This window comes from Dipteris shenzhenensis, chromosome 17 (assembly GCF_047967505.1).
Source record: "Dipteris shenzhenensis isolate YYH24624 ecotype China chromosome 17, Dip_SZ_1.0, whole genome shotgun sequence".
In the NCBI taxonomy this organism is placed as follows: Eukaryota; Viridiplantae; Streptophyta; class Polypodiopsida; order Gleicheniales; family Dipteridaceae; genus Dipteris; species Dipteris shenzhenensis.
The window spans coordinates 24,002,948-24,147,126 of NC_141612.1; the positions used below are offsets into that span (position 1 = coordinate 24,002,948).

A 144,179-nucleotide genomic window follows, 5' to 3' on the forward strand; every position below is an offset into this window, starting at 1 on the left:
ATGAGGTGGCACATGTGGCAGCACGTGTGGCAATCTAAGGTGACATGGCAAGGAGTGATGTCACATCTCCTTGATGAGATGGCACCACGTGGTCTAACAACGTGGCATGGTTTTGATGACTCGGCCTTCTGCATGGGCAGCATGCAGACTCCAAAGGCTTGCCACTAGGGTCGGTGATGCTCTAGCCTACCTCACCAAGCCTAATACCAAGCCTACCTTGTCTTGGTATTAGGCTTGGGTGGCCCTTTTTCCCCCACAAAAGGGAGATTTCACTATTGAAGGCCATATCGCACGTTTCCCTTACTCAAATTTAACCAAAATTTTTTCCTCTTATTCATCATGCAGAGGACTAAAAATATTGACATTTTTGAAATGTTTGGTCATGTTTGAGAATTACTAGATTTATTTTTAATATTCTTTGTTGATCCTCTAAGGAGTAAAAGTAAAAATTAAACTTCAATCTTCCTAAATCTAACCGTTGGATTTGGGATTTGATGATTCAACCACACACCCTTATGTGCCTACTAACCTTCCACCGAATTGGATTTGCTTAATTATTCAAAATACTAAAAAAATGTGGTGTGCTACTAAAATGCATGTATTTTATGACTTTATTTATTATAAATAATTATTTATAATTAGATAAATCATTCAAAAAATTACCAATAAATCAAGTTAAGCTCTACATAATGCAAAGAGACCACTTACGAAGTTTCAATAACATTTAATCTAAAATGAGTGAGAAATTTAGAATTTAATATGACACTCTCTGTTCGTGACAAACGTGTGACCACCCTGGAACCATGCCGTGTGACACAAAGAAATTTTTTGTGTGTGCATCGAATTTTCGATCAGACTATACGATTGTGTGCACAATAGCAAGTGTAATGTTGTATCAGAAGACTTCAAAGACTAGATCCATAGGGAAGTAGGTGAGATTTGCATTTTTGTGTGCTAAAAAGCTTGTTTTTCCACCTCCTAAGGATTGGGGAGTGAACAAAAAGTGGACACCCTTAGCTTGCTACTTCCCATGAGCAAGGTCAGTATATAGAATCTTATGCATAAGTTAGGAGCTTTCAATAATTTAGATTGCTTATTTAATTGATTTTTTCTTAGCGTAGTGCACTATGTTCAATGCTATATGGTGTGAGGGCAAGCATTTTCGAACACAACGGATTGATGATAAGAGAAACACACAAGATTGCGTTATCATTGCTAGCTTTGAGGGAGCCAATGGAGCCATGGATGATTATTGTGGCATAATCCAAGATATTATTAAGCTTGACTTTCGACGCTTCTTTGTGTATGTTTTGGATGTAAAGTGGTTTAAGGACGTGGTGGAAAGAGGCCCTAATGCAACAATCAAACGCCATGCAAGTGGCTTTGTAACTATTGACTCCACAAAGTTTTGGCAAAGTAGGAAGGACACACTAGTACTATCGCAACAATGTGAAGAGGTACTGTGCACAGATTGATAAAAATACTCGCTTTTAAATATTTGATGCAAGAAAAATAACATGATTGTATTTGTGTTTGAATTAGGTTATCTATCAACCAATGGTGGATAATAATAGATGGTGGCATGTCATACCTATTATGCCACGTTCCAAAGTGATGTACAGTACATTTACTAATATGGAGCGTATGGAGGATGATCATGGCCATGGACATGATGATGACCGTGATACGAGAGAGGAGGATGATCATGAGATAGGAGATACAGATATTGAGGCCATTACCAGTGAGGACAAGCCTACCATTCGAGATGCTGATTTCGATGAGCACATGAGTAGCACAAGTAGTAGTGGGTTGAATGTATTTGTAGATCTAAACACTTGTTTGGATTTTGAAGTAGATAGTTTGGCAAGGGTTGATCTCATTGAGGATGAGATTGAACCGTAGCCCCATCATTGATATTGGCAAAACTATTTTACATATTGTCTCATTCTCGTCACCTCACTTGGTTCTTGTATATGTGGGCTTGCAAAAAATTATGTGCTTTGGTAATCATGGGCAATGTTTGGAAAGCAATGATGTACACCAAAATCTCACTTTCTGTATTCTCTGGTTTGCATCTATCTACGTGTCTAAATGCGTGTCTAAGTCTCAGTGTAAATGCGTAAATAAACGCGCTAATACACATGCAAATAGATGCGCTGATAAATGCGATGTTAGACGGGCCCATATTTTCACAGTTTACATGCGCAAACAAATGTGTTAATACACGTGCAAATAGACGAGTTGTTAGACGCGCTTTTAGATGCGCCCGTAATTCCTCTACTAAAGCAACGCTATAGATGCACCCGCTATTTTGCGCATCTACTAAGCACGTCTATAGTTGCTTTGTGTTGTTGTGAATATTCCTAGTAGATCAAACTGTGTCTTGACCTGTTTTACAAAGAAGAGAAAACCAATGGTTTCTTTTCTTTGCATGCATAAGGGGTAATGCCCTCCTTCTTTATCATGATAATTCTATTGGAGTCATGCTAAAGAGGCATTAAAACCCACTATAATAATGGCTTTCTTGAATTGCCATAATACCATTAGTTTACTAGAATTACTAGATGAAAAGAAAGTTGTTTGAGAATTTGATTCTTATGTTTAAATGTATGATCAAAGTGAAGAGAGAGAGAGAGAGAGAGAGAGAGAGAGAGTCTTGGGTAATTAATAAAGAAATAACACCCTTTTTTCATAGAATACGAAAGGGAATATTGGGAAACTCTTAGTCTAAATTTAGTTGCTCCCATTTAATAATAAGTGAGCAAAGCCTTATCACAAAAATTCTAATAAGGTATGAAAGTAATACATGCAGATGTGCATACACATGTGTGCATGCATGCGTGTATTAGTGTATGTGTGTGTGTGTGTGTGTGTGTGTGTGTGTGTGTGTGTGTTTTAGATTTAATAATCCCATCAATAAATGAACCTTACAATTTATTCAATCATTTGGATAATAATAATAAAAAGATGCATTTGAGAAATGGATTGAAATTCGTTAAGAAAGCTAAATTGAAATAACTATTGACAAAATTGTAATCCAAAAATTGGAATGAAAAAACAAGAGGAATAACAATAGAATTTTTCTTTATATTGAGTTTATAAACTTAAGCAAAGAATCAGTACAACCGTGTTGAATCCATCAGGTAGTCCAAGCTCCGAGGTTAGGGTCTACTTACCTGCCACTATCCAAACAAAACAATGTGTTAGAACATCATAGTTTTGTGAGGGAATAATGCCTATAAACCCCAGCTTGTTATTGCTTATACCAAAGAGTAAGACACCTATCAGAATTCTTAAAAAAATGGAGCATCAAGAGAAAATTTTTTCAAGGGATGACCCTACTTCTATACAAAAGTTAGATACTTTTCTTTAAGCAAGATACCAAGGGAAGGTGTATCTCTTTATGTGAGCCAATTCCAAGGGAGGTAGTCTACACCCTTGTAGAAAAGAGAATTCTCTCTTACTTATATATTAGAACCAATTAACATAGAGATGATGAGAATAATGAAGATGATGATGGGCAGTATTAAGAAAGTTATACTATGAGACTATTAAAAAGGCTTAAAGTGTTCACTGAGGCAATTGATTTAATAAAATAAAATAATTATTAAATTAAAAGAAGGAAACTGATTTTTTTTAAATATAAGTATCAATTAAAGTTCAAACATAAATATATAGAACTTCCTAAGGACCACTATATACAAAAATACAAGTTTAAATGGACAAAACAAAGGGAAATATATATACATATAAAAGCATCCATGCACTACAAACATTTTTGTGTAGTTACTAAACGTGAAAGTAAGCAAGCAATCTTTAAGCAACAGGAAACGAACGATCATCTGGCAAAAGAAGAAAAAGGGAGCCAAGGAGGTAAGGCACTATGCAGCTGTGAGGCACAACCCATAGTAGTGGTCATAGGTAGTAGGGGCATCAAGTATTAAGGTTAGCTCAATAGGCAAAGGCTGGTACAAATGAAACAAAGCACGGAAGTTATTCATGGGCATTACCCAAAGAGGAGGGAGGCAAAATGGCTGTGTAGGATACACGTTTAAAGTAAAGCGAGGTACACATTGAGAAGATAAGGGAGGGAAGCCCATACGAGGGCAATACATAGAGCCAAGGCTCATCAGGCACAGCAGCCACTGCAAAAGACAACGGGAAGACAATGCAACTGCTACGTAGAGGTAAGTCAGTCAAGCTGGGAGGTAAGGAATGCAAAAGATAGGGAGGTAAGTCAAGCAAGATAGGGAGAATGAGGGAAGAAGGTGAAGGAGCAAAACATAGAGGTGGCGAAGGTAAGCTTGAAGGAGGAACTGTGTCTCCAAGTGAAACCTTTCATGAAGGTAGAGGCATGAAGGAAAGTAATCTTGTGAGTAAGGAAAGTGAACACAAGTAGTAGATAAGAAAGAAATGAAGAGCCATTGGGCTAACTATACTACCCTACAAAGAAGAAGAGAAAACAAGAGCCATCACTCCATGAGGCTACCTGATAGTTCATAGTAGCATTAGGCTAATTAAATGTGTGTGTGTGTGTGTGTGTGTGAGAGAGAGAGAGAGAGAGAGAGAGAGAGAGAGCACAATATAGCTACCTATAAGAGAGAGAGAGAGAGAGAGAGAGAGAGAGCACAATATAGCTACCTGTACACTATGTTGTATTGAACACAAACATGAATATATATATGAGTACCCCTTAGGGTTAGGGTTTGACTGTATGCCCTATCTGGATGGTGCAATTTACACCATCCTTAACACCTGCTCTTAAATTGCATTGGGTAAGTAGAGGGTGCCCGTACAAGATCTTTTTATGTTTTGTTTGATGCATATAATAGCATCCAAAACTAAAATTGAAAAGAAATTAGAGTAGTGTGTGCATGTGTGAGCACAGTGACTTCATATGAAAGCATGTACAATGACAACAACTTACTAGATCCTTTATATATGGTGCATTTCCCCCTCTTAAGTTGTTGGTCATCCTTCACTTTTGGGAACAAAGCCCAAAAAATAAGCCAAATGAAAGAGGAAGGAAAGCCAAAAGATAAACTGCAGGCTTGGATCAAAGACTCTTTGCAATTTTAATTGAGAGAGAGAGAGAGAGAGACAAAGAGAGAGAGAGAGAGAGAGAGAGAGAGAGAGAGAGAGAGAGCAATTTCAAGCACTTAATTTTAATCCTCTTTGCATAGTTCTTTTCATCTTTCCCTCACACTACTTGTTCGCTATTGGTCTCTTACTAGATTTAGCCTTGTGTGTAGGCACGTGTGCACATGCACGCACATGTACACGTGCATATGTATGTGTATGCATGTGTTGCCTACACACACGAGTTTGTTTGTGTGTGTTAGGGGGGGGATGTGCCTGACGTGGATGGATAACCTTTGTATTCAAGGAAACATTCACATATAGTAGGTTTCGATTCATGTAGAGCTCATAAAGCAGTAATAGTGAGGGGGACCTACTAAATGGAGCATACATATATAGAAACAAAATATTGATAGAGTTTGAAATACCTAGAGGAATGTATGATCGGTAGTTGCAAATAGAAATATTAGTAGGTTTGATTTATGTAGAGCTCACAAAACAATAAATTAGGGGCTCTACAAATGGAAACACGTGGTATAGAAACACACATTTAATCTAGAGTTTGAAACAATTAGAGAAAGATATCACCAATGGTTGCAAGATAGAAATATTAGAAAAAGGGTTGAGATATTTTCTGAATAGATAGGGATGACTAGTCTTCAAATACCATATGTGATCTAGCTTGGAGGGTAAATAATTATCAACAATTGAGAAGGACAATAATATAGTAAGTATTTATAAGAATCTGGGTGCTAATTAATGAGTCTAGCAATGTTTAGTAGATGCAATTGAGTAAGGATTTGTCTTGAATATGTGGAGGATACAATTGTAAGCATTGTGAAAAGTTTGCTTATTTGCCAAGTTTAAACAAAGGGAAATCATACATGAGAAGATAGCTCTCAAAAGAGATGGAGTAAATGGATATTTATAAATACGTGCTAGATCTATGATGTCAAGTAAAATGTGAGGAAGTGATGCACATTTTTTGGAATTTGAAGTCTATGATTATTAATTTCAATCATCAATTAGGAAAAATGGAGATAGTGGATTTGAAATAGTTTAATGGAACTTATATTATGTGAAGCAAGCTATTTCAATGGTGGTTTGGTTATGGTACAATGTCAAACATCCCCCATGCAAACACCTTAGAAGACTTGCAAAGAAAAATTTCAAGGAATTTTGATTGCAATTGGGAGATTGAGAATGCTAATTTGGCCAAGCTGACATTGATAAAACTCTTATGAGTTTCCACTTAGATAAGACTATGTTTAAGGGTTTCTTCCCTAATTTTGTTTGGACCCTATTTGGACACAGTTAGGTTGGGTTGCTCGGCTTTATGTGCTTCTTATTAGTTAAAATATATGATTTGGGAGTGCCACCTCACCCATTGAAATCGAATTTTTTATAACCATGGAAAAAATGGTGAATTGCGACCCTTTGAAATTGCCTTTTTAAAAACCATAATAAGGGATAGGCTTTGTAAACCTCCCTTCTGTATAAAAGAGAAAGAGGGTGCCTTTATAAGTCATTAGAGAAAGAAGGTGGCATAGATAAATTGCCTTAATATGAGATCCCAAGAAAAAGATAAGTGGATTTTGGAAATCTTCCTCTTCCAGGGAGCCAATGAAAAAGATTGAGAGCAATAGTTAAAAGTCATTCTATTAAACAAAGGTGGCTCGAGTTAGGAGACCAACAAATAGTCCATTTACCAATAAATAGTCCATTCTAGATCGATAATCTCTCTCTTAGTGCCACTTAGATCTTTCATTGAGATAGTCATGTTTAATACTCACTACGTGAATACTGACTATCTAAAGTAGCTCCTACTTTTGTGATGTTTTATGCACATTAATTTCGTTTCACGAGCATTTTCCTTCACATGTTTTTAACAAAAGACCTACGCTCACACATAGCCCTCAAGCTCCCCCAAAGATTTTAACAATTTGCATAGACGTTTCATTTTATCAAGGTACTTTTAAAATTTTCTTCTATTAAGGGCCCTCTCCTAATTAGGGTCTTGCATGCATGTAGATATTTGAAATATAACTTTATAGATTGCTTGTGCATTGCACTAGAATCATAGTGAAGAGAGGTTGTCCATATTACTCTTAAAACCTTAAACCTAAGATACGTGGCAAAATTAAATGGAAATGATTCTAGGGTTGGAATTTACAATCAATCGATCCTTAAGCTCGGAGATCTTTACACAAGCTATACAAAGTTGTCAATAGCACGAAGATAAACTAGAAAGTTGAAACATTACTTAGCAAGTGAATAACGGCTTTTCGGTCGAGGGATGATGTCCTACAAGCTACTGCTATTGCTCGCAGCTTGCTTCCTAGCTTAGATTTGAACATGAAGAAAATCAATAGTTGCAAACCTGGTGATAGATGAATTCGGAGGTCGAGTCGCTCTGTCGCCAAACATGCTGTTGCTTATTACAACAGAGCAAGGACTGTGATATTGGCGCGGCTCAATTCGAGGACTGATCGACGGAAATACGTCACGGTGCCCTCAGACTGAACCACCTCAATATCGCACACCTTGCTCAGGAGCGTTACTACAATTTGTCCGATATACCGCAAAGACGAACGTCTTGATATCGAAGAGTGGCAGACGGGATGGTGACTCTGATAGCAGACGGCATCTGAATTCTCAGAAAGAGGCGCTTCGTGAGCAGTCTCATGATCGGGTTTGCAGGAGAGAAGCTGATGGCAGAACTTGCGCAACCACGACGTGAACAGGGGCACGTCTTCGAGCAGCAGAGACCGTGTCATCGGGCGTCTATGGTGATGGGTTCAGGCTCTAGAATCAAGTCGGCCCTTGGAGCACCATGCTTCGTGAATATCATCTTTCTCGGAAGCACGCACGAAGCAACCGCTATCAGATGATTCGCACGAAACGGGAGGCCTCAAACGTCAGTGGCGATGGCTTAGGGATTTCTCGGAAACGTCTCCTGTTATATAGAGTGCATCTAGAGCTCAGCAGGCGTTATGTGTATGCAGTAGAAATTGGCACCTTGCGGGACTTTGCGGGGGACAATTGCTGCGCATACCGTGCTGTGCATGGTAGCACGAGATAACAAACCGACTTATGGTGGTGGAACATCGCAGAGGAGGAGGTGGGGATCGAAGCTGTGATACAGGCCCGCGTGCTGGGGAAGGAAAGAAAGAGGATGATGGCTATGGCGAGCTGCTTTGCAGCGCATGTTTGTCTACTGAGGCACACTGTCGTGTTTGTTTGCATGTTTGTTGTTCAAGGTTTCCAGATTCTCAAGAAGCAAGACGATGAGGATGATCCATCGAAGCTCTGTAGAGTTTCTCTTTCTCCCCCCCCCCCTCTCTCTCTCTCTCTCACCGTCGGATGACTCGGATCGCGAGCCAAAGCTGCTGCTACCTGCTCGCGCATGACGCGACCAGCTCTACCAGCCATCAAAGATTCCGTCTCCCTGCCGCACGCTCAACCGCGCAAGCCCACCTCCACCATCATGGCGGTAACAACCACACAATAAGAAATAACAAAGTGTGCATCCGGATTGACGCTTTCCATCAATGAGATTCAATCCAACAGTACAGCTACGAATCGAGTGCTTATTCCACAGAATTGTACACCATTTCTTGTGCTTTGATCTTCGATTTTACGGTATCCCACTTATCAGTTCCTGCAAATCGTACTGCAGCTGAGCTCAACGGAATTCTTGAAGAGTGAACACTGAAGCCTCCTCGCTCTGTCTCTCCTCTTCTCTCCTTTATGCATCCCAAGAAGCCACTTCAACTATTTCCGCAGTTCATTCATCAATGAGCTGGTCCTGCTGCCTGCAGCGCGCTTTCTGCTTGCCTTTCTCGGAGTCGCTCCGCCATGTCGATCCATGCAATCATCCTTTTTTTGCATGATTCACTCCACCATCGCCTTCGCCTTCCTCAAGAGCCTCTAGCACCCAAAATCCGCACCACTCGAGATCGACTCGTCCCCGAACTCGCCGTACGCTTCCAGAGATGCTTCTGGAGTATCGAGCTCACTTACTCAGCGGACGTTCGAGTGCGGCGCATGTACTAGTTTTAAACAGTAGAGGCATATTGGTAGGTTGAGGAGCCTTCATCTAAGACAATTCCTTCTCATTGGTATTACGTCCTTTCATGAGCCTTCTCATGAGTATTATGTCGCCAAAATTTTCCCCAAAATCTAAGCAAACGAATCAAACATCCTCTATAAAATCCACATGAGGAGGATAAGGAAGGTCATCAAATAAGAAGATAAGAGCATGGGGGGGAGAGAGAGAGAGAGAGAGAGAGAGTTCAATGCATGATATATGCCCTACATGTGAGAGCAAACTAGAGAAACTCTTTACAACATAGTTAATATGTTAGCTTCACAAAAGCTAGGTTAACTCTATCAAAGAGTACATTTTGCATCAAGGTTGTATTCAATAAAAGGGAAAAGAAAGCATCCATTTTATTGATCCACTCATGCATAACATTGTATGATTGATATGGGCATATATTTCAGCAAAATTTTATTTTTCTTCTTCTCTGTTGGTATGCAAGGTGTATCGAACTTGGGGGTTGAGTGATAGGTTTCAATTAAACACTATAGTGTAAGTTCATAACCCATGGACCACCACCATTCTTACAATGCAAGCATTGGTCTCATGGAAGCATGATGCATTCCATGAGATGGGATGTACAACCATAGTATGGGCATTATGACAGAATTTGTGCTCTTACAAGGACTCTTTATTATCATGTTACGACTCCCCTATCAATGAAAAAGGAACTTGAATCTTCAAATGATAAGTTCACTTCTCAAATCACTCATATGAGTTTCAAACCACCAATAAAGTGATAGTGTGGCTTCTAAGCCACTTGAATTTCCCTTCAAATTATTTATAACAATTTGTATCCTTGTTATGGTTTGCTCTATGGATGCCATTACAACCATAATGACATCATGACTACCTAGTCAATATGGTATAATATACAAAAAGTATGCAAGAATAGCTAAGCATGAAGAGTTTAATGTTCATGGATCACTCAATGCCATGTTGCAAGATTAAGGAAGACAAAAGTTATAAAAAATATTTAATAAATATCACTTTTTTTCTTAGCATCCTAATTCAAAGATGCTATAACACTTTGATGTTAGAAATTTACATTTGATATGAACCTATATGTTGAACAATGATTGAATTATGCCTTTGCAATAATGGAATTATAACCGACGCTCAAGGTCATGATAGATACCACCCTCGGCCTACACAATGATTGAATTTACCTTTCACAATGATTGAATTCCAACAATGCAATCCTAACATCCACCCATTGTATGATCTGATTTAGTGTTTATATTATTTACCCTGTGTCTCACCACCTACCACTTGAGTGACATCTGCATTAACTCTCATCTGCTGGCCACTGCCATCCCTCATCTTTATTATTACTTGAATGGTGTTGGTAGACAATACCAATTGGTGGGCTCATCGTGCTTGTTGCTTCACTTGGTCCTTTATCCACTCACTCTATCATGTCTTTGGATCGGTCCACAAGATGGATATGGACGTAGTGATTTGAATTCAGTTTCAAAGTTTCAAGTTAAGCACAAGTCACTACCAACATCTGGCCAAAAGAAAGTGCATTCTTCCTCAATGTTCTATTTTCGCATTTTCTTAAGGCATTTTTTAAATTCATGTGTATTTTGAATTACAAATGCATTGTGTTCCCACCAAGAAGGATATCTCAGCATCATTTTGACTTTGTATGCAATAAAAGGTCATAAGCCATCTATTTCACCCTGAGATTTATCAGTGGATTCCTAATTATGAGCCCATTTTGGATGTGATCACTGCTCAAAACGGGAGTTAAAAGATTGTAAGGATCTTCAAGTTTCCCATTTTGTATCAAAAGAATAGTATTTCCATTGTATTACTGGTCTTTTATTGATATAAAACCTATATCCTCGAGGGCTACTGCTCTTTTTCCACCCAACCGCGGACTCCTGTGAGCTCCTCCTTGTTTTTGTGAACCCCCATCGAGTTCCCTTTTTCTACTTACCATGTGGAGCTCTCTTTCTAGAATCCTCCCCATTGCTCAATACCTCCCAAGTGGCCAACCCTCATGGTGCCATGTGTCCAAGTGGACCTTACCATTAAACCCCCCTTTAGGTTCAACTAATGCACCCTTCCATTAATTGCCTAGGCCTAGGATTTCCCCCTAGACCCTAGCCCTCATTAGCCACACGGGTAAGTATTGTCAAGCCCTCATGATTTCCCCGTTACACCGATGTCACGGTATTACAGTTGACGTAACATTCCCTCCCCCTTAAGAATTGTTTACGCCCTCAAAAACAAAATTGGGAAACCTCCTCTGGAGATTGCTTACCTTTTCCCATGTTGAACTCTCTTAAGATCTATCTTTCCACTTAATCAGACATTCTTTTCATATAGTATGTCGCGTTCTTTTTTCTTGTGTATCTAAAATTCTTTCTGGTTCATGTGGTAAAGATGCGGGTTCAATAAGTTCAACTAGGACTTCATTTCCAATGAGATTATCATCATCTCCTAATTTTTTTTTTAGCCTACTAACATGAAAAACTGGATGTACTCTACATCCCTCAGGTAAGGCTAATTTGTAAGCAAGTTCTCCAATCCTCTTAAGTATTGTGAATGGTCCACAATACCTAGGAGATAACTTCGGACATTTACATGTTTTTAGAGATTCTGAAGATTCAGGTACCTTAAGATAGACTCTCATTTACTTCAAACTCCAACTTTCTACGGTGGGGGTTTGCATAACTTGGTGCTCTATCTTGAGCTCTTCTTATGCTATCTTTAGCTAACTTAAGCATTTGATTCATATCCTCAAGAAAGTCTTTAGCCACTTGAACCTTCTCTTTTTCAAGTCCCACTGTCATTGGGGCTCTAGGTTGAAATCCATACATCATCATGAATGGACTAAAACTTGTAGCTAAATGTTTGGCACTGTTATATGCAAATTCTAATATAAGCAAATATTGTTCCCAATTAGTTTGCCGTTTATTTACATATGCTCGAAGCATATCCTCAATGATCTGATTGACTCTTTTAGTTTGACCATCACTCTATGGATGGTCCACAGTGCTCATATTCAATGAAGTTTCCAATCTCTTAAACACAGCCCTCCAAAAATGGCTGTTAAATTTGCTATCCCAGTCACTAACAATACCGGCTGGTAGCCCATACAATCTATAGATATGCTCTACAAATAGCCTAGCTAATTCTGGAGTTTTAACATCTTCATTGATAGGAATAAAATGAGTCATCTTGGTCAACCGATCCACAATTACCCACACAGAGTTGTGCCCCCTCTGTGTCCTAGGTAGTCCCACAATGAAATCCATGGAGATGCTTTCCCATTTGCCAGATGGAATCTCCAATGGGTGTAGGAGACCTCCTACCTTAAGGCGTTTAGCCTTATTGACCTGGCATTTTTGGCACTTCAATACATAATCTTGGACGTCCTTACCTATTCTAGGCCAAAAGAATTGTCTTTTCAGAAGTACATATGTCTTCTGAATTCCCGGGTGTCCAGCACTCGGACTATCATGACATTCAAAAAGAATTTGGCGCCTAATGTCATTATCATCTGGGACACATACTCTGCCCTTGTAGAATAGGTAGCCATCTTCAATAGTATATTTTCTCCACTTGAGTCCTTTATCACCAACCTGTGGTAAGTCGCCATTTCCATGCGACTCCTCAGTGAAAGCCTCTCGATTAGTTGGATCTCTGTTATTAATTGCTTTCCATATTTCAGCAAAGTGAGGATCAAATTCACATTTCCCTTTTAAGGACTCTAGGAAATCATTCTGAAATTGAGTAAAACTCAATTCATTAACAATCGGCATTCGGCTAAGAGAGTCTACTACCACATTAAACTTCTCTTTCCTATATGTCAATTGTATATCAAACTCTTGCATTAACTCAGCCCATCTAGCTTTTTTACCTTTAAGCTCTGGCTGATTACAAATCCATTTAATGCTTTCTTGATCAAAGATGATCTCAAATTTTGCACCATATAAATATTGTCTCCACTTCTTTAAAGTATAGACTATAGCATATAGTTCCTTCTCATATGTCGAGTAATTCCGTTGGGCACGATCTAGCTTTTTGCTTTCAAAAGCCACTGGCCGACCTTTTTGTATAAGTACTGCCCCAACAGCAAAATCACTGGCATCTGTCTCAACCACAAATGGCTCATTGGGATCCACTACTTTTAAGACAGGAGCTGCCGCTATAGCTACCTTTAATTTTTCAAAACTTCTCTAAAACTTGTATCCTCGAAGGCTACTGCTCTTTTTCCACCCAATTGCGGACTCCTATGAGCTCTTCCTTGTTTTTGTAAACCCCTATCGAGTTCCCTTTTTCTACTTACCATGTGGAGGTCTCTTTTTAGAATCCTCCCCCTTGCTCAATACCTCCCAAGTGGCCAACCCTCATGGTGCCATGTGTCTAACTGGACCTTACCATTAAACCCCCCTTTAGGTTCAACTAATGCACCCTTCCATAGATTGCCTAGGCCTAGGATTTCCCCTAGACCCTAGCCCTCATTAGCCACACGGGTAAGTATTATCAAGCCCTCATGGTTTCCCCGTTACACCGATGTCACGGTTTTAGTTGACGTAACATTTATCCTTTAAAAAAAAGGCAAAAGTAATGTGAATGGCTATAACCTTTTAGAGCATCGCCAGCCTCTTGTAGGAAAGGTAGAATAAAGCTTCTCCAAGCATACATTCTTTTGATCTTAGAGCATACTATGCTTTTATTATGGCCATCAATTGACTTCCCATATCTCCCTATCAATTAATTTATTGCCTCTATGTCCTTTCATTCTAATTCTCTTGAGACTGTGCTAAAGACCTAATCGATATCCTCACGTGTATGTCTAGCATACAAAATTCCTAGAATAAGACGCATGTTCTTCTCTAGATGCAAAATAGCTTGCTCCTTTCAAAATGCATATTTTGGTCTTGCATGATGAACAAGTCCATGATGATATTAGTGCTTCCTTTTGTACAATTACCTTTCCTTTGGACCAAGTGTAGTCTTACTTGCCCATTTCAAGTCATCAAAATCATTGACATGTTTTTGCCTTTTCAGGATTTTAACATGTTTAAAGCTCTTTTGCCATAGCATATACAGAGTAGAAGATGAAGCCATGGCATACCCTCTTTCTCTTAGTCTTTCTTCAATAGAGTCAAATACTTCTGTTTTACTTAATCCCATTGGAAGGTGCTTTTAATCACCTCTTCTCGGGCTCTTCTTTGTTAGGAAGTTTATGAGATAGATGGGGTTGAGATAAAGAATTTTCCTCTATGAAATTATTCAAAAGGGTTTTTTCCCTTGAAGTTGTGTTTCTTGTTTTCAACTTCCCCATGTTACCATGGATGCTAAATTTTACTCCTTTGGCCTTACAACTATATCGTAATATGTTCCATTTGATATTCCCATAATAATTTGATATGCATTATTGCAAATTTTCTTCCCATTTAAAAGAGGATTGATCTATTAAATGAGGATTGAACTAAATTTGTAGTGAAGGCATTATTTTGTCATTTTGAAGAAAATAAGATAATATTGTTAGGATGTATTCATTCCTTTCACTCCCTCTCATTTGCCACACATATTCTCTACATGTCATCTTAATATCAAGCAAGTCAATGAAACATATACATCTACATTTACAATACCAAATTTCATTGCATTGACCATATGCTCCTCATTCATCATTCATATTCTCTTTGGTTGCTTTTGTGGATTTTCCTGAGCATGATTCCTCTTTATGCATCTATATATTTGTTTTGGTTCCTCATGTACATTGTTCTTTGTATTTGCATTCTTTTCCACCTCACAATTGTTTGTCACATTACATTCATTGCAAGTTGCATCCTAGATCATGTCTATATCAAAGTCAAATATAGAGTAACCCTTTAGTGAATTGAATGAGAGCTATATTGAACGTTGGACATGACATTTGAAAGTTTGCTTTGATAGATTTGTAACTACATCCTTTTGCATTAAATGTGCTTTAAGAGAGGTGAGAATCCTGAAACACGTATATTCCTAAGAGACTCATTGACTCACCTTGCAGGCTTTTCACAAACCACAACTTCCTTCTCCAAGTTTGTCAATGTCCATAAACTCATCCACACATGATACTTAAGATATTCCTAATGAAACCTTTTCCTTTCTGAATGTGCATCGATTATTCTAGTCCAAATAAGACATGGCTTCTTGAAAGTTCCACTTTTTTAATGTCAATGAACTGATCCACTCCTGATAAGCTATCACTTCTACATATGTGTATAGAAGATTCAACATTGAAACCATCCACATTTGAAAAGGTAGAGCATGGCATGTGTGCAAGTTGTCTTTTCCCTTGCAAATTATAGAATATCTTATATATCATTGAAAAGCACATGCCACATTCTAATCTTTAGAAATTACATGCTCCATCTCATAACCTTGCAGCCTACCTCATAGCAGAGACCATCCAAGGAGCTTGTGTTATCATCCATACCATCATCAATGAGTTCATGATTCTCATCTCTGCCAGATCGCTACAAATGATAGCTGCTTACTTGTTCAATCCCAATACTTTTCCTTCTACTATAGTCCTATTTACAAATGTCTACATATGTAAAATATCTCCTACTCTAAAATCAAAAGAGATGTGATTTGGAATCCCGATGACTTCTTTTAAGTAAGTCTCATCTCTATCCCATGCGGGTAAAAACTTTGTTGGATGTCTAACATGGCATAACATCTCTAAGCATTTCCATACCTCCACATTGATGTTTTTGCTCAACATGTAGGCTAAGAATCTTTGATACAATAATTGCCGCCTTATCTTTACCAAATTCTTGTATATGCCAATTTGGATCACTATTATTTGATTAAAGCGAATGCAACTACTCATTTGCAAATAAAATCACCTCCATTCCAAAAACAAACTCTATTGCCATTGCAAGCTATAGCAATAACTATTAAAAACAATACTCTTGACTAAATAATTTTTTTAATAATTACAATTTGTTGATAAATTAATTCCATATTCATAGAGAATTATGAAGGCCTTCTTTAGGTTTTAGGGTATAGGCTTAAGAATGTGTGTATGTGTGTGTGTGGAAGATTTTACAACACCCCTTTGCATAGTGAAAATACAAAAGAGCAAAGCTAGACAATGGAATAGGACTAATTGCATTAATGAAAAAGTTTATACAAGTTGGTGAATCCCTGTTTATAAAGAAAACTAGCAGTGGGCCATTTTGTAGAAATGACTTTGTGGAAACTGTATAGAAGTTAAGCTTGGATAAGTCCTGGCAAGCATCACTTTTATTGAAGAGGGGAGTCTGCCTACCTGCTACCATCCAATAAGCAAAACAGTAAAAACCAGTTTTAACTTTAGTTGGGAAGACAGGTGTCATAAACACCCCTCCCTTGTTATCGGAGTCACAATAAAAATTAATACTTGGCCATACACTTATCAAGCTTAATGTAAAAAACAAGATTGTTTCGGTAGAAGAATGAGTTTAGAGGTTATAGGGAGAGGAATATTGAACCTTTGTAGAAAGGGGGCAGGCGAGAAGAGTGTGAAAGGGGAGGGGGAGGGGAGGGGTTCATGGAAGAAGTGTGGAGGAGGAATAGTGATGCTAGAAGGTATAGTTTTTAAACATCCAAGCAACTTGAGAGGGAAATTTGAAACAAATGAATAGAAAGAAAAAAGTGGAAAAATGATTAAAAAGAAATACTCTAACTAAAGGCAAGCCAAACATAAAGAGATTTGGATGTGGATGCTAATCCACAAGACGAGATTTAAGGGGAGGTGGGGTTTGGAGAAGTGTGAAGAAATTAATGAAAATTGAAGGACCAAAGTTTAGAGGGGGAAAATAATGGAAGGAGTTAATAAAGGGCCATATATTAAAGAAAAGTAAAGATATTAATGATAATTAAAGGACCATAGATTAAAGAAAAGTAAAGAAATAATGCAAGGAGTTAATAAATCTAACTATGAGGGAAAAATAATATAAATAGAGAAGGGGGGGAAAAAATTTATAGAGAGAATGAAAAAAATGCATATATAGAAGGGGGGGTGTTATAATTAAATGGGCTAAGGAGATAAAATTTAATTTGAAAGTGGGAAAGGGGGGTTTAATGTAAGAAAGATTAAAGAAAGAAGTTAAGCAAGGATATAAGAATGAAAGTTGGGGGGGTAGCATAGGGATATGAGAGGGGGAATGGTATAAGTGATTGAAGAGAAGGGGGGGGGGGCCTTAACACGTGGCAATGATGACCTCAGAGACCATAACGTAGTTCGATGGCGAAATGAAGGTGGCTCGAATTGTGAGCGAGCTTCAAGGAGTGCTCAAGGAGTAGTCCATGAGAATTGTAGAAGCATGTGAGTAGAGAAGAGGAAGGGGCATGACAATAAAGGCACCAAGAGTAGTGGGAGAGAATCAACGAGAGACGAGCAGGACTCTGTAGAAGGCAGTGAGGCACTGTAGTCGAGGCGCAGTGAGCAGGGTAGACCAGCAAGAGAAATTAGATCCATCAGCATGGGCATGCAATTGGAGCATGGAGGTTGAAGAGCTATTTAGCGCAATTGGGAGGGGGCATGAAAGGCACGGCGGTCAAGAAGAGAAGCGAGCATGGACAGTGGAGCAGGCGAGCCACGATAGGATTAGATGTGGGTGGAGGGTAGTACCTCCTTAAATAGGCCGGTGTGAGGCTTAGGGAGTCTGGGGAATGTAAAGGGCTAGGGAGTCGGGCGTGTAAGGCGGGCTAATTGTAAATGTGGGGAAATAGTATATGGAAATGTGAAACTATGGGAAGAGTAGAGAGTGGCAGGCAGATAGTAAATGCGGGGAGGGGAGAGGAGGGGGGGGTTATAAGGTAGGAAATAAACAAAAAAGGAAGGTAGTTTGACTATTTAATCAGTGTATTTTGCAGGGGAGGTAGTCATAGTGGTGGGGGTAGTTTTAGGGAGTCAGGGTAGTAAATAGGAAAAGCTTTAGGAATACTTAGAAACAAAAATTAGGAATACTTTAGCAAAGTAGAGAAGATGTAAATATGAAAAGATTTAGGAATACTTAAGAAGCAAAAATTAAGGCAAAAATTAGGACTCATCTAGGAATAATTTAGAAAAAATTTTGAGAAAAAAGATATAATTAGAAAAATTTTAAAAATTAGGATAAAAATAGGAAAAAATAAGGTGAATTAGGAAATGAGGAAAAGTTGGAAAAATAAAGCAGAGATTAGGGGGAAGTAATAAAAATTAGGAGAAATAGAGAGAAATTAGAAACAATTTAGGAAAAATTAGGAGAAATAGGGAGATATCGGAAATAATTAGGGAGAATTATGAGATTGGGAGAGCAAGGAAAGTTAGGGAAAGACAGGGGAACACTGGAAAAATACCAAAAAAATAGGATAGAATTTTGAAAAACTTAAGAAATAATTAGGTAGAAATTAGCAAAAAGAATTTGGAGAGAAGGAAATTGGAGAGGGGGACAAAAAGATTACGAAAGATTATAAAAATTAAGAAAGGTGCAAGAGTGGGATAAGTTGAGAGGTTTTTTAAGGGAATTTAGGAGAAATAGCAACGGGAGAAGGGTAGAGAGAGAGTGAGAAAAATTTTTCAAATAGAGAGAGAAAGCAAAAAAGGTAGTTTGCAAGGGTTCTCAAGGGAAGAAAGGTAATTAGTATGTTTAAGAGGAAGAAAGAGGATAGTAAGTGTGTGTGTGTGTGTGTGTGTGTGTGTGTGTGTTACCTACTATTTCAATGAATCTAAATCTCCACTACTCAACATCCTTAGTCATAGCTTTGAAAGGCCCCTGGCAGCCATTGTTTCATCATGACTATAATTACATTTATGTTAATGTTTAAGGGTGCAGCAAAGAGAATCCCTAAGCAAGAAGAATTCTATCCAATTAATCTAGCTGCATTTTCTAATCAAGAATCCAAGAGAGTAATTTCTAGTTGCATCTCTAATCGAGAATCGAAGAGAATAACTCCTTATCAATTTTCGCAATGTCAAAAACCATAACATAGTTTCTAAATTCAACAAGTTACAAGGTAGTTCAATTTTTAGTTCTCATTGCTAACAGATACATTTCTATAAGTGTGCATGATAGGGTCGAGAGTACTATATCTTTCATCATAAGTCTCCCAAGTGTATCCTTCAAGGTAGCCAACATCCTTCTCTACAATACCATGCCCAAGACTCTACTTGCAAATCCGATGGAGAGGTGTGCCAACTCACATGCATCCATCCACAAGCACAGCATGTTAGAACAAGAATACAATGCACTGTGGGACTGCACGCTTCAGTGCGGGCACACAGTTGTTATTCGTGTCACTCTATCTAGACTAGCAATATCAAATCTTGGCATTCTAGTATTTGAAAAAAATCATAGGTTGGCTTTTAAAGAGTTAACGAAATGCGTATAAATTATTAAAGTTATTCTCAAGGGAATATATGGAATAATCGTAGGCCATGTTGTCCTTTATCCTCAATTCTTATCCAATCATAATGTTGAATCAGTTTAGACCCTGCAAACAAGAACCCTAAAAAAATGATGCATAAAAACCTGCATATAGAACACAAGGGTAAAATTTTTTTTGACTCAGCTCATACCCAAGACAATTCCATGTTTCACGTACCAATCATATCCATGAAGTTCTAGAGGGAAGCCAAAGAAATTTTCGAGGAACCCATACTTCAAAACTTGGCATGTTTTATTAAAGGCTGGAGTATAGGAAGACACAAAAATAAGCAAGAGTTCATCAATTTTACAAAGGACTCCCTTCTCAAGTAGTGGCAAAAATTTGTGGACAGCCATACTGTATGCTGCATATCTTGCGATACATAAGGAATCACAGTCTGACTTGAACTGAGAAGTTGCAGATATTTGGGCAAGCTATAATTTTTCTTTTGGAGGCATATCCATCGGACATTTGTATCCAGTTATACCCTCTACAAAACAGCTAGAAGTTGCTATAGTTATAGCCCGTAAATTACCGCCTTCTCATGTAGTGACAGAAATTTGTGGACAGCCATATTGCAAGTTGCATATCTCCCAATACATAAGGAATTGCATTCTACTTTGAACTGAGAAGTTATAGAGCTATAATTTTTATTTTGGAAGTGTATCAATCAGACATTTGTAGCAAAAGTTATACTCTCTATAAAATGGCTAAAAGTTGATGTTGTTACTGCCAGTAAATTACAACAACTAGCCAGTTCACAAAAGTGAGGTGTAAACAATGAAACCATAGATGCATTCTCAGTTCCATTATTAGACATATGTAGGCCCAACTGGGAAATGCCTATGGAGATCCTCAATGTCTATTATTCTTGCCTTCTAGTATTTGTATGAGGTCCCAAGACTATTCTCTTCGCTTAGTGAATAGCTATCACATTTCATTGTAGATTCTCTCCATACGAGGCAAACTACCATCACACCATATCCAAGTGTATCCGAAGAATTAGTTCAACATGCCTTCGTCCAAGTCCCAATGCTTTTTTGCACATAAGGATCCTCCAACCTAAGACTTGTATCAAAATTAAATATGACCTACACCAAATATATGCTTACCAAACTGTAGTAATCATATCGTCCAGCTTTCCTAGACTCAATGATCAAAGGGACCAATATACCCCCTTGTATCATCATACCCCAAGTAAAGCATGCTTGTAATGATTACTAGAAAAGGGACTATCATGTCCTCTCCCCTCATCATAATACATCATTTTTCGTGAAGGTACATTTTCTAGAACAAGATTAAAATGATTAGAATGCAGTTTCGAGGAAAGGATTCAAACTTTTAAGACATAGAGTGACAACTCTTAGAGTAGATATATCCTAAAAGTATATGTGCCAGTTGGCTCCTTCATCAGTCCAAGAGACTTCACGGGTGGCTTGACAATGTGCTGCTGCTGTCTGATGCATTTGCTAATCAGAGACAAAGCGAGCTGCTACACAAATTTGTGAACTAAGCCCAAAAGAATGATTCTCCCAAGCATCTAAATCATTGTGATCCATTCTCCAACTAGGTAGAGGTAGAGCAGGCTATCAGAGAAGTGCTCGTCTGCTACAAAGTACGTAATGGAAGCAGACAAGCTGCTAGGGACATTAAAAGGGATTAGTCGTGGCTGTGAACGTTCAGGGTATCCGGGTGTGCTAAGCAGCTTCAGGTCTGCTGTCCCTTGAACTACAAGAGTATCCTATCAACCAGCAAATGTGGATATTTCAAATGTCTGTTCAAGTAGGACAGCATCGGCACTTGACAACATGATATACAAGCTTTAGTGTGATGAAGCTTCTACAGCTCATTACAGTAAGCCAATGTGGTGACTATATTTGAGTGCACCCAGCTTCAGAGACTGAGTGAGCTAGGGATTGGTTGAGGCCTTGGTCCCGAGCCCGTAGATCTCCTATGAGATTTCATTCCAGCTGTATCGGTGGGAGTGGGTGTCTTTGGCCATTTCCAAACCAATTTTTTGCCTATTTCATGGCACATTGTGACCAAACATGGAGCAGCGGCAATTGTGTCCGCAGGAAGTATGGACCGTAGTCTTTTTGTGCCCATATGTGTGCTCTTACAGCATCTCACTACTCGAAATAAGCTGCCATGTTCCCAATAAACTAGCCAACTCTAAAATAAGCTCACAGCATGGGAGTGCCTGGGATCTATTGCCCTCAGGTGTCCACCAAGGCAAAGAAGAGGCCGCTTCCTGTTAGAAGGTTTCGCTTTTGTTGGGGGGTCACGGATCATGGGAATTTCGTATTCCCTTTGTGCTCTTGGACAAGATGAAAGTATCACAGAGTACCTGCTTTGTATCCTATGCAATTTTGATAATCGATTTTCAAGCATGAAGGCAAAGCTACAGATGTTGAAAGAATCTGCAAAAGTTATCGACTAAGAGAAGTAGCCAACAAGAGTGCTCCGTAGGGTCGTAGTTAGACCAGACCATAGGTCACGAGGGCTACCGAGAGAAAACTAGAGGGAAGCAATAGTCGAAGGCTGTTAGAAGGTATGTGAAGGGAAGCATAGCTAGAAGCGGGTAATCCTGGGGGTATATCCGTGCGAGCTCACACAACTAAAGCTATGGCCTTCAAAAGCTATCGAGCTGCTAGAGCTATGGCCTTCAACAGCTATCAAGCTGAGACGGGCCTCATCTCAACATTTGCCAAGCAGTGTTCCCATAGATAAGGTTGCCAAGAGTCATCAGAGGTAGAAAGTGTTGTTTGCTATAATGTAAAGCTAGCCGTGTTTCAGCGTTGGCCTTCCGCTTCAAGCAATGAGCATAGATTGAATCCTTGGCAAGAAGGTCAAGAAGAGAATACACCAAGGTCAACAGAGGTCGAGAGACTTCCCTTTTCTCACATCAAATGCAAAAAGTAGTGAGCAAGTAAGATGGGAGGAGTTTGTAGAAGAAATGTAGTCACCGACTTGCAGATTTCCATGTTCCAAGGCTCGTGTCTATTGTACGCTCTCACTCCCATGGAAAACCAAATGGAGTAGCTTCTGAGTTCACGTGATGTACCATCCCCATATCATCACATTATTGGAACGATCCGCTCGCAATGGAGAGGTCAGAGATGATCTGGAATGGTGGTAGAGGCTATCTGCCTCATGAAAAATAGCATCTCGTTTCATGTCACCTCTTGACGGCTTGAAGCAAGATGAGATCTCGTAAGTACCCAAGAGACTTGTGTGGAGCAAACAAAACTGAGGGAGTCAGCCGCAGCTTAAAAGAGCTCATGAGCACCATATTCTAGGATCTCATGGAGCTTGAGTAGCAGCATGGGTTGGGGTCTTGCAAACAAAAGGACTTGCAGAGGCAAAAGTATAGAAAGGCGATCCCCTGCGATTACCTGTGGATCAGTCACTCCTTGCGAGGTCAGTTGGTTTTCGTGGAGAGTCTCGACTCTGAATGGCCTTTCCATCATGTAGTAGTGTGCCCTCAGAGTTTGTAGTCGAGTCCTTCATCTTGGCATGCCTTTTTGGCTTTCAAGTCGAGTGATGGAAAGAGAGGGCAAGTCTTTCTTCCCTCTCCATTTAATGAGCCCACTATGGTGCCTTAATGTCTTTGACGATCCATTTCTCCACTCAAGGGTTCTTTCCCAAAGTGCTTTATTGTGGTCCTCACATCTCCCCCATTTTTCCTTATTTCTTTTTATAGAAAACTAATAGGGGCAAGTTCTTTATGGTGTCACAAGATATGGGGTTCTAAGCTTTGGGTAACACAGGGATTGTTGTTCACAGGATCCAAAGGTACCTTCTTGATGGTGGTCCAATGCTGTGCGCATCCCCCTATATATTATCCTCCATTATTAAGCAATGGATATGGTGAACCGACAAGAAAAATGGCTACCTCCTAGTGCATCTATCAAAACCCAGTTTGATATGTAGATCCAATCGCAAGGGTCCCCAAGGGGAGGAGTGTGTGTGTGTAGGATTAAGGGTTTAGGGTATACGATTTAAGTTTTACGAGTTAGCTTTTAGGGTTGAGATATAGGGGTGTGTGTGTAGGATTAAGGGTTTAGGGTATACATTTTAAGTTTTACAGGTTAGGTTTTAGGGTTAAGCTATAGGATTTATGGTTTATGATTTAGGTTTTAGGTTTTAGATTTTATAGAGTTTTAGGTATCGGGTTTAGGAAACAGAGTCTAGGATTTAGGCTTTATGGCATAGCTTTTAGGGTATAGGATGTAGGGTAATGGGTATATGATTTAGGCTTATGATTTAGATTTTAGGGTATGGATTTGGAGTTTAGGTTATAAAGTGTGGGATTTAGGGTTTATGATATAGGGTCTAGGGTTTACAATATAGGGTTTAGGGTTTAGGGTATAACGTTTAGAACATAGGGTTCATAGTATAAGATCTAGGATTTATGATTTAGGTTGTAGGAATCCTGATGACATCTTTTAAGTAAGTCTCATCTCTATCCCATGCGATAAAAACTTTGTTGAGTGTCTAACAGGGCATAACATCTCCAAGTATTTACATATCTTGACATTTATGCTCTTGCTCAACATGCGGGCTGAGAATCTTTGATACAATAATTGTCGCCTTATCTTTACCATATTCTTGTACGTGCCAAATGAAATTTGGATCACTATTATCTAATTAAAGCAAATGCAACTACTTCTCATTTGCAAATAAAATCACCTCCATTCCAAAAACAAACTCTATTGCCATCTCCTTTGGAAGCTTCCTTTGCAAGCTATGGCAACAACTATTAAAAACAATACTCTTGACTAAATAAATTTTTTTAATAATTAGAATTTGTTAATTAATTAATTCCATAATGATAGAGAATTATGAAAGCCTTCTTTAGGTTTTAGGGTATAGGGCTTAAGGATGTGTGTGTGTGTGTGTGTGTGTGTTTGTGTGTGTAGGATTAAGGGTTTAGAAAATAGGGTTTAGGGTATACGATGGGGTATAGGTTAGAAAGTGTCGGGTATAGGGTTGTGATATAGTGTTTAGGGTTTACAATATAGGGTTTAGGGTATAGCATATAGGGTTTAGGGTTTATGTTTTAGGGTATAAATTAGGGTTTAGGGCATAACGTTTAGAAAATAGGGTTCATAGTATACGATCTAGGATTTATTATTTAGGTTCTAGGGTATGGGTTTAGAGGTTATGGTTTAGCGCTTAGAGGTCATGGTTTAGCATTTAGAGTCTAGGGTTTAGGGTTTATGATTCAAGGTTTAGAGATTTAGTATTTAGAGTCTAGGATTGATGATCTAGGATTTAGGGTTTAGAATCTAAGACTTAGATATGGGGTCTAAGACTTAGGATTTGAGGTTTATGGTATAAGATATATTGCTTGGGTATACAGTTTAGGGTTTATGTTTAAGGTATAAGATGTAGGGTAATGGGTTTATGATTTAGATTTTAGGGTATGGAATTTGGAGTTTAGATTTTAGGGTATAGGGTCTAGGATTTAGGTATAGCTTTTAAGGCATAAGGATTAGGGTATAGGTTATAAAGTGTAGGATTTAGGGTTTATGATATAGGATCTAGGGTTTACAATATAGGGTTTAGGGTACAACATCGAGTCATAAAAAAGGATAACAAAATCATGCAAACAATAAGTCAACTCCATTTTTGGAAAAAAGCCCAAAAAATGTGCATTTTGTCAACATTAGAGGGACGAAATATACACTTCACGTCAAACATTTTTAAAAACTAGTACTTTTGTGAAAAAAGAATGCATAAAATATTACTGACATTTTACACCCAAAAATTTCTAGTATTGACAATTGAAAAAAGCGTTCTCTTCTTTAATTTGAAAAACATGACAAATTACAAAGACGAAGAAATCCTTCATTGAACTAAGACAGTCATTAGAGCTTTTGCTTTAAAATACCAATTGCTTTTTGTGCAAGTGCCCATATATTTTTAACTCAAATCCATATATAAGGATTTCTACATCTTATCATGTTGTTTATGTTAGATATCAATGCTCCACTCTCGTGTAACTACGCAGGAACCAGCTAACTCTACTTGTAAGCCCCCCATATGAGGAGAAGGCATTTGAGTAGCTCGGTTATCCGGTAGGTCCTGGTTTGGACACCAAATGAGGGCCATGTGTGGCCTGATGGCTGGACGGCTTCAGATAGAGTTGGCACACCGCCAACTAGGCTACATGCAAGTGCGGGAAGGCATCCCTTGACTGATCGCACTGAGGGTAGATGGAGCATTTCTCGGGACAGCCCACTCTCAGGTTGCGGGGCCCGTTTAGAGCCTCAGATGATCTCGAATGGCTCTGGGCCGAACGGAAACCGTAGGTGAGTTGCTCTATTTTGCGCACCGGTTCTATCGTATGGTTGGTGGCCTATTTCGAGACTGACCCCCAGTCGACCGTTTTGGGCAGACTGGGTCGGTCACCCAATTGAGCCTAACTGACTACGACTGGTGGTTATATAAGAGCAAGCCCGTGAAGCCCATTTCATCACTGGCTACAGCAACCCTGATTCCTTAGCATCCAGCCTCCGTCTTCAACTATTTCCAGCAGGCCATCGAAGCTTCTTTCACAGGAGCGCATGGTTGGGAGGCAGTGCCATCTATTGTATCACTTCTATAGTAATCAAATTTTTTATTCTCCATACTATCTTGTTTTCTCTCTTGCGTACGAGATCCTATTACCTGTTGAGCATCGATGTTGTATTATTTTCTTACATGGTATCAAAGCCTGGACTCTAGCAAGAAGATTTGGTAGTGTGTTTTTTGTTTACGAGCAAATTGTGAGAGATGGCCCAGCCCGCAAGACTGCGAATCCCACCGTTCGGCGAAAGTGGAAAGTTGGATGGCTCTAACTATCCACTCTGGAAGTTCAAGATGAAGACCATCCTAAACGCATACGAGCTTTGGGACACTGCTATTGGGGTGGGCGTGAGGCCAGTTGCGAGACCGGATCCAGCCAATGTAGGACAACAGATAGTACCAACTGCGGATGAGATTCTCGCATGGACAAGAAGAAATGCAGATGCGTTGTGTTCTATTGTCTGCAGTGTTAGTGATTCCGTCATGGCGTTAATTCAACATGTCACCACAGTGGAGGAGGCATGGACGGTCTTGCAAAATTAGTATGAGACCACGAATGAGACGCGAATTCATAATCTGGAGACTCAACTCACAAACGAGAAGTTATCTGAGTCTAAAGCGGTAGAGAAGTTCATCACCAGGGTGAAGAATCTGCGCGATCAAATGACTGCGATTGGCATCACCATCACCAGCGAGAATCTAGCACAAAGGTGCATACGGATTCTCCCACCAAAGTACGTACGACGGTCTTGTTACGACGCTGAATACGCAGAACAAAAATCCGCCCCTCGAGGAGATGCGTCAAAAGACGAGGACTGGAGAAGATTCGACATTTTGGACCGGATCAAAGAAAGGTAAGGATAAGGATTTGGTAACCCATCTTCTTCTGATGATAAAAAGAGAAAGAAGAAGATCAAGTGCTTCTATTGCAACAAGGCAGGGCACAAGCAGAATGAGTGCCGAAAGAAGATTGCAGATGAGAAGAATGGAGTAAAGAAAGAGTCATGCAACAGCACGCAGGCAATACTAGTAGAGCTGTTCATCGCAATTGAGGAGATTTGCACGGAGGCAGTTCATGTACCTGCAGATGAATCGTGGATCATTGACAGTGGTGCATCACACCACATGACCAGTCGGAAGGATCGGTATACCTCTCTACAACCGGTAGGGAATGACATCCTGGTAGTAGTCGGCAATGATCCAAAATGTCTAGCAAAAGGAAAATGTACGATTGCTCTCAAGTCAAATGGAGTTGTAAAACAGTTGTCCGATGTTCTTTATGTGCCAGATATTAAGAGGAACTTGTTGTCCGTTTTCGCGATCACGGATCGGGACCTCAAAGTTCAATTCGATAAGAATGGTGCATAGATTCAGGATCTTCAAGGGAAGGTCGTTGGCAAAGGTAGACGGCACAACAACATTTACAAACTCTCAACTTTCAGTGCTCGAGTGGATGTGAAGAACACTAAGCTGTGGTATGAGAGGTTTGGTCATCTAAACCTTAGTTCTTTGAAGGAAATGCATAAAACTGGAATGATTGCAGACCTACCAGAAATTTCAGATCTGCTCGATGTATGTGAAGCTTGCATGATGGGTAAGCAGCATCGGCATCCCTTTCCTAAAGAGGCCAGCAGGGCAAAGGGTCCTCTAGAGCTCGTTCACAAGGACCTCTACAGAAAGATGGAGATGAAAGCTTTGGGTGGTTCCTACTACTTCATGACGCTGATCGATGACTACAGTAGAAGGATATGGATATACTTCCTGAAGACTAAAGACGAGGCTTTTAGTAGGTTCAAGGAATGGCATATAATGGTCGAGAAAGAAACGGGGAGGAAGGTGAAGAAGTTGAGGTTAGACAGAGGTGGAGAGTTCACATCAACTGAATTCGAAAGTTAATGCAAAAGTCACGTAATCAAGAGGTAGAAACCCCCGCCACATCACAGCAAAATGGAGTAGCAGAATGCAAGATGCGCGTCATCTACGAAGTGGGCCGGAGTATGATGACAGGGAAAGATTTGCCAAAGACTTTCTGGGCTGAAGCATGTAACACTGCAGTTTACATCTTGAATCGTAGCTACACGAAGGCTGTGAACGGGATGACTCCACTGCAAGCCTTTTCTGGTAAGAAACCTTTACCTGCACATTTCAGAGTTTTTGGATGTGACTGTTTTGTGCATGTCCCTGATGCTACTAGGACCAAATGGGAACCGAAGAGCCGAAAGTGTATTTTCTTGGGCTACAGTGAAGAGGCGAAGGGTTACCATCTCTATAACCCTGTTACTAAGAAGGTAATTGTAAGTCGCGATGTGGTCTTCTCAGAATAGCCGCATCAATTGGAGGAGGATGCTTCCTTCCCAGATAACCAGGACTAGGATATCCATCCAGTACCGCCACCAGTAGCAGACCGAACTCCCCTAATGGTGCTTGGGAGGATTCAAGACAAAGAAGATGAAGAAGAGCTTGTAGAACCACAATGGCAACGACCATTCCCGAAGTGGGTAAAGTAGCTTTTAGACGACAAAGAACCTCTAGCCATTGAGGAGGAACCATCCGAACACCACTGGTCCAAGAGATTAGAGGAGCAAAGAAGGGCACAGGAACACTTGGTCAACTATGCTTTGATGATAGAAGTGATCCGTGCTGATGAACCCAAGTGTCTTGAAGAGGCACACGGCGATAATAGGTGGATGGAGGCTATGCAGTCGGAGTATGGCTCCATAATGAAGAACAACACTTGGGACCTTGTGGATTGACCACCAAAACGCAAGGTAATCGGAACCAAGTGGGTGTACAAGACCAAGTACAAGTCTGATGGAACGTTGGATAAGTACAAGGCTCGGCTCGTGGCAAAAGGATTTCACAGGTACATGGTTTTGATTATCAAGATACTTTTGCTCCCACAACTCGACTAACCACAATTCGCAGTGTTTTGGCTTTAGCTGCCCAGGGAAGCTGGCCCGTGTTTCAGATGGATGTGAAATCTGCCTTTCTAAATGGAGATCTCAAGGAGGAGGTATACGTGGAACAACCACCAGGTTTTGAGATCCCCGGTTCAGAAGGTAAAGTCTGCAAACTGAAGAAGGCACTTTACGGGCTGAAACAAGCCCCACGAGCATGGTACCACCAGCGAATTAATGCCTACTTTCTACAAAACGGGTTCAGGAGGAGCCCATCTGATGCAAATTTGTATATCTTCAAAGAAGGAGGCAGGTGTATGATCGTGGTCCTTTATGTGGACGACTTTGTCATAACAGGGAACCATGAAGAGAAGTTCTCTCGCAGACGAAGCATTTGCTAGGAAGAGAGTTTGAAATGACAGACCTTGGACTGATGCATTTCTATTTGGGGATTGAAGTTTGGCAGGAGCCGAAACAGATATTCATTTCATAGCTGAAGTATGCTGGAGAGATACTGAAGGCATTTGGCATGGCTGAGTGCAAGACAATTGGTACCCCTATGGAGGTTGATGCGAAGCTCTCAAATGAGGATTCATCACCATTGGTGGACGAAGCGCAGTACAGAAGGCTTGTGGGTAGCTTGATTTACCTGTGCAACACACGGTCGGACATCAGTTTTGTGACTGGTTTACTAAGCAGGTTTTCCAATAAGCCCCGGGAGAACCATTGGAGGGCAGGGATGCAGGTGTTAAAATACATCAAAGACACACTTGATTATGGCATCACCTATACCAAGGGCAACATCTTGACCGAATTCTATGACTCGGATTGGGCAGGAGACATGGATAGTAGGAGATCAGTGACAGGGTTCTATTTCTCACTTGGATCTGGAGTTGTGTCATGGGTTAGCAAGAAGCAACCCACAGTTGCTCTTTCTTCTACTGAGGCCGAGTACAAATCTGCATGCTTTGCTTCTTGCGAGGCAATGTGATTGAGGAGGATTTTGGGGGACATGGGTGTAGTGCAGAACAAGCCTACGCAGTTATCATGTGACAATCAGAGTTGCATGGCGATTGCAAAGAACCCAGTGTTCCACGCTCGCACAAAACACATTGAGATTCAATATCATTTTGTACGTGAGCTCATCATGGATGGAGAGGTCGACTTGGTGTACTATCCGACTACAGAGAATGCTGCAGACATCTTCACGAAGGCTCTTGGAAGAGACTTGCTGGAGAGGAATCTTCATCGACTTGGCATTGGGCCGAAAAAGTAAGTTCACTTGCGGGTGGACTTTGAGGAGGGGTGTTAGATATCAATGCTCCACTCTCGTGTAACTATGCGGGAACCTATAACTCTACTTATAAGCCCCCCATATGAGGAGAAGGCATTTGAGTAGCTCGGTTATCCAGTAGGTCCTAGTTTGGACACCAGATGAGGGCCATGTGTGGCCTGATGGCTGGACGGCTTCAGATAGAGTTGGCACATTGCCAACTAGGCTACATGCAAGTGCGAGAAGGCATCCCTTGACTGACCGCACTGAGGGTAGATGGAGCATTTCCTGGGTCAGACCACTCTTGGGTTGCGGGGCCTATTTGGAGCCTCAGATGATCCTCGATGGCTCTGGGCCGAACGGTAACCGTAGGTTTGTTGCTCTGTTTTGCACACTGGTTTTATTGTATGGTCGGTGGCCTATTTCGGGATCGACCCCCAGTCGACCGTTTTGGGTGGACTGGGTCGGTCACCCAATTGAGCCTAATCGACTATGACTGGTGGCTATATAAGAGCAAGCCCATGAAGCCCATTTCATCACTGGCTACAGCAACCCTGATTCCTTAGCATCCAGCCTCTGTCTTCAACTATTTCTAGCATGCCATCAAATCTTCTTTCACAGGAGCGCACGGTTGGTAGGCAGCGCCATCTATTGTATCAGTTCTACACTAATCAAATTTTTGATTCTCCATACTATCTTGTTTTCTCTCTTGCGTACAAGATCATGTTATCTATTGAGCATAGACGTATTATTTTCTTACAGTTTAAGCACCTCTAGATGATATGTTCCCTGAAGTCTGAATTGATTTCCACATAAGTAACAACATTGCCCTCATGGATAAGTACACATTTCTAGAATACTTACACATAGCATTCTATCCACAAATTGATAATTCGTAAAATGATGTTACTTTAAGATCTAATACAATTTGATGAAACACTTTTAATGCATTGTTTAACAAAACAACTTTTCTTTTTTATACACAATTGATAAAATGGTTGAACTTTAATATATTTTGACATTAATATGGGTAGGTATCTATGGAGTCCATGACCATAGAAGAGGTTTATTCAAAGCAAGCATGTGTCTAGATTTAGATAGAAGCCCAAGGACTCAAATGGTCAAATTGTAAATGATCTTGATTAGTACAATTTATCATTTACGATGTGTCGGTCTATTAGTTTGATTGAGAGCTCTAGCCTTTGTAAAAATATAGCTTTTAGTTTAAAAAGGCTAGATTTGGAAGCATGAGTATGCTAGCAATTGTCTTTTTGAAAAATTCATGAAGTTTTGGATTCTGGAATCCACTATGTTGACAAGCGTAAACATAATGATTTTTTTGTTTGAAAAAAAGAAAAGTTTTGTCAATAGAACAAAATTTTCATATGAAAAAATATGAATTTTTATCTATGAATGAACAAAAATATCATTCAAAAACTTCGTCACGTAAAACTTTCATCACTGAAAAACTTCCATCGGCGGAAATTTTTTTCCACCAACAGAAATTTCAATCCATCGACATATTTTTTCCCCTGAAATTTGGGATTTCGAAATCCCATTGGATTCTGGAATCCCAAAATTCATTAACGGAAGAAAATTCCGTTGGAAATTTTTCATCGATGAAAGTTTTACGTGAAGAAATGTGTTTCCTTGTACTAGAATGACATTTTCATTCATTCATGTTAGAAATTTTCCTTTTTTTGGGATGAAAATTTTATTTCATTTATGGAAATTTTTATCCGCTCAACTTTATCACAACAAAGTGGATTCTAGAATCTAGATTTACATCATTTTTAAAAAGGACAAATGTTTGCATCTTCACAATTTATATTTAGATCAAAATAAAGTAAACCACTAAATTGTACTACTCACAATCGTCTAAAATTTGACCGTTCAAATATTTGGTTTTCTTTCTACATCTGTCAAAAGGTAGATGCTTCATAACATGTTTCAACCTGATTGCCATAAGAAAGACATCAAACTAGAGATGAAGAAAGGGAAAAGGAGAAAATAGTAAGCTACATGGAGCATTAAAGGTGAAAAGTACTCCCACTGCTCCCAACGCAGTTAAGAAATAGATAGAAAAGTAATATAAACAGATGCATACACATTATGTCCTCCTTGAAGTATTGTGTCAACTCATTCAAATGCCTTGGATTCCAAAGCTCTCAATACTCCCTCATGGCTCAGTGTAAAGCCAGAGTAGTATATGTGTATGTGTCTACGTGCATGTGTGTAGCCCACCAAACCACAACCCACAGCAGGCTTATTCACACCTTCACACATGGAGGGCATCAGCACCCCTATGTGTAGGTGGGGACTATTGCCCTATTGTAGTAAAGTGAAATTGAGATCCTCATTTAATTTGTGCCATAGTTACCAGCCTTTGAGGTCCCAAAGGCTATAAAATCAGTTAGCAATGTACAGACCCAATACAGTTTGGAACCTCATTATATATCTACCTGATTTACCAGCCATTGAGGTTCCAATGAAAGAACTATATGTAGACAATGAATGTATGCCATATTGATATAACATCTGGAGGGGGGAACTAAAATCCATGGATACTCAAAGTGGTGTACAGAGTTTTTTTAGCTACCCATAGCAAGAAAAGTAATAGTAAAAGTAAGCCCTCTGCCATGACAATACCGATTATAAAACCAATTGAGCATGCTATAGTTAGGGTATTTGATGCCCTAGCCTACTCATAAACGTGTGTTTCATATTGCCATAGTACTACTAATGTCAACCACCCCAAGACAATGCATTCGTAATCAACAATTTCCCATGAAATGGATAAGGATTCTCATATGCACAACATCCATTATCCAAAGTATTCAATATCCAATAAATCAAACAAGCTCCAATGGTAAGTGGACCCCAATCCAAAGCAATACATTCATGCTAATAATTTAGTACATCACATAGAAATGCACAACAAAACAATTATTGAGTAATTGTGTTCCAGTCATAAGTGTTGGAAAAAGCATTCCAATTTCATTTGGTGTCTTGCAAGCATTAAAGTAAGCTGACACATCTAGCACCATCATAATACGATGACTGTTGGTGCATTTCATCCCATATTATTGTGAAAGACAGGCTTCTATGCCAACTTACAATTGTTATCCATGTCACCAATATAAACAAAACCACAAATGAGACATACAGGGATCAACTTTGCCATCAGAGTTTCAAGTAAACTACTTATAGTCTATAGAAAGTAAGTATGACTTCTCAAATCACAAGTATAGTAGAAATTAGAAAGAGTAGTTTAAGACCCAGTGTAGTATTCCACTTTTGCATAAACAATCAACTTACACTCTAAAAGGGCAAGAAAGTTAGATATCCATCTGTCCATCCCAAGACATTAGTGAGCGCTAGGGATGCTAAAATGATCTGCAATGGCGTGGAAATTTCCCGTAGCATGGTGTTTTCATGTGTGAAATCCTAGTTCAATCGAGGTCCAGGTTGGGTTCCAAATGGATGAGTTATGGAGCTTTAAAGTTAGGGGGAATTTAGGGACCCTTTGGTCTTTAGGTCTTAGTGTGAATGGACCTTAAGTTTGAACTAGGAGTTGATGTACTGAGTTAGAGAAACTATTGGTTAGTTTAACTAAGGAGTTGGTTAGAGTAACTATTGGTTAGAGGAACTAAGGAGTTGATGTGACTACAAATCAAGGTTAATTTAACCTACGTGTAGTTAGCTAGACTTAAGTCCAGTTAATTAAACCTACTTCTAGTAAACCTAACTTCACCTAGTCTAACACAAACCTAACTAAGGTTAGTTTAACCTAACCCTAACAAATGAACCTAACAGCAGCAGTTAAACTAACCTAACCTAACTAAACTATGTTAGAAGTCAGGTAAGGATAAGGACCTCTCTTTTTTTTTTTTTGAGGGGGGCGATGGGAGGAGTTGGATTTCTGTAGGAGGAAGGGGGGGGTTTTGATTGAGGGGGGGAAGTGGAGATGGAGGGGGGTTGGAGATGGAGACAGAGGGTGTCACAGGGGGAGCCGGTGGTGGTAGAGGAGGGCGCGGGTGGTTGGAATCAGGCCATTGGCATGGAGGGTGCGGCTAGCGGAGTGCTGGCATAGTAGGTAGTGTGGCTGATGTAGCAGAGCAGAGCTGCCGCAGGCGAGCTAGGCACGAGAGGCGTGGCGGGGCATGGGACGAGGGATGCCACCGCTACAAGCAAACTGTCCCACCACAGGTGGCCGGTCTGTAGGGCCTACGGGCCCTTAGAGCCCTTAGGGGGGTGAGAGGGAGGTTGGGTGGGGGGGGGGGGTGGAAAGGGGGGGGGGGGGGGGTTGGGGAGGGACGGGGTGGTGGTGGTGGTGGAAACTTGATAGACAAAAAACTTTGACGAAAATTCAAGGGGAGCAGGAGATGGTCACCTGCAATGCTCTCCCCAAGTCTTTCTCAATGTAACAGGATTGTTGAGGGTGAATGGACTGTGGGTGGATGGCTAGGTTATCGCTGCTGCGAGAAGGGCTCGAAATAACTCACCGTGTGAGTATGTGAGTAGGGTGGTGGTCGATGGAGAGGGAGGAGGGTCTTGTGTAGGGCTTGGAATGGGGAAGAGGATGGAGGCTAGATGTGGAAGAAGAAGAAGAATGAGGGGGTGGAATGGGTTTTTATAAGAATGGGTTTAGGGTTAGGGTTAAACCCTAAACTCTTCCTGGGCCATAACTTTTTATGGTTAGCTCGGATCGCTCTTTTGTAAAAAGGTAAAATGTTCAAAATTATGAGATCTATGCATTGGTGTCCATTACATAGCTTGGTTTTTTCTTCAAGTGGATTATTTTTGAGAGTGCTCTCAACGGAAGCAAGAACGGAAGAAGGAGAGAGAGAGACAGAGAGCCAGACAAGTTTGGTGGGTGCAAAACCACCCTAATCTTCTTTTTCATTCATTTATATATGTGTTTGAGTATTGTACATAACTGGGGTTAAGACGCAGTGACCTTTAACCCCACAACCTCCCACTTAAAGGACAATGTGCCTTTAAGGGAGAACAACCAGTGAGCATTCTATCCAATGCCCATCAATACACGACAATACTCAAACCGCTGACTAGGTAGACTCTTCGTCAGCATATCTGCAGGGTTATCATCTGTATGAACCTTGACAAGCTCTATGTGCTTGTCCTCAAGTACCTCCCTGATGAAATGGTACCTGACCTCAATGTGTTTGGTCTTTCCATGAAAGACCGGATTCCGTGCTAGCTGAATAGCACTCATGGAATCACTATGCAATGTCGGTATACCTGTATGAATCCCCAAATCTCCCACTAGCCGATCAAGCCATATAGCCTCCTTGCAACCCTCTATGGCTGCAACATACTCAACCTATGTGGTAGACAAAGCAACGCACTTCTGTGCGCGAGACATCCACGACACTGCACCACCTGCAAAGGTGAACACATAACCAGAAGTGGATCTCCTACTATCCACATGCCCTGCATAGTCTGAATCTGTGTACCCAAGTACACGCATGTCTCCTTTACCAAAGCAAATGCACATCTCTTTGGTACCCTTCATGTACCTCATGATGCACTTAACTGCCTCCCAATGCCTCTTTCTTGGATTAGCCATATACCGGCTAACAACTCCCATTGCAAATGCAATGTCTGGTCTAGTAGCTATCATAGCATACATAAGACTCCCAACTGCTGATGCATAAGGAACCTTGGCCATCATGGCCCTTGCCTCATCTGATTTGGGACTATCTGTATGACTCAGTTTCACATATGGAGGCAATGGAGTACTCACTGCCTTCCCCCCCTCCATATTGAAACGCTGTAATACTTTTGTAACATACTCTTTTTGTGAAAGCCAAAGGAGTTTCCTACTCCGATCACGCGTGATGCGCATACCAAGAATATGACCTGCAAGTCCCAAATCCTTCATATCAAAGGCCTCATGCAACCTTTAATGCATCTAGCTCATAAGTATTCTTGCTAGCCAATAGCATATCATCCACATATAGTGCCAAGATTATCAGGCTATTATCCTTAGCCCTTTTAGTGTAGAGGCAGTGATCAATTTCACTCCTTCTAAAACCCTGGGACCGAATGAAAGCATCAAACTTCTGATACCATTCTCTAGGTGCTTGCTTAAGACCATAGAGACTCTTCTTCAGCTTGCAAACTAAATGCTCTTTGCCCTTTTCTTCAAAGCCTTCCGGCTGAACCATGTAAATTTCCTCATGCAAATCCCCATGCAAGAAAGCTGTCTTGACATCCATTTGCATAAGCTCCATATCCTCTGATGCCACTAGTCCAAGCATGCATCTAAGTGTGGTCATCTTCACAACCAGAGAGAATATCTCATCAAAGTCCACACCCTTCTCTTGCTTGAACCCTTTAGCAACCAAACAGGCCTTGTACCTAGGCACATCATCACCTGTGACCTTCATTTTGTAGACCCATTTACATGGCAATGCTTTCTTTCCATGTGGCAAAGAAACCAAGTCCCAAGTCTTATTCTTCATAAGTGAACTCATCTCTGATTGCATAGCATACTCCCACTTGCGTTGATCCTCACGCATCATAGCCTCTCTGTAGCAAGAAGGCTCCCCGCAATCAGTAAGCATCACATAGTCTACCCCTGGAACAAACCTATCAGGCAGTCTAGACACTCTAGATGATCTTCTCAAGGGCATTTCAGCTTGCTATCCCACTTGCATATCAGCCACATTTGGCTCATCATTTCCACCAATAGATGATCCATCATCTACCCTTGATTGTATACCTGTGGGAGTACTTGGTGGCACCATTTCTTGCACATTTGGTGCATGGACAGCTTGCTGTCTATCAACATATGCAGGTGGATTCACATCCTGGAAAGTGATTCTCCTCATTTCCACATCCCTCATGGGTGCCTTATGCATCTTCTTCTCATTGAAGACCACATCATGGCTGCGTATGATCTTCTTTGCTTCTGGATCCCAGAGACGATAGCCCATCTCTCCACTTTCACCATAACCCAGAAAGATGCATTTCCTAGACTTAGGATCTAGCTTCTTTCGAAGCTCTTTTGGCACATGTGCATATGCCTCACACCCAAATATATGCCAATGAGAGTAAGAGGGCTTCTTGCCACTCCATGCCTCTTCAGGAATACCACCATCCAAACTCTTACTAGGTGATCTATTGATCACATGCACTGCAGTCTTCATTGCCTCAGCCCAAAAACCACCAGAAAGACTTGCATTGGAAAGCATGCATTGCAACCTTTCTTGAATGGTACGGTTCATCTTTTCTGCAACTGGATTTTGCTCTGGAGTACGAGGGGATGTGAGCTCCCTCTTAATCCCACGTGTATCACAGAAATGCTGAAAGTCATGAGAGAGATACTCTCCACCATTGTCAGTCTGTAGGCATTTAAGCATTCTACCTAACTGATTCTCAACCAAGGCTAGCCATTTCTGAAATACCTGGAACACATCACTCTTCCGAGCTATAGCATAAGCCCACACTTTCCTAGTTGCATCATCAATGAATGTCACATAGTATTCAGCCCCGCATAATGACTGTGTAGGCATGGGACCACATACGTCTGAATGCACCAAATCAAGCATTTCAAACTCTTTCTTTCCCCTTCTTTTATGGGCTGATTTAGTCTGCTTCCCATAGAGACAGTGCTCACAAAATTCAAAATAAGAGAAACTCAAATGCGGTACATAACCCAAATGGCATAAGAGTTTCATTCCATTCTGGCTCATGTGCCCCAACCTGCAATGCCACAAAGAAGTGCTTGGCTGCTCGGTTATTGCAACAACATGATCAAATACCCCTGATACATGTAAGGGATACAAAGTCCCACACTTGGCACCCCTAGCCAAAAGCATAGAGCCCTTCTGAATTTTCCAACTCTGAAAGCCAAAAGTGGTGTGAAAACCAGCATCATCTAGCTGACCCACTGAAATAAGACTCTTGGTCAGCTTAGGCACATGTCTCACATGTTTCAAAACAAATGCAGACCCATTTGCAAAAGAAAACTTTATGTCACCTGCTCCCACTATGTCACATGCATAGTCATTTCCAAGATGCACACAACCTGTCTTTCCACTATCATAAGTGGAGAACCATTCCCTATGGGGAGTAACATGGAATTAAGCACCAGAATCCAAAATCCAATCCTGGGAATATGCATCATCTGAAGTGGTAAGCAACTCTGCAGATAAACTAGACATGAAGAGAATGTCATTGTCACCATCATGTGTGACTGCATTGATCTCCTCGATCTTCACTTTTCCTTTGTCCTCCCTTGGACTCTCTTCCTTTTGATTTGCACCCCAATTTGCATTCTTTTTCTTATCCTTTTGCTCTCTTTTCAGCTTGTAGTAGTCCTTTTTCATATGGCCCTTCTTGCCACAATGGTAACACTCAATGTTCCGTGCCTTGGATTTGCTACGAGACTTCCCTCTTTCTTGGGACTTCCCCCTGAACTATGATCTGCCCCTTTGCACATTTAAGGCTGCATCCTGCTTGTTGCCATCCATAGACTTTCGTCTAATCTCCTCGGCCAACAAGCTACCCACAACATCATCAAATTTCAGTACTCCACCAGGTGCAGAGTTACTGACAGCTGTACGGAAGGTATCCCATGAGGATGGCAATGAACACAAGAGAAATATTGCCTTAGTCTCCGCATTAAAATTCATTTTCTGAGCCTGAAGCTGGCTGAAAATAATATTGAATTCATTCAAATGAGAAGCAATGGAGACCCCTTCCTTCATCTGCAGCTCAAACAACCTCTTCATGAGGTAAACTTTATTAGAGGCAGTTTCCTTCTCATAAGTGGCACACAGTTTCTTCCACAAATCTTCCGTAGTCTGCTCATTTACTACTGTGAAATAAACTAACTCTGCAAGATGAAGTCTAATAGTAGACTTTGCTAATGCATCCAACTCATTCCAATCATCCTCAGACATATCCGCAGGCTTAGCTTCAATACCTGCCAAGGGTTTAATCTGCTTCTTTTGAATAAGCACATCTCTTATTTGTTCTTTCCACAAAGAAAAGTTTGTCCCATCAAACTTTTTAATGCTGAAAAACTCCTTTTCAGACATGGAAGAGGATGCCATGATACAAATGAAACAAAATCCCAAATGCTAGTGCCTGCAAGAGAAAATCACACCAGATACCAGGTGCACCCAAATGTGTATGCCACAATAGTGTGAAATATCACCAAAACTCAAAGCTCAAAGCATCAAAAGATGCATCTGACTCATGTGCATATACTATGCATCCATATGAGCAAATCTGGCCCAAAAGAAAATGCCAATAAGTGCCAAATGACTCAAGCATAAACACTGTCCACTGGCATATGCATCAATAATGTCTCATCCAAGAGAGCATAGCACTATCAGTGCATCACCTGCAATGTTTCAAAGCTGTCCCTCAGCATAAAATAGCATCCATGTGCAAAGCGTCCATAAAAAATAGCATCCCACAAGGCAATTTGGGCCTATCAGTGCATCCAATAAGGACCGCAATGCATCTAAATCATCCACTGCAACCCAATGCACACCACGAATGAGCGTACACTACTCAAACTGCAACCAGAGTGATCTGCATAAGGTATGCTCAAGAAATCATAGTCCCACGGTAATGAGCGCTACTGAAAATAGAACCTGAGATGCACCATTGCATAATCGGACTCAGCAAGAAAATCTGCAAATATCTCTCTTCTGCCAGAACTCCAAAATCCCAACCGATGAGTGAGAAATGGGAGTCAACACTTATCCACTGCCATGTGGCATAAATCTAAGGTTTCAAAACCTTAGTATGAAAAATGCATAACAGAGAGACGAAATCAAATACACAGAGATTTATAACTCTGAAAATACTCACCGAATCATGCAAGAACTGATACGTAGGGGTTTTTGGGCGTCCGGAACGCAATGGGACAAACGGTTTTGGAAACCGTGGTCTCAATCACTGGGTCCAACACACGGACTGAAAAACGTTTTTGGAAACAGAGCTGTTTGTAAACTCCACCGGAGTGTGAATGATGAGCAACATAGAAGTTTTAGGACCTCTTGAGTCCACCGGAACTGACAGATCTGCAAATGGTTGCTCCAAACTTGAGTTCCAACACCCGGGCAAAAAACGCAGAAACTGACACAGTGAGTCACAAATCCAATGAAATGATCCCGGATTCAAGAATAAAGGTGTTTCCAGGCTCCTGAAGTAATGTGGACACCAAAAGCAAGCAATAGTTGCCTCTACAAGTCAATACGGAGTCTCTGTCATCGAACGGAACAGGGAAAAGCTCAAAAAACGACTTTTTCTTTGAAAGCTCTTAACAGGCTCTCAAAACCACTTCGCAAAACCAAAGTGACTTTTCCAAAGGTTCCTCCAAGGTCTCTGCATACTCGGATGCAAGTAAAGTCACCCACAAAGCTTCCCACAGAGCTTCTCCTTCCTCCCACAGAGCTGCTGAGCTTCAAAGCATTCACGCACGCTCATCTAGATCACCCGGGCTCTGATACCAGTTGAGAGTGCTTTCAACGGAAGCAAGAACGGAAGAAGGAGAGAGAGAGACAGAGAGCCAGACAAGTTTGGTGGGTGCAGAACCACCCTAATCTTCTTTTTCATTCATTTATATATGTGTTTGAGTATTGTACATAACTGGGGTTAAGACACAGTGACCTTTAACCCCACAATTTTTAAGAAATAAAGAAATTTTATTAAGGTAGTAACCCAAGGTTGAGATGCTTGGGGTTGATATGTTTGTTGGCTAGAGTTGGAATTTTTTTTTACTCTCCTTGCCCTTGAGTGCTATGTTCATGAAAGTTCATGGTAGTTTTTTTAAAACATATACTTGCATATGTTTACTTGTTACTTGAGATGCTAGTCTCCCTGAACCAGGCTGTACTACATCTATCCAACAAATGGACCCAGACAATTTCAGGGGCCCCGATTCCCATGACCCACTGGCTCAAGCCTTCACGTAAGTGCAGCAATCACAACCCAAGAAAAAGTAGTGCGAAGTGGCGACGTAGATACCTTGAAAATCTTAACGACACTCCAAGCTTGGCATGTAGCTCCTGTGGAAGTAGTGTGAAGTGGCGACGTAGATACCTTGACGACACTCCAAGCTTTGCATGTAGCTCTTGTGGTTGCTTGACCTTCAAGTCAAAGCTGCGGTCAAACACACTAGGCATTGCAATGGAGGAAGGCAATAATGTGGCCTCCATGGCCATGGAAGCAGTCAACAAACTAATTTGTGCACTATGCTATGGGCAGATCAGGCAAAACAAAATGCCCAAATATGCAAAAACAAATATGCAGATGTCGGTTCCATGACCCAATACTGCTACCCTAAATAAATTCGAGCAACGCCTCATTTCAATACATATTCCATTTGCACAAATCAAGCAGCTTACGTATGAGGGGCCACCTTCATGGCAGTGTCGTCAACGTGTTTACATATGTGGACAGGGCCCAACGAGTCCTCCCTCGATTTATGTCCGATACTACAACAGCCACCGTTGCTATCAAGCAACGCATGGAGTATGCATACAACTACGTCACTGGATTAGTTCGACCGACATTGACAATGCGTGCATTTTGCGAAATGCTAGATACACCCCTTTAATTAGAAAACAAAGTGCAAGTTAATAGAACTTGGTTGCAGCATATCCATGACCTTCGGTCTGCTCATAAGACACCACCGAGGTGGCACCGAATGAGGAAGCTAGCCACATGTAGAATGAGGATGCAATAGACACTCTTATACATGGCATTTACACGTCCCAGCAAGTTATTGACTATGAGAGCAAGCCCATTATAATTGCCCCTTCTGAGGGCTACTACCCAACTAGGACTATTCAAAGGCGAGCACTGCGAAGAGTTTGATCTCCCATCACTATTTTTCGGATGCTCGAGAGCATACAACACAAGCAGTAGAGCAAGTTACCATGACATAGTCAAGTGGGAGCTTCGCAATGAGGATAGGCATTTCATGCTCTCTATTGAGAACCTGTTCTTCAAAACAGTGAAAGTGCTAGTGCGCCAAGTTCTTTCATCCACATGGGTCTGCTTGAGAAAGGCACAACTGCAAGGGAAGAGTATTGATGCAAGAACAACAATGCCAGATACAAACATTGAGAGGTTGTTGCAATCCAGGATTGGGGTTTCTGAGACTTTGTTTGTCTGAGGACATCACCGGACTACAAGCACCACTTGAAAAGAAACCTGTTCGCCATGGTGAGGTAGCTTGGGCCACCAACACTATTTGTTACGCTGTTTGTGGTTGAGAAACGGTGGGAGCCACTGGTTCGGTGCCTCCAAGACTTGGCATCCATGAACCACATGGGGAGCAACACGAATGAGCCCAGCATCAACTTGCAGGAGCTTGTCAGGGCCGACCCTGTCACAACAGCCCAGTACTACGTGCATCACTTCACAGCATTGAAGAATCTACTCCGACAAGATGAAACCATTTTGGGTCTCATGATCGATTTCTTCTTCGTAACAGAGTTTCGGAACAGAGGCAGCTAGCACGATCACGGCCTGATTTGGTTGGACGATGCTCCAACCCCCAGATGTAGTACTGATGAGTGCATCACAAACTTCATCGACAAGCACATTACAACAAATAGCACCAAACTAGACATTGAACAATAAAAAATGCAAACACACCGTCATCGGCAAACATGTAGAAAGAGAAAGAGAGACTGCAGGTTTGGGTTCCAAGGCCACCTATGCGAAACACCAAAATACTAAGGCCTTTGCCCAAGGAGATGGACATGGACTAGCACAACGCAAACTTCCAAGGCATTAAAAAGCAACTGCATGACAAAACATTTGAACCTTCCACAATGGATGCCTTCATCCAAGCAATACCAATAATAGACTCGGTATTAGCAATTAGGAGCAGCCTCTCTAAAGCAAAGGTCTTTATGACGAGAGAGCCAAAGGACATCTACACAAACAACTTCAATCCAGGGTTGACAAAGCTCTGGGGTGCAAACACAGATGTCCAATTCATCCTCAACCCACACGGTGTGGCAACGTACTACACATCCTACATGACAAAGATCGACAAGGAGACAAACGTAGCAGTCAAAATGGCATTGGAGCAGAGTGTTAGGCAAAACGTTCTAGTAGACGAGCGTGTACGAAAAGTTGGAAATGCAATTCTAAACACTCAACACATCAGTGCCCAGCAAGTCATTTACCTGTGCCTATCCTTGCCCTTAACAACCACTACAAGGGAGTTCATGTACATAAACACAAACCCAATCAAAGAGAGGACACTTTTACTCAAGCACCGCACACAACTAAAATTACTATACCCAGAAAGCACTGACATCTTCTTTGATAACATTATCATGAAGTACACAAAAAGATCGCCACTCCTGCATGGCGTGTGCTTGGCCAGCTTCCCAAGCAAGTACACAATTGCAAAGGAAGCACCAAAAAAAGAAAAAGAGATAGGATAATACGTTTCAATAATTACAAGAAGCAAAAAGACCCAAAAAACCATTACAAGGAGCTATGCCTATTATACCTGCCGTTCCAAGAAGACGGCACCACCTGCAAGGTGCAACACAAACATGGAAAGACATGTATCAGGAGCACCAACAAGTAATTGATTCAAACCGATCGGCCTTCCATATCCTACCCATTGCCACGGCGGCAGCGAGTGCAAGTAACGCGCCTTCCTCTAATGACAAGGCAGCCCCCTGCTATCTAGTGACAAATACGATTTCGGTGTAGACATGGGTCACAACAAAGCGGCAAAGAACAACGACAAGCTCTAGCAATGCGGCAAAAACCGATCGCTATGGACGTGGACAACCAAATGCTTAAACAAATGAACGTGGAACAACGAAACATTTTAGATGACATCATGCTTTAAAAAAGAACACACCCAGAAGAACAAATTCACTTGTTCATTTCAGGGAACGCAAGGGTTGGCAAGACATACATTTCATTGGCAATAGCAGAGGCTTTGCGTCACCATTACTCACACAAAACCACTACAGATATAGATTTTGGCAAAAGTGCTACTATAACAAGCACGTACACATGCTTATAAGCAGAAAAACTGCAAGCTTTGTCCACACAGTACAACGACATCAAGGCTATATTGGTGGATGAGATATCTTTAGTAGGAATCAACACATTCCTTGCAGCAGCGGACATGCGAATGAGAGAAATAAAGCACAACCACGACAAACCTTTTGGGGGCATAGATATAATCCTCTGTGGCGACCTTTGCCAAGCAAGCCCAGTGAAAAACTCATGGATCTTCGATGAGAGAGCAACAACTACATCCATGTTTGGCTCGGTCTGGAGAAACCATATAAAATATTATGAGCTACATGAGCCAATGTGGCAAGAAAACATCGGATTTCTGGACGTTCTCAATAGAATAAGGACAACCACCCAAACAATCGACGATATCCATAACTTGAATAACAACCACTTCCAAGCGCCTTCGGACAAAAACATGACCCCACACTTATTTTACACAAACATATCCAAGGACAAGCACAATGCATCTATCTTCAAAACAATAAAAGGCCGACCACACATCCTCAAGGCAACCAATAGCAGGCAGAGGACATGCAACAAAAAAATTAATAACCCGGGAAGACTACAGGTCTCCATAGGGAGCTACAATTGAAGGTTGGGATGCTGGTCGAGCTATGCTCAAGAAACCTGACATCAGTGACGGCATCGTAAATGGTGCTGATGGCATTTTCAAAGGCTCGGACATCTCTAGAAGACCATCGATCATCTGGATAGAGCTAAATGACAAATGAGCAAGAAGAAGAGCACGTTACAATTACAGGGCACTTTACAACGACAACATACTCGCGGCATGGACACTGATTCTATGTGTATCTCGTGAGTTCCAAGTTGGGAACAACGCACTGAACACAATCACAAGGAGACAATTCCCGATATAAGCAGCATCAGGAAGAACAATACACCAGTCATAGGGCCTGACCCTAGAGTTACTAGCTTTCGACCCATCGGGGATACATAATCATGGGCTTGTCTACACAGCACTTTCAAGAGTCAGAGACCCAAGGAACCTCTACTTTCTTTCCGAACTACAAAACAAACACATAAGGACAGATGCAAGTGTTCAAAAAGAACTACAGAGGTTATGCCAAGAATCTAATTGGATCTTTCTTTGTAGATGCTTAAACCTATAGGTCAATTTTAGAGTCGTTTTTTCACTTCACCCTATAGGTCAATGGACTTTGGGTCACCAGAGAACCAGTACAAGACGTTACAAAGCCTAAACACCAGATCATACAGGCTCCATCATGATGACATAGCAAGTTCCAAGAGCATCATTGCCGCAACCATACTTTGCTTGCAAGAAACACACACGCACACAGAAAGCACACAAGGACTACATCTCTTCAAGAAAGCTTTTTCACTGCAAGGGCACGGCCTAGCAACTTTTTCGAAACAAGAACTTGTAACTATACAGCAAAGTGAGACCTACAATGATGGTTGTGAATGCCTACTACTGGTCTTCAAAACACAAAGTAAAGGTAACATTGCAATACTTAACACGTACAAGTCACCAAGGGCAAAAATAACTACAATGACTGGAACAATAGAAACAGTGCTAGCACAAATACCACAAGGAACAACAACTTACGTTGTCGGAGACTTCAACATCGACTACAATTTCGTACCATTATAGGCAATAGGCATTAAAAACATGTTTCAACAACACGGAACGCAACAACTGATAACCACCAGCACAACGATCCACGGAACGACTATAGATCACATATGGACTAACAACATAGGAGCAAAGTTCGGGACGAACTACATTTACTGGTCCGACCACTCATTACTGTACACAACCATACAAACATAACAACAAATTAACTACACCAACTTCCAATCACTAGAGTAGGCCCTCTGAGGGAACCTAACTTCTTATTATTATTATAGAGATTATAGAGAAGAGAAGAGATAGAGATAGAGAAGAGATGAGAGGGAGAGACAATACCATAAGGATTTTTGACATTTTGTTGAGTGGAGGATTAAGGATTAAGGACTGATTAGCAAGCTAAGCCGAGCAGAGGTTGTCTTTCCCGCCCTCGACATTCGCCAGCTTCCGAGTTGGCAGCTATGGCGTGCAGAGGATGGCGAGCTCAAGCTGCCCTCGACAATTTGCTCCGACCTCGCCCCCAACAGCGTCAGTCTTCCTCTGCATTTTGCGATCTCCCCGAAGAGCACTGGGAGAATCTCAGCAGTTTTATTGCTGCCCTCAAATCCCCCGACCTGGTACGCCTTTGTACCCTCTGTGATCACTTTATGCAGTGCATTTCACCTCAATTTGAGCCCCTCTTCATTTGGACATCCCTTCACGCACGTCTTGCTCCGCACGGATTGAGAATTTCGGATCATTTCGTTACCCCTGAATTGTGCATGTCGATATCCGCTGTCGATAACACAGAGAATGAAGTCGCACAACAGAGTGTCTGCCTTCTAACTTCAATGTATTTCATTAGCGCACTTTGACATCACAGCTGGCGGACATGCTCGGCGTTTGTCTTTTCAAGCGTCAGCTTGGTTTTTCTTGACAAGAGGAAGGGTTGCTTGACCTCGCCAACATATGAGTCACAAGCTTGATTTTAACTGATCTTAAAAACTTTTATCACGAAGCGTCCAAACAATTGTCGGTGCTGCCTTTGCTCTTGGGAAGAAAGAATTACAGCAGCAACTGAACTCGGGTGGCTTTTAGTTCTCAAGCGATTGAATCATTGCTAAGCTTCCGGGTTTACCTTTAATTTATATACTTTTATGACTGGATGTATGCGCCTTCAATTCTCTCCGGTAAATGTTAGCTAGGAGAGGATAATGGAGTTTTGAGGTTTTGTGTTAGAGGTTTTAAAATTCAAACTATTGGTTTGAAAGGCGCAAAAATTTGCTCTCAATTTATGTATACTTTAGAGTTCAATCTTAATGACTATTTATAAACATCATTCTATACATCCATCGCTACTCCTCTCCCTCTTCCACCCCTTCGTCATTTTCTACTTATCTCAGGCATCCTGTTCATCTAGCCACTCATCAATTTATGAATTTGGTTCCCACCTGTTGAATCGCACAAATATGTGCATTAGCCAGTAGCAGACAAAGCAGAACATAGAGGACTCAAAAGAGGCTAATGGGAACTGTTTCTAAGGTCATGTATAACTAATATTCTTCTTCCTATCGCAATGTGGCTATGGTGTCTCTTGGTGTTATTAGAGCTTGTGCTTTGGTTCTACCACCAGGCTTCCAAGATAAGATCCACTGGCTATGGTGTCTCTTGGTGTTATTAGAGCTTGTGCTTTGGTTCTACCACCAGGCTTCCAAGATAAGATCCACTACTTGTGCTGGTGCGACTCTGGAGTGGCCGGTTGTCCACTTGGAAATATTTAGGATGGCTGATCTGGCCTCCATGCTGCGTTCAACACATTGGCCAGTGAATGCCAGTGAATGCTTTGTTCAAGGTGACTATATCTGTAGGTAAAAGCACCTGAGCATCTTTAGCTGCGTTGGTGGAGATGATGTTCTTTTGAGCTCTTGGAATTTGCCAGGATGAGGACCTTCTGACCACCTATATGGCCATAGACGTGGAACATAGTGGGAAATGCGTGAGGCCCCCCTTCCGTTCATCCTAGATCTCCTTGATAATAATTGACGCTGTGCTTGTTGGAGAAGAGTTCATTGGGTCAGTTGGAGTAGCCATCTTCTCGTGGAGCTTCTTGAAGTGTAGGCAATCTTGCTTGTTGTGGCCATACACATGAAAATAATAACAATATCTTTCTTTGTTTTACAAGTGTCTCGGTGTCTAAGAAACCTTTGCAGCCATTGTTGTCCCGTGTGGTCTACTTGTTCTTACTATTCTGCCCGTTCCCAGGCTTTGTTCCATTGTTGGAGCTAGTGTCTCCGAGAAAGGTGGAGTCCTGGTACTTTGGCTGAGGGTTGCTTAGTCCTTGACCCTTGCTCATTTTGAGCTCGCTGGTAGGCACTACCGTAATCTTTAGTGGGAAGCTGCGAATGTACTAATGTTCGATCGCAGGCCATGGATAAATGCCACGGTCAGCAAGTGCAATGTGGTCTCAAATATTTCAAAACACAAATAGGCCAAAGGGCACACTATTGGGTTTGATGCTATGTATTATGAAATGCAATAACCTTTGGCATGCTTATGAGTGATATAGCAAGAAAGTGCATGGAAAAAGAAGCAATTCAAAATTGAAAATAGTGTTGGATTCCTCTTTCTATAATTGAATGGCTACTTGTGTGAATTGGTTGACTGATTCAAAGTGGCCTTGGGATAACTAACTATTCTTGAGTTTCCTTTCGTGTAATCGATAACTCTTTTAGGCTCATGTGGAACATAGGTCAAGCCTCAACTTCTATAAGTTCTTGGGCCGACACAAGACTATCTCCAACTCCGAACACCTCTTTCAATCTGAAATCAAAGAATGGGTAAACTTTTACATGTAGAGGCAATTCTAGTTTATATGGAACCTCATTAATCTTTTTCAAGATTAAGAAGGGTAGGGGATAATTTTTCAACCGCCGCAGTTTGTAATATCTTTGCTCCTTCAATATTCGCCAATATACTCACATTCCGTCAGAAAAATCTTTGGGAAACGCCGTCTATCAACATAAAACCATGCTCTATCTAGAGCACTCGTGATAGATTCTCTTGCAACCATTGACATCTCTCGCATATCCTGCAAGAATCTTTAGCTACCTTGAGTTGAATACCCTTCAATCCAACTGTCACAGGATGAACTGGGTTAGCACTATTGTAGGAAACTTTCACCATTAGGATGGACTTTGACCTCTTGGAGATTTATGCTCGAAGCATATCTTCCAAGACTTGATTCACACTTTCTGTTTGCCCACCAGCCTCAGGATGATCAGTAGAACTCATACTTAAATTGGTTCCTAACTTATACACACTACTTGCCGTAAGTGAAGAACTTCAAATCTTTGTCATTGACTATGTCACAAGGTAACCCATACAGCTTGAACAACCACTCAACAAATTGATGAGCTAGTTCAGTAGCACTTATAGTTGTCCAAGAGACTCCGCAGGTCTTTAGAAACCCAATATAGCTGCTTATGCTAGGGCACTGATGACAACATAAGTGTTGCTTTGCTTGTTGAGTATGTCTTCCTTTTGTTTTTGGTCTGCCCTGTGGGTAGAGCAAAGCAGAAATTAGGCATTTTTAGAATTTTTGGAAGTGTATTTTTCCTATTGGACAATATGTTGACTCTTCTTCATTGGAGTTGAATGCAAACTTTAAAGTGGTTGACTCTCTCTCTCTCTCTCTCTCTCCCCCCCCTCTCTCCCCTTCTTTATCTCCTCAAGTCTTCTTACACACCATCTCCGCCTTTTCTCCCTCCTGCCCCCCCCAAACGTCTCTCTCTCTCTCTCTCTCTCTCTCTCTCTCTCTCCCCCCTTTATCCTTCCTCCACACTATTTCCTTTTTGTTTGCTTTTTTAATCTTAGGCAAGCCTTATGAATGATTAAATATCATTCACCTTGTTCATAAAAGTTTTTGTTTATCTCTTTTTTCTTCTCTTACATTTTTCCTTTTATTTTTTGTGTAGATTTTTGGTCTTTAGAACAACAAATAATCTAAATTTGTATGATTGGACTTATTCTAGTCTTACAGAGGTATAGTTTAGTAGCACTTATAGTTGTCTTTGTGGGTAAAAATCTAGCCATCCATCAATCTATCTACCACAACTCAAATAGCGTCATGTCCTCATTGGCTTCGTGGCAATCCCTCAATGAAGTCCATGGAAATGCTCTCCTATTTACTTCCAAGGATGTCTAGAGATGCAACAATCCTTCAGCTGTAAGGCATTCCCCTTATTTATTTGACAATTGTGCGATTTTGCCACATAGACAGTAATCTCAGCCTTCATCTTAGGTCAGTCAAACGTGTTTTACCAAATTATAGGTTGCTAAATTCTCGGATGACCTGTGGTGGAGCGTCAAGACATTCATATAGGTTTCTTCTTTTAACGTGTGTGCCATTAGGAATGCAAAACCTTTTCATTTCAGACCAACAAGCCATTTCGTACGTAGAACTGACCAGTGGGCACCTGAGTCTATCCTTTCCAATATCTAATTTTTATATCAAAGTGTTAGAATTGTAGATATAATTCAGCAGTGACCAATGTAATTTAATAAGCTAGTTAGGGGCACTTTTTCCTCTTTAAGAGGTTTTTCCCCCTAACCGCAGTTAGTCCACTAACTATTGTTAGTGACTAAGGTTTTGTCACTAGGACAAAACCTTATCTCACTCCTTCAGTTGTATCTCTTACACTCTTCTATTGTAACTAAGCTTTCAAGCTTTCAAGCTCTCAGCTCACTCTCTTGCTCTCTCTCCACTCACACTCACATTTGGTATCAGAGCAGGTTCAAGAGCTCCGTGCTCCCTGCTCCCTTCAGCTCCTGCTCTCAGCCTTGTTGAGCGCCCGCAAGCTCCTGCTCCATCGCCATTGTCGTCTGTATAATTTGTACGGACTGATTCCGTACAGTCCTGCATTGTACTTGCGTTGCTCGTCTGTACCTGTGATGCCTTCCGTACAGCTTGTCGCCGTACATCTGCCTGTGAAGAACTCCCGTACAACTCCTGTACCGCATTCCGTACAGCTCCGGCAGCTAGTCCGTACGTTCGTCGTACATCTGTGACAGCAACGCCGTACACATCATCCGTATCGCACGTGTGTCTCCGTATGACCGTACAGTCTCGTCACAAAAATCGTACCTGCAGATCTGTACATGCAGATCCGTACGTGCTACCTCGATCTGTACATTCTGCTGTACTGCAGATCCGTACATACTCGCCATCCTGCCTCCTTGGTAGGCATTCTTGCAGTTCTTCTGCAACATTTGCAGAGCTGGTGGTATCTGTGCAGACATTTGCAGTCTTTTGCAGTCATTTGGGTATTTTCGGGTTCGTAGTTGCTTGTGAAGCAGACATTGCAGGCAGATTCAGAGGTTTAGCCCAAAAATTTGGGGCTTTCTACTGAAATTGCAAAATTTGGGGCTTTCTGTGCTTTTGCCCTTTTCCGGTTGCAATTTCAAGCTTAAAATTTGGGGCTTTCAGTTTTGCAGTACAATTTCTTGCAGAAATTTGGGGATTTTGTGATTACATTGCAATTTCGCAGTGAAATTTGGGGCTTTTGCAGACAGAGCGCAATTTTTGCAACATTTGGGGCTTTTGATCAATTTGCCCCTTTCTGGTTGCAATTTCAGGCCTATTTTGGGGCTTTTGTGTTGGGAGAGCAATTTTGGAGATTTCAGTTCACACTGCCTTTCTTGAAGTGTTTTGCAGCACTTTTGGCAGATTCTAGAGAGTTTTTGATGCTTGGACAGATTTCTGACAGTGCAAGTGCAGAAATCGGAGTTGCATTTACAGCCAGTGCTTGGCTGTGTTTTTTGGGAGTTGTGCATTTCATTCCCAGTAAGGGAATTCAGTTTTGTATCTGCTAAAATTTCTTTCTCAGATATGGCCTAGCAAAATCAGAATGATTTCCAGTTCGATGGTCTTTCACAGGAAGACAAGTTGGATGGTACCAACTACTCCCTCTGGAGTTTTATGATACACAATATTCTGATTTCTCGTAATTTGTGGGATTATGTGAATGGGGATGAGATCCGACCAGCAGGTATGGCACCTAATACCCCTCCCCAGCAAGGAGGAGGAAGAGGTCGTGCACAGGGTGCAGCTGCAGGTCAGGTTGTTGGTGCAGTTGTAGCCACCACTCCAGAGCAGAAGAGATGGGATTCACGGGAGCGTGGGATATCTTAGAAAGCATGTATGCAGCCCGGAATGATGCAAGGGTATCTTTCTTGAAAAGAGAGTTAAGTAATACACATATGAAAGAGGGTGACTCCATGTCAGTCCACCTCACAAAGCTATAGGATCTCAGAGAGCAATTATTGAACATTGATGAGATTATTCCTGATTCAGAGATGATTACCACCACTCTGAATTCTCTTCCTGAGACTCATCTCAGCTTTCATACCTCGCTGAACTTATCATTGAGGGGGGGTGCAAATCCTCTCACTTTTCATGAGTTGATAGGACTTCTGCTTCAGGAAGAGCAGACTAGGAAAAACTTGGCTTCACGTGCAGGTGAACAAGCTATGCTCTCAAAGTTCAAGTCAAAAACAAAGGGACAGGCAAAGACATCAGTAAATCAGCCTTCCAGTGGGTCAGGACAGCCTTCACAAAAGGCTAAGAATGATGCAAGTAAGCCCAAGAAGAAGGGTTTTTATCATTACTGCAAAAAGCCAGGTCATCACATTGCAGAGTGCAGGAAAAGGCTTGCAAAAGAGAAGAAAAACAGCTCCGGTATGGCTGTTTCAGATTCAGCTCCTCATGCATCTGACAATGGGGATGCTGCAGCCAACTTTGTTGGACAGGATTATGCCTTTTTATCTTGCATTTCAGATTCTAGGCTGGCTGCTCCAAATGCTCGGGATAGTACAGCCATTTGTAATGATGATACATATGCCTTTTTGACTTTGCAGTTATGATCCTTCCACGGATGCATCAGCTTTCAGTGTCAATGAAACACTGAATACTTGGTATTTTGACAGCGGTGCCTCCAAGCATATCATTTCTAGGAAGTGTCTCTTCACTTCCTTGCATCCACCTCTTGTTGGTAAGAAAGTCACTTGTGTCAACAACTCGTCATATTCAGTACGTGGTACAGGAGAAGTTGAGCTTACTGCCATTGATGGCTCAGTTTTCAGACTTTCAGATGTCTTGTATGTGCGTGGTATCACCAAGAATCTCCTTTTAGTGTCCACTCTTAACAGGGCTGGATTTCAGGCCATCTTTGAGGATGACAAATGTGGTGTCCGAGACAGAGAAAATGATTATGCCTTGAGATTATCTGGTACTCTGCTGCGTGGGCTTTTTCAGCTTGATCTTTTTGAGAAAAGAGCAGCCCATGCTCTTGCAGTTTCTACTCCTACTGTTGCCATGCAGAATGCAGAGTTATGGCATGCCAGATATGGCCACATGCATTACAACAGCTTGATGACACTTCAGAAGCACTCTATGGTTGATGCATTGCCACCTCTTGAGATACCTCCTCCACATGCCTGTGAAGGGTGCATTTTAGGCAAGATGCATAGATTCCCCTTAAAAAAGGATGGTTCAGTTAAAGCTGTCTGAAAATTACAGCTTATACACAGTGATGTGTGTGGTCCCATGAGGACTCCATCATTGGGTGGTCATCTCTACTTTGTTACTTTTATTGATGATTACTCCAATTTCACTTGGGTCTTTGGGCTGAAGCACAAATCAGAAGTGTTCATGGTGTTTAAACACTTTTCAGCCATGGTTGAAAATGAATCTGGACTCAAGATACAGACATTGTGCACAGATAGAGGTGGGGAATACTTGTCTGCAGATTTTGATGCTTTTCTGAAAGGCAAGGGTATTGTGCATCAGCTCACAGTGAGACTGACCCCTCAGCAAAATGGCAAAGTTGAGAGGAAAAATAGAACTCTTATGGAGATGGACAGATGTATGCTGAAAAGCAAACACATGCCTCAAATTCTGGTTTGAAGGTCTAATGTGTGCCAACTACATCTTAAATCGGTCTCCCACTAAGGCTTTGAAAACAAAAACTCCGTATGAAGTCTGGAATGGGAGAAGGCCTTCAGTGGATCATTTCCGTGTCTTTGGATGCCTTGCATATGCTCATGTGCCAGTTGAATTTCGGCATAAGTTGTCACTCAGGTGAGCAGGTATATGCACAGCCCAAAAATGCATTGGCAGGTAGTTAAGCGCATCTTCTGTTATTTGTAGGGCACGAAGTCTTTTGGCTTGTTATTTCCTAGGGGGGGTGACTTGCAGATGCATGCCTACAATGATTCAGATTGGGCTGGTGATTATGACACTATGTTGGGGTTAAGGCCCTGTGCCACCTCATATACACTTTTTTATTACAGGTTATAGTGTGAACACGGTTCACTCTGAACCGGTTCCACCCTAATGCCTATCCTAATATACTCTTGAGGGTTGTGGTGTGCCCTTGCTTCTGGATTCACACCCACCACTCTTGTGGTTAGTCTTACTCTCCTCCACGCGTTTATGCTTCAACTGGTATCAGAGCAAATTCGGAGAGTGTGGTCTTTGTTGAGAGAGTGTCACTGTCTTTGCCTACCTCAGAACGTAGAGCTTCGGCATGCGTTGCTTTGGAGCATAGCCTTTGCTGCCAGGCTCATAATAGCAGCTGCAGTAGCGAAGTCTGTATAGTATTCCATCGTGCTTGGAAGAGCATTTGCAAGCTTAGACTGTGGAGAAAGTCAGAGAGTCTCTCGTCCTATAGCTCGAAGCAAGCTTTGCGCACTCTCATGAAGCAAGCGGATTCTAGAGAAAGTCAGAGAGAGTCTTTCGTCTTCGCCTATAGCTCGTGAAGCAGGCTTTGCGCACCCCATGAAGCAAGCTTTGCGCACGCTTTGCCTCAGTTGCTCCTACCCTCTTGCTCCTTGCAAGTTACCACACTGCCGCTTCCTGTGATGCCTTGCATTTACGTTCTACCTTACCTTTGACAGCGTTGCCGTTTACAGTCGCTACTACACGAGTGAATAGATCCTTGCTCTTCCTGGAGCAGGATCGGATTCGCTGCTGGATTGGGCTCTCATGTCTAAAGAGAATGTCTACAGCATTGCTCCTCTCGCTTCAACTATGGAACAAACTATCTCATGGCTGGCCCATTCGACGGAGGTTCGATGAACTCCGCGCTTTCTTTTGGCCCGGCATTGGTCAGCTGGAATTGGGAGCATCACTGGATATTCTGGGCAGAAACTTGAGGATTGGGTGCACATCGTGGTGCATTCTCCGAATTTGGAGAAATTGCATGCAAGAAATTTAGGGCTTTTGACGCTAGAGTGCTTGTACGCACTTGTGGGTGCCTATTTGACAAAATTTCTCTTCAATAGACGCCAAAACAAAGGGCTTTTGCTCAAATTGGTGTTATTGGCCGTTGTAAACAGTTTGGAAGGGGATTTACATGTCTATGTGTCAAATGAAGTGACAAAAGACGAGATTTTGCAATCAGGTCCTTTTTTTTTTTGGGGTAAATGCCTCTTATTGTGGACAGCACATTTGTACACTCTTGGAGAGTGTGAAAACTCAGTTCAGTTCTGAGTTTAGCTTTGTGACAGTTTTGTACAAGTGCAGGCCAATTTTGGAAGAGATTTGGGGATTTTTTTTTAGAGTTCTTTTTTTTTCTGTTTTTTTTTTACAGTTTTGGAGAGTGGACAACATTGCATTAAGTCACAGCACGTGACTTTGAGGCTCTCTGTGCCTTAGGTGTATTTATTTGCTTCTAGTTCAGCTTATCATTATGTCTTCAAGCAACGAAGGCAACTATTGGAACATCGAGAAGTTGGAGGGGAATGCAAATTTCTCTTATTGGAAGAACCAAATATATAATGTGTTGGTCCAGAAAGATCAAAATATGCCTATCAAGTATAAAGGGATCAAGCCCGATGAAGTTAGTGACCTTCAGTGGGAAACCATGAATGAGAAGGCCAAGAGTACCACTTCAATGTAGAGAATGAAGCCACCGCTTACAGCGTATGGAAAAAACTTGAGTCCCTTTTCGAGAGTCAGAGTGCAGCTAGTAAAGTGTTTTGGTTGAAGAGGCTTATGAAACTAAGCATGAAAGAGGGGACAGCCCTCTCACTTCACCTCAATGAGTTTCACTCTATATTCAGCCAACTCACAAATCAGAAAATGAATTTTGATGATGAGGTGAAGGCCATTTTTCTCTTGAGTACCCTCCCTGATAGTTGGGATACTTTTGCTACAGCCATAAGCAATTCAGCCCCTGCTTTCACAGGATTGTCATGCCAAGATGTGGAAAGCGCTCTTCTGCAGGAAGAGGTGAGGCGTAAGAATAGCAGTGAAAATAAGAATGCAAGTGCATTGGCTGTGGGCAGAGGTAGGCAGCAAAATAGAGGGGAAAACCAAAATAAAGGGAAATCTCGCAGTCAGTCCCGTCCTCGGAAGGACCTTGAATGCCACTACTGCCATAAGAAGGGGCATATTAAAAGGGACTGTTTTCAGCTGAAAAACAAAGGCAAGGATAAGGAAAGAAAAGAAGAGGACAAAGATGTGAAAAGAGATGCCAAAGACACCAAGGGCAAGGCTAAACTTGAGGAGCTCAATGCAGTGATTAGCAGTGATGAAGATAATGACGATGTCATACTTGTTGCCTCCTTTGGTGATAGTTCTTTTCTTGTGGCCAATGATGGCTCATATGCACAGGATTGGCTATTAGACTCAGGTGCATCCTATCATGTTACTCCTCATGAGCAGTGGTTTGCTTCGTATGATGCAGGGAAGAAAGGATGCGTGAAACTTGGGAATGATTATGCTTGTGACGTTGTTGGTATTGGGGATGTGCATCTAAAATTCCCAAATGGTTCTGAATTTGTATTGCACAATGTGAGACATATGCCACAGCTCAGGAAGAGCTTGATATCCACTGGGCAGCTTGATGATGCAGGGTATCTCACGCAATTTGGTCATTCTATGTGGAAGGTGCTTAAGGGAAATATGGTTGTGGCCAAGGGCTGCAAATCAGGCACCTTGTATCCATTGTATGTTGAGGGTGTTGATGCTAATGTAATCCATGTGACCGAGCAGCCACACACTTCATTGTGGCATAGCCGGTTGGGCCATATAAGCCAGAAAGGAATGAAAGTATTGTCTTCTTTGGGTTACTTGCCGAGACTTAATTTTTCTGATTTTTCAGCATGTGATCATTGTATTTATGGTAAACATAAGCAATCAGCCCATAAAAAGGCTGGAAATGTTAAGCAAGAAGTCCTAACTTTGGTACATACAGATGTATGTGAAATGCCCAATCTTTCTTTGGGCGGTGCCAAGTATTTTGTCACCTTTATTGATGATGCATCAAGGAAGATATGCGTCTATCCCATTAAGCATAAGAGTGATGTGTTCAAAGTCTTCAAGACTTGGTTGGCACTTGTTTGAGAATCAGACAGGAAAGAAGCTCAAATGCCTCAGGTTTGATAATGGAGGGGAATACCTCTAAGGGAATTTACTACATTTTGTGATGAGAAGGGGATAAAGAGGTAGTTGCCCGCTCCCTACAATCCTCCACACAATGGCGTGGCTGAAAGGGCAAATAGGACCATTCAAGAGAGGACTCTTAGCATGCTCTCACAAGCAGGATTGACCCATGGTTTTTGGGCAGAAGCTGTTAAGACAGTAGTACATCTCATCAATAGGTCACCCAACCGAGCCTTGGATTTGAAGGTACCTGAGGAGGTGTGGTCCGGAAAGCCACCCTCTTACAAACATCTCAGGGTGTTTGGCTGCCAGGCCTTTATGCATATCAGAAGGGAAATACGCAGCAAATTAGACCCAAAGTCACGCAAGTGTATCTTTCTTGGGTATGGTGACAATGGAGAGATGGGTTACAGGTTGTGGGACCCTGAATCTCACAAGATTGTGAGGAGCAATGATGTGATTTTTCGAGAAGATAGGATGCAAAAACAGCCTATCAATACCATTGGAGTGAGAAGAGTCATTTTTGAGGAGGAAGGACCTTCAGCACAACCACAAAATGCCAATCAAAATGCTGTCCAAAATGGTCAAAATCAGCAGCCACCTCCGGCTTTTAATGCTCCATATTATCCTCCACAGGAAGAACCACAAATGCAGCCTGAGATTCAGCAAGACGTGCTTCCAGAGCAGGCTGTACAGCCCCAAAATATGCAGGAACAGCAAGTAAATCAGCCACCTAATCAAGATGGTTGGGTTAGGCGGAGCACCAGGGTGTCCCAGATGCCTGATATGTTTGTTCCAGGGGTGAATGCACTTGATGATTACATCATGGTGACAGATTGTGGTGAGCCCTCGTGCTTTAAAGAAGCCATGAAGAGGGAGGACGCAAAGAATTGGTAGAAAGCCATGGTTTCAGAAATGCAATCTCTTGAGAAGAATCAGAAATGGAATCTAGTGCAGCTGCCTGCAGGCCAGAAAGTCCTACCATGCAAATGGGTTTATAGGTTGAAGATCTACTCCAGGGGATGCTAAGCCCAAGTACAAAGCAAGATTAGTTGCTAAGGGGTTCAAGCAGGAAAAGGGAGTTGACTTTGATGAAATCTTTTCTCCTGTAGTCAAGATGACTACATTGAGGACTGTTTTAGCTTTGGTTGCTTGTCAGGACATGGATCTTGTCCAAATGGACGTGAAGACGGCCTTCCTTCATGGAGACCTTCACGAGGATATTTATATGCAGCAACTAGAGGGATATCAAGTCAAGGGAAAAGAAGGGCTTGTATGCAAATTGCAGAAGAGTCTCTATGGGCTCAAGCAGGCACCCAGAGAGTGGTATCACAAGTTTGATGCTTTCATGAAAGCACAAGGATTCAGACGGTCTGATCATGATCATTGTCTCTACACTAAGAAGACAAGAGATGGTAGTCTTCTTATACTCATTCTTTATGTGGATGATATGCTTATTGCTGGGAATCATCTATTGATATGAATGCCTTGAAGGCAAAACTGCACAAAACCTTCGACATGAAGGATCTTGGTGATGCAAATCACATTCTTGGTATGCGGATTGTGAGGAACAGGTCAAAGGGTTTACTCTTATCTTTCTCAAAAAGAGTACATTGGCAAAGTTCTGGAGAGGTTCAATATGGATAAGGGGAAGGCTTTGAGTACACCATTGCCTCCATATTTGAAACTCAGCCAAAAGGACAGCCCTCAGTCAAATGATGAAAGGGCTAATATGGCCAAGGTTCCTTATGCTTCTGCATGTGGCAGTCTGATGTATGCCATGGTTGCTACTAGACCAGATATTGCTTTTGCAGTTGGAGTGGTCAGTAGATATATGGCTAACCCCGGTAAGAGGCATTGGGAGGCAATTAAGGGTATATTGAGATACCTTAAGGGGTCTCAAGATGTGTGCATATGTTTTGGCAAGCAAGATGCACAAGTGCATGGATACACAAATTTAGATTATGCAGGGCATGCAGACAATCGTAAGTCCACCACGGCTACGTGTTTACTTTCACAGGTGGTGCTATTTCATGGATATCCAGGTTACAGAGATGCACAGCATTGTCTACCACGGAGGCAGAGTATATTGCAGCCATTGAGGCTTGCAAGGAGGCCATATGGCTTTCACGTCTGGTGGGAGACTTGGGTTTTTCAGGGGATATTCCTTCTTTGCATTGTGATAGCCAGAGTGCTATTATGTTGGCAAAGAATCCGGTCTTTCATCAGAAGACCAAGCACATTGATGTTAAGTACCACTTTATTCATGAGGTATTGCATGACAAGTTGTTAGAACTTGTCAAAATCCATACTGATGATAACCCTGCGGATCTTTTCACTAAGACCTTGCCAGCAGAGCGGTTTGCACATTGCAGGACACTGATGGGTGTTGGATAGGCCCTATATCACGTTCTGGCCTTGTACATTCTATATGTACTTGCTGTAATTTCTTTTTTGTTTTGAGGCACATTGCCTTCAGGTGGGAGGTTGTTGGGGTTAAGGCCCTGTGCCACCTCATATACACTTTTTTATTATAGGTTACAGTGTGAACACGGTTCACTCTGAACCGGTTTCACCCTAATGCCTATCCTAATATACTCTTGAGGGTTGTGGTGTGCCCTTGCTTCTGGATTCACACCCACCACTCTTGTGGTTAGTCTTACTCTCCTCCACGCGTTTACGCTTCACACTAGGCAGTCCACTAGTGGCAATTGTTTCTTTTTGGATAAAGCTTGCATTTCCTGGCTGAGCAAGAAACAATCTATAGTGGCTACCTCATCATGTGAAGCTGAGTACAAGGCAGCTTTCACAGCAACAGTTGAATGTGTCTGGCTGCGTCGTCTATTTGCTGATCTTCATCTGTCATTGGAGGGTCCTTCTCCAATTCTCACTGATAGTCAGAGTGCCATTGCAGTGGCAAAGAATCTAGTGTTTCATGCTCGCATGAAGCACATTGAGGTTCACTATCACTACGTCAGAGAGAAGTTGCATGCAGGAGAGATCAATATGATCTTTGTGTCCACACATGACAATGTTGCAGATATTTTCACCAAAGCACTTCCACGTGAAAAGTTTGAGGCATTTCGCAGTGCCCTGAACTTATATCCGTTTGGTGATTAATCATCCTTGTACATGACATTGGCACTGTAGGGGGGTGTTAGAATTATAGATATAATTCAGCAGTGACCAATGTAATTTAATAAGCTAGTTAGGGGCACTTTTCCCTCTTTAGGAGGTTTTTCCCCCTAACCGCAGTTAGTCCACTAACTATGGTTAGTGACTACTAAGGTTTTGTCACTAGGACAAAACCTTATCTCACTCCTTCAGTTGTATCTCTTACACTTCTATTGCAACTAAGCTTTCAAGCTTTCAAGCTCTCAGCTCACTCTCTTACTCTCTCTCCACTCACACTCACACTCACACTCACACAAAGTCCAGCAAAAGTTCAGCCCAATTCCCCTCAACCTAGGCCTATCGCATTTGGATAATGTCTTTGAGTTTTCAATTTGTAAATGACTGCATATAATTCGCTCACCTCATCCATCCTATTGAGGAAAGCTCGCCTCTAATGTCTTGTCAAGTGTCGTGAGAGAGAGAGAGAGTTTGGATTCAAGGAAGTGAAAGTACATAATGTCAAATTTGAGCCTAAAAACAAAGTAAACTAGATGCAAGGAAACCGCCCCTGGGTGCAAAATGGGGGGATGAGTACAATATGCCAATGCAAAGATACAAGTCCAGGTGTCACGGAGTCTGAGAACCAAAATAATACTGGAAATCCTGTCCATCGACTCTGCCTCCTGAGCGGCTGGTGGGGCGAGATCTCCGTGAGTAAGTCTCCTCCGAAAAGCTGCCATCATCTTGGATCATCTGGAGATGAAGTGACGAGTACGTCCCCTATGTAACAAGATCCTGCGGCGTCTACAAACCATCTCATATGTACATCCACAGGGTGGAGGCATGTGTCCTGTGTGAGCTCTGACCTCCTCGTGCTCCTCTTGGTCTCTGTCCTCTGGTATAGCGTGTGCCTGAGCTCTATCAGGCTGGGCTCTATCACGCTCCGGTCTATGCTGATGGTCTCTGAGGTAGTCTCGTCGAAGCATAGTGGCCTCCCTGACATAAAGAGCTAGGCAATGCTGATCCTCGTAGTCCATCACTCGTGAGAGAGGTCCAAAGCCATCCGTGAAGAGACAGTGGAATCTACCTCTGAGCTCATAATATAGCGGGCATCTGCAAATGAAGTGCTCCTCTGACTCCACCTCTCCCATGGTGCAACAAGGGCAGATCCTGGTCTCTCGGCCTGGTTGCCGTCCATCCTCCATGCGTCGCATCCTACCAGCCTCTATCTCGAGCTGATGCGAAGAGACTCTAAGCTGGCCAAGGGCAATCCTCAGTGAGTGGGACATGTGGATACCTGTATAGCCTGGTGGAATGACAAATCCATCCTCTGAGATCCGAAGGAAGTGGTCACGATATGTGGCCATCTTCGTCGGAAGCTGCGTGGGATAAATCCAAATGCGATACGTATGAAGCTGCAGCAAGTCTGCTCTCGTGACCTGGCTAAGCTCGTGGCGAGTCAACTCGAGATGAGGGGCATCTATGCTGTATCGGAAGGGAGGCAGTCTATCCATGTCTAGTCCAAGAGATGTGAGCCACCTAGTGAGTCTGAAGTATCAGCAGTATCGGGCCCCAGATCGTGCCAACTCCATAGAAGATGCAAGTGCTAACCATGGCAACCGAGCTCTGCCTGCTGCTGAGTCTCCAAATTCCCTAACCCTATGCAAATACATGACCGACTGAAACGCTGCATCCAATGCAAGGGGAGTAGCTCCAAACTCTGCTAGCATGATCTTGTGCGGAACTGTAGCCTTGGCCCTAATGAGCCGAGAGAACATGATGATCTGTAACCTCTCTACTCGTCTCCAATCTGCAGCGCCGAGGTCTCCTGCCCAGAAAGGAGCTGCATACATCGCAGCTGGTCTCACCAATGTATCAAAAAGCAAGGATTTCGTATCGGGATGCTGAAAGTGGGACTGAAAACACTGACGCTCAAGATGAGCCAACGAAGCATACCCTTTACTAATCCTATCTCGTGCTGCATATGTCATGGTGAAAACCGGTCCCCTGAAAACTGCCCCCAAATAAGTGTACTCTCTAACAAGCTCAATGGGCTGTCCGTCATAAGTGAAGCAAAACTCATCCGTGCTGTAAATACGATCAGAGGTGTTGAAAACCATAACCTTGGTCTTGCCAAGGTTTACGGTCAACCCCCTGTCCTGGCAAAACCTGTGGAGTGCCTCAATATGTGCCTGGAGGCCCTGAGCAGTAGAGGAAGTGAGAACCACATCGTCCGCATACAGGAGGATAGGAATGGAGGATCCTGAGAGAGTAGAGCCCACACCGCTTGTCATCTGTATAAGCATCTCTAGCTCATCAATATATAATCCAAAGAGAGTAGGAGAGAGCGGGCAACCCTGCTTCACCCCAATCGTGCTGCATACCTCCTCTGAGAGCCCCTCACGTGTCCGAACCCGACCAGTGACCCTCTCATACAAAGCCATGATAGCCCACTGTATCTCTCCACTGAAGCCCATCTGGCGAATCCTCTGAAACAATCTGAATTGCGGAACCGTGTCAAATGCCTTCCTGAAGTCCACGAAGCAACAATAAAGCCGTTGCCTTCGTGACTTCGCCTCCTCTACCAGTGCCCTGAGTGTGAGGATGTGGTCAAGTGTCGAATGATCCCTGCGAAATCCAGCCTGCCCTTTGGCTCTGAGTCCTCTCATCTCGGCATGGTCATTTATACAGCTTTCCAAAACTGATGCATAGATCTTGGCCATAACGTGGCCAATCATGATGGTCCTGTGATTCGACGGCTCCATAGGGTCCCCCGACTTGTGGATAGGTACTATGGTATTGCCTAACCAGGACTGTGGTAGGCGTGTACAAACAGACTCATTGAAGAGACGGGAAAGAACAAAATCTAAGGCATCAATCCCATGGATTACATACTCCGCTTGCAATCCATCATGATCCTTAGCTCTCCCGTTCTTCAATCGGTGGACTGCTGCACGGACACTCTCTGGTGTGAAGAGACTAGATGAAGCTGGCCTAGGGGAATGGGATAAATCGATGGCTGGCTGATCTGGAACATCGTATAGAACTGAAGTGTATGCAGACCAGACACGTGGATCTGTGAGGGGGCTCTGAGACTTCGAGCGGAGGAATTTTCTCCAGAATTCCTTGGAGTCACAGCTGAAAAGCAAGCTTCTCAGCTCCTCCTCATTCCGGGCTAGAAATTGGCGTTTCTTGCGCCTAACCAACCACTTGTACTCTCTCTTGGTTTCGGCAAGGAGGGGAGACTTCTCCTTGGTCTCAAGGTGAAGTTTCCTGCGGAGTTCCTTACACTCCTCGTGATACCAACCGTTGCAGGGAACAAGACCAACCGGTGGGGGACTAGACGAATGACATGTGGCAGGGAACGACATGTGAGCGGCAGAAACGAGTGAAGTATGTATAAGTTCCCACCGGTCCTGCGTGGATGGTAGAGCATCTAATAGATGAGGACGGAGTAGGCGGCTGAGGTTCTGGCTATATACATCATCGAACTGGTGGTCGAAATGAACCTCGTAATAGGGTTGGCGGTCATGAAAACGAGGGGGGGGTGGGTCACGGGAGACATTAGTCAAAGTAAAGTGGATGAGTGCATGGTCGGCAAAGGGCATGAAGGGGCTAACAGTAAGGCTATGGATGGAAGGGGCTAGAGTCGGGGGACCTATGATGTAGTCGATCACGCTAGTACCACGCCCAGAAGGAGAAGAGAATGTAGGCATGGAAGACTGTAGCCACCTGGACAAGCCGTTATAAATGACCATACTGTGCGAGGTGAGGAGCTCCAGTAACTGACGTCCCTGATCTGTGGGCTGTACTGTGCAGTCTGATGAAGTCCGACAGAGGCTATCATCATGAAATGCTGGGAGTATGACCGGATCCTCCATGAAGTCATAAGTGAGGGCCTGTCTGTCTGAGGTCCTCGCGTTGAAGTCTCCTAAAAGGATGACTTCTCCGCGATGTGAAAAATCTGCAATGTCCGCTGAGAGATCCTCAAATATGGACTGGCCTGGTCCAGTGGAAGAATAGATCGACTGCGCTGGGGGGAAGTAGCAAACTGCAATAAAAAGATCTCGCTGAGGGGCTCTGCGGCAGATGCGTACCCACAAGAATCGGGCATGTGAATCTGCTCTCTCCACTGTGATGATCCGATCGAGATGCTCTCTGTACAAAATGGCCACTCCTCCAGATCCTCTCACTCCAAATGTTCGAGTGTGCTGCCTGAAGGCAGATCTCCATGTATACCCTGTCACTCGTGGCAAAGGTCTCTCTGGACTCTCGTGTGTCTCCGTGAAAAAGATGATATCTCTCCCAAAGAATGCCCCCCGTAGATTGCCTGGCTGTGCTGTAAAAGAACCATTGCAGTTCCATACAGTGATGCGTAGACTATCTGACGGGTGGTGTGTCCCATGGGCCCTGTCTGGTCAAGCGGTCGTAGCAGGAGGTGGAGGTGGGGCTATATCTGCTGGTCTGTCATCTCTAAGCACTGTGGGAGCACGCCTCAAGGTGCCTGTGATGAGTCTGCCATCCCTGATCACTGCCCACTTGCCCTGAGCTCGGGCTGCATCTCTCTGAGGCATGAGCGCCTTGCACTCCTCAACCTGTATCTGAGTCAGATCCTCGTCCATGGAAATCTGTGGGTGGTCTCTGAGTGTCCCTCTCCTCCTGAGGGCAGCTAGACGTGCCTGGGCATCTCTGAATCTGATAATGAGGGGCTGCTCTCTAGTACGATCCCTCCCGACTCTATATGATCCTACTATGCCATGATCCTGTACTCCCAATGTCTGAGAGACAAAGGTCACAGCCTGTGTCATCGTGGACTCTGTCGCCGAGGGCAAGATACCACGAATGCGAATGTTGAGGGCCTTTGTGGCTCTCTGCTGTGACTCGGCCAATGTAGCTGATACAGTCGATCTCTGCGGCTGTGATGGCTGACGGCGGACGACATCCACCCACTCTGTGGCTCTCTGGACCTCTGTCTGAAGGGAGGTCAAACGCTCCTCAACCGCTGCTACTGCTGTAGTGGGAGATGTGTCTATGTGCTGAACGCGAGTCTCGATCTGCTGCACTCGCTCTGTGTGTCCATGAATCTCTCCAGCAAGAGTCCTATGAGTCGCCTGTAAGACCTGAAGATCTGTCCTAATAGACAAGATCTCCCGATCCTGCTGTGTCACTCGATCAGCAAGAGATGCAACCTGAGGTGTAAGTAGAGCAATGGTCTCGTCCTTCCTGTGAAGCATTTGAAGGGCAGCTCGGAGGTGGGTCTCAAAGTGCTGAAGCTCTGGTAGGATGTGGCGGCAAGGACAAACAGCACAAGGCATGGAAGGAGAAAGAAAGGGAGAAAGGGGGGAAACCGGTAAGGTGGGTAGCGGGGATGAAGGAGAAGGCTGGAAAGGGGGAGAGAAAGCGGGTACCGGGGATGGAGAGGAGGGGATGGGTAAAGTCTGTAGAGAGGATGAGGAGGAGGGAGCCTCTGGCAAAGTAGGTAAAATAGGCAACAAAGGGGGGGAAGAGGTGACAGAGGGCTGTGAGAGGGGGAGCAAAAAGGGTGGAGAAGGGGTAGGAGAAGAAGGAACCTGAGAGGGGAGGGGTGAAAAAAATTGCGGGTACAAAGTAGCTATGGGCGGAAGATGAGATAATGGAGCTGAAACCGGTGTACCTGCGACTGGGAGTGCGGCAAGTGCGGGCACTGCGCTGGGCGGAAGATGAGATAGTGGAGCTGAAACCGGTGTACCTGCGACTGGGAGTGCGGCAAGTGCAGGCACTGCGCTGTCCTTTGAAGAAGATGCAAGTCCTCTTCTACTATAGTGCAGCATATCGGTCGTGGCGGCCATTGATGTTGCTGCTGTTGCTGCTTCTGTAACATGCTCGACGGTGTCGGCCATGTTTAATTACGGGAAACTGGCAACATTGAAAAGCGGGAGATGGCGAGCGCTGCCAATGCGCGATGAGAGAGAGAGAGAGAGAGAGAGAGAGAGAGAGAGAGAGAGAGAGAGAGAGAGAGAGAGAGAGATTTTAAGATTTAAGAAAAGTAGGGGTTTTTTAAAATTAAAAAAAAAAAAAAAGGGGTTGGGGCTGCGTTTTTATATTTAAGAGAAAAAAAAAAAGGGGGGGGGGCCGGGGGGGGGTTGGGGCTGCAAGTGCGAGGGGGGAGGGGGGGGGGGTGAGAGGAGGGGCGCGAGGGGGTGGACGGGGGGGTTGACCGAGGGGGTGAGCGGGAGGGTTGAGGGAGGGGGGTGAGCGGGGGCTGAGCGGAGGGGTGAAGGGGGGGGGTTCCAAGGGGTGAGCGGGGGGGCAGCGGAGGGGTGAGAGGAGGGGTGCAAGGGGTGAGCGAGTGGTGAGCGGGGGCTGCGAGTGCGAGGGGGTGAGCGGAGGGGTGAGCGGGGGGGCTGAGCGGAGGGGTGAGTGGGTGAGAGGGGGGGGGGGGCTGAGGCGGAGAGGCTGAGCGGGGGGCTGAGCGGGTGAGGGAGGGGCTGAGCGGAGGCTGAGCGGGGGGGCTGAGCGGGGGGCTGAGCGGGTGAGGCTGAGCGGAGGCTGAGCGGGGGGGCTGAGCGAGAGAGAGAGAGAGAGAGAGAGAGAGTCTATTAACGTCGATAGGAAACCAAAGGTCTATGGGAAAATAGAAAAGCCATCCAGTACATCAGCTTAGGGACTGCTCATGGCAGCTCCCTGAGAGTGCATAGAGCAACTCCATTTATTTAGAATACCTAGATTATATCCTAGAAAACATATTTAGTTGGCCATACATCATTTTAAGACTGAGAGTCCTTTGGATTTGATTTAAAATCCTTAATGAGTTCTATTACTCCACGGTACACTGCCCATTTACCATCCTTCCTGGCAGCGTTAATTTTTGCTAATTCCATTGCTTTATCTTTCAGTTGAGCCCTTGTGAGTTCCTTGGCTATCCATAGCTTAGTACCTTTCAGCTTGGAAGACTGTTGTAAACCTTGAGTTGTAAATCTTGTGAATTAAACGTAAGGACAACATGATCTTTACGCTGGCGACAAAGATTGTTCTAGCTTCCTGGCAGCGTTAACTTTTGCTAATTCCATTGCTTTATCTTTCAGCTGAGCCCTTGTGAGTTCCTTGGCTATCCATAGCTTAGTACCTTTCAGCTTGGAAGACTGTTGTAAACCTTGAGTTGTAAATCTCGTGAATTAAACATAAGGACAACATGACCTTTACTCTGGCGATAAAGATTGTTCTAGCTTCACCATCATCATCAGAATTGTCAGGCTTGTCATCCTTGTCTGTCGTCCAATCAATGTTGTCGCGCATGGTTGCTCTGACGTTTGCTAAGGTATCATTGAATGAGTCCTCCTCCTAGAGAGAGAGAGAGAGAGAGAGAGAGAGAGAGAGAGAGAGGTTTCTGACTAGAAATCGTATTGGCATTCAAAGAAACAGTGGGTTCTCTCCAGGGCTTTAAAACAGAAGTTCTGCATCGGCTTTCAATGTTTCTTCTATGTGTATCTCCAAATTCAACGTCTTACTTCACCTGTCCAGATGTTTTCACCATTTCGACTCGTTTTGGAAGCAAGGATCTTCTGTTAAGATTTCAGGATATCCATTTTCTTCACATAGAACTCTTTGCAGAGCTTATCAGATGTACAGCTTGGTTATCTGGGGTCGTAAGTGATCATGTATATCTTGCACCATCCATGGAGGTCCTACGATGCTGCATCAGAATTCTTCCTCTTATGGAATTTGATACAAGCCTTACTTTTTCTGCCGAAAGGAAGCTCAAATTTGTTTTTGAAAAGCTATGTTGCCTTGCAAATATTCACCAGCTTATTGCTAGAGGCTCATCTCACATGCAATGTCAGACGATGGGGATGGGGTCAATGGAAACAGCAAATGGGTCCAATGGGGAGCAGTTTTATGCATCCCCATGGATTTGTTCAATGGAAGCCTGTGTCAAAAGTCTACAGGAGTACGTGTCCAGCTGTGAGAATATGAACCTTTCTACATCTTATTTTCTTTGCAAAGATCCTATGGAACACGATGAAAGAGCATCCACCAATCCAGTTCAAATTGCTTGTGCACTTCTTGAGGTCAAATTCTCCATTCATTTGTTTCAAAAAATTAGGTAGGGTTTTATTTCTGTATACACTAGTTGTGAAGAGCCTGTTAAATGCTAGTATAAAAACTCACAAAATTTCTAGAATTTGTTGTTAAAAGGCCTAATGTGCAGTTCTTTCATGGACTAGCTTTTTCTTACATCAGCTTTGGCATTAGAGTAGTATATGTAAGTGCACCTTTTTGTATACTTGGGGTTTTCATGAAATAATCACATTCTGCACGAGGAACTAGAGGCATGTACCATGAATGAGGATGGCAATTCAGACAATGTTAGTGAGAATGGCAGTTACAGACCAGTCTTTGAAATGGCAGTTGTAGGAGCCTTCAGGGCTATAATTTCCCCAACCTAGCTCTTGTGCATTTGTATGTCCTCAGGGAAAGGCGAAGTCAAGACTACATCATTTGCGTAGTGCAAGGCCACGAAATCACAAGACCTTCCATTTTGCATGATATGATATCATCAATGTCCACATGCGACCCTGAGTTAAAAAGCAGGCATGTATTAACAATTACAAGTTTTAGTTCTACAAATATTTGTTTATGTATTTGCCGACGGGTGTGCCCTCATCCGAGGTTCTATTAGACTGTTCCACGATTTCTTTTATGTAGGATCCTACCCTTTTTGCTGGCTTCCCAAAAAGGTTGTGTAGACTCATCGGTGAGGCACTTATACATTGTGTTTTTCCTTGACGTGCTGATAAGCCCTGTATATGAGAAGTGCATGGTGCTCATTAGTCTATGTCTATCAGTGGGCATATTTTGCAAATTCTGTCCTCTTTTGGTACATCCTCCCATTTTATGGTTTCTACCTGAAGTTCATGAGAGGCATATTAGCTGTCTAGTGAAGAGAGAGATGTTCTCATTGAGATATTCATGTTTCCCATAACCAGCATCAGTTTCATTTCAGTGTTGTAGAAGGCCATCTTGTCCTTTGGTGCATGCCATAGCTGGTCTTTACTAGCTTTCTGATGGCAGTGTCTTTTTAAGCAATCTCTAATGGGTTTATTCCCCTTGCATGCAAGAAATTAAACTTTACTGGACTCCTGTGTGATCAACTTTAAACTTTTTCACCTCACACTTGACCTTAGGGGTTGCCAGAACCTCAGCTAAGACTAAAGACCAGTTTGTGAACGGCAGTTACAGACCTGTCTTCGAAATGGCAATTACAGGAGCCTACAGGGCTACAAAAGCAGGTCAAATTCTGATGCTTCCAGCATCATCTAGTGCATTTCACCCAGCAGCCTCAGTAGCCATCAGCCCCTTCAGCCACCATAGGCTCTCCATATTCAGTGCATATGGTGGAGGATTTCTCAGCCATTAGCCATAGCCATATTCAACTATGAGTAGCAAAGCCTAGCCTGTACAGTCAGATCCAGCCTCTCCATCGAGGAGCTAGATGCTATATTGAGGGTTCAATTGCATGAAGTAGCTAATCGGTGATCAATAAGGCTGATGAGATCACGACTTTCATTGACTGCCAAGGAGGCGAGGGATCGTCACTGGCCGATTTGATGATATAGATACGGTTGTATTTAGATGACAGTCCTTCTATCCTCTTCAGAAGCAGGCTTACCAAGACACCTAGAGGCCCTAGAGGTGTGTTGCAGAGGAAATTTGTCAGTCAACCTTGGCAAAACCAAGGTTATGATTTTTAACACCTCACGGGCAGTATTTCATCGACACATCTTCACTTATTGAGAGAAGGCATTGGAGATTGTATAGTCGTACACCTACCTAGGGGCATTCTTTGCGGGGCCATCATGCTATACCACACTGCTTCCCGAGAGTCGAGTCGTCAACCATACGATCGCACAAGATTATTGATTCCTTCTTGTTTCCCCCCATATCACCCAAGAATCAATATAATTTCCAGTCTTCACGATGACCCACGTAGCCAAGGCACGACTTACACGCGGATGCTCTAGCTCGACTAGAGCAGCAGTGCTTTCACACACACTTCCAAGACTCCCTAACGAATGGATGGCCATTTGACACACTATAGACTGATAGCCATGTACGCAGCACCGTTCTGGGGGAGTGACCTATCAAAGTCAGAGTGGTGGCATCTAGAAACGTTGCATGTGGTTATGGGATGTAGGATGTTTGGAATAACCCCTCACTCCCCCACCATATTGTATAGGAAAAGTTTGCCATGACACCACTCTAGATTGATGCCATCTTCAAGATGGTCACTTAGCTTCACAGGGGGTGGGCCTTACCTAGAGGGAGACTACGGAGGTTGGCATGAAAGTCATCTATGCGACTAGCTGAGAGTGGGGTTTGCATGTGTCACGGGGATGTGTAAAGTGATGTAAAGTATTTTCGTAACTCAGCCTATGCTTAACACGAGGTTAACCATGGTTAAGTGTTGTTATGGTTTGGCCGTGAGGGACTGGCTAGAGGAAGTGCACACTTCCTAGGGGCAAAGTCTAGGACTCTAGGTGCACCACTAGGTCCTAGGGGCAAGCAAAGGCTCTAAAAGAGGGGTCTAAAAGTTGGGCCCAAGGACAACCAACGTTGTCCTTGGTACGGGGGTTAGGACCTCAATGAAGGGGCAAATGGCAAAAAGGAGGTGCCATTTGTCATGTATATGTATGCATGCCCTTTCCCCACCTTCCATCTCTTCCTCTCACTCTCTGAGAGGTGCTGGATGCTTCTGCAGTTTATGAACTATTTCAGCTGTTTCAAGCCTGTTTTCAACCGTTTTAAGCTTGTTTCAGCTGTTCCAAGGTTAGTATGCACTTCTAGGAAGTGCCAGAAGTCATTTTTCATTTTTTTAATAAAATTTTCGTACAAATTGCACAGACGTCTGTACGGATGTGTACAGTTGCCTCCAATAGGTGCCCAAGGTTGACTTTTGTTGTGCTGGACCTTTTTGCACGTGCTTCTGGCTGTGTGATGGCTTCTGGAGCTGTTCTGGACCAGTGCAGGCTGCAGGAGGAACTTTCCTTGTTGCTTTTGGCATGCTCTCTTTGGAGGACTGAGGCATAGATCCTGAGGCAGTCATTTCGGGGCTGATCTATGGACCATCTTTCCTCTACAGCTCTTTCTTGTTCACCCTTCACTCTCTACCTTCATTTCTCTCTTATCCTAATTGCTGGAAGACACCTGCACCCTATGGGGAGCTTGGATAGAGGATAGGTGCGAGGAAGGAGCTTGCCCCACAGCTCTTTCTTGTTCATCCTACAGCTCTTTCTTGTTCACCCTCCGCTCTCTACCTTCATTTCTCTCTTATCCTGATTGCTGGAAGACACCTGCACCCTGCGGGGAGCCTGGATAGAGGATAGGTGCAAGGAAGGAGCTCGCCCCTCTGCGGATAGTGGGAATTGGTTTTAGGTTCTGTTTATCCTTGTTCTTTTTTGTTTTGCAGCTTTTTGTAGTGCATGCATGTTGTTTGCAGTCCTTTTAGGACTCCTAATGGTTCTAGCAAGCACCCAGAGGCAAGGGTGCTCCCGTGGAATTTGTTTCTAAGTTATGCTAAGTGATTGAAATGACTGAAGCTTGCATTGTGGCCATTTATGATGTTTATGACTGAGTAGGAGAAGATCACTGCCTTTGGTTCATCGAAGGCCGGTTTAGTGGTTCCATTTGCCAGGATTTGAACCCGTCTGGGTGAAAGCCAGATATCCTACTGGACTAGATGACAATGGAACCACTGAGGACTCACACGATGAGGTCGATCCCAATGCCTTTTTTCAGCTACGAATGCAAAGTGTAGCGGGAGCCCTATCACAGTTGCAACATGCCATAACGGAGATTATGCAAGCTCCTCCCCATATGGTTGCTTCACTTGGAAGCAAAAAGTCAGCTCAAAAGAAACATAAGAAGTATAAGCTTAAAGACTCCTAGGCATGCTTCTTTCAATGGACAGCTATCAAAGATGCCCTCGATCACCTCTGTAGCGGGTGATGCCAATAACTTTCATTCAGTCAATTAGGGACAGCAAGCCCTTCCTCAGCCCACGATGCATCCATGATATTTCGGAGGGGGATCAGTTTTTCAGGCAATGGTGCCACCATCCGTAGAGGCACCCGGAATGCCAGGTAGCTTTATGGGCAGCACACAGCCTTGAATGCAGAATTACCAGCAACCAAACTTCTTGCTAGATATGCAAGAAATGTTGCAGTTTGCCAAGGAGTCTATTAGGAGTGCCCAAGATCGGGATAGATTTTATGCTAATAGACATCGTTCACCCAGGGAGTTCTCTGAAGGAACGATGGTATATTTGAGAATTCCTAAGGAATCCAAGAGCTTAAGTACTGGTTTGGTTCCAAAATTATCCCCCAGATACTGTGGTCCATTCAAGGTCATTAAAAGAATTAGACCAGTTGCATATCGACTAGAATTGCCTCCTGATGTTAAAGTACATCCAGTCTTTCATGTCAGTAGACTGAAAGAAGTATTGGGTGCAGATGATCAACTTGTTTATTCTCATGAGATTATAGAAGTTACAGATTTGACTTTTATTCCTCACGAACCTGAGTGTATTCTTGAATTTCGTGAAAGACAGATTCGTAATCGTACTATCACGGAATACAAGATTAAGTGGAAGGATCGTGTTGAGGAGGATGCAACATGGGAGACATTACAAAACACGGAATACAAGATTAAGTGGAAGGATCGTGTTGAGGAGGATGCAACATGGGAGACATTACAAAACCTCCAAAGAACATTTCCAGATTTCTTAGCGAACTCAGGAGTGAGTTCTTAGAGGAGGGGGAGTATGTCATGTGCACGGATTGGTATCTGACGTGTACTAGGTGCACAGAACTAGCTCAGGTTAGCTTGGGGAGGCTTAGAGCTAGGCAGGCTTGATTCTCGGGTTGAGTGGCAAGGGTATGAACTATTTATAGGTCTTCGCTATTTTTGGCACCGGGGCCCGAGTCTATAAAAGGGGCCCAGGGGGTTCAGTTCTCAGTGTGCAGTTGGGAGCAAGTCTTGTTCCCAGGTGCCAGGTATGATCCTGGATTGAGTCGCGGACGCGCGCCTGCATCTTAGCATAGCCCAAGGCCTTGTGGCAGATCCGGGGCTTCACAGCGCCACCTGATGGTATGGGACACCAGGCTGGTTTGGATCTGATTGGGAGTTCGTGCCAGTAGCTCAGCTCGTGGCTCGGAGGGGACATCTTCTGATTCGGGATCACATCCCGTAGATGTCATGGTTGGGTGGTGAGCAGCTTGCGCAGATCTGATGTTGTGTGTGGTTTGTTTGCAGATCAGGGGTTTCAGGAGTGCTGGGATGTGTCAGAAGTGCTGAGGAAAACTGATGGAACTCTCTCTGTCAAACTGAACCAGCTCTGAGTGCACAGCACAGCCTAGGAAGGAGGCTTTCTGTCTTGCACTGGATGCTGGAATGACTGAAGGAGTGGGCTTTTATAGGCATTGCCTAGGCCCTTTAGGTTGACCGACCAGCAGGTCGGTACCCTGTCTGGTGGCCGACCAGATTGCTCTGGAAATCCGACCAGGGTTGGCCTTGGTCGGTGGCCGTGGTTGGGCCGACTGGGCCTGCCACAGGCCCCTATAAAAGGGTGCCCTGTGCAGCCAGTCCATGGGGCTGTAGACGCCTCCAAGGGAGGCACAAGGCCCCCCTATTTCTCTGCTGTTGCAAGCAGCAACCAGCCCGTGTGCTGGTTGCCTATGATGTTAGCCTGGGTCTCTCTTTTTCCCAGCCCTCCTATCTCTCACTGCCCCTTGTCCCCTCAAATCGGGGGCTCACAGGTAGGTATAGTGAGTTTCTAACACCCCCCCTCAATGTCACAACTGTGGGCCAATCCCCATGCGTTTGATGAGGTGCTCCATCTGTTCTCGAGGGAGTGCCTTCGTGAAGAGGTCGGACAAATTATCGGCGGTCGGGCAGTAGATAAGCTCGATCACGTCGTCGATGATGAGCTCTCGAACAAAGTGGTAATGAACTTCGATGTGCTTTGTCCGTGCATGGTACACTGGATTCTTGGCAATGGCTATGCAACTCTGATTGTCGCACATCAGCACTGTTGCATCCTCCTAAGAAACGTACATGTCCTCCAGAATCCACCTCAACCACAGTGTCTCACAAGTTGCTGTACATGCGGCTTTGCCTTTGTAGATGAAAGGGCCACTGTGGGTTGCTTCTTACTCAGCCAAGAGATGGCACCAGATGCAAGAAAGAAACAATACCCTGTTGTCGATCTTCTGGTGTCAGCATCACCCGCCCAATCACTGTCACAGAACCCGCCTAGTTTGATGCCTTTGGTGTAGGTGATCCCATAGGTGCAAGTACCCTTTAGATACCTCAGCACCCGTAAACCTGCATCTGAATGACTCTTCCTGGGAGAAGCAGAGAACTGGCATAATAGCCCAATTGCATAACAAATATCAGGTCGAGTATTGGTAAGGTAAAGCAAACTTCCTACCAATCGTCAGTACAATGGAGTATCGACCGGCTGAGGTGTGTCGTGAACACTTAGCTTGAGCCCGACCTCCATGGGAGTTAATGCTGTCTTGCAATCGTCCATCTGAAATCTCTTCAGAAGTTCTCTGCAATATTTCTCCTGTGAAATGAAGGTCCTGTCTTTGGCCTGCTTTACTTCAATCCCAAGGAAGTAATGTAATAACCCAAGGTCAGTCATCTCAAACTCAGACATGAGTAGCTCCTTGACCTATGAAATCTTCTTGACATGATTACGTGTCAAGATAAGATCATCAACATAGAGGATGAGTACCAGTCGCAATCCCTTGTCAATGAACAAGTAAAGGTTTGCCTCAGAGGGACTCCGACTTAGCCCTATCTTCTGAAAGAATACATCTATCCTTTGGTACCAAGCTCTGGGGGCCTGTTTCAGCCCGTATAATGCCTTCTTCAACCTGCAGACCTGTAATGGGGACCCTAGATCTTGAAAGCCCGGTGGCTGCTCCACGTTTACCTCCTCCTCCAAGGTTCCATTAAGGAATGCGGACTTCACATCCATTTGAAAAATAGGCCACTGGAATTGGGCAGCAAGGGCAATCACTGTCCGGATAGTAACCATGCGGGCTGTGGGAGCAAAAGTTTCATCAAAATCCAAGCCTTACGTTTGAGCAAAACCTTTGACCACTAACCTTGCTTTATACTTATCCAAGCTGCCGTCTGATTTGTATTTAAGTTTGTATACCCACTTAGTGCCGATGACTTTCTGTCGCTGGGGCCTGGCCACTAAGTCCGAGGTATTGTTCTTCAGGATAGCATCCATCTCTGCCTTCATGGCAGCCTGTCATTCTGGATTGTCCTTCGCCTCCTCGAAGGTCCTTGGCTTGTCAAGCTTAGCCACCAACGCAAAATTCACGGATGGGGTCTTTTGAAGACGTTTAGACCGCCGCAATCCGGAACTGCTACTCTCAGGTAATTCGGTGACCCGAGACTCTTCTAATGTCCGTAGGTACCATTGGGGCAACTTTTTCTGCTTCTTTGTGGGAGGAGGAACTGGAACTTCTTCCGGAACATCCTGCTCTTCCTGAGTATCTTGTGGAACATCAGCTTCTGATTTTGCCACCTCTTGGATGGTCAACCTGGGGCGGGGTGGGTTCGGGGGTTGAACAATCTCCTCCTCCTTAATCTGCGGCTCCTCCTGGGGTTTAGGTTCCTTTTCCTCAAAGACAACATCCCGATTGATAAGGATTTGCTTCTTTACTGGGTCGAAGAGTCGATAGGCCTTGGATTCTTCGCTATACCTAACAAAGATACATTTTCTACTCCGGGAATCAAGCTTGGTCCTATCTTCCTTGTGCACATGCACCCATGCGTTAGAACCAAAAATGCGAAGATGAGTGATAAAGGGCTTCTTACCATAAAATGCCTCATATGGAGTCTTGTCCTTGACGGCCTTCGTCTTGGTCCGGTTAAGAATATGTACGGCTGTATTGATAGCTTCACTCCAATAGGCTTTAGAAAGATTTCTCCCTCGGAGCATAGCAAGCCCTGTCTCTGTGGTGGTTCTATGCTTTCTCTCGGCTACCCCGTTTTGCTGAGAAGTATGTGCTGTGGTGAGTTGTCGCTTGATCCCATGCTTGCGACAAAATGTGTTGAACTCATTTGAGGTGAATTCTCCCCCCCTGTTTGTGCGGAACGTCTTGACATCCTCCCCTGTCTCCTTTTCAACTCTGGCCTTCCAGTCCTTGAACTTCTCGAAAGCCTGAGACTTTTTAGCCAAACAATATACCCAGGTCATTCTACTGAAATCATCCACAAAGAGAAGTGAGTACGTGGATCCTGCCCACGATGCTGTAGACATTGGACCACAAATGTCGGAGTGAACCAACTCAAGTGGTTTGCTGGCCCGAAACGAGGCCTCTTGTGGGAACTTATCCCTGTGCTGCTTGCCTTCTAGACAAGCCCTACAGACATCATCCTTGCCTGTAATTGGTGGAAGTCCATCCACCATCTTTGACTTTGACATTTCAGCCAAGATTCCATAGTTGACATGACCGAAGTGCTCATGCCAAAGTTTGGACTTTCCGTTGTCTTCATGAACCAACATTGCACTGAGACGGTACAGTCCGTTCTCTTCAATGCCTTGAGCCACCATCTGTCCATTTGCTTTGGATGTCACGGTGACCTTGCCATCTTGAAAGAGAACTGCCATGTCGTTTTTGTCCAGCTGACTTACAGACAGTAAATTCTTGCAAAGGTTGGGTACATAAAATACTCCAGAGATATCCTTCTCCTTACCCGCCGTTGTAATGAAAGGAATGCTACCGATGCCCTTCACAAGACACGTCCGGCTATCCCCGACAGAAACTTTGGAATCCGGGTGTGTACTTTCCATGGTTTTGAACCAAGTCCTTCTGTTGGACATGTGCTTGGAAGCACCGCTGTCAACATACCAACCCTCTTTACCTTCACTGATTGCATATGCTGAACAATGTTCACTGATTAAAAATAACTGTCCAATCGTCACATTGGCAGAATCATGCTTAGGCTCTTCTTTGTTCTTGGCTTCTCTCTTCCGCTTCTGATCTGCTTTCTTCTTTCGGCATTCTTTGGCGGAGTGGCCAAGCTTTTCACAGTAATAGCACTTCATTTTCTTCTTGCGGTCAGCGTCCTCTGACTTCTTGGAATCCTTTGGCTTGCCTTTTCCAGGCTTGTCTTTGGCCACTAATGCCTTCTCGTCGGTTTGCGTAAAGAGTTTCTCTCGAGCCTCCTCCTGAAGCAGGAGTGGGCCAAGCTCCTCAAAGGTGATTGGCTTAGTCCGTTGACCGGCAGTGACGGTAGTCACAAAACTTTTGAAACTCCATGGCAACTTGTGGAGTGTGAGCAATGCCAATTGACTCGTGTCCACCTTCTGACCAACCGCTGCGAGATGGTCCCGCACGACTTTCACCTTTGTCAGATGATCATGCACACTATCACCCCCATTCATATCAAGATTATAAAGCTGATGCTGAAGAGTAATGATACGGGCTGTATTATCGGTTTCATACAGCTCCTTTAGTATGGCCCACGCCTCTAAAGACGTCTCTGCCAACTGGATATGAGGAATCACAGCATCTGTTGTCGTGCCAGGCTTGAGCATCCCTCTCCTCCCATGCACAGAGCTCATCCGCATTTGCTTCAACTAGAACTTCACCTCTTTTGTCCACAATGTCCTCCGGCTTCTCCTCGGTCCCAATCACTATCTTCCACAGCTTCCGTGCCAACAGATGGCTTCGGATCTTGACTTTCCAAATTGGATAGTTCGTGCCATCAAGCTTTCCAGCTTCACCAAAATTGGGAATAAATGAAGAAGGAAGATGATTGGAGAAGGAGGAAGGACGAGCAATGGGTGTAGAGGCTTCTGAACGCTGATCCATCTTGATGAATAGCAAACTGAAAAAAAAAATGAAGCAAAAAAGATGTACTGACCTACCGTGCTAGCCTGAGCTGAAAACAGAATCGCCTGACTGCCAAGGGACTCCTTCCTTCAGAGAGTGCTTTAATGAAGAAGAGTTGAGAGCCTATGGCTCCGATACCATGTTGGAGAATAGGAGGGAATGAATCACTCAAACCTCCACCCAAGATCTTCCCCACTCTTCTCTACACTCAACTCAGATAACTGATCACAGATGCAATAAACACTCACTCAGAGATAACTTAAATGGAGAGAGAGAAAGAGTATATTCATCCACCGGAAGGTGGGCAGAAACTGGCTCCAAGGGAGCAATACAAAACTCAGCGAAGTGCTGAGGAAAACTGATGGAACTCTCTCCGTCAAACTGAACCAGCTCTGAGTGCACGGCACAGCCTAGGAAGGAGGCTTTCTGTCCTGCACTGGATGCTGGAATGACTGAAGGAGTGGGCCTTTTATAGGCACTGCCCAGGCCCTTTAGGTTGACCGACCAGCAGGGTCGGTACTCTGTCTGGTGGCCGACCAGATTGCCTTGGAAATCCGACCAGGGTTGGCCCTGGTCGGTGGCCCTGGTTGGGCCGACTGGGCCTGCCACAGGCCCCTATAAAAGGGTGCCCTGTGCAGCCAGTCCATGGGGCTGTAGACGCCTCCAAGGGAGGCACAAGGCCCCCCCTATTTCTCTGCTGTTGCAAGCAGCAACCAGCCCGTGTGCTGGTTGCCTTTGATGTCAGCCTGGGTCTCTCTCTTTCCCAGCCCTCCTACCTCTCACTGCCCCTTGTCCCCTCAAATCGGGGGCTCACAGGTGGGTACAGGGAGTTTCTAACAGAAGTTCCCTCCTACTGAGCAGGGTGAGCACAAGGAGGAAAAGAGGACTGATCAGAAGAATAAAAAGCCCAAGCCCACTGCTGGTCTTTTGCTAGACTTGATTGGGGCTGTTTAGAATATAGATGCTACAGAGTAATGTCGGGCATGGGGCAAGATAAGAGACCAGACAGCTCTGATGTTTTCCGATCCGGGAGCCAAGGCCAATTTCATCTCTCCAGATGGCTGGAAAGTTAGGAATACGGGCAGAAGAGATGGGTCCTTTGTGTGATGTCCGGGACTCAGCCAGTCAGTTACTCCGGTGATAGGCAAGTTGCGGATGCATATTCAGAGCTACATGGACACATAAGAGTTCTATATCATGCCGTTGAATGGTTGTGAAGTGTTACTGGGGATACCTTGTCACCTTCGTGTTGGGGCTATTTTGGATACAAAGAATAAAACAATCACAATCACTCACTGTGGCAAGACCCACGTTCAAGATGCTAAATTGAAGGGATAATCCATTCCTGTTGTATCTGCTTATGCCATTGGCAACGTAATGAAAATGCATCTTTCAGCGTACTTAGTGTTTGCATCTGAAAAGAAGTCAGTAGAAGAAGAGTCTCATTTTTCTAAGCTGGAAAAACAGCGGACAGATTTTATTTTTCAGTTTAGGGACTGTTTTTCTGACTCACTTCCACAGGAGTTGCCTCCCGCTGAAAGGCCAGAAGACCACATAATAGATATAATCCCTGGCAGGCCTCCTTACCGACCTCCTTACAGGATCAGTGCAGCCCAGCAAGAGGAGATTATTGAACTAGGTCAAGGACTTGCTAGAGAAGGGGCTGATTCAGCCCAGCTCTTCACCTTACTCTGCCCACCCACGCTCTTGGTCCAGAAGAAGGATGGATCCTAGCGGATGTGCATTGACTACAGAGCCCTCAATAAGATTACCATTAAGAACAGATTCCCTATACCCCGAGGTTACAGGGGTCTGGAATGTTCACCCGCACTGTTTTGAAGAGTGGTTATCACCAAATCAGAATTCAGCCAGAGGATGTTCACAAAACAACATTTCGTACCACATCTCGTCTGTACAAGTTTCTTGTCAGGCCATTTGGGTTAACCAATACACCTGCCACCTTCAACAGAATGATGGACATGATTTTTAGAGAAAACTGAGCCTTTGTTGGCACTTTCTTCGATGACATCATCGTGTTCTCCCAGGATGAGGCTGAACATAGGAAGCACCTGGCAATTGTTCTCGAGGAGCTACGGAAGCATAAGTTGCTTGTCAATGCCAAGAAAAGTGAATTCTTCATGCATGAGAGCCATTTTCTCAAGCACATTGTTTTCAAAGATGGAGTTAGGATGGACCCCGTCGAGGTGGAGGCCATCAGGAATTGGCCACACCTGAAGAACATCCATGAAGTATGTAGCTTTCTGGGCTTGTGCTCGTACTACTAGAGGTTCATTCAGTATTTTGCAGAGATTGCATCTCCTTTACATGCCTTACAGAAGAAAGGGGTCACTTTCAAATGGGGTCCCAAAGAAATTGCAGCTTTTGACCTACTAAAGGACAGACTATGCTCAGATCCTGTGATTATTTTGCCAGATCTTCGCAAACCCTTCGCTGTCCAAGCAGATGCATGTAGGAACAACGTAGGAGGGGTACTATGCAGGATGGAAGAGTTGTGGCATATGAGAGTAGAGTGCTCCAGGATGCTGAATGAATTTTGGCATCTATGAGAAAGAGATGTTGGCTGTCATACATGCTCTTTCGACCTGGAAGCATTATCTTTTGGGTGCTGATTTTCGTGTTCAGACCGATCATCAATCATTGCGTTACTTTCTCACTCAGAGAAAGTTGTCTGAGAATCAAATGAGGTGGGTAAATTTTCTTTCTCTGTTTCATTTTCAGATTGTGCATGTACCTGGGAAGAAGAATGTTGTTGCAGATGCACTCTCACGAAAGCCCACTCCATATGCAGTGTCTGTTAAGCCACAAGTTTCAGCAATGACCATTGCATATCATGATGAGCTTGATGCCATGAAGGATCAATATGCCCATGATGCCGATTTTTCACATAGTTATGCTCAGTTAGTTAATGGATAGAAGCATGAGCACTATATTCTCAAAGACGGATTTCTGATGATGCATGGCAGACTACGTGTCACGAAACAATTGAGGCCCAAAGTGTTGACAGAGAGTCATGCTCCACCCTATGCAGGACACAGAGGCATTGATGCCACCATCAAAGCTGTGGAGCACTATTTATTTTGGCCATCATTGAGGAAGGATGTCGAGGCATATGTTAGGACATGCATCACTTGCTAGAAGGTGAAATATTTGCATAAGCCGGCTGGACTACTGCAGCCTCTACCTATTTATGGACCATTATTTGCAGATTCAGCGAGCAGGCCCACTTCATTCCCGTAAGGAAGAAAATTACTGCAGACCAGATGGCGAGACTCTTTATGTCTCATGTGTTTAAACATCACGGGATGCCTCAATCAATTGTCAATGATAGAGACCCACAAGTCTTTTCTGGAGAGGTATCTTTGAGAATATGGGTACCACGTTGAATTTCTCATCCTCTTTTCATCTTGAATCTGATGGGTAGTCCAAAGAAGCCAACTCCACTGCCCTTGATCTTCTCAAGTGCTATGTTTCAGATAAGCAATCGAAATGGGAGCAATTTCTGCCACTTTTTGAGTTTGCCTACAACAACATTGTACACTCGTCCACAAGGAAAGCCCTCTTTGAAATTGTGGCAAGAGAATGGAAAGTACCTCCCATTCTGCATATGAAAGAGAAGATTTTTGAAGCGGACAGATTTCTGGAAAGTTTGGATGTTGCTTACGAGGAGGTCAAAACAGCCCTCTAGAAAAGCCAAGAGAAGCACAAACGGGCAGCAGATAAGCATCGCCGCGAGTTACTCTTGCAAGAGGGCGATTGGGTGTTGCTGCGTTTTTAGAAAGCACGACCAATGAAGATGAAAGGCAAGACCAAAGTGCACACAGCTGAAGATTATGGTCCTTTTTCAGGTGTTTGAACTTATTAATGATGTAGCTTACAAGCAGAAGCTACCTACCACTTGGACCATACACAATGCCTTTCATGTGAGTTTATTGAATGCTTTGCTAGCTCTACCTAGACGTGTTTCAGCTTGCGTCCACTGCGGTACAGGCTCCTACAGGTTCAACAGAGCAGAGATTTGGAGCATTGCCTGGTGCTCGAGAGGAGGGTAGCACCTCTCCTTCCTTGATTCAGACTGCTCATATATCTTGAGATCGCTTGGTGGCACCAATCGTCTCACCCGAGATGTTGCTTGCTGACAGTATTTCTGCCGTGAGGTCTCCATGATGGATGTTCGCGACACTCGACACAGAGGATGCATTGATGTATGGATGGACTCTCGAGCTCTCCTAGCCCATATTATCATTGCACGTTCTATCTTACAGATGATGTATATTCTAGTTGCTGCGAAAAAACTACAGTGAAAGTAAAGTAATGCAAATAGGCAGAAATAGCCCTTACCAGGGTATGTCACGGGGATGTGAAAAGTGATGTAAAGTATCTTCGTAACTCAACCTATGCTTAACTCGGGGTTCACCATGGTTAAGTGTTGTAATGGTTTGGCCGTGAGGGATTGGCTAGAGGAAGTGCACACCTTTTAGAAGTTCCTAGGGGCAAAGTCTAGGTGCATCACTAAGTCCTAGGGGCAAGACAAAGGCTCCAAAAGAGGGGTATAAAAGTTGGGCCCAAGGACAACCAACGTTGTCCTTGGTACGGGGATTAGGACTTTAATGAAGGGGAAAATGGAAAAAAGGAGGTGCCATTTGCCATGCATGTGTATGCATGCCCTTCCCCCACCTTCCATCTCTCTCCCCTCACTCTCCTAGAGGTGCTCGACGTTTTCAGTGGTTCTTGTGCAGTTTTTGAACTATTTCAGCTGTTTCAAGCATGTCTTGAGCCGTTTTAAGCATGTTTTAGCTGTTCCAAGGCTAGTACGCACTTCTAGGCTATGCCAGAAGTCATTTTGCAACTTTCTGAAAATTTTTGTATGGATGTAGGGACGTCTGTACGGTCGTACGGACATGTGCAGCTGCCTCCAACAGGTGCCCGTGGTTTTCTTTTGCTGTGCTGGACCATTCTGCACGTGTTTCTGGTTGTGTGGTGGCTTCTGGAGCTGTTTTGGACTAGTGCAGGTTGCAAGAGGGACTTTCCCTACTACTTTTGGCATGCTCTCTTAGAAGGACCGAGGCACAAATCTCGAGGCAATAGTTTTAGGGCAGATATGTGGACCATCTTTTCTCTACAACTCTTTCTTGTTCCTGATTACTGGAAGACCCCTGCACCCTGCGGGGAGCCTGGACAGAGGATAGGTGTGAGGAAGGAGCTCGCCCCTCTGCCACAGACATCAGGAATTGGTTCTAGGTTTTGTTTTTCCTTGTTCTTTCTTGTTTTGCAGCTTTTTGCTGTGCATGCGTGTTGTTTGCAGTCCTTTCAGGACTCCTACAGGTTCTAGCAAGCACCCAGAGGCAAGGGTGCTCCTGTGGAAGGCCTAAGGACAGTGTGGATGCATGTGAGGAACAGTGCAGGGTTGAACCCCTGTTGTAAAGCATTTCCAGTACAGTAGCGGATGTGCAGATTATGCACTTTGGGGGAGGTGGAGGGAGAGGAGCATTTAATGTTTACTTTCCCAGTCTACAATGAGATCCGAGGACGGTACTATTGTCTTTTTGAGGCGGAACACAAGTCATTTCTAGGACTGGGCCTCTATTTGATGGAGATGCGATGACATAGAGAGACCCTATTGCACCAAACAGCAGGAGGGGACAATACCACGGGAGACAGGGATGGATTGAGCTCAGCGACACGTCACAGAATTCTACGTATTCGAGTCTACCCCTGGACATGGTGGAGTAGAGGAGGAGATAGATGACATGAGGGTAGCATGGGCCAGTGGGATGAGACGATGGCAAGGAGGGATGCAACCAAAGACTCGAGGACTACACACATTGAAAGATGGACTAGAGCACGCACTGTGGAGGTTCATCCCATGAGAGCTCTACTTGGAGGGGATTGCCCGAGCAATGGCGTTGCTCTTGATATGGCCCATCAGATACAGAGATCACATAGACTGCACCCCCCGCCATAGCGAGAGACGGCCTGGCAAACACAGATACTGTGAGGAGTCTAGTGGAACCGAACAGCAATGGAGAGAGGGAGAGAGCAACTACTCACAAGGAATTGGAAAACTGAGAAAGCAAGAGAGAGTTGAACAAGGATCTCAATAGGAAACCCCTCCATTGTTGGGGAAAACCTCAAACTCCAAAGTGGACTGCACTGTACACTGAGATAGAGACAATGAGGGGAGCGGGTCCTATATATAGGGTCACCCCCTGCCCTAGATAACTGACTGGAGGTGGGCTGGGGTGGGTGATCAGGGGTCGATCTAGGGTTGGGTCTACTTGACCAGCTGGTCGGGTCATGTGACCCCGGTTGTCCCTCCAACCAAGGCACCACCTAGGCACCATGAAGGGGGCCTAGTGGCAGCCATACAATAGGCTGGTGGTGTTGGAATAGAGGTCATGTCCGCGTGTGTGAGCCCCCATATGAGGAGAGCATTGGGGGGGTGGACCTGGGTCTTGAGAGATTGACACATGGGCAGGGTTATGTCTGCCATGTGGGCAGGAATCAAAGAGTGAAGAAAAGTGAGGTACCTAGAGGAGCCATGGTGGCTGCAACAAATGGAGCTCATGGACGGAAAGTTGGCTATGGATGTTCAGCCTGGATCTGGCCTGGTAGAGGCAGATTTGGAGCAGCACCAGATGGCGGAATATACCCAGGAGAAAGGCGACTGAGAGGCGAACCTGTTGGCAGTGCTTGTAGGCTGGAAATTGACCTGCAGCAAGGCCTTCGAATTGGCGCAATGCATGGCAGGTGGACAGCAGAGGAGAAGACCTTGGTGGACAGGCTGGTTTGGATGGATATAGTCAGCCAACCAGGCCTGACTAGAGGGCTGATCCAAGGCTGGAAACTGTGCAGCAATTGGAAGGCATATGCCCTGGTAATAAAGCCCCGGAAGGGGTCGGCTAGCGGAGGAGAGGGCCTGCACAGAAGTCGGCCAGGAGGGAGAGAAAGGCGGCCATTTCCCCTACTGGGTCGGTGGTGTTGTGGGCAGCCTTGCTCTATATAAAGAGAGGCAGTTGGCCTCATTCAGTCATCCAGCAGCTCAGCAGAAAAGGGAGCAAATAGGAGCAGCTAGAAGACACTTCCTTGGGCCTTATCCTGGAGGTGAAGGAGAGTAGAAGGTGTGCTGCAGATTGAGCTCTCAAGGGCTGAACCTTGGCTGTCTCTCAGGGCAGCAAGCTGTTGTGATTTGGATGGAGAGTCTACTTTCGCTCGAGGTGGAGCACGTGGGCTCAAGTCTAGAGATATCCAGCAGATAGTAGAAGGACGTGGTGGTAAGATCAAAGGACCACGCTTTAGTGGGACTTTGGATATATCTCTCTTTGTATCGTGTCCATAGTTTTGGATGGAAATATATTCTTTTGGTAGCTTCTATGTGTGGTTGGATCATTGTCTATTGATGAGTCTGCACATCTATTTGAAGCACATAAGTTTAAGAAGTTTGTGATTCCACACCTCACACACATTGTGTGAGCTCCTGGGCTATCCTATCATTCTTCCACAGTGCGTACCCTCTGTTGTCGATTTCTAACAGGTGGCAGCTGTACAACAGGCCTGGGGCATGCACAGACCTCGCGAGTCGTAGCTCCTTGGATCTGTCCATAGCAGTCACAGGCTGAAGGCGGCCTAGAACGGGCTCGGTACACCCCAACACCTGCTTTGTACACCCCTGCATGCGTGCTGCATTGGGCAGCCATCATGGTGATCCCCCTCTACCTCTCTTGGGCGGGCAAACCCACAAGCAAGGCCCTCACTCTCCCTCACATGGGCAAACCCACAAGCAAGGCCCTCACTCTCCCTCACATGGGCGGGCAGACCCACAACCAAGGCCCTCACTTAGAGATATAGGATATGCACTCTAACACTCCCTCTCAGCTCCTGAATCATGGATCATCCTGAGGGAGATGGTCTCCAAGCAGTTGCTATGCTAAGGGCTTGGTGAAGAGGTACACCTTGTTGTCCTCTATCTTGCAGTAGGTAAGCTCGATCACAACAGCAAGCACCTCTTCTAGACATAATGGTACTGGATCTCAATATGCTTGGTTCGAGCATGGGACACCCGGTTTGGAGCAAGTGCAATATAACTTTGATTGTCACTTTAAATGATGGTTGGGGATGTTTGCGGGAACTCAATCCTCCCAAGTAATGGTGGAGCCAAACGGCCTCACAAGTAGTGGAACAAGCAGCATAGTACTCAGCCTCGGTCGAAGACAAGGCTACAACGCGTTGCCTTTTACTCCAAGTGATAGCTACTGAGCCGAGGGTAAAACAATAACCAGTGGCCAAATGACGAGTGTCTAACTCTCCTCCCCAGTCTAAATCTCTCTAGCCTAGTAGCTGTATCTTGGACTGTTGCCCTGACTTATAGAATAACCCTTGATTGCAAAAACCTTGAAGATACCTTAGGATACACACACCAACATCCTAGTGAGTCTTCTTAGGTGTCTGCATGAGCAAACTTAGTAGATCAATGGAGTAACACAGATCCAAACTGATATTAAGGAGCCAAATCAATGATCTGATCAATTGTTGATGCTTGCTTGAATCACTGCTCACTAGGGTCATACTTAGATAGTTTGGTACTGGGGTCCATGGGTGATGAGATGGCACGATACACTGTCATGTGAAAAGATTCTAGATGCTCCCGTGTGTAACGCTTTTGTCTATGGGACAAAACGCACACCAAAAGGATAAACACCAAACTTCAGTTATAGACATAGAGTCTCTTGGGAGTGTGTATAGCACTCACAAAGTTATTATAGGCTAACTACAGTCTGCTATAAAAGATAATCAGCTTGCATTACATTAGTTTAAGACTGAGAGTCTTTAGGTTTGGATTTGAAATCTTTGACTAGTGCTTTTCCATCCCTGTAAAGTGCCCATTTCCCTTCCTTTCGAGCATCCTTCACTGTAGGCCATCTTCTGGTGGTTCTAGTGATGCCCTATAGGCCATGGTATGTGCCTTGTAGGCATAAGTGTAGGCACTTGTAGTGTTAGTGCCTTTTAGGCCACATAGGACACTTAGTCCTATGTGACACCTAGGACACTTAGTCCTAGGTCTAGGTACAAGTACCTTGTACTTGTATCTTTTCATTATCTAAGTTTGACGTGACTGCTAAACTATCGTACGACTCTTTGCTACCTGCACTCTCTCTCTCTTTTGCGATCGTCCCTTCAGTGGTATCAGCGCGGGTATTGCTTTTGTCTTTCAGCTCTCCTCAGCCCCCTGAGTCCTCCATTGCTCATTGGGAGTCTGTTGCTCTGCTGGTCGTCACATCTCCAGCCTGTTCGAGGATCTTCAACTGCTGTCTAAGGCTTCCACAGCCATTTTTGTCACCATAACTTACCTTATTGCTGCTTTCCAGCAGAGGCGACTACTTCTAGGCCATGCTGCAGCTTTTTCGAGGTCTCCTACAGCACCCGTGGCCATCAGTCGCCATTTTTTGTGTTGCAAATCCAAGCGCACAGCTTTCGCAACCTCATACAGATCTCAGATCTAACTGCATTCCCTTCCGTACAGTCGTACAGGCGTACGGAAGGTCTGGTACCTGTTCAGTACTGCATTCAGTACTTACGCCGTACAGCCCGTACGTGAGCAGACGTACAGATCTGTATCTGCATCGCTGTACAACAGATACGGACTGTGACTTCGTACATTTCCGCACTTGACACGCCGTACCTACACGTGGGAATGTACCTGCTCCGTACAGTTTTCATACAACATACCAGCACTATACCTGATCAGTACAACGTACTTGCCTCGTTACTGCATCCGTACATCCATACGTTGGATTCAGTCACCTGCTCCGTAAAACCATCGTACAGCCGTACAATTTGCTCCGTACGTTCTTCCGTACGGTTTCACCTACAGATCAGCCGTCAACAACTTGTGCAATTTGGGGCTTTTGCAGGACATTGGCAAATTGGGGGCTTTCAGTTCTTTTCACCTCCTTTGGTTGCAATTTCTTGCAAGAATATTGGAGTTTTGGGATTTGGTTTGCAATTTCTTGTTTAGATTGCAGTACATTGGGTCAGATTGCAGGATATTAAGTTACATTTGCAGGACATTGAGTCAGATTTGCATACATTGGGTTACATTTGCAAAAATTTCAGCAAAATTTGGGGCTTTTCTGCATTTGCCCTCTTTTTGGCCTATTTGCCCTCAATAAATTTGGGGCTTTTGCCAAATTTGCTGTTTTTGCAGTGAACATTGCCTGTCACAGTCACATTTGGGTTAGATCTGCATTTGCCCTTTGATTTGGGTCTGAAATTTGCAGATATTTGCTGTCATTTTTGGGACAGCCAGCTTTTTGCAGTGATAGCCTTGAGGCTTTTGGGTTTTTCAGGTTTTTTTCAGGGTATCACATTTGCTATGGCTGGGAACAATCAAGATTTATTTGGAGTTCTTCGTGAAGATGATAAGTTGGATGGCACCAACTATCCGATGTGGTCTTATCTCATGAAACATATTTTTGTTGCAAAGCATTTCTGGAATATTGTTTCTAGGGCTGATCTGAGGCCAGCCAATGCTACAGTGGTTGCCTCTACTGTTGGTCCTTCTGCAGGGATACTCCTCCTGATGTCTCTTCCTCTAGCACTCCTGCTGCTGCTCTTCCAACTCAAGAACAGTCAAGATGGGATGCAAGAGATGCAAATGCACATTCATGCATTGCTTTATCATGCAAGAGAATCATTATTCCACACATCTGGTCCTGCAGGACAGCAAAGGATGCTTGGGATAAATTGGCTTCTCTCTATCAGATTCGCAATGAAGCTCGTGTTGCATATTTGAGAAGGCAATTACAGGAAGTCAATATGAACACCTTATGAAGCATGGAAAGGCAGGAAGCCTTCACTTTCACACATGAGAGTTTTTGGGTCTCTTGCATATGTTCATGTACCATCTCAGCTGAGACACAAGCTTGATGACAAGGCAATCAAATGCATATTTATTGGTTACAGCTAGGAGAGCAGAGGGTATCGGTTATATCAACCAAATATTGGGAAGATTATTGTCAGTAGAGATGTAATCTTTGTTGAACATTCAGCTTCTCCTCTTGTGGACTGCAAAGCAAAGCCAGATGTTGACATGTTTGATGCCTTTGAATCTTGGTTACCTCTGCCATCATCAGAAGAGGATTTTGACCAGCAACATGAGCTTCCTGCAGGCCCTCCACCAAGCAATAATCAGCCACTACCTCATGCTGATTTGCAGGAAGAAGTCTATGTCACACAACCTCTTGGCTTTGAGGTTGTTAATTCTGAAAATAAGGTATGCCGACTTAGAAAAGCCCCAGGGCATGGTATGCCAAAATTCATGCACACTTACTATCCCTTGGTTTTCAGAATAGTCCCACAGAACCCACTCTTTATGTCCGTGGGAGTGGATCTGATTTTTTAGTGCTGATTTTATATGTGGATGATATGCTCATCACAGGCCCAGATACTCAGCAAATTGCAGCTTTCAAGGCTGATTTGCAGTAGATTTTTGACATGTCAGACATGGGACGGCTCCATTATTATTTGGGCATTCAGTTTGCTCATGTTGAGGGGGGTATCATGATGTCTCAGTCCAAGTATATTGGACAACTCCTTGATCGTTTTCAGTTTGAGGATTGCAAGCCAATCTCTACTCCAGTGGACCTTGGCTTCAAATTCTCAGCTCATGATGGGAGCCCACCATGTGATATCACTCTTTATCAGCAGGCTGTTGGATGCCTTATTTATTTATGTCACACCAGACCTGACTTGCAGTATGCAGTATCTCAGCTCAGCAGATTCATGCACATGCCCAGTTCACAGCATCGGCAGGCAGTGAAGAGAGTCTTCAGATATCTCAAAGGCACTCAGGATTTAGCCCTCTTCTAATCAGGGTTCACTTACCATGCATGCTTACACGGATAGTGACTGGGCAGGATGTTCCGACACCAAAGTGTCACATACTGGCAATTGTTTTTTGCTTGGCAATTCATGTATCTCTTGGCCCAGCAAGAAGCAACCAACAGTTGCCACGTCTAGTTGTGAGGTTGAATATAGGGCAGCTTTCACCGCTACAGTAGAGTGTGTTTGGCTTCGTCAGTTACTTACAGATCTTGGTATTTGCCAGACATCCTCCACTATTGTCTACACTAACAGCTAGAGTGCTTTGGCCATTGCGCGTAACCCAGTGTTTCATGTGCATACCAAGCATATTGAAGTTCACTATCATTATGTTCGGGAGCGGTTGTCAACAGGAGACATAGAGTTGTCCTATCTTCCCATAGAGGACAACATAGTTGATATGTTTACAAAGGCACTTCCTCGTCCCAAGTTCGAAGTCTTCCGACTGGCTTTACACTTGGTTCCCTTTGTTACATGATCTAACATCCCTTGTACATTCGTAGGTGGCTATATCCTTTTGGATGAACATGTGCCACCATGACCAGAAACTACCAGGTATTATGAGACGTTTCCAGAGTACTTCAGCCCATCCCATGGAGGGGGGTTTGTAGGCCATCTTCTGGTGGTTCTAGTGATGCCCTATAGGCCATGGTATGTGCCTTGTAGGCATAAGTGTAGGCACTTGTAGTGTTAGTGCCTTTTAGGCCACATAGGACACTTAGTCCTATGTGACACCTAGGACACTTAGTCCTAGGTCTAGGTACAAGTACCTGGTACTTGCATCTTTTCATTATCTAAGTTTGACGTAACTGCTGAACTATCATACGACTCTTTGCTACCTGCACTCTCTCTCTTTTGCGATTGTCCCTTCATTCACTTTGGTCAATTGAGTGGCCTTCAGTTTGAGCTGAGTTGGGGTGAAGGCCTCCGCTATCCATATTTTAGTACTTTTCAACTTATTGGTTTGCTTGAGAATCTTGCTTCTTCTCATCTTGTCTTGGAAGCATACTTTTGGCTTGTATCCCCTCTTGCAAGACAGCTATTACATCTTCAGCTTCCCACTGTATTTGTGGATGATATTTTCCAGTTTTTCCTTTTTCCTTCCTTCAAACCAGCCTTCTGGTAGCCCCCCTATACGTATGAATCGTGCATTAACCACCGTCTTTTCCTGTTCTTGTACTTCTGCATATACATCCGATGTGTTGATTTTAGTGTCCAATGTTGCTGTAATTTCTTGGGGGGGGGGGGAGAGAGAGAGAGAGAGAGAGAGAGAGAGACACTGACAAAGAGATTTGGGAGATCACAGGTTTTTATGGATGAGATTTTACTTCAACCAGGTTTAGCTGATGCCTTTTCTGATCATGGCATGGATACTGAACTCTTTACACCATTCATGGGAGGCTCTTCTCAGGGGAGCCGTTTGCTGTTTTCCATGGAAGCAGCTGTAGCACATTTGATTCTCTCATTTTCAAGGTTCGGTCGCAGTACATTTCAGTCTTCCAAGTTTGAAACCATGGCCAATTTTGGCTCAAGTTTGAGTTTACCTGCAGCTGTTATGCTGTTTGATGCTTCAGTGGCTGATGCTGTCCGATTGCCACGTTCGTTACTTGTACATATTATCTCTCTCCTTGCAAGATCGTTAAATGGTGAATCATGTTTAGTCCTAGAGTTTCCTGGAGACATGGTTCTTGGTTTAGCTGCATCAGTTCTGGAAAGTGCAATGAAGCTCTACTCCAGACTATGGACATCCTTGTCCCCACGTGCAATTTGCAATGAGTTTGACTGCAGCAGACTGGTTAATTGCAAATCTGATTCTTCTATCAATAAGCTCTCTGGATTATGCACTGGAGGCAGCACACACAAAGATTCTGGATTTGAAGTACTGTTGAATGAAAGAGAATCTTCAAAGGCAGAGCATGTTTCATTTCCAGAAAGTTTGTCAACACACACACCTCAATGTTCTGTGTGTGAGAAAGGTGCAACTGAAGTGGGGGGATGGAGGTTGGAGGGTTCCTGTCAAAGCTTTGAGCTCTTTTGCTTTGGTAAACCAAGGGAAGATGTTTGCAGTAGTCAGAATCAAGAGGATATTCTATCTTCACACAGCAATTCTTCTCCTTTAGTATGTTCAGGTCATCTATCAAATATATCACTGCTGGTTTCTACATTGCAATTAATTAGTGCTTCTTTATATAGACTCGTTATAGAGGCTGAGAAACGTGATTCAAGCTTACAAGCAGTACCTCTGTCAGAAAGTGGCACTCAATGTATGTCAAATGGAGGCTACACTGTCTCAATATATATGGATTTTGCAAGAGAAGCCTTAAAATTGTTCTCTTCAAAGGACAGGGAAGAAATATATAGCAAGCTGAAGGTGGAATGGCCATTTGGAATATTTTTTCATGAAACAGATGACGTAATTGAACATGCTTTTAAATATTTCATCGAGAAACTTCAATTTGGAATAGAGCAGGGTGCCCCGAATGTGTTATGCATGGCATATTGGCATGTTTTGAAGTCTTTGACAAGTCTTCTTATTTTTACTCATCGAAGAAGAAAAGCATTAAATACAGGACAGCACACGCCATTGTGCATGGTAAGCTTTGAAAACATTTATCATGTTGAAAACTGGAACATCACAATTTATACCAAACAAATGTGTCACCTGTTCTGTGCATTATTGATGTTTAAGTATTGGAGAATTAATACACAACTAGAGAGTGCAAATACAGCTGCTCCTCTCTGCTTCCTCACATTGCATGAGTCGGTTCCTCTCCTCTTCCTTCCTCCCTTGTGCCCCTGCCATCGTGGATCCCATTCTCCACTCACTTGTTTCCCCTTTGTGACAGCTCCTTGCTGCCTCTTTCCTTTTTGTCCTCTTACCTGCGGCTGTTCTTCTCTTCACCAAAAGATCCTCCTATCATTGGAAGCTTCTTGTTGCTCCCTGCCTCTCCTCCCATCTCCTTTTAGCTTCTCCCCCATTCTTTTGGCTGCTAGCCGCCTGCACAGCCATTTGTTTTCTTTTACCATCCTATTTCTGAGTGCTTTCTTTCCACTGGCTTCTTTATTATTTGTTCTTGGTGTCCCTTCCCCTTCCCTTTCTCTTTCCATCCTTTTCTTTTCCTTTTTTCCCCCCCTTCCTTCCCCCCCATGCCCTATTCCTTTTATTATCTTCATTTCTTTCTCTTCTTGTCCACTGCTAGAAAATCCATTTCTCTCTACCTGGCATCAGCTCATGCAGATCTATGGCGTTGTTCATTGGAATGTTGTCTTATACACCCTAGACAATGAAATTTTAATTGCATTCTCCCACTTTCTGTGTTATCTTTGTGATACCAATGACTTTTGATCAAATTGTAAACTGGATCTCTGTATCAAACAATGGAATGTGGTGGTGGCGGCGGACATAATCATCTATTGTCATATTGGCTTGCTCTAGAGAGGTATATAGTTGGCTTAAAAGGCCATCATTATTTTCTTTGAGACACCTTAGGGCTTTGGGTGTAGAGACAACTTTACTTCCATCTTGCAACTAGGGAGGAGGCCATTAACATTTGGTATTTAAAAGTCTTGAAAATGGTCGGATGAAAGTTTCAAGTCCGTATGAGTGTTGATAAAGCCCCGGGACAGCAAGAACTGATGTATCTCATGATACCATGCACGAGGCGCTTGCTTCAGCCCATACAAGGATTTCCTAAGCTTGCATACCTTGTGCTCTTGTCCCTGAACAACAAAACCCTGGGGCTGATGCACATAGGCCTCCTCCTTGAGATCCCTATTGAAGAAGGCGGTCTTGACATCCATCTGGTACACAGACCAACCATAAAGCGCAGCAAGAGAGGTGACAAAGCGAATGGTAGTCATCTTGGCCACCGCAACAAAAGTCTCCTCATAATCTATCTCCTCTTCTTGTGCATACCCCTTGGCAACGCATTAACCAAGTCCCATGTAGCATTCTTCTGAATGGATCTAATCTTAGCTTCCATGGCTTTTTGCCATGCCGGATTTTCCCGAGCATCCTAAAAGTGCTGAGGCTCAGTTTCAGCTTCCATCACTTGGGTCATGAGATGGTGAAGCATTGGCATTTTCAGCTGGTACCACATAATTACTACTTGTGCCTTGCCTCTTTTTCTCATTGGGAATCCTTTTCTGGCACTCTGCAATGTGATGACCAGGCTTCTTGCAATAATTGCATTTGCCTTTCTTGAACTTTGCACCTTAATCTGCATACCTTGCATTTTTGTTTGCATTCCCCTCCTTCCAAGGCTGATAAGCATGGCTGGTATGTTTTTGAAATTTACCCTTTCCATGAGTGGAGCAGCCCGGAGCATGATGTCAAGGAAGTAACAAACGTATTATATGAGGGTCCCAGACTATTGAAGGTGATAGAGACCAATTTCTTTGTCTTCTATATCCTCATCAATAGCTGCGAACTCATCCCAAATGTCAGTAATCTTTGCAATATGAGCTGAAATAGTCTGACCTTCCTGCATGGACAAGTCATTAAGCTTATTGTGCAAGGCAATGCTTCTTGCTTCATTCTTCACATTCCACATACTTTTCACTCTATCCCAAGCTACCTTTGAAGTCTTGCAAGACTTGATACTGGATTTATTGTGTGTCTTCACAGACAATGCAATCAAAGACACCGCTTGGGCATCCCTGCGATCAAGCCTCTTCTGGCTCTCCATGGGAGCGGTAGTAGAAGACTGAGTGGTAGTGCCAAAAGTGGAAGATGCAATAATGCTAGATCTTGCAGGTCTAGCCTCATCACCATTCACAATGTCCCATAAGCCCTTTCCAACCAGATATTCTTGAGTGTAAACGACCACAAAGCATAGTTGGTCCATCCAACTTATTTGCCTCAGTCATGGTACCAAAATTCTCATTGAGAGACATGATTGCAAGCTCAAGAATAACTGCCAAGTGTACCTGCAAAGGAAAAGACAGCAAATGGACAACTGAAAGACCATTGACTGCTATGCAATCATTGCAATGGCATTCACTAACAGTGGCTGCTCTGGAAAAGCAATAAATCTGCCCCAAAAATTCTGCTCAAACCTCAATTCCTTCTGAAATACAAAATGCAATCAAGCACTATTTTTCTGCCCCAAAAAGTTGTCCTCAACCACAGCCAAACATTGGCTCAAATGCAATGTATTTCTGCCCCAAAAAATCAGCTTGAATCTCAGCCAAACAATGGCTCACAATGCAATAGCAAACTCGTGCTCAATAGGCATCCAAAAGTACATCAACTTACAGCCAACACTTGACTTCAAAAATGTACAACACCTAAGCAATGATTTGCACTCAATGTGTAGCCAAAAAGTTGTCCCGAATGCACTGACACCTGTGCAATGCAATTTGCAAGACACCTGCGCAAATGAGCTGAAGCAAGGATCTCGAGCTGGAGCAGGAGCAAAAGTCGAACCACCAGGCTGAATCTGGAGTTGGAGATGCGAATGGCGAGCTGGAGTGGCAATGGGCAGCAATGTCGAGGTGTATGGGTGTACGGATGGCGAGGCAGTGCACAAAGCTGTTTGCAGGTGCAATGTACGGAAACCAGTCAAAATCAGCAAATATTGCTGGTATCTTTTGATCTGTTGGTCAGAATGAAATTCTGAGAGCACGGACACCTCAGAAAGGTAAAACCTAGTATGAGTGGTCAAAACTCCTCCGGGTTGCCCGACGCAACTATAGAACTTTCGGTATTTAAAATTGCCTGAAAAAATGTGCGTACGACGCAAAACAAAGTCACCGAGCTGAGGAGTGCTTCGTGGTGCAAAATCTCACAACATAACTGAAGCTCGAGATCTCACGAAGCTAGTGGGAGCTCAAGACATCGAAAAGAGAAGTTGACCAGTAAGAACTAACTTCTTCTCCACGACTGAAGTGCAACATGAGCACGCGGGAGAACAGGGAAGCAAGTGACAGGGCTGGAAGGACTAGCTCTGTACCACATGTAGGGACAAGAATAGAGGAGAGTTGTGAACTCAAGAGAACAAGAAGTGAACACAAGTGAACTCCAACTGAAATGTTTAACCGAATGAAGTACAAGTACTTGGTATATATAGTCCACGTACTAGAGCACACAAAAACTCTAAAATAGACTAAGTCCTCTTCTATCCTACACCACCATATCATTGTATATATCTCTACAAAGTGAGGCCCCAATGGCCCCCTTTTATTGGGGTTGGTAGCCCTCCATTTAGGCCGAGCTGGTAGGGGATTTGGGCTGACCCAACATCCTCCCCCCCCTTAGACCTGCTGGGTTGTGAATTCCCCCCTGGTGGGGGCACACACTTAGAGGGATGGCTGGCCCTGCTTGGCGACATGGCTGGCTGCCACTGGCCTATGCTCCTCCAGCCCTAAGGTGACCTGAGCTAGGGTCTTCTGGCCCTCCAAACCTGTCCAAAACCAGGCGCCTTCCATTGCTCTGTTCTGCCCCCGTAGGATCTCCTGCAAACAGCTCTGTACACAGCCATGCAGACATCGTCGCTCGCAATGATTCTAGCCTGTAATTTTTGCACAGATCTGCTCTCTCCAATCATGGACAGCCATGTGGCATAGCCTTGCCAAATCTGCCTTCCAGGTGATGCTCCATCTGCCCACATGGCAGTGAAAGTGCTGCCCATGTGGCAGCCATGTCATCCTATGGTCCACCCCCCCTTTGCCCTCCTCATATGGGGGCTTACAGATTGGGATGTGACCAACCCTATTTCAACATGATCGGCAATGGCCATTGAGTGTGGTTTCATATCCTATCAAGAAGAAGAATCCAAAAGTTGAGCCCAAGGAAAACCTATGTTCCATTGATTAGAGAGGGTTGGGACTTTAATGTGGGGGCAAACCAATGCTCCATTGGTTTGGAAGGGTTAGACTTCAATGAGGAGCCACGTGGCAATTCCCCATGCAAGCCTACCTTTCCTCTACCCTTCTCCCAAGCAAAAATGTATGGATTTGATGTTTTATCTGCTCTCGTTTTGCACGTATCCTGAGGTGATTGTATAGAATTTGAGCTTTGTTTTATCACATTTTCCAAGACGGGTTGCTGGCACACATTCCAAGGCGCCTTCTCCTTAGTGTACTGACTCCTTCTACTTGTTGTACGGACCTTTCTACAAGCTGTATGGACCTTTCTACAAGTTGAAGGCTTTCCAAGGAGAGGTGCTAGAAGACATGCTTGATGAACAACACAGTAGAAGAGGGATTCTTGAACAAATGGCAAAACCACAAGAGAGGCCCTGTCTTCAGGCACGAGGCAGCAACAAAGTAAAATTACACAACGATCGCAGTAGACACGTGATGGCTAAGCTATATGGTATAATCTTGAAGCTAAGAATCAGCAAATGGGCAGAAGACCATGATGGTAGATCACTAGCATAGACAAGGTTTAGGTCAAAACCATTCATCGCTAATTATGTAATCACAACAAGACAATAAGAAGAAAGAGAAAACACAATGTGCACAGTGCTCTATTGTGATTTCATATCATAACAAAATATTTTGGAATGGTCCCTAAGAGCTGACATAAGACACACCAACATATGTGAGGATATTAGCTGCTAGTGAAGCAACTTCCATATGATTAGACTTGAGGAAAAAACAGGGCTTCCTTAAATTCTAGAGGCATCCCTTATTGTGTAGATTGCAGACCTGGCAGTACAAAAGGGATACGAAAGGGAAAGCAGGTAACGATTGCCCTTATTATTTGCCCCCCTTCTCCATGGTGAATGCAATTGAGTGATGTCCTTGAGTGCTGTGCTATTTCAACATCAAATAATGAGGCTGGATACTGTACAATACCAAGCAGCTTGGGTCTGTTTCAACACATCCTCCTCCAGACATATTCGCAATCTTTATCCTTGGAACTTGTATAATGAAAACCTTGTGGCTGCTCCACATAGCTCTCCCCCAACTGCTCCCATTCCAAAAGCTCTTTTTCATAACGTCCTATGCACACACCTCTCATTCCAGATCATCACATATCTAGAGAGGGTCCAAGGGTATGGCGAGACTGAGACGGCGGGGCGGTACTCACAGGCCACCAAATCGTTTCCATAAACTAGACATGTCAATTGACCATCTCCCTCCATATCAGTACTCCCGAAATGCGCCTACCTTCCATCTAACAAGACGAGGTCCATCAGGTTATTAGAGATGATTTGTGGTAGGTTTACATACAAAAGGCAAGATGCCTTTCTACAGAGCGAATTTTCTCGATCTGATTAAGCACGGTTTCATTCAGTCGCCGAGGTAATTGAAACCGGCCTTCAGTAAACTAAAGGGCAGTAAACTGTAACTAGCTTAGCATCCATGTCATTTACAGCCACATTGCATATCACTTAGAAACAAATTTGAAAAAGAAACTGGATGGAGGCTAGAGTGCCTTGCTCAATGAACTCAAACACGAGACACCACACCGGCCCCAAATACCTTGGCGCCCCTTCTGGTATTTATTTAATTCCTTTGGCAATGGAAAATAGTGTTCTTACACCAAGGGCTCACCCTTGCACTCTGCTATAGTAGTCCACTGCAAAAGCCAACACTTGGCATTCAAAATGCATCCAATTCTAGTGCACCCACTACCACCCAACTGCCAGGCAAGGCGAAGGCATCTTCTCACAACTGTGTCCAACCAAGAGTGGCAATGCATTCCACAAGTCCAAAACAAATGCTCAAACAGCCACAAGGCTTGAAATGCATCCAAGCTGTCCCTCTAAGGGTTTGGCAATCCCACAATCCACTAACCGGCCTCTCAAGGTGGCAATGCATCAATACAGTTCTCACACTGGGCAAATGACCTCAATACAAGAAGAATTCCAATACACTGCTCGTCTGGCTCCAGTCTAGTTACACCCTCTGTAATTGGGTGTCCATTCATAGCCTGAATGGCCAAGAACGGGCTTCCAACAACAAAGAGCAATAATAAACTTCAAAAAGGACAAATGAACTCCAAAAGGAAGTCAGAAAAACCACACCTGTTGTCCATGGAAGAGGGGCAAGCTCAGTCTTGTAACTATCCTCTGTCGAGGCCCACAGGGGTGTAGAATTGGCTTCCAATCAAGGGGAAAAGAGAGAGAAAGTAAAGATTTTGAGAGTGTGAAAACTCTTTTTTTAAAAACCCTTCTGATTTCAGTATTTCTGCGAGTAACCCTGAGGATGAAATGCTTTTCCATTGGCAAGCTTCTTCACACCCTTTTCAATAATGTCTACCAGTATGATTCTATCTTTGGTAGGATGTCCACTATTTTGTCTCGTTATTGTGCTACCATATCTGTCCAAATTCATTCCCCGTGTCTGAAAATATCCTTTCATGGAGATGAAGAAATTTTTAGGGTCTTTGTTGAGCTGCGGCTAATGCTCTATATGCTTCTTTGCATTCTATGTTGTACCAGATGTTGCATGGCATTCCCTTGCTTTTGCCTTTACTCTCTTTAAGACATGTTTGCCCAATCCTAAAGGCGCTGATCATGGGGAAAAAGACAAACAGCTGGCTGTCAGAAACAACCAGCCTGTTTTCAGAGAACAGATAGATAGTTCTTTCTGATAAGATCGAAGCACTTCGCATGAATATAGAACTCTTTTTACTTGGTTGAGTGCTGGTTTACGAGGTAATCAACCATACTAGATACCTAATGGGTTGTGTGTATCTACATTTACGTATCACAAAATATTCTACTTTGTTGCATACATGTAGGCTACAATGATCTTGGTTTCTGGGTCAAGTATTGCATGTATCGAAGATGATAGCCATCAATGGTACCATTTTCATGAGTATGTGCTTATAACTAATCTTGTGAGCATGTCTCTTGTCGAAAATGCTACCATAGAGGCTGTGTATACCCATATACTCTAAAGGTTTGATGGTCTTATCCACGAGTATTCAAACCTTTCAATCCTTACTACGTATGTCACTTAATGAATGTGTTGGGATACTTCTAATAGGATTGTGGCCATCCCTACTAGTGGCATGGGGTAGGAGTTCGAAATTTGATTCAAAGTCTTCTATTATGGATCTTTTTTTCATGTTGTCAGCTCTCTTGCAATATTTCTTGGTGAGTTGTGTAGCGGAAGACTGTCATCCATTATGGACCCTTTTACTCCATTGGTTCCTATATTCTTGGTGGGTTTCCAACTATCTATAGCGATGATGATTTGTTTTTTGGGATCTCTTCACCTCATATGAGAGAGAGAGAGAGAGAGAGAGAGAATTCTAATCTGCAATAATTTATTGTTTTCTTGATCAAGCCACAGGATATGCAAACTAGTTTCTCCGATGCTATCAACAAGGAAGCAAACAAGGAGGAAATCTTGGAGAAGTCACTTGTTTCTGACGTTCAACATGATCATAACGAAATTATTTTTGGTAGTCAATATGATCAAAATGAGTTCATGTCTTCAACACGGGTGATAACAAGGATGTATAAACGCATGCACAATCGAATTGTATTAGAGCAAACAGAAGAAATCAGGCAAGTAGAGTTCAATTTTTGTTAACATGTCAAGAAAAGAGGAAAAATACATACTTCATATCTCCTTGCACATGGTAGGTTTTATGTAAAAGACACTCTCAATAAATTTCATAAGCCTTGTATGTGAGTTAAATACATTGGATTGTACGTATGGGAAAGCAGTTAACACTTTTTTGCTATATTTGGAGCCTCCTGTGTACCAGCACTGCTCATCTCCTTCAGCTGTAAGATGCATGTATGATGAGACGGCCATCCATAGTAGTCTCCCTTGGATTGCATTTGTCCAGCTGAGATGTCTAACTTGATCCAAGTAGGTGATAATCTGGAATGACGGATCTGTGTAGAGGGGTCTTGCTGCAAAGTCGGCTAAGATGGTGTCGTGTGGAGTACATCTCTTCACCTGGATTATGTGGGAAAGCATCATGGCTTGTAGCCTCTCAAAGCCAGTCCACTTATTCTCTTTGAGGTCTACTACCTCCATATAAGGCTGTTAGCCGAATTAGAAAATCCATATGTCAAAACTTGGGGCTTTATATATATCAGGAGTAGGGTCTTTCTATCGTAGACATTGGGGCCAAAATTTGGTGCTTTTCCATGCAGAATTTTGGGGCTTTTCATATGAGAATCTTTCTGTTGTAGGTTTACCAGTTTATAATTTCAGAGCTAATCTGATTCATGGGTCACACCTTCTAAAAATCTCTCAGTTTCCATGCTACAAAAATTTCATTAGTGTGCATTAATATCTGAATTCAAGAAATTTTCTATAGAATTTTAAAAGTGGTTGGTTTGCAGACAGCTCGAAAGCATTTCCAGTGCTTTTAAATATCTGCCATAGGTACTACCACATCTTCATATATTTTCTGACTCATTTTGTTGACAAGGCCATTGATGTGGCATGCTGACATTGCAGCAATATGCAACTTCTCCCTTGAACTCCTCCATTTTGGGCCATTTCGTAGCACATGGCATGGGACTTGGGAGAACCACAGGCTTTGCAGCTAGTTCATAGTTATCAACGTTGATCAGGAGGATTGCGTGGCAGAGGATCACATGCAGGTGCTAAAGCATCATTGTCCCGAGAATATAAAAAGTTTCAGGATATAGAGTTGGAGCAGCTCATAGAGCAGGAGCTACACACATGGCAGGTTGAGGTGTAGATTGGGAGGCCGTTCTTTTTTATAGAGGTGGCTGGGGATCCATCTCACAACCTAGGGAAGCCGGATTCCTTGTGGGATTCTCTACCTCTTGTCCTGGTTTGATACGATTGCATACTTGGAAGCCAGCCAGTCGCTCACTTTCTTCCTTGGACGTGCCTTCGCCTAGGCTTCTTTAGAGTGTACTTGCCCTTTTTCTTCCCCTTCCTTGTGTCCAAACGTTGGCTGAATATGGACATTTTGTACCAAGCGCTAGGTTAGGGCAAGCTTCAACCTCTCCCATGCTCACCGATCAGCGCATCAATGTGGGTCCTTGGAAATTGAACATGACGTGTGTTCTATGGGTTTTTCGCATCCTAAGGTGGGTAGACTAGGGGGTAGGGTTTGAGCCACACATGTTATCAGCGTGTAGAAAATAGCAACGTTTGCCAACATATCATACTTGCAAACGTTTGATATTACAAAAGTATGTTTAGAACTATGCCCATGCCCACGTTAAGGCGATTGGAGAAGCAAGAGCAGACCTTGGTCGTGGACCATCTCTCTATAATGTGGGCACTGCCTTGGTTAACACGAGCCTTCCACGCTCTATTCAAACACATCTCCGCTTAGAGTCTTTGGCGTCACCTCCTCGGGCAAGGAATCAGAGTCCTCCGTGATCATGTGTATCTTCGGTACTCTATCATCAATGAGTACCAAAGCCATTGTTAGCCTCCCAAAGTTGTGCCCAAAGATCACCAATGGATAAGAGGATGGATCCCTATTCCTTGGGGAGGCTTGGGGATTGGAGCATAATCGAGAATTCAGGCACATGATGTGTTGAGTCCATATCATCCGTAGTGAAACCATGGCATCAAGGGTGAAAAACACCAAGTGTGGGTCCTTGAACACAGGGCTGCAATCCACCAAGGATTGGATGATCTTCAGTGAGGTAGATGGAGGAAGACCCGTTTCCATAGATTGTGATCTCATGGATGTGGTTGCCCTCAAGTGCTAAGCTCACAAGTGTGGATGTGAGAGTGGCAGTGTGTCCAACTATTTACATATACTGTAGTTCTTGCATGGTATGCTGAAACCTACTGTTTATCCTTCGGTGAAAGAAAAATCCTGATGGTGGCGGCGTTGAGAATGCCTTTGTGGGCTCCTTTGGCCAGACCAACAAAGTCGCCCTCTAAAACTCCTCTGTAGAGCCAAACCATGTGTCCTTATGAGCAAAGCGAAAAGGAAAGCTAGAGGTGAAAAGGAAACGGAAAAGGAGGGGGGCTGTGAGGACGGAGGAAAAGCTAGGGAGAAAAGGATGTAGAGCTTCGTACTTAGCGGGCAAAAAAAGTCACTAGGAAAGACAAAAAATAAAGGGCGGGCGCGGGGGGGGGGGGGCGCAGGATGATGGGAGAAGGGGAGCAGGAGCTGAGGCTGGGATCCCCAGCAGAAATAGGACTGCCAAAAAGGTAGTGGGGCTGCCTGAGGGCATTCAAAAACCACTGCAGGGCTGTGGGCCCCGTAAGGGCCACCAACTATCTTAGGGGCACATAGAGGACGAAGGTCCTGCAGGGCTACAGTGGGCCCGAGGCCCTGTTGGTAGCTTTGGAGTTTCCCGGGCATCTCAAAGTCCAGCCGATTGGCTGGCGAGAGGCTGGGAGAGAACACAGCCAAGGTGGTGTGAAACGAGAGGAAGTGGGAACAAGAAGCAAAAAAGACAGCGCCTGTAGGCTGCTGAAACTGAGGTGAGGGGAGCTGAAGGAAAACACAGACAAGGATGGGGAAGATGAGCAGAAATGGGAGGGACAAGGTGGAAGAAAGCGCGCTTGCGGAAGGTTGAACTGGGAGTGGGGGAGCAAGAAGTGGACGCAAGGGGGATGGGAGGACTCCTACTGCCCATGATGGGTAGACAGACCCAGCGAGAAGAGGCTGGGAGTAAGCAGTGGGAGGAAGGAGAGCTGGGAAGATGAAGGACGATGGTGGAAGCGGCTAGCATGGAGGTGAGGAGCAGCTTCTTGTTTTAGGCTCCTCAATGATCTAATTGAATCAACCATATTTGATGAATTTAGTTGTGTTCGTTGTGTTCAATGATGTTCATTTTACTGAGCTCAGAAATCTTTGTTCCTGTTCTGGAGTACCGGTTTTCTTTTTCCCCCTTGTTTTTTTCCTTTCTGAAAAGTTTTGTATTGGCTTCAATATAGGAAGGTGAAATATGTTTGACCATATGCGTGTTTAATAAGGATGCTTTCATGGTTTATTGTTGATTTTTTTGTATCACTTTGTATCGGTATGGTAAGGTGATTCTGTTATTACCTTTTAATTTTGAGCTTATTTGAGGATTTGATTATTTGTTAGTATGCCATATCAAATTTGCTGTATCTTAAAGTCATTTACGCTAAAATGACATAAGACTTTGCTGCTGTGTCTAAGTTTTTGTAAAAAGTTTCCTATTATATTTGTTTTGCAGGCTAGATGAAAAGCGGGATAGGAGCATTGTAAACCCCTTGAATCTTCAGAAAAATCCAAGCATTGGGATTTACAAACCAGTTTTGCAGAAGATGGGCAATTCAAATGGCCAAAATAGCTTTTTTGAAGAAATGCTAAGGAGAGAAAAGAGGGAGGAAAATACTGACACAGAGCGTTTTGATGATTTGAAAGACTTCATAGTTTGCAAGGAGGGTAGGAATTATTCCACTTGGTTGAGATCCCACATCAGGAGGCGGAAAAGAAAACTTCGTAGGTCTTACTGGAAAAGATTGAAGGAAAAGCGAGCATTAATAGCTATCCTCTCTTGTAAGCATCAGAATGATGAGCTTTTCCAGACTCGACCTTTTCCATTCAGGAAAAGGTTGTAGCATTGCAATTGTCCCATTCCATTCATGTCTTCTGCCTCTTTAGTCCTGCTGAATGGACGTTAAATCGATAGTTTCTTTAATGTGTTGTATTCTTTGTAGCTCTTGGCAACGCTCTGTATGCAACATATCATAATTCAACATCATGTAGACACAATGGGGTTTGTTGTGTGTTACTCTTGAAGGTTCAGTTGTTAGATGCACTTTCTATTTCATTGCATCAGTTCAACTGTCAACTCAAGTTTGTTTTGAGTATCCAGAAGGAGCGGATGGCTTGCCTGGGTTGTGCATGCATTTCAACTTTACATGATGAGGAATTTATACTTCTGATTGCTTCGCAACACAACAAATATTTCCAGCTGCAACAGACCGGCACAGAAAAGAACAAGGCTTGTTTTATGCATGTTCATGGAGCAGCAATATGAAGATTTCGGAGCATTGGAGTATGATATAACGGCAGTCAGAGGTAGGAAGATTTAGGATTTGTGCAGCAAATCCTTAAAGCCTAACTCCAACATTGATAACATCAAAGTCAAAATTTTTACCATAGAAAGGCAAAACACATCAACCTTTCTCGATTAAGAAAAACAAATCAAACACACTTGTTTGCACTTGGGTTCACAAAGGGGCTAGAAGAATGGACTAACATGCATAAGCCTATGAAAACATAATGGAAACAGGATTTACATAACTAAAGATTGAGTATGTCCCCCTGGCATTGAAAAATGGGAAAATTCTTCTTAATTCGTATTTGCTTCCTATGCTTGATGATTTATCGAAGTAAACCTAGCCGCATGTGATTAACCTAAGTGTTAATGCAAAAAGCCCCTTGAAATAATCTCTCCCTCCCCCTCTTAATGTAGAGCCCATGCGTCCTCACTCAGTCTCTTCCTCGCCTCAGCCTTCCCTCATCATTCAGCTCACCCTCCGTACTCCTCCCTCCTCCTTGCTCCTACCTTCGAGATTGCCCCTCTGCTTTGCCACTTGGATCTGTGTTTCCAGCACTCTGCACCCCTTGCTTCCTCTCTCCCTCTCTTCCTCCAGCTCCCTCTGCTTCCGCATCCCTTGCTTCCTCTTTCCCTCTCTTCCGCCAACTCCCCCTGTTTCACCATAGTTTCTCCTTTTGGCTCACAGCACTCATCCCTTGCTTCCTCTCTCCCTCTAGCTCCCCCTGCTTCACCATCAGTTTCTCCTTCTGCCTTCTAGTGATCTCTTTCTTTAGCTCTTGTTTTTGTCTTGGCAACCCTAGCATTTGTGCAACCTTCGTTATGTTTAAGTTGCTATGGCTAAGTTAGCATGAAGCCTTGCTTTGTCGCTCATCTGTGTATTCCTAGCCCTGTCGTAGTTGAGAGTGAAAGGTGCGAGGCTTTGTTGCTCATCTATGTATTCCTAGCCCTGTCGTAGTTGAGAGTGAAAGGTACACTTGTGATGGCTAGCTATGTCGCAAGAGGAGCTAGGGTGGAACTTCGAGGTTGCTCGCCCCTTTTGGGTTGCTCTGTCCCTAGCTATTCGTTAGGTCAGCTAGTTTAGTTACGTTAGTTTGGTAGATTGTTTTCAAGAAGGTTAATGAGGAGGTGAGGTGAGGTGAGGTTCATGCGAGCGGTCCTTTTGAGTGTAGTACTTGCAATCACTCCAAGGCATGGAGCGAAGAGACATCAGTTGTCGGATCTTGAGGAGTTACATTCCTTGGATGGAATGTTGGAAGAACAGACTCGAGATCGTCCGGGTAGCGGAGACTTGCAGAGCCGACCGAGGTGGAGGAAAAAGCAGGAGAACAGAGAGACACACCGACTTATGCTTCTACATCTGCAAAGGGATTTAGCGGAGGATTCTCGCAAATTTCGGAAGAAGAGGCACACCAGATGGTGAAAGAAGAAATGCGAAGGCGCGATAGAGGCATGGAAAAGAAAGACTGGAGAGAAGCAGGTCAAAGACTGGAGAGAAGCATGCATGCGAGATTACAATGGATTGGGTCAAACCAGAGCTGGAGAAGGTGCATCGGGGTGCAGTCTACTCGTTCTTTACGGGTAGGGTGTTGACAACGAAGGAACTGGAGGAGTTTCTGGACTAAGAGTGCGATCTGCTTGCATGTGGTTTTGAGGCCACATTCCTTGGAAGAGGCTTCTTGTTTGCGGTGTGTTTCAAAAACGGTTCGTAATGAAGTGGTGGGGAGATCCTTTTGGTTCAGTGGCGCAGCTGTGCTCGTTATCCCTTGGACCCCTGCGTTTAGTGTGGACACTTTTCTTTCACGAGTGTCCTGTGTGGGTGGAGTTCCCCAATCTACATCATTGGTTGGGTGAGTCTCTGGATGTTGTCGCATGCACTCTCGGTAGGGTTTTATTCATTCCTCCGGTTGCCTGAACGCACTTTGGACCGAAACGGGCATGAGCTCATACGGTGCCAGACTTTATGGAGATCAAACTGGCTGAGGGAGAGGTACACTTTCAACAAGTCAAGTTTTGACCCCTTCCAGATAATTGCTTCATCTGCAAGAAACAGGGACACTTTGCCCGTGCATGTCCAGAGAGACTCAGGAGAGATTTGCAAAGAGAAGATCTTAATGAAACGGAGAAGAATAACGAAGACACCATGAAGGTGGAGGAAGGGACCCCAACAGAGCGGGTGGAGAAGGATCGGGAGTGTCAGAAGGCCTTGGTGGAAGGGGCGTGTAGCCATAATGAGCTGAACGAGATGTCCGGAGCGCATGCAAAGGAAGCGGAGGAAGGCTGGAAGATCGTGCGGTGGAAAAACAAGTCCAGGATGGGGAAGCCAGTGGATCCTGTACCGAATCAAAGTGCACCGGCTGGTGGGGAGAATCAGTATCCGAACCAGCAAGAAGTTCTGGAAATTGATGATTCTAGTGGCAAGATGGGGACGAATGGTAATCAACTGCCTCTAGAAGATAGGATCGTTTTGTAGGGTACGATGGATGTGGAGCTTCACGATGCAAACTAGAAGAAAAGGCTGCATAAAGACAAGGAGAAATCTTGAAAGCCCTTCAAGGACCTGGTGGTGTCGATTGATGGTAATGTGTCTAGATCAGTTCCTAAGCGTATTAAGGAGGCTGCTCGCCAGCTCAAAGGGGGAAAGGAAAATCGATTCAATTTCCTTAGAGATGCATTCAGGGTCTTGTCTGAACAATGATGTAGGTCGGTGGGGGGGATGCAGTCTCGGGTAGGAGTGGAGTCTTTCTTGGAATTTGCGAGGGTGTTGCAGTTGTGAAAAGCAGGCAGGGTGTCTGAAGGTAGTGAGAGAGCTTCGTCGCTCTGTAGTTGTGTTCCAAGAGATTAAGTGTGAAGAGACGGAGCATTTCTGGGTATGTTTCCAGAGATTGGAATTTTCGGTGTTGGTTACCTGTCCTGTTCATGGTCGGGGTGGAACAACCGTAGTAGTCAGGAATCCTTGTGTTAGTAGGGAGTCGTTTCGGGATACAGGAAGGGAGGGTCTTGGCAGTAGAGGTCATTTTGAATGTGTTCTCCTTTAGAGTCTTAGGTCTGTATGCTCACATCAGTCTCTTGGTGACTGTTGGTCATGAGAAGGCAGAGAGCACAGGGTTGGTCATGAAAGGAAGCAAAGAAAGGTTGGGCCAACCAGTCACAGACGCGCTGAAGTATATTGGCTAAGGAGGTTCGAGAAGCATTAGTTGTGCGGTGTTGTACCATGAGCCAGTGGAAAAGTCAACCGGACCCATGCAGGTAAGGAGAACTTGGGACAAGCTTCGTCTTACAGGCACCACTATTAGTCGTGGTCTCTTGGATAGCTTTCGGATGCGAGAAGGGATACGATAGCATGAGGACACAGGTAGGAGCATAGAAGTCATGGGAAGGTGGGAGGAAAAAGGCGTCATAGTAACAGAGCTTCAATAAACTTTCAAAGGGGGGAAATTTACAAGAGTTTTGGATCTAACCCACAATTCCGAAAAGACATTTATAAGAAATATTAAAATTTTTGGGACGAATAGATTAGGGATTATCAAAGGATAACAAGTAGGACTGGCACAAGTATGTACTTCCAAAATGAATAGTAGAGATGGATAATATCAAGAGGTACATTATGTGTTTGCAAAGCTTTCTCAGGTCTTACCAATGAAGATTTCCGAGGAAAAAGAACCTGTGTGTGCATATGTGTGTTTCATGAATCAGGGGAGTGGAGTAGGCGCTGGAATTATCTCAAGGATCAACTCTCAGAAGATAGATGGATACTGTGTGGAGACTGGAATATGACGGTGATAGAGAGAGATAGGTCTCACGGCAAGAAACCGTTATCTAGTGCCGAAAGGGAGACATGGGAGGATCTCTGCACTCTTGGGATTTGGTGGACTGCTATGAACTAGATCCGGGGGGGATTACAAGGCTTTACATGGAATAATAGGAGAAGAGGGGAAGATTTCAGAGCGGGATATATAGATCGGATTTATGTGTCGGGTGAGGGGTGGTGGATGGGAGCACCCTTGGGAGGAAGATATGTGTATTCTTCATTGTTGTCTGACCACTTACCTATCATTTGGAAATTTGCTCTGCCATGCTGTTTTGAGAGATCAAGAGATGTTCCTTTCAAATTTGATGCTAAGTTGTTGAAATGTCAAGGCTTCAAATAATTGGTGGTGAGGGAATGGAATAAAGTAGTGGAGGGCATTGTAGACCCATGTGTTTGACGGGATGCTGCCTCAGGTGGGTGGTCTTGGAGATTCGAAAGCAAAGCCAGTATCACAGAAACAGACAATCTCAGGGGAAGAATTTGGTATGCATAAGGGAGGCTTTGCTGGAGGCAGTAAAGGAGGAGCCTCCGGATCAGATGCTGAGCATTTTGTTGGTTGAGTGTAAGGATGCTGTAAGAGAGTGGGAGTTGGAGAAAATTTAGAAAGCCAGACTTCACAGTCGGCAGCTGTGGCTTACTGAGGTTGATGACCCATTTCACTTGTTCTTTCAGGCACTAAAACGAAAATAGGAAAGAGAACTGATAGATAAAGTACAAATTGGTAAAGGATGCCTGGTAACCGGTTTTCTTTTGCAGGCCATAGACCTGCCTAGATACCTGTCCAACCCAGGTGCATCTGACCCAGGTTCATCCTGCTATGTGTCGCCATCATACATCCACTCCTCACCTCTGTCTGGAGCTCCAAACCACCACGGATCTGCTCTTGGACCTGCTTCTACCAGTCGCCTTCTCCATGGTGCTGATCCATACTCACAGATGAGGCATGCAGAGTAGGAAACTTAAAAGGCTCTATCATCAAATCCTTCAGTATCAAATACAAAGGAAAAGAAGTTCAACTCTGTTGGAAAATCCCCGTGAAACTTTAGCAGACAAAGTTTAGCTCGCAAGAGAAAATATTCCTTTCTTAGAAAGCCCTGTAATAAACTTCTCACCATATGTTGACTAGTCCCCTACATCTACAATTCAAAAAATCTCTTATGTATCTTGTAGCCAGGATCGTCCCTATGAAATGAGGGTATATCCGGTTGTTTTGGCAACTTGTAAGTGCAAGTTTGTTCCCCCCCCCACTGCTCATCTCCTACAATCAAAGTGTCATCCAGGTTGAGAAGGATTGTCCCCGTAAGGTGCCCTCAAGTTTAGTCTCCTTATGCTTCTCTCCTGTGTTCCTCGTACCTCAAGGACACTATGCAAGGTGTCCTCATACCCAAGCTTGTCTCTGCAATGTCTGTTGAGCTGAAAGACGCATGAAGCAACGTTGTGTGAAAGAGGAAAATGACAACAAAGGCACTTGTGGAATATGGGAAGATGTAGACACCCGTCCATCTTTGGAGAGATGACAGCCTAGTAATGGCAAAAACAAATTCCATTGGTCATTTTTAAACAAATTGACATTTGGCACACATGATGGGTCTCGAGAGCATGCATACTAAACTTTATTGGGGGTCTTTGACATGGCATGTCCATGTATGATGGGATGAATCCACATGATAGATGAAGGGGCAGGTATATCCATATAGGCGGGCCAATTTGGTCTGTGATGTGGGATGTTCATATGGCAACCGATGTGGCATGTCCACATGTGACGTGTTGTCTCCATATCAACAAGTGGCATGGCAAATTGGCATGCCAAAGTTGATGAAGGCAATGATAGGCGTGTAACATGGAGGCCACCCTACATGGCATGCCAAGAAGTTTATAGGTGTCAATTTCTCTCACTAAACAATTGGCGGGACCTATTTAGACACGTGTGCAAATGATAAACTTGGATGTACTATAGCTATCTTGAGCCAAGATGGACCTCTACGTGGCTCGATGCACACAACAATTACATGCCACTCAAAACAACCTAACCAGATGGATAGCAGCCATCATACAATTAACAAACACAATAGTGACTCAATGAAAAGGTAATCACAACAAACTATGACAAGATGCAATTCCATGCACCTACAATCAACTACAACTCAAAAGCAAACAACAAAGAAGCGAACTTCCAAGCAGCAAGGTCAACACACTACACAATGATGCTCCTATGACCAAAGCTAAGATGAGAGACTATAGCATACAACCAAGTAACAAAAGAGCAACACTAATAAAATAAGAAAAGGAAGAGAAAAACTTACCTTCAACTAAAGGGTCGAGATATGAAATTGACAAACTCCATTGACATTCTTCCTAGAAGCAATCATGTGACATGCACAAAGATTAGGGATTGTTATGTGGCAATCCATGTGGAGGATAATAAGGAGCGATACATGGCAGATTGGGAACCTTACATAAGAAAAGGCCACTTACATCGGTTGGGCTAGGTCAAGGTCACCCTTGTGACATGTGGCAAACAAAGGCTAGGTTTGGTCTAGTTAACCCACAAAGCTTAGGCTGATTATGTTAATTCAATTGAATAGGGTTAATCAGCTTATTGACATATGGCAAATCTGCCAAGGTTTGCGCATGTGGCAATGCATGACACACTACCACTTCATCAATGCCATATTAACACTACCACATGGTATATTGCTAGCTCAGCACTATTAGCCCATACTAGGCACACTGTGTACTTTGCATGTGCACATACCTACCACATCAAGCACACCTCTTTGTAAGCACACATTTCACGTGCAATTTTAAGTATTTAGAGATATTGGCATTATATCAGTGGGTAAATTGCACCTTGTTGATGTTGCACTTCACATGCCTTTATTGCAAATCCTTATCAGCTATTTTTTGGCATTTGTGCACACTTTTGTGCCTTGTAGGCTATTCCCAACATCTATTTCTACAACAAGGCTTATAATAGATTGGATTACATTGCAATTTCTATCTTGAACATAGAGCAAATTGCAATAGACATAGGCACTATTTTCACAAACACTTTTGTCCTTTTTCCATCATATCTCACCTAGCAACCTTAGTCTAGAGGCACTACTAAGCTAGAGAATTGAACTCCAATTACGATACTTGGAAGTAGTAGATGGGGACCATAGTTTATTTGCAAGATAAGGGGGAGTAGGTAGATGGGTTTACACCTAGACCATCTGGCGATCCTATAGCAAATCCTTCCATTGCTTGAGCACATGAAAAATGGGATAAGAAAGGCAAGTAGGCCTACCACTCAATCAAGCAGAATGTTCAAGATGTCACACTTGGACAATTGAACATATTTAAGACATCTAAGGCAGCATGGGCTATGTTCTCAAGCCTCCATGAGTCCACGTGGCAAGAAGAGTTCCAAAATTTTAACACTTAGAAATAAGATAGTTGAGCACATCAATAATAATGAATCTGGTCATGGCTATGTACTTTGGATCAAACACATCAACAATTAACTTGCAACCGTGAGTGTACATAATATAGATTATGAAGCCCTTAGAGTTGGTTCACGTCATCCTCAATGGATTGGGTGAAGGTTATGAGTATCTATTCAAAGTATTGTCATTCAAAGACAAGTTTCAACACCTAAAGAAATACAATCAGTGTTAGCTAGTGAGGACCCCAGGACTCTACTCATTCTAGCAAGGAAAGGCCAATCCAATGAACATGCATTTATAGCATCAAACAAAGGTGGAGGCAAAGGTAGAGCATATTGAAGAGTGGAAATGAACATCAAAATTAGCATCAACAATAGCATCATCATCCAAGAAAAAATCACCCCAATAGATGGAAATTTTAGGGAAGAGGAAATGCACCTAGTAATAAGTCAAACATGCATTGTCGCTACTATCACAATTTGGTGGATATTATGAAGAAGATTGTTGTTGCAAGAAGCGGTATGACCAAGGAGGTCAATCCAAAATTTTTGTGGACATGGAAATTATCAAGGTATAAAGTCACAAACATTATGCCAATGAACCTAACATAATATATCTTGTGATTGAGGGTATGCAGATGACCCACAATGATTCCAAAGCAAAATGTAGTTATCATGTTATCATGTTAACCATGTAGTTCAACATCCATGGTACATTGATAGGGGTACAATGATTCTGAAGCAAAATGTAATTATCATGTTATCATGTTAACGATGCAATTCAAGATCCAAGTATCATTTTACATGTCAATACATAAAGAATGGTTTAGAAAGATCAATCCCCATTAGAAAGATCCAATAATGCTATCTTTACTACTAATAGCACACCAAATCAAATTCAAGAGGAATGCATAGTTCTTATGAATGATTTTACTACTATAAAAGGATAGATGAAAGATGTACTTTATGTTCCTAAACTTAGCAAAATTCTGTTGTCAGTTGGACAAATGACTAAGCATATTTATGGATTCATCTTTGATGGAGATGAATGTACAATTAGAGACAAAGCATGAGGAAATCAGCTAGTTGGAAAAGCGATCAAAGAAAGACGCTTGTTGAAAATGCTACCAAACTTGCATGCCATGTTAGTTGAACACATCAACTGATGCCACTTTTGACAACATGGCACAGAAGATTTGGTCATGTTAAATTTACAAGTTTGATACACTTGAGAAATTAAAAAATGGCAATTGGCCTCTCTAAGTTTCAATTTCCAATGAAAGATTGTGAAGCATGTTGCTTTCATAAACAATCAAGAGCTACTTCAGAAGAAGCACCTCTAGAACAAGAGGTACTCTTGATTTGATTCATACAAATGTTTGGGGTTATGCATAGGCCTCTAGCATAAATGGTTCAGTGTACTATTTGCCTTTCATCAAAGACTCAACAGCAACTATTATTGCATCTATTTTCTCAAGGATAAATCTAGGTTATGCACAGGGCTCTAGCATAAATGGTTCAGTGTACTATTTGACTTTCATCAAAGACTCAATAGTAGCTATTGTTGGGTCTATTTTCTCAAGGAGAAATCTAAAGTGTTTTCCAAATTTCAATAGTTCAAAGTATGATAGAGAACCAAACGGGTACAAAATTCAAGCCTTAAATCAAATAGACGAGGTGAATACATGTCATCTTCATTTACGAGCAAAGACAGTTCACATTTGTAGATACTTCTCAACAAAATGCAACATCTGAAAGGAAGAATAGGACTTTAGCAATAGTACTGGAGCAATGCTTAGTGAGAAGCATCTCCAAATTAATATTGTGCAGAAGCAATACACACTACAAATCACTTAATCAGATTTTGACAAACCAATTCAAGGTATGACATCGTATGAGGCATTCACTAGATATAAACCATGTATTGGGAATCTCTAATATTTCCAATGCATAGCATATCACTAAAATAGGTTTGATGTAAAGTCACTTAAGTTCATCATGATAGAATACAGTGGTGAAAGTAAATCATACATGTTGTATGGTCCCATCAACCAAAAGGTGTTTCATGAAGAATAAGAATTGAAGTCATCAAATACACAAGATATAGTCACATCGACTACTCACTCAAATACCAAGAAGGTTGATAAAGAAGAGGAATTTTTTTAAAAGAGATCCCCTAAAGAGAAAAAACTCTAACATAATGCTCAAAAAGGCAAAAAAATTCAAGTTCAAGAAAGAGATATGCTCTTATGACTACTACCATGGCAACTGAAGAGGCAATGCAATTTGAGGATGTACTTGACAAGCCATAATGGCAAATTGCTATGAATTAATAAATGGATGCTTTGTACAAAAACAACACTTGGGATTCATGTGTCTTTCAACCAAGAAAGAAGGAAATTGCAAACAAAAGCCAAGTACAATTCAGATGGCAGTGTTAAAAGGCACAAAGCCAAACTAGTTGCAAAAGTTTTTGCACATCAATGTGGTCAAGATTGTGATGAGATCTATGCACCAATAGCAAACATGGATTCTATAATATTTTTAATATCTTAGGCCACATTAAGGAGACTGAATGTGTACCAGCTAGATATCAAAAATGCTTTTCTCAATGGCTACTTAATTGACAAAGTCCACTTGCAACACCCCTTATTAGGGTATGTTGAACCAAGAAAAGAGAGTCAAGTTTGCCACCTTAAGTTTCTATGGCAAGCTCCCAAAAGTTGGTATAGCAGAGTTGACAAGTAATTTGTTGATTTGGGATACAACAAGTCTAATGCAAATGTATAGATGATCTGATTATGATAACAAGCAATGTGAACTTCATTCATCAAGCTGAAAACAAGACTTATTTGTAGAGTTTTGACATGAAATACACTTAACTTATGCTTTATTATCATGATATTGGGTCATATAACACCTCATAATCCTATAAAAATATGTGGATAGTCTTTTGAAGAAGTTTCATATGATAGAATGCAACATCACAACCATTTATATGGAGCAAAACTTGAAACTTATCAAAGATCTCAAAATTCCTACAATTAACAACAAGTACTATCAGTAGCTCATCTAATCTCTTATAAGATCTCAAGGATAGATATCTATTATGCACTAAGTTACTGACACAATTCATGGCAAATCCAAAACTCCCATTGGAATAAGCCAAGAGAGTCTTGAGGCACACATCAATGGTATAGAGGAAGTTACCTAAGGTTGTGAATGGTGTTTATGCAAGAAGTCATGAGACTAGGAAAATGGACACAAGAATATGCACTTTTTCTTGGTCCAAGTGCTATATTATGGTTGTCAACAAACAACTAACTAGTTCTTTGTCTTCAATAGAAGCATGATATAGGGCACTCACAATAGATACATGTGAGGTTGTATGGCTTAGAAGACTTAGATACTTTGATGTCACAAAGACAATAACAATATATTGCAATAATAATCATCTCAAGAATTAGCCAATCACTCTAAGACAAAACACATTGATGTCAGAGAGAGCACTTCATCTCACAAAAAGAGTGTTACTTGGTGACATCACATTTTCAACATTGTGATAGCAAAGAAAATGTTGCAGATATCTTCACCAAATCACTTGGGATAGAAATTTTTGAGCAACATCAACAAGATCTTGGTTTGAATTAGAGGAAGTAGTTTCCTATTAAGGGGTGTGATGAAATGTAATGTTCAACTCCTTCTTCATACCCCATAATCATCATCTTGAAGGAAGGCCTACTTCATGATGTTCATATAAAGGAAAGATGTCAAGGATTCATCTCAACATCATGTTCATAATGTGCATAGCATTAGCTAACCTCAAAGCATTAAAAAGGAAAAATGGTTGGAAAATCTAACCCTAACCCTAAAGGGGTATGTATATATTCATTCCTTCCAAAAAGTAATATTAGTGTAGGGTTAGTCATTTCTAGTGTGCTCTCTAGTTGTTCCCTCTCACCTCATCTCCACTCTTCTCCTCTCCCTCTTCATATTGTTCATAACCTACATGCCTTTTTTTATCATTGAATAAATATGTGTTTTTATCTTTTAGATGCAAAATTCCCTCTTTCATCGCTTTGAATGTGAGCGTATACTATTTAACCAAATACTTTGAGATGTTGTACCTACATGGACTTCATCTTCATTCATCTCTCTAGGATGGTACCATACATTTTGAGTGCACACATTGGTGAGCTACATTAGTATGGTGGTTGTTGCTAATTCCACGAAAAATGAATTTTGCCAACTTCTTTGTTTACAACATACATTAAGCACTTTCATAAGTTGCCATATTTATTGACTCTGCAAAACTGTTATCTTTTAGAGTGTATATAATAGTAACTATCATGTGACCATTTCCCTTACAAGCTATTGCAAATTCTTACAAGCTCTTATAAGCTATTGCAAATTCTTGTCATAGGGATTATCTCTCCATTACCTAGACATTTTTGTTTTCTTCATGTTTTGAGTTTGAAGGCTTTAAATATATTTAAAAGTTCAATCTTGAAGTGGATATATACCTTTGAGTGTATTTGCAAACAAAAGCAACAAAATATTTGCTTTCTGCCAACAATGGTGTGCCTACCATTTACCTTGCAATATCTATGTAAACCAAGTTTAATGGATCATGTTCCCTTGTTCATGGATCTCTATGTTGTTTGCCATACATGCAACCTTCACAAAATCATTTGTAAAGGTTTGGAGATTTAGGTTTTTGAGCTTTTGATGCTTCCTCATTGTAAAAATTATGTGTAAACAATTTTTCATGAGCTTCACCGTAAGCTTAAATAGCATACCATTGTTAACCATGTGTCAACAAGGACCTAAGCATCAACAAATTGTGTAAACTGTGTGGGAAGGGTAGCAACAAAGTTCTTCTTATAAAATTACATTTGCTTAAGAGCGTATTCAAAGGATCTAATAGGACATGCATAGTCCAAAATCTCTCTAGGAAGGATTTGGGCATACTTGTAAAATCTAATTTTAGGGATACTAGGTCTTGAGAGAGAAAAGCACTCACTATAGGGCGAGCAGGAAAAAACTCTAAAAAACTTTTAAAATGGCTCTAGGAATAATCTCTTACATGCAGAGAGAGAAATTCACGTAAATCCTACATGCAGATCGATAGATAGATAGAGAGAGAGAGAGAGAGAGAGATGTGAAAGCAAGGGATCAAGGAGGATTAAAGCACTATGAGAGAGACATAGGATAGCAAACACTCAATCTATTGCAAAATGTGTATATCATCAACAATCCATTGGCTACTGCAAGGTAGTCAAATGTGAGTTACAAGATCAAATCCTCCCCTAGGTGCTTTCATAGATACTCTCAGGTGGTCAGGCTTGATTTACAAAGATGTGGGCTAAAGGTGGCAAGGTTTTTTTGCTTCTCAATACATGTTGTTCTTGTCATTCTGCTCATGGCTTGATGATGACTCCACGTAGTTGACCTGCTAGTTCTTCAATCTGCAATCTTCTTCCTTGTGTCCCAACTTCTTGCAATGGTGACACTTTGGTTTGTTCTTTAGTCTGGAGTCACTTTGATAGTGACCCATCCTTCCACAATGGTAAGACTTCATTGATGTTTTACTGAACAATGCTTGTTCTTCATTATTGCTATTGCATGTTGATGTAGATGTCGATGTCGATGCCTTCAACTCTCTTTCTTTTTCAAGAAGAGAGGATACACATTCCTTAAACTTTGGATCTGGGAGATTCTTCAAAGTGGTTGTCAGTGCGCTATACTTTGCAGACATGCTTTTAAGGAGCATAGCAAATGCATCTTTTTCCCCTACTTTTTCATTTGTGCCCTCTAGTTGGGTCATAATGCTTTTGATTTTGTTGACAAATTGTGCCATGGATTCATTGAAGCTAATGTGCAAACCATAGAATTCAATCTTAAGATGAATTTCTTCGTTTTTGGCTTTTGCACCAAACACTATGTTCAACTCATCCCATGCATCTTTGGCATGATCCTTGGAGTCTATATGATGAATTATGTTTGGATCCAAGTGCAAACCAATGAGTGATAGTACTACTTCATATTTTTCCTTCCAGGCTTCATTTTGTGCAGTGGGTATGTCTTCTTTGAGAGTCTTCCAAATCTTTTGATGCATTAAGAGATACCTCATTTGTGTAGACCAGGTGTGAAATCCTTGCCGAGTGAACTTCTCAACAGTTGGGGTGCATATTGCCATTGCAAAGGTCTTACCAATTGAACAAACTTTCAAATCTGGCAGTGTCTAGTTGCATTGAACAAAAATTGACTTGATAGGCACGTAGACGATCACTTTTCCTTTTTGGAGCATGTACAAATTCTTCTTGGATTGCAAGTTATGGGTTGTCAAAGTTTTATGAAGAAGAGGGGCAATTGATGAATTGTGCTTAGTAAGAGATTCTGTGTTTATGTGGCACTATAGTGATGTGGCATTTAACTAACCCTAATCCTAACCCTAACCATGGTGAATCTTTACCACGGTTAAATCGACCCTAACCATGGTGAACCTTTACCACAATTAATTTGACCAAGGTTACAACCTTGGGAAGAAAGATGCATGGTAGTTGGCGACGGGGATGGCTGAGAAGAACGCGACGACGATGATGCGGTGGCGTGGGTGTCGATAGCAGCGAGGTGGCTATTGGAGAAGGGCGGTGCCGAATGCTGAGTTGGTAATGTAGAGGCTGAATATAGAAGGCGCTGAGGAAGGCTTGGAGGTAGCCAGAGCAGAGGAGTGGAAGGTCGATTTTGGAGCCTTCGTTGGTGAGGGCACAATAGTCACTGTAGTTAAATGAGCAATCTTCGTTCGCGATGACGCAGTAGTCGCTGTAGTTACGTGAGCAGTCGTGGAGCTGACAGAGATAGTGCAGCTCTTCATTTGTTGCGGGTCACGACTGTGTAGACTTGTATTAAAGCTACATTGTTGAGGTTGCTGGATGAGCCACTTGTTGTATTGCCGCTTGCTCATAGAAGGTCGTGAGCCGCTTGAGCCGAGTGACTCTAAGGTTCTATTGATGAAGGGTCGATGGTGGTGGAGGCACACGAGATCTCATAAGCTTGTAGAAGCTTCTATTGAAGCTCTAACTAGACTCTCACACCTCTCATCTCTTAAAAGTAATAGAGAAGCTCTCTCTTAGTGTAAAGCAAAGAGCTTCTCTAAGATTTTCTCTAGGAGGGAATAAAAAAACTCTGAAAGGAAACTCATTCTCTCTCTCAAGGAGGATGGCGCCTCAATGGGACGAAAGGCAGAACCATGCTCTGATACCATGTGAAAGCGAGGGATCAAGGAGGATCAAAGCACCACAAGAGAGACAGGATAGCAGACACTGAATCTATTGCAATGTATATATCATCAACACTACATAATAGCCTTCTTATATAGAGAGAGCCCTTTGAATAGTCAACACCTATGGAATCATCTGATCCACATCTCTCCTTGTGGATCTTGGAGTCTATATGATGAATTATGTTTGGGCCCAAGTGCAAACCAATGAGTGATAGTGCTCCTTCATCTTTTTCCTTCTAGGCTTCATTTTGTGCAGTGGGTATGTCTTCTTTGACAGTCTTCCAAAGCATTTGATGTATCAAGAGATACCTCATTTGTGTAGACCAAGTGTGAAATCCTTCCTCTTTCCCAGTGAACTTCTCAATAATTGGGGTATGTATTGCCATTGCAAAGGTCTTACCAATTGAACAAACTTTCAAATCTAGCAGTGTTTGATTGCATTCACACTAAGGAAGGCTTAGAGGTAGCCAAAGCAAAGGAGCGAAAGACCAGTTTTGGAGCCTTCGTTGGCAATGGCGCAGTAGTCATTATAGTTACAGGAGCAGTCATGGAACTGACAGAGATGGTGTACCTCTTCATTTATTGCGGGTCAAAGCTGCATTGTTGAGGTTGCTAGAGGAGCCACTTGCTCATAGAAGGTTGTGAGCCGCTTGATCCGAGTGGCACTAGCGTTCCGTTGATGCAGGGTCGATGGGGAGGCACATGGGATCTCATAAGCCTGTAGAAGCTTTTGTTGAAGCTCTATCTAGACTCTCACACCTCTCATCTCTCAAAGTAATAGAGAAGCTCTCTCTTAGTGTAAAGCAAAGAACTTCTCTAAAAAATTCTCTAAGAGAAAATCAAAAAACTCTGAAAGGAAACTCAATCTCTCTCTTAAGGAGGATGGCGCCTCAGTGGGGTGGAAGGCAGAACCATAAGAACTATGCTCTGATACCCATGTGAAAGCGAGGGATCAAGGAGGATCAAAGCACCATGAGAGAGACATAGGATAGCAAACACTCAATCTATTGCAATGTATATATCATCAACAATACATAATAGGCTTCTTATATAGAGAGCCCTTTGAATAGTCAACAACTATGGGATCCTCTGATCCACATCTCTCCTTGTGAATTTCCTCGATCCACATCCTCACATCATGTAGTCCACATCCTAGGGTGGCTAATTTAATACATTCCTATACCATACCTTAGCCTCTAATACATGCTCATCGCACCATAGCTCAATGCGAGAGAGAGAGAGAGAGAGAGAGAGAGAGAGAGAGAGAGAGAGAGAGTATAATTTCTACATATAGGGAGAGAGAGTCCTACAACTCATCCATGTAGAGAGAGAATGTCATACAATTCCTACATCTAGATATAGAGATCTCAAAACTTGTATATATCTCATAATGAATGAATCCCACACTCTTTTGGGGCATAGTATTCAGCTCAACTTTGGTGTGCTTGTGCAAGTGTCTTCAAGCAACCATGCTACTTTGCACAATGAACATTCACTCCCCCTTCTCCTCTTCCTTCTGGATCTATCTCTTTTGTATTGTTTCCATAGCCTTGGATGGAAATATATTATTTTGGTGTGTTCTATATCTGGCTAGTGATGAGTCTGCACATCTATCCTATGCATATAAGTTTAAGAAGTTTGTGATTCCGATTTCTAACAAATCTCTAATGTGTATCTATGACACAAATAATGTTTTTTGTGGGTTGACGATCAAAATGAATTAGATCAAAAGGTTCTCAACTATCAAGTGGCTTATCACAAGACGAGCAAGCAAGCCATGAATGAAAAGCAAAGCAATTGATTCAAGGAAAATTTGGTGCAAAGATCGGAGAGGTATAGCTAATCGTAAATATCTATACTTTACCTTTTTCTTCATAGTTGAAAATTTCATAGAAAATTGTGAGCCTACTTTTTCTTATATATGATTTTATTGATGCATGAGGTTTGATTTTGTGTTCCATTGGTAGATATTAGTAGATATAAATCCTAGGCTTGGAATGGAATGGAAGAGAAGCCTTTCTTCTATTGACTTTGAAGGAAAAGATAGCATTGCAACTCTTGAAAAACTATTTGTCATAGCAATCTCTATAGTTAGTAATGAGAGGAAGATAAAATGGACCATAGTTGACATTATTAGATGCACCTTCTCACTTGTGGGCACAGTTTGGGATGAATGATAGAGGTGACTGTTTATCAAGTAAGTTTTTGTGAGCATTTTATGAACGTTTTCTTTAATCATAGATGTGCTAGATTAAAGATTCTTCTTCATTGTGTTGTAAGGTGGGTCACAAAGGAAACCTTTTTTGAGCAATTTCTCCAATTAGGAAAGAATAATAATAAAGAAAGTCCTATTGGTTTTTGAAGGGGAAGGTTACTACAAGAAAGGGAAGAGGAAGGGGAGGAGGTGCAAGAAGATAGAGACCCCTAGACTTCCATGTCAAGAATACTATGTTACAATTAGATATTCTTGAATAGAATGCTAGGGAGCATGATGGGATAGAAATGGGTGTTGATGAAGAGATAAGAGATAATGGAATTGGAGATCAAGAAGAATTTCAAGAGGATGTAGTAAAGAAGGGAGGGTATGTAATTTTTCAATGTAGAAATTTTGGGCCAAATTGTGCTCCCAAAGTTCCACTTTGTAGATTGATGCCAACAATGAAGGTTAGAGGTCTTGGACATGACCTTTTCCCTCCAAAAAGAGAACTATTATATAAAGGATGTCTTCTTGAGAAAGATACTTTCATTGTATCCAGTTTATGCCTTCTAGCCCTGTAAGAGAGGAGGTTAAAAACACATGGGACCCATGTTGCAAAAAACGTAATGAGGAGTTTGAAGCAGATCTTGATGCTACAAATTCAAAATGGGAGTTTATGAGGAATATGATGTTTTAAGTTTGGGAAGGTAGCCATCATACGATGAAATGGATGGAATTGATAGGAGAGCAATTTCCAGATGTTGAGACATGCACATTCAAATTATGTGCACTATCATTGATCCACAAAAGACCAGTGAAATTTCTTTGGTCATAGTTCTTCATAGGGTCAATCCATAAGTGAGGCTTCTTGGTCTAAGTGAAAACATTTGATGTGTAGGTTGGATTTTTTAATCTTGTTGTAGTAATGGAAACATGTGACGTGTATGTTAAATGAGCATGCAATCATAACAATAAATTTGAAGGATTTTATTTCCATTACTCTTACCCTCTGTCAATGTAAAGACTTAGATTTGTTAAGATATATATCTACTGAGGAGGCTAAGAAAATTGAACTCTTGAGACAAAAATAATAAGGGGTATACAGCAGGTACATAGCCCAAAACTGTTACAAGTAGCCACACTTGGCCACATAGTCCTCCACAATTTATATATTTTATGACTCTTATATTTATATTCTCTATCAAGAAGGCCTTAAAAGCACTCTTAATACATATGCAATGTTGCTCATAGATTGGATGTGCTTGAGAAATGCTGCTTAGAGTATCGCTCATTTGATCAACCCTGATGTCTAGGAAAAAATAGACTCAATTAGATTCCTATCACCAATTAGTCTATGATGATTAATATGAGGTGTTGACATGGTTCTTAGGTAATCTTTCTTCATAGTCACCTTGCTAAAACTTAGATCTACTACTATGCAAGCATGGTTTAACAATGTTTTCATGTAATGTAGTGTACATGGATAATATGCACTAGCCTTGATAATATACACCAGCTTACACTTAGTAATATCTATTGGTGAATCGTTTATCTATGAGTGATTGATAGTTGCATGTGAGTGATATCTTTAGAAGTGTACTCACAAGATGACGATAGCAGAAGCTAACTATTGATGTAGTTCCTTGTTTCTTATTCTCTGATGGTTCTTGTTTCAGGAACAGAGCTAGAAACAATCCACCCTTTACCGTATTTTGCACAAGTTGAAATTGAGAAATATTAGTAGAAGTTATGAGAGAGAGGTAATTTTTCAAGGCTAAAAATATTGATTTTAAGGATTATTGAAAGGTAATACTTTAAAATTTGAAAGTAGATTTTTAATATAAGGGATAGTATTAGGTTAAATTATAAATTAATGACTACCACAAGTTCAATTTTTCCACCACGAAGAAAGATCACATTCGTATGTCACCATCTAGGTCCTTCTTGGCTACTCTTGACATGTGTCCCATTACAAGATGCTCATGGCTCTTTAAAAATTTAGAAAGTGAAGAGTATTTCCACATCGTAAAGAGCCTCACTTTTTAATATTTCCATATTTTCCATATTCAACATAAGAATGCTTGAAGGATTCCTCTTGATTCCACACTCCTCCACATGCCTTCTGCATGCTTAGTAGATATTCTCTCTTATATTATTGAGCACAGATGGACATGAGATCCAATCCTTTATTCCTATGTTCTAAATAGCCCCATAATATCTCATACACAAATAAATATCACCCCATACCAATGTATTTACCATTCAAACACACGGCATTTACAATGATCATTTTAGTCATCCTCTCAATCCCTAACAATAGCCTGGAAAATGAAAATAAATGATAGCAACTAGGCTATCAACTCTTATTAAACACACATAAAAGTGATACCAACATCTAATAAAAAGTTATCAAATTTTGTGTCACATGTTTCCCCCACTAGCAGATTCTCTCTTGTGACAAAGTGGGTCTCTAACCCTCAAGGTGGGAGAGCATAGAAGAACGCAAGACAATTCTCATTGGTGCATTTGGGTATCACTGTGCCATCAAAATCCACAAATAGATAGGTTGCATTATTGGAATTTTTATTTACTCAATATGGTCCCTCCATAAACTTTTTGTCTAGCTGCTTATACAAATGACAATCACATCCCATTACCAAATCCCCTTTTGCAATATCTTGCTTCTTGAGTGTTTTGGTGTGAAACTTGGCCTTGAATTTTTGTTAAGAAGGATTCTAATTGTACCAATCCTGAGCATAGGCATCTTCTTGTACTTCTATCCTTGCAACAGTACTGCAGAGACTATGTATTTCTAGCTTAATGGCAAAATGGATTCTAGCCATATACTAATTGGAATGGTGTAAAACTAATAGCTAGTTTATGTGTGGCTTTGTAAGCCCATAAAGTTTCTACCAAGTGCTTATGCTAAATCCTTTTGTTGGTGTCTACAAGATTTCCAAGTGAATATCACAACAATATTTCTTTTCTCAACCAAACCATTACATTAGGATAGTATGGTGTGAACATGTTATCATTTATCTTTTGCTTATGCACCAATTTTTTAATTAGCTCATTTCTAAAATAGGTTCCTCCATCAGTGAGGATATTCAAAAACAACTAAAGTGTGCACAAATTTGGTTAATTAAAATTTTGCAACTTTGCTTGCCTTGCTATTGACTGTGGCTTTGGCCTTTGCCTACTAGCTTCCATAATCTCTAGCCACCAATAAGTAATACTTGCCTTGAGATGAGCAAGGGAGTGGTCCCATAAAGTCTATTCCCCACTGCTCAAAAGATCCATATGCTAGAATAAGCTTTAAGGGCCCAAGAATTAATTGCCATCTTCCAAACTTTTGGCACTATAAAACTTCAACACCGCTCATATACATCCTTATGGAGGAGGCATTGCCAAGAGTAACCTACATTAGGAATTTTCCTAGCTATGCTAGCTGAAACAAAATGACTAGAGCATTCATGGCACATTTCTAGGATTCTCCTAGTTTCTCTGGGACAGTAGTCTTTGGGTAAGCAAAAGCAATCTACAAAAAGAAAAATCATAAGCTATGAATGTTGCAAGGTGGGTCACATTCCTAGATAATGTTGTAGCAAGCAATAGCCTACGCCTGGAAACAATGGCAAGAAACCATGGAGGGCACATGCTTTAGAAGTTGGGTATGCTTATGACATGTTAGAAAGGGGTGATGCCTCAGGAAGAATGTATTGTGCACACACAAGGATGCTGATTGTTGTAGACAAGTCATGCAATGACATATACATCAAGGACATCAAATTATGCACAGCTTTGACTGCATCAAAGAAAACTGACCAGATCTGTGGATAGTGGATTTAGGTGCATTCCAACACATGTGTTGGAGGAATGATTGGTCCAAGACACTTGATCCAATCAAGGGATCTCTGAATGTTCATCTAGGAGACAATCATCCACTACCAAGTCAAGGGAATCAATGACATACAACCTTCAAATGGGAAGATAATGTTCATTTGTGATGTTCTTTATGTGTTGAGACTTGTCATGAATTTATTGTCAGTTATCCAATGTGCAGATAAAAATATCATAACACTCTTTTATGAGAAGATAGTGCTCTTGCTCACTCAGAAAGAGATCATTGGCCATGGATTGAGTGATGGAATTTTTACAAGTTGGCGATCACAAACTATGGTTGCTCACACAAATTCTTAGTTATGGCACCAAAGGTATGGGCATCTAAATTTCACATCCATGACATTTCTTGAACATAAGAACGTGGTGAAATGACTCCTCTCAGTGAAAGAGGGTGATTTGTGTAAAGTATGCCTTTATGGAAAATAGCATAGGGACAACGGTTAGGCCAGGAGAGCCAACAATTGGTGTATATTGATATTGCACTTGGTGGTAGAAATTATTTTGTCACATTTGATGAGTATACCAATAATATATTTGTCTACACCATGAAGAAAAGGTTTGAACTACTCTTAAAGTTCAAAATCTAGTTCAAGACTATGGCAGAAGCCCAAATTGGTTGTCTAATCAAATGCATTAGATCTGACAATGGGGAAGAATATACCTCCAAATATTTTACTCAGTTTTGCAAGCAATGGGGAATATGTAGAGTGTTTTCCTTGCCTATTGCATGTGTTGGTAAAATGGCAAGGACTTATTTGAAAACATATGAATGGTTTTGGGTGCTTAAAAGTACATGGATCTAGAAAATTTCACAAAAAGTATATCTAATATATTGGAAAATTTATTAATAAGCATATTTATCATTTAAAATTTTGGCACATTTTCATGGAATTTATTTACTTAAATTATAAAGCCTTAAGGTTATTATTATTGGAGCATATGATTATATGCTAAAGTTTATTTATTTATCTAAAACTTTGGCAAATTTTCATGGAATTTATTTACAAATTTAGAATGATAAAGGCTAAATTTTATAGGAGCATACAAATTTTCATGACCTTTAAAAAAACTTTCACTCATTAGAAAAATCATGTGAAGAAATCACCCTAAGATGGATGATTGCTTCTAAGATGAACATCTGGATCTCCCTTTACTGGACCAAGTGTCTTAAATCAATCACACTTGCAACACATGTTTTGTGATGCACTCCTGTCCACTATCCAAACATCACATCTAGGTTTCTTCTATGCAATCATAGCTATGGATGGTGTGATGTCCTTGAGATATCCAACGTCACTATGTAAGTTGTTTGCCACAACTAGCATTCTTGACATTTCACAACAAATTTTATGTGAAATTTCATTTTTGTTTATCATTTTGAAGCATATTTACTGCTGCTACATGTTCCTTGAATTGTTTCTTACCATGGTTTCCATGCCTAGCCTTAGACTTGCTAGCATAATCTCTAGTAATGTGGCCCACCTTACCAGAGTCATAATACTTCATTTTTTCCTTTGCAAATGACTTCTTCTTGGCATAATATCACTAAATTTAATGACATTGATTGTTCTTTTGTTGTCCATGCTTGGATCATGAACTCCCATTGTGAGGCTTCTTGCCTTTGAACTACATATGATACATCTTTGCCACTAGTGCACCCTTAGCATGGTCTTTCCCTTATCCTTTTCTCCAATCTTTATCTTGGATGAATAGGATCAATTCATTAGAATTGTTAGAAATGTCTTTGGCAATCACCACCACCATAAGGCCCTCGACTGCGATGGGCAAACTCTAGAGTCTGCATTCAATAGACTCTAAGTCTCCCTTTCAAAGTCATTCTAATTCATTCTGTCTTTCATGACATTAATATTGTTCTTTTTTTTACCTAAGGTCAAAATATTGGGGATACATAAATAGGTGGGCTTCATTGGATGTGGTTCCCTTGCTTCCTTTTGAATAATCTCCTTTTGATGCTTTTGCATATCGATCATGTTATTTAGCATCCACACCAAGTCAAAAGAGAGGTTAACATTATTGTTTTCTCTCTTGTTGCAATCTAAAGTCCATCATATATTTTCACCTTCATAAGATCCTAGCATTTTGCTCATTCTAACTATCTAATTTTGAATCATGGCTTTGAGTTATTTGAATTTGTCAAGGACTTCTCATTTTATTTGGTGAATTAGACTTAATAAAATCTATTGTAATCATCCATGCACAACCAACGACCATGTTGCACTTAATGATTATGTTAGACTTGTGAAGCTTACATGAACATATCTCTTGTGCCATAACCCTATGAGTAACATGGATCTATAGTCTATTGTTGTGTTTTTTTTCCAAAACCCACCTTGAAAAAGGGGCACCTAAGTGGGCTATCCTACCATCCTCACACTTGAGAAATGATATCCTAAAATGGGCAAATGTGCTCTAAACTTGGTAGAGAAATTTAGCCATAACTTCATAAAATGCTTATTTTGATGCATGTAATCTTACTAAATGGTGCCAAAAACATGATATTATCTAAATCATGTCTTGCCATTTGATTTGATGTTGACCCAATTTGATGTCAAAGTTTGTTTTTGCCAATCAACATAGATTTAAAACAAAAAAAAAGGAATTCCATGGTCGGAAGCTTTTTGTTCGAAACAAAATGAGTACCTAATTTTCTAACATTTGCGTAAATAAAAAATGCTGGTCTACTACCATGGCATGCATGCTTGGGACTCAATCTATTAGTGTGAATAATATGCCTTCTTTAATGCCTTTTCCAACAAGTTGAGATCCATTCGATGTTCATTTTATCAAATGTGACTTTGTGATTCTTTATTGCCATTTATTCAATTGAAAGAAAATTATTTGTTGAGGTTTGGAACATCTAGGACATCATTGAAGTATCCTTTCTTTCTTGTGTACTTGTCTATGAAAAGTGATTCTTTTCCTTTGTTGGGATTGGCAATGTTTGTCAGCTACTATCATGTAGAGCGCATTCTTTGATCCTTCAAGGTTTAACCTTTATAAACAATTCTCTATGATGTGCTATATGAGATGGTGCATGGCTATCCACATACCACGTATCGTAACATTCTTTATCTTGATGTGCATTGTGTACATGATAATTACATGCTTCATCTAATTATTTTGACTAATTGTGTTCAAGATGAGTTGGTATAGCTACTTCTTCCTCCATTACATTAAAATATGATATACATGCTTTCTCTAATAACTTTAGTAGGGTTTTGGTTGTGGCATAGTGTCCATAACTCTGACCATGTAAGTAACCATGTCCTAAAGTGCCTTGTCTGCTGTTGATCACTTGTTCATATAGTGTCTTTCTACTCTTTCTTTCATGATGGTCAAATTTATAACAATAGTTGCACTGCATTGTCCAATTTTCCTCTTCCATATATGGAAGCTCCGTTGGATAAATTACGTCTTAGGTAAATTTCTCTAATGTGGTAATGTTCCTATTGACATCTTAATGTAGAATTTTCTTCAAATGATCTTAAGGGGACCCTCTTCTCCAGAATTTGAGTATCAATCAAGCTTGTATCTTAATCGATGATCTAGGGTCAATGCACAATCGGGTGTAGCCAATTACGAAACTATCTTCAGGGCAATTTTGGGGCCGCGATGCAACATGCTGGTGGGCATATTTTGAACATTGGGGTGGAATCGTGCTCTCGTCATAATTTTTCTCAACGTAATGATTGCCCTTACTGGAGTAATAATGAGATGCGATCTTTCAAAACTTGTTGTTCTCTGAACACCATAGAGCACCTATGCCACTACACGTAAAAGTTAATCGTAAATGAAGGAAAATATATTTGCTTATGCAACCACCATGCTGGTTCTATTTTAGTGCACATCGCAGTTACTCATAAACCAGCAAAAATGTATTTCCTCGCAAAACAACTGTGCTGGTTCTATTTTAGTGTGGTGGTTTCACAAAGTTAAACACTTTCCTTCATTTAAAAGCTAATCATAAATGAAGGACATACATTTCCTTCATTTTAAAGTTAATCCTAAATGAAGAAAAATGTGTGTCCTTGGGCAACCACCATGCTGGTTCTACTTTAGTGGGGTTTGCAACTAATTCTAAACCAAGGAGAATGTATTTATTTGCAACCACCATGCTAGTTCTTGGAACTATTTCAGTGTTCCTTGCTGTTAATCATAAAACCAAGGAAGATGTATTTCCATGTGCAACCACCACGCTGGTTCTATTTTCGTGCGGATTGTAGTTAATCCTAAATCAAAGAAAATATATTCCTTGGAACCAACGCTTTGGTTCTTAGAACTATTTTAGTGTTTCTTGCAATTAATCCTAAAACCAAGAAAAATGTGTTTCCTTGTGCACCAATTGCTTGTGTAATGACTTCAATTCAACTAACAACGACCACTACCACCAATGATCATGATAATAACGTTATTTATGTTAAAGATGAAACTGAAAAGAGATTCCACCTGGGGAGCATAACAACTTAGCCACTGTTTGTTGAGAGCAAAATTTGGACAAAGAGATTATATCCAAAGACAACTTATAATAAGTTAGCAAATTGTTCAGAGCCTCATCGAGCAAAAATTGAACAAACGAGATTAATCTACATCGGATTCCAAAGACAATTTATAAAATTTATCAACTCAACAATTATTGAGTGCCTCATGGAGCAAAAATTGAACAAACGAGATTACATTTATAAAAAACTCAGCAATTGCTAAGAGCCTTAGAGCCCCCCCACAATGCGAGAAGGAAATTGAGTGAAAGCAATGGTGTGGCAGTCCTCACTGGGGATAATCTAAGCAACCAAACATTAGGGGAGATTTGGGGTCTCAAAAGCGCCTCCAGTTAGTGCTTCCTAATTTCAAGGGATTAGAGAGGGATTTGAGGTGTACCAATGAGAGCGCTAAAAGGTGTGGGGCAATGGTATGTGGAGGTGGCATGTGGCATTTACTATGCTTACATCATAGTGGTTTCAATTTGAAAAAAGTGGTTTTGATTTGAAAAAGGGGGAAGGAATACCATGGATTTGGGAAAGAAAACCACCAAGGCTAGAAGCCAACCACCAATCATGTGTAACTTTAGGCTGACTACTTGTACATATTTATAAATTAGTGAATGTTTTTTTGACTCCTCCCTCTTTATTGGCTTGCAAAACCACCTCCATCTTAGCAAAACCACTTGACCCTCCATTATGACCCCTCCACATAGGATGAGATTAACTTTCATAATCCTCCCCTAATCCATTCCTTATGAGGCCATTTTGAGACCCCATTTCTCCCCTAATGTCTCTAGCCTATCAAACGGCGCATACCTTTCCCATACCTTTGCCATTGACTGTTAACAAAATGAGGAATATGAGGAAGCACATCAACTATACTTGTAGGCCATGCCAACCGAGAGGGATCAATCCTTGAAGTAGTGACCCACCCACGCAAGTCCAAAGGTCACCATACCACATTGCTCGTAGGCCAATCCGGCCTAAGTTGAGAAAACATGGCAGCAATAAATCTGGCCTCTCTTTGAGTCACTAACCCACATCATGGGAATTCTAAACTCTTGACTATTCCAACGACCTCTCTAAAGTAGGACGATGAATCTGGCCTCTCTTTGAGTCAACAGCCTCAATGAAAAATCTTGTGGCTAGTCTCTTGCACTCTGTAAACCTCCTAAGACAGTCTCACCACCACCTTCTTACACTTTTTTGCCTCCTTATAGGCGCATATTAACTCCTCCTTATGCTCTTATCTTTCCTCATCTTTGTCTTCTCTCTGAATACAAACTTGAGCCTCCTCCATTTCATGATATCATAAGCCAGTTTATGGCCGATTGACATGATTCATGAAACCAAGAAAAAGGGTAGAATATTCACCCTCTCCAAGATGTTCATATCAAACAACTAGCCATGTAGCACATTCACCTTGTATTCCCTCTCTATCGAATCAAGTTCTTGCCTTTTCTAGTCTAGAAGGCACCTTAGACAAGAAAATAGATGTTAGAAGGTTCTTGGGTAGTAGGTCATGATTTGTAGGAAGGAGAGGCTACTGGGAAAAGAGGATGGCGAGAGAAGGTTCGGGGTAGAGAGACCATAGCAAAAGAGTAGAGCAGTGGCAAATGAGAGAAAAGTAGCCAAATCATGTTTGGTGCAACAATTAAATACACTTAAATTAATCAATTTTAAGGTAGCATGGTGGCTAGTTGAAGAACCACTGTGCTGAAGAACACTGGAGGTCTGGTTGTGCCATCCAAATCATCATGAGCCATCTTAATGAGCTACCTTGCATGTTTTTGGTTTTTTCTTGCCATGTGTTGATGTGATTTTTTGGTGAGGAGAGCAATGGAGAGGAGGAGATGCTTGTGATGAATAGCTTCAATAAGCCACTATTTAGTGACATGCTATAGTAACCAACTGTACTAAAAATAATCAAAAAATACCTCGGGGATATAAAGTTGCATGCACTCCCAAGAAGCTGCAATGCCGGTGACTGATTATTAATTGGTACTATTACCTAAATTACATCAAGGGTCTCAAGAGCATCCACCACTCCTCATCATCATTGAGATCTATGATCATACTGAGTTTGGTTGTCCCAACTCCCAACATTCCTTGTTTCACATACCTCCCTATGCTCGAGGGTCCATGATGAGGGACAATACGAGCATGTCATAATTGAGCATAACATTCTTCCTCGTAGCTTCCTTAAAGACACTACAAGAACTCAACCTAGGAAAAGGAAGCACACATTATAGATACTCATATGCTCTAAGTGTCTTTACTCACAGCTTCAAGACACACAACATCTCTGGAGCCATAATGTGCGCTTCTCTTACTAAGACTAGAACAGTTTTCCATTGAGACTATGGATCTTTCTCAGAATCAAAAGAAGGGACACTGGTACCTTGGATCAATACTTGGAATGGTATGAGCCATGACAGAGGAAAAAACTTGGCTACCCATGGATGGGCTTGATGGAACCAAGATGGTATGAGAGGCACCCAACATCTTCTAACCTTCGATTTCCCTTACCTTCAGGAAAAGAAAAATGGATAGGCATGGAAAGGCCTGATGTCCTTCAAGATAGGCTGGGTCTTGGCCACTGCAGGCTAGGTCTCTGTCCCTTCATGGAAATCTCCAAACACATCCCACAAAGCCTTCCATTAAGACATGAATCTGTCGTCTTATCTGCTTTATTGTGCAGCTTGCCATCGGTGCTTCATTGATCTCAATATTTTTCGCTCCGACTTGGAAAGTCTTTGATGTTGAATCATAGTTGTCGATTGCTTGGCTCAACCATTCCCTTTTAGAATGGTAGCCCGATGATGGGTCCATAGGAGAAACCAAAAGAAGGGTGTGCCTTGTGTTCTCTGCCTCTTCATGGCACCAATTTTGTCCAGCCTAGTCTAGAAATCCCTCATTAAGGCTGTTGCCTTAGCTTCCCATCTTGCAACTCCCCTAGTCATGGCTACTGTTGGTGGAGTGTTACAGGATGGGCATCCAAGTCAAACAATGGATCCCATGACTTGGATAGCATTAAGCAGAAGGGACGTCTAGGTTGCAGCAGAAGATTCATCACAGGGGTGGAAGGGGGATTTGAGATAGTGGATGGGTTTAGGAGAGGGATTTTCTTGGGTGTGGCGAATTGTTTTTCTCTCCTTAAGTCCTTTATATAATGGGGGTTGGAGAAATTTCCACCCTCCCACTCTTTTTCCTTTTGTTTCTTACGTCAGTTCGTGTGACTCTGGCTGCTTATAGCTACTATGATCACACAATCCACTGTTGGATTTTGCTATGACTAGACAATCATGATACTTGCACCCCCTTAAATGACACCCTTGTCGGGATGAGGGGGGAGGAGTGGTGGCACATGGAGGGTCCCAATTAAATATTCCAACCAACACCCACCTTGCTGGTAGCCTACCCTAGCATAGGCGGTCGTATACATCGTCGTCTCGCCACCCATGACATACGATTAGATGGTTGCCATGGGATAATTTCTTGGTTATCAGAGCCAAGATCATAATAATTCAATGGCAAGCAAAATACCATTTTGAATGGAATTATAACTAGAAATTTAAAAATACTAATAGTCTACTTTCCAATTGTCCTTACAGTTTGATTCTGCCTCAATGCTAATCCGAGCCTGTGGTCCTAGCATTGTTATAACAATTTGATGCAAGCTAATATGAGGCGGAGAATTTAGATAGTCATAATTGGTCTCATGCGAGGCCGGTGTTTACTGGTGGCTATAATTGTCCAAATGAATTTCGATAGTCCACATCTTACAACTGTCTAAAAATAGACATTGGTCCATTTCAAGGACATTTCAAGTTGCAATGTGGAGCTTGAAAATATGAGCCTGCAAATTAGATGGTCCCGAGTCTGTAATGTCGATCTTTTTTAATCTTGCTAATTAGATGGCCTCTTAGAGCTACCGATTTGGAATAGACATTATTCCATTTGAAGAATGGTACTACAGTGTGGATTTTTGGAATGAGATGGTCCTCAATCTACTCGCCCAACATGTGCAAGCAATAGTAATAATGAGCCCCCTTTTGCACTACTATGAGAAAAATAAAAATAACCACAATATGTGCAAAAAGCCATCTAAACAAAATAATTCCAACCACCGGAGTGGTTTAGGATAGTCATATATAATCAAGCTAATAATTAAAGTAATCAACTAAACTAATAAATCTAATAATTAACCTAATTAAGCTACTAGTAAAACAAAATAATTTCAGTTTAGGACAATTGCATATAATCAAGCTAATAATTAAACTAATCATGGTAATAATTAAACTAATGAAGCTACTAGTAAAGAAAAATAACTAGGCTAGTTTATAGGGCTGGTCATCAATTAGACAATAATAATATATTATTGTTCTATTGCAAAATATACTGCTGTTAATTTCTATTCAACCACGTTGGTTTAGGACAATCACATACCTGGCGTTTGACCTGAACCAGCCACGGTTGCTTGATACCAACCACCAGGTTGGTTTAGGACAATACATAAGTCCAAGCTATCCCGATATAGAAATTAAACATCCAAAACTCAATCACAAACAACCACCAAGCTGGTTTATCACATAAATGGTGTGAAATATATTGTTATCAATTTCTGTTTAATTGGGTTGGTTTAGGACAATGGTTTAGGACAATCACATAACTAGTGTTTGACTTGAACCAACTACGATTGCTTGATGTTCCAACTACCGGACTTGTTTAGGATAATTATATTAAGTTCGAGTCAGTCCGCTGTAGAAATTAAACATTCCAAAACTCAATCACAGACATACCATCAAGTTGGTTTATGACAATTACGTGATTTTTCAATCACCGGTGGAATCGTTTAGGACAATCACATTAAGTCCAAGCTAGTCCCATTTCAAATTAAAACAATTAAACTATTCTAAAACTCAATCACAAACAACTACCAAGCTGGTTTAGGAAACCATTGACCTGTGTTATATCCAGCATGTGTATGATGTGCTCGTCCAACTTCTTGTATTCAATCCACTTTTTGTAGATGTCCTTATTTCAAATCGGGATGATTGCGCATTACTTCCTCTTTGCATCTAACAACTAGAGCCACGTTGGTCCTTTTGATTGACAACATCTTCGACATTGTGTGCCCAAGCCGTTTCTCCTGTATTTTAGAGGATGCCAACATAGCTAAGCTAGTTGTTCTAAGCTCATGTTCTTCACTTCGATAGCATGCAACTCTAACTGCATCCTGCTGACTGCTTTGCAAGAAGTCTTCTTTTTTCTCGTGGTTTGTCCCTTCGTAAACATTGTAGAATTGTCTTTTGTTGCCGTTTCGATACTGTGCCATTGCTTTCCTCGATCCGCAATCCGTTTCTTATGCCTTGACCAAGCTTTGCAACTTTTCTATCTCGCAGCCTCTGTTTGCTTCTCTTACAAGCCATGATGACCTGCATCTTGCCATTGATACCATGGCAACGATCAATGAACCGCTAGAATAGAACCTCCAGAACAAAGACCAACTAGCTTGTGAGGCGAGCAAAGAATAGAAGACAACTTACCGGAGTTGTCCAACCTCAATATTTTTATGCACCGCCTGTTGCTACATGTTCTAGATTGAGAATTTTTGTGAGGCCATGTATATTTGGACTTTGGGGATTGATTATCTTCATGCTCCCATGTTTCCATAGCATGGTTGACCGTCCGATTATGTTCGATACGTACCGTTCGATATTAGTGTGGTACTAAAAGAAATAAAAAATAGAGCGTACGCTCGATACCTTAAAAGAAGGCATAGAGAGGGAGGGGAAGCTTGACGGAGAGGGAGAGAGAGATGGAGAGGAAGAGGGAGATGGAGAGGGATGTTCTTGGAGGGAGAGCGAGGGAGAGGGAGATGGAGAAGTGGGCCGCAGGCTACTTGGTGGAGAGGGAGATGGAGAGGGAAGAGTGCTTGGTGGAGAGGGGGAGTTATGAGAGGGGTTTATATGCAGGTTTGGAGTAGAGGCAGGTCCGAAACGGTCAGAAAACGGCCACTTTTCAAAGCTGCCTGCACACCCTAATCGACCAAAAGCCCTAATCCCCAGGCGATCGTACGGGACCGTATGGAACAGTACGGTACATTCCATACGTCGAACATAGGCAACCTTGTTCCATAGCTAGAAACACATCAGTCTCTATAAGCATGTCATCAAACAAATATTTTATCTAGAGAGGGACTCTCAACAGTCCACATCTTGATCTCAAGGGTCTTGAGTTTCCCTCCTTTTTTAAGCTCAGCCAACATTTGGGAGTGTTGGCTCCTCTTTGTTTTCTAGAGGGTCATTGTTTGCTTGGGTGTAGCCATTTTTTGTGAGGTTCAAGGTATTTTTTGTGTATAGGTATCTTGCTTGACCCATAACTTATGCATTACTTAACGAAATTCGATAAACTTTGCGTAGAAGTTGTAGTACACATTCTAATTATGAACATGAGACTCAAAAAATATGGATTAAAGATTTGGAATGAGACCATTCAAGCATTACGAGTACTATGTTGCATGTGAAGTCTTGAAGCGTATAGGATATAATAATTTATTCAAAAAACATCAAAGTTTTATTCTACACATACATGCAACCAAGTAATCGTTCAAAAGCACATTATGTGACCTTCTCAACCCAAGGACACACTTAATTGAGAATCTTAGGTAAGGGACCTTCAATGTTGTGCTAAAATTATGCACACTCATTCAAGGGCATATTCCATAACTTTTTTTAGATTTGTTCAAAACAAAAACAGATTGAAAAATTGAAATCCAAACTAGTGGGACGAGGACATACTCGATAATTTTTTTTAGATTTATTCAAATTGAAAATTTGAAATCCAAACTAATGGGACTAGTGCATGGTGCTCTTAAAACATTGATAGTTGGTGATATTGGTATCTAGATTCACCCTACAATGGAAGAATTTAAAAATATGCAATTTGTGCATGTGCGAAGATCTTTTAATAAATCCAATACTATTTACAATTTTGTATTAGTTCTTTTTCCATGCACTTGCTTGCTATATGGCTCATAAGCATGCCAACGGACATTGCATTTCATCATACATAGCATCAAACCCGATAGCATGTCTTTTGTTCTATTTGTGTTTTGAAGCAATTTAGGTCACATTGCACTTGCTTAGGATATCCAATTTTACTAACGTGTATCGTCGGAGGGAGAAAACGTTGGTGGCTGAAATTTTTGCTGCTCCCACGAATTTTAAAATTTCACATCTTATCTACAATTTTTTGAATACCGCAACCTACACCGTTCTGTAACCTGTATTGTAATCCCTGCTCATCAATCCTGCCATTGAACACACACTCAAAGGCATTGACATATTGAATGCTAAGAAATAGCATCCTACATCAAAGAGGGCTGAAGAAAAGTTAGTACAATAATGTGTAAAAGGCCTCTTCCCTAAGAACAAGGAGACCATGATGGTACTATTCTATTGAAAATGGTCATGCACTTAACGTCGGATGCCATGTGTATGAACTTTGAGCAGAAAATTAGTCTTGGCGGTATTGTGGAAGTCAGTGCAAACAGAAATATCAAGGATCCAAACAGTTAAATAAAAGAAACATGGTACAGAGGGTCATTCTTGTCTTCATCTGTCGTTAACTCTAAAACTAAGCCCAAAACTGGCACCCATCCTGCCTGCTTCAACTGCAGAATTAGACTTTTTAGCTTCCCATAGATGGCCTCACTTTGAGCATGACTTTTTTCTCCCACAATAAAAAAATGCTGCTTGTTTTTTACTTCAATGGAGACTTTTCCAGGCTTCTTCCATGCAATCTTTGATTTTCTGAGAGCTTGAATCTTGCCTGTCTCATCCCACAAGTCGGCAGCAGCAAAAATATTTGACATGAGCACATATCCAGAACCAAGTGTCTCATCAATTTGGGCAACATGATAGAAGCATTGCCTTCCTAGCTCCACGTTGCCATACGTTTTGCAGTGAGTAAGCAAAGCCATCCATCCTAAAGTATTGACATGATATGGCATTGATTTTAGTAACGCATCTGCCTCAGTCAAATGGCCTGCACGACCCAGAAGATCGACCATGCAGTTAAAATGCTCGAGTGTAGGCGTGATCGCATGTGTCTCTCTCATTGCGTTGAACCACTGACGGCCTTCATCCACTAGACCCATATGACTGTAAGACAAAAGAAGACTGCAAAATGTTGCGCCATCTGGCTTCAGGCCTTCTCTTTCCATGTCCTCAAAACGTTGTAAGGATAACTTATAATCATTGTGTAGGGCATATGCTGCGATCATTGTATTCCAACTTACTAAATCTCGCTTAGGCAACTTTCTAAAAACACTACACGCTGCTGACAAGCTCCCACATTTGGCATACATATCAATGAGACAATTTCCAACGGTAACATCCAATTCAAAACCATTTGCCATTATGTAAGCATGAATCAACTCGCCATGATGTAGGGCCCCCATGATGGAGCATGCCTTCACAATGCAGATAAGTGTTGCATTGTCAGGCCATGTCCCCTCAAGTAGCATTTTATCAAACACTTGAAAAGCTTCTTTCACATGACCATATTGCACATATCCTGCAATTATAGCATTCCATGAGGCATTGTCTGGATTGCTCCCTTCTTGCTCCATTCGGTGAAAGAGTTGAAGAGCCTTGTATATGTGTCCATGCCGAGCATATCCTGCTATCATAGCATTCCAAGTTACTACGTACTGCTTTGGCAATCTGTCAAACAATTTTCGTGCGATATCAAGGCTCCCACATTTGGCATACATATGTATAAGTGCATTAGCGACAAATATATCTGATGTAAACCCATGCTCAATGATGTGGGTGTGAAAGAGTCTGCCCTGATCCAACGCAGCTAAGTTGGCACAAGATTTCAACATGCTTACCAATGTGAAATTATCTGGCTGCATGTCCTCCTCTTGCATTTTCTGAAAGAGTCTGAGGGCCTCCTCACCATGTCCATACCGTGCATGCCCAGCTATCAGTGTGTTCCAAGTCACATTGTCAGGATTTTCCCCCTCTCGTCGCATTTGCTGAAAGAGCCAGCAAGCCTCCTGACCAAGGCCACGCTGAGCATAACCTGCAATCATTGAATTCCATGTGACAACATCTTGTTTAGGCAACTTGTTGAAAACCTTGCGTGCTTCTTCAAGTTTTCCACATTTGGCATACATACTGATTAGAGTGTTGCATACAGACAAATCTGTAGCAAAACCACTCTCAATAATACAAGTGTGAATAAACTGGCCCTGTGTTAGGGTCTCCATTGTAGAGCATGCTTTTAGAATGTTCACAAAAGTAATACTGTCTGGCTTCACGCACTCTTGTTGCATGTGCTGAAAATTTTGGAAAGAACCATGCCAGAGCTCATGGACATCGCACTGAGCATTCCCTGCAATCATCGCATTCCAAGTTACCACATCATGCTTTGGCAAATTGACAAACACTTTGTGAGCATCATCAAGGCATCCACACTTGCAATACATATCAATAAGCGTGCTTCCAATAAACTCATCTGACTCTAAATCATTTTCTAGGATGTAAGTATGGGCCATCTTCCCCTCATTGAGGGAAGCTATGCTGGAACAAGCTTTAAGAAGACTTACAAATGTGTGTGTGTCTGGCTTCTGACCAACCTGCTGCATCCGTAGAGAAAGTTGGAGAGCGTCTGGAGCCAGCCCATTTTGAACATACGCAGAAATCATTGCATTCCATGTTATAACGTCCCGCTGTGGGCAATTGTCAAAGACTCTACGTGCTTCCTCGACATTCCCACACTTCGCATACATGTCAAGCAATGTGTTGCCAACAAATAAGTTTGAATTGAAATCACTTTCCATAACCTGGACGTGAACAAGCTTTCCTTGTAGCAAAGCCTCTGTGTTGGCACATGCTTTGAGGACAGAAACAAAAACGTGTCCGTCTGGTTCCAAGTTCGATTCTCGCATGCTGTGATACAATTTGATAGCTTGTTCACCTTGTCCATGTTTGGTATGAGCTGAAATAATTGCACTCCATGTGAAGACATTTGGGAAAGGCAAATTATTAAAAACTTCATTTGCTTCTGACAAACTCCCACACAAATCAAACAGGCGGATCAGATAGCTACCCAAAAATGTGTTCGACTCAAGGCCACTTCTTCTGATAAGGGAGTGTACCTCGCGGCCTGCTGTCAAATCTTTTTTTTTAATGCAGCCTTGCAAAAGACAATGGTAGATGCTGGTGGGAATATATGTTGCATGTTGGGTTATTAGATCCACGATCTGAAGTGCGTCTTGGAGCTGCCCGTTCTCACATCGGTCTGTTAGACTTTCTAAAGTGCTAGTATTATTCCGAGCCAAGCTGGACCACTTAGAAATAGACACGAACGTCACTGCCCAATGTTGCTTGTTCAAATGATTGAATCTTGTGTTCAGCCGTAGCACTGGCAAAGTGACCATCTCGCTGATTTCGACTGTTCCACATATCCTCTGTGCTAGCGTGACTGCATCCAAAATGAACTTCTATTGCGAAACACCCAATTCTCCGCAAAAGTTCCTGAACCAGGAATTGATTTAAAAGGATACCTTTGTACATCAAAACACAGGAAATTGGGCCAGAGGTACCAAGTTATTTGGGTTTCTGCCGAAAGCTGAGTAAGCCCGTAGCCTTCCACAGAAGCATGTTGGCAACTGTGAGCAAGAGTTTGAACAGCAACATACATGGGAGTCTGCAGGACGCAGAAGGCCGGGAAGAGCAACATACTACAGAGTGGGCTCAAGGATGAACCATCGAAGTTAATGCAAAACCCATCATAGGTTGGCTATGGGCCTTATGTGCATTATGTCATGGAAGGGAAATACTTTAGAAAATAGCTTTAGAAAATAGCTATTTCTCTCTAGAAACGCATCATGGCAAAATAGGTGTTATGTCGGTTTCTTTTCTTTGTACAGTTCCTTTTTCTTCCCATTATACAATTTTGTTTTGTTCTAGGCAAAAAGAAAAAAAGAAAAAGGTGGGAAATGGGTCGGACCATGGGAAATAGCACTCCATGCTCTAGACCTCAAGGTGCTACTTCCCACACTCCTAAGAACCATTGATGTCACATTTCTTTTATAGCATGTCTCATTTTCCCTTGGATCATTATGTCATGCATCATAGGAAAAACATCCAAATTGGGCTCTTCCAAGGGAAAAGCATCCAAAATAGCCATCATTATTTCCCTCTTTTCCCCCCTCCATGACATAAACCCCTATGTGTGGGTTGAGACCACATTTGATAGAATTGGAGGATCGGTGTCCCACATGATCATCTGGCTGCTAATTTATGTGGATCATGAGCGAGTGATTGGTGTAATGGTATGAGCTACATAAGGGTGTGGTGGAATGGATCACCAACATGTGATTTGTGTAGCAGTTGGAGATGCAATGAGCTACATAAGGGTGTGGTGGTTCACATGATTGATGTAGCAGTTGGAGATGCAATGGGCTACATAAGGGTCTGGTGGTTCACACCAGCAAACACTGCTAATTTATGTGTTACCAACATGTGATTGTTGTAGCAGTTGGAGATGCAGTGGGCCAATTATGTAGCGATTGGAGGAGTTAGCCATGGAGTGAGCGGCCTTCATGGCCTGAACACAAACCTTTTGTGTTACTGTCCAAGTCCATCCCTCTGATGTTTTGTGTATAGTTTGTAGGTTTTCTGTGAACACTGAGACTCTCATTTGTTTGACTATCTTGTGTTTGAATTGTCTCCTGCTTCTTGGTTGCATAATAGGTCCCAAGGCGGATGTGCCTCTCGTAGTAGTGAACCAAGCAAGTACCAAGACTCATGAGCAATGCCAAATCTGAAAGTTCGCAGGCTAGTGGTATTTGAGGTAGCAGGGCTTTCGTGCACGTGAGTTGGTTGCATGAGTTCGAATCCTATGGAATGTCTCCTACTACGTAGCAGTTTAGGTCTCGGGCAGATGTGTATCTTGTAGTGGACAAAGGTGTGCGAGTGGGTGGATGAGTTGGGAAGAAAAATAAAAATAAAACCTTTATATAAAAATAAAACCTCTATAAAACAAAACTTTAAAAGTTGTACAAAATAATATCAAACTATCATTCATTGATGGTTTGTTATTAGAATCATGCCCATAATTACTCTACTAACTAAATTACGCAATGCAAAAAGACTTATGTTTTTATGTGTGCATGTGGGTATGTCTATGTATGGATGTATGCATGTATGAATACACATATGTACATGTATAGATATACTCATGCATGGATATACATGTCTTATGTGCACATCTATACACCTATAAAAAATCATCAAATTGTTACTAATGCAATGCTTGCAAGAACATGATGCCTTGCCATCTACATAATGACCTTTCTAATTTACCTCCTAATGCACAAATGCAATCAAGCCACCACTAATTCAACAAACCAAACAAAGAGGGCCACCTGGTTCATATTAGATGTAATGTAATGTGAACACTAGAGTACCAAAGGAAACATTATTGGAGGTTATTGGCTGATTTCTTCTGCAATTATTATTGTTGTCTCATTGTTATTTCTCATGTTATTGTAGTTGACTTTGTTGTTGCTCCTTTCATAGAACACACTATTCAACAATTTTGGACTTTAGTAAAGTCCATTTTCAAATTTGGATCAAAGAAAAGTAAAAAAATGATGAATATCATATGCCTATGATTTCAAAACAAGAACTTCTTGAAATAAGAAATGGCACTACCAAAAGTGTTAAACCAACTGCTTTAAATATTTATTTGGATGGAGTAATCTTGATCCTAAGCCATCAATAACACTCTTGGAAAGGTAGCGTGCATATATGCCTTGTTGGTGTTAAAATACACCATTTAAATATATTTTAGTTGGTGGTGTTGCTCCAGCCTCTTGTTTTAACCTCCCTTATGACCTTAGAGCAATGTCAAGGGGTGGAAGCCCCTTGCCCTTGCTTTCCTCTTTACACATATGCCTCTATCATGTTATTCACCCTTGATTCCATTGGTCTCTTGTCTTTTTCCCTTTGGCCTTTTCCACCCCTTTGGGCCTTGCTTCGATTGATGTCTTTGCAACATGCAAGTAAAACGTCAATTCCAAAAAAACAACTGATAGCTCGAGAAACCGTCTTTTTTGTATAAAATTGAGAGCAAAAACCAATTCTTCTACACATTTTAGAAGAGCAAGAGGTGGTGGGTGTGATAGAGAGAGGATGGGGAATACAAAGTTAGGGAGAAAGAGTGGAGAGGGTATTTGGTGAGGGACGGCAGGAGGGGTGGGGGGGTGGGGGGGGGCATATACTTAGGGGGGTTGGGAAGACATGGGATTTAGGGGGGGGAGTAGGGGGGACTAGAGGAGAGGAAGAGAAAGACGAGGGATGGAGAGGGGGAAGGGGTAGGGGAGGAAACAAAGAGGGGGAGGGTAGCATTTAGGGGAGGAAATGAAGGCGACGGGAGCATTTATGCCACCCACACCTATTTCCTATGCAAGTAGGTGGGGGGAATGGATAGGGAGAGGGAATGGGGCTGAGGGGGGGAAAGGGTGGAGAGAAAATAGAGGGGTAGAGAGAGGGAGTGGGGGAGGGGAAGGGGCCCTAAGGGAGTGCATATAGGTCTCCCATCATCTGCAATAAGTGGGGTGGAGTGGGAGAGAGGATAGGGTATATAGATCCCCCCTCATCTATTGCATATGTAATAGGAGAGAGGAGGGGGATGGAGTAGGGATATCTAATGCATTCAACAAAATAAGAGGGGGGGTAGGAAATGGGATTTGTTAGATGGAGGAGGGGATCAAATGTTAGAAAATGGAGCCTTGTCT

The 144,179-nt window shown here is 42.5% G+C and overlaps 2 protein-coding genes across 2 annotated transcripts; one reads left to right on the top strand and one right to left on the bottom strand.

Annotated features, from left to right (window-relative positions):
• The first annotated feature begins 46,456 nt into the window (after window positions 1-46,456).
• Window positions 46,457-104,822, top strand: LOC147891880 (uncharacterized). Its single transcript, XM_087388527.1, has 5 exons — window positions 46,457-46,612; window positions 67,950-68,582; window positions 91,639-92,925; window positions 100,581-100,804; window positions 104,405-104,822. The coding sequence occupies exons 1-5, from the start codon at window positions 46,457-46,459 to the stop codon at window positions 104,790-104,792; spliced, it is 2,688 nt and encodes an 895-aa protein (XP_087244653.1). The 3' UTR covers window positions 104,793-104,822.
• A 33,114-nt stretch (window positions 104,823-137,936) lies between these two features.
• Window positions 137,937-141,185, bottom strand: LOC147891881 (pentatricopeptide repeat-containing protein At4g19191, mitochondrial-like). Its single transcript, XM_087388528.1, has 4 exons — window positions 140,483-141,185; window positions 139,980-140,371; window positions 139,696-139,765; window positions 137,937-139,453 (listed from the first exon to the last, which is right to left on the bottom strand). The coding sequence occupies exons 1-4, from the start codon at window positions 140,811-140,813 to the stop codon at window positions 137,937-137,939; spliced, it is 2,310 nt and encodes a 769-aa protein (XP_087244654.1). The 5' UTR covers window positions 140,814-141,185.
• Window positions 141,186-144,179: the final 2,994 nt, after the last annotated feature.

Coding starts and splice junctions, on each gene's coding strand:
- LOC147891880 (XM_087388527.1), top strand. CDS start 46,457: ATGGCGTGCAGAGGATGGCGAGCTCAAGCTGCCCTCGACAATTTGCTC. Junction 46,613..67,949: donor CCCTCAAATCCCCCGACCTG/GTACGCCTTTGT, acceptor GGTTCTCTCCAG/GGCTTTAAAACAGAAGTTCT. Junction 100,805..104,404: donor GAGCAAACAGAAGAAATCAG/GCAAGTAGAGTT, acceptor TTTGTTTTGCAG/GCTAGATGAAAAGCGGGATA.
- LOC147891881 (XM_087388528.1), bottom strand. CDS start 140,813: ATGGTCACTTTGCCAGTGCTACGGCTGAACACAAGATTCAATCATTTG. Junction 139,766..139,979: donor AGCCAGACACACACACATTT/GTAAGTCTTCTT, acceptor CGATGATTGCAG/GGAATGCTCAGTGCGATGTC. Junction 139,454..139,695: donor TTTCAGCACATGCAACAAGA/GTGCGTGAAGCC, acceptor CAATGATTGCAG/GTTATGCTCAGCGTGGCCTT.